The sequence below is a fragment of the Aphelocoma coerulescens genome, chromosome 5 (genome assembly GCF_041296385.1).
Source record: "Aphelocoma coerulescens isolate FSJ_1873_10779 chromosome 5, UR_Acoe_1.0, whole genome shotgun sequence".
NCBI classification, from domain to species: domain Eukaryota; kingdom Metazoa; phylum Chordata; class Aves; order Passeriformes; family Corvidae; genus Aphelocoma; species Aphelocoma coerulescens.
The window spans coordinates 33,340,835-33,474,137 of NC_091019.1; the positions used below are offsets into that span (position 1 = coordinate 33,340,835).

Genomic DNA, 133,303 nt, shown 5'->3' on the forward strand with positions numbered 1-133,303 from the left:
GCACAACAGCCAGAAAGAGGAGTGAGAAATGGGAGAAAATGCTTAAGCCACTGTGACTGGAAGTGGTATTCTTTCATTTGAACACTTGCATGTCTGCAGAGATGCTCAGCACATCACTGCAGCATTTTCAGATGCAGAGATACATCATGAAATGCATATACAGGCATGCACATGTATTTCACACCCTTAGATTAGTTCCAAGTCTAACTCAAGTTTGCAGCAGACACCACTTTCCCTGGTGCTGGCTGAAGATAAGGAAAATATCTCCCACCATGGAGATGAGAACCATTGCAAGCCTAACCATTTCTGTTTGAAAGTCACAGCAAGATCCAAGAAATGTGCCACATCTAAACTAATTCCTTTACAAATGTGTCCACTGCAGCATGCCTTTCCCCACAGGCAGAGGATGAAAAAGGCTCTGTGCAACAATTATAACCATATTTCTTAATGGCATACTGAAGAACACTTACAGGTTCTTTTACTGCAGTAAAATCTATACAGACAAAAATAACCGTATCAATAGGTCCAAGCTTTAAAGCCCCATGTACAGCACATGCAATCTCAGCCTGCCAACAGTTAAGCTACCATGCATAAGTGTCATACTGGTCTTTCCTGCTTCATTGCCTGGCTTTTTGTCTGCTCCAAGCAGCTGGCTCAGCCAGGCAGGCTTTGTCCCAACTCCAGCACAGAGCAACCTCGGACTCCACCATCATAGCACTTCATGGGCTCTTATGTGCCGTGTTCCTGCCTCAGCTGGGCAGCATCAGCCCCTGTACCTGTGTCTCCAGAGATGGGAGGCAGCTCTCCCCTAATTGGCACCCCCAGGGGCAGCTGATCGAAGCAGACACAGAGGGAAGGAGGCACCAGGTTCTCTTTATCATCAGGTGCAGGGAGGAGCACAACAGGAGGACAGATGTGTCTCACAGGGTCGTTTGGCCCCCAACAAACTCTGAAGGATGAGTTTCCTTTGACACCTTTGCAGCCCTCAGGAACTTCTGCAACCTCCATAAATAGGGAAAAACAAATGTTCCACTTCTTTCCATCTCCCTCCTCCTGCCTTATCCTCCTTCATGTTCTTTGTAGCACCTGGATAAAAAAAAAAACTTAGAATAATCCAAGTGTGAGCGTGATCAACAGTGAAGGAAAAGATGCGTTTTCTGTTTGCTAGCAGAAAACTAGCCTTAGATAGAAAACTTAAATATCACAGGTTGAAGGCCCTCTGTGATGCACGGAAGTAGGAAATTGAACATCTGAACCAGTAAAGATGAGAATGTCAAATGGGAGTCACAATGAAAAATATCTGTTGGATCTGGAAATTAAAATCCAGCCTCACAGAGTCTCAGGGGGAGGTGCAACAGGAGGCTGCTCACCAGAGGAGTGATTTTGGAGAAAGCTAGAAATTCCTCAGTCAGATGTCCCATGCATTGCAAGGAAAATCCAGGAGGCTGTTCCTCTCCCAGGCACACTCAGTACTGCATTGGCTGCTTCAGAGCAAGTCTGCTGTAAAGAGGAAGAAATTCAATTACAAAAGCGAATGAACATTGTAGAAACTCAGATGGTAAAGGCTCTGACGGTACGGACGGAGACGAGAGCACGCTGTTTATTGCAAAGGGCGTGGGTACAAGGGCACTGCTTGGACCTGCCAGCTGCAGCTCCAAGCAGGCCCAAGGTGTAAGAGAGAGAGCGAGAGTGCAAGAGTAAGAGCAGCGAAGAGGAGAAAAGGAGCAAGAGTAAGAGAGACGAATTAAGAGCTAAGAGAGCTAAGAACGTAAGAGCAGGAGAGTTAAGAGAGTTAAGAGCGTAAGAGAGCGAGGTCCTTGTTACAATACAATAAATCATCTTCTGTACTGAATATTCTAATTCTCACTAGCCAATCTAATACCAGGTACAAATCCTATAGCATTTACATACAGCCTATAAGAGTTATTACATTACCATAGAGTGTTACATTTTAACTTCTAAAAACTACTCCTTGGACCCCTTCTGCTGAGCTACTAGGGTCTGCTCTGACCCTTGGACCTGTCTGCAAGCAGAGGGTATTGTCTAATCAAGAGGGGATTACCTTCAGTCGGCTATACCATTGTTTTCTAGTTGTTCAGTAACTAAGACTTTATATCTCAAAGATGGCCTTCATTTCGATGTCGCTTATAGTTTTCATATTCCCAAAATCTTTTGTCAGGCAATCATATTTATAAGGCTTTCCTGTTTCATCTTCCCCAACAAACATTAGTTGTATGGTAAGGAAGAAGAGGGAGAACAGAAGGTGGATTGCTCTTACTGCAGATAAAACAGAACAAAGTGCCTTACAAAAACTTGGTGAATCTGAGGTCCCACAGGAGAAGAAAAATGATGACAGACCATCTGCTATCTGGGGTGAAACTAGCACCATATCCATCTAAATCTGAAGTTGTTTTAAATCATCTGCAACAGAAATGATTTGTGATGACATCAGACCATTAGGTCATTATCCATTCATCATGAGCTGGGGCTCACCCAAATTTCCATCCATAGACCACCAGCCACTACAGTATAAATAACCAAATCTGTAATTCATTTTTGGCTCAGAAGCAGTTCTTTTACTAATAAAACACTGAAATCAGTGACTTGGCACTGTCTTCCATGGACTGAACTGAGGCAGACTGTGCATATTCAGTTTTTTGTCCTCAGACTGAGCAGAAGTCAATAAATGAGCTACAGCCAGTGCATTGAGATTTAGAGGGGTTTGATGGTACTTTTAATTTTATATCTCTGCTGAATTTGTAATTTCTTCACCTTAGCCCATGGATCATGCTTTGGATGTGGATTTATTGAAGTCAAGATTTCACAGCTTTGAGCAAGATTCAGAATATACTTTATGGATGCAAGAGAGGTCAGAATGAAGAATTGGGACACAAGAGACACACCTTAAGGAAAGAACTTTCCTCCCATCTCTGAAGACTGATCAGCTGTGGCTCTGAAAATCCTGTTCAGCAACTTCATCTCCTCAAAATGCCCCAATCTCACTCTATTTCTGTTCCCCAACCCCCAACTATACTATTTTGTTGCATTTTGGAATAATTTTTTCCAGCCCTCTTACACTGATTCCAGCTGTGCTGTACTTGAGGTGCAATGCCCTACCACCACCCCACCTGCTGAAGCATGAGCTCAGCTATTGAGGCAGTACCCCTTCCCAAGGACTTGAGGTTTTAGAAATGACAAGAACAGATTTCCCCATGGGAGCTGTCTGAAGGAGCAGTGATGTATTTCCTCCACTCACTGTGTGTTTTGGGTCTCCTTGATATGAAATTAACAGGGAAGAGGAGCAGAAGGTGAAATTGTGAGGTCCGCAATGACTGAAGTCAAGAGGTCTGTTCCCTGGTACGGCCTCTTACTCCTCCGCTCCTGGTGGACCCCAGTGATGTGACAACCTTCCACTTCAGTTTGTCTCTGTCAGTTCCCTAGCAGGCTCCTTTGTACCAGGTTGCTGTGTCTCAGCAGGAATCCAGGCTGCCAGCACTGCATAAATGCACAGAGCCCAGAGCCTGAGGTGGAGACACACAGATTTAATGCCTTTTATTCTGTTTTGTCAGAAAAATGTAATTACTTACTACTACTATTCACTGTTAAAAGAGAGAGGGAGCTTGTTGATACAAAAGTAATACTGCTTTCATATACTGATAGCATTAAACCACTGCAGCTTCCTCGGGATGGACACAGCTGCTGGATTCAAGCTGTTTATAGCACTACTTTGCCAGGGGAATGAGCTATAAACACATAACAGGCCTTTGCACCCCCTTGACAGCATCAGGTCACATTTCAGCTAGACAAACAAAAAAAACATCCAAAAGTTCACCTCTAATCAAAATAATAATGAATGCTATGCAAGCGAGGTCTAAATTTCTGCCTATCATGACAGAGACAGATGAATCCAGAGGGTCCTCTCCAGATGGTCTGTACTACCTTAGAAAATAGGTCCCTCGATGCATCTCAGTGGGCATTAACAGGCCACAGCCAGTGAAGACCATTGACATTTAAGTATTTCACTGCTGAACACAGCCATGGTGTTCCTCAAGCCTGAACAAATGATACCTGCTCATCTGTCTCCTTGCCACTATTGTCCATCTCCCCAGCTGGCTCATCATCCAGCTACCTTGCAAGTGTCTTGTTCACACAGTGCAGCTGTTGATAGGCAGGCAGTTTCAGCAGGGGCAACAAGCATCACAAAAGCAGCTCTAATGCCTTCTTTGTCTTTCGTGTCCAATCTCCAGAGCAGAGAGGTTAGCACACATGCATAGAATGAATTTCTACTCTGCCACACACTGAAATTGGGAAGTCTGGTTATGTGTTTCTGACAATGTTCCCCAACATCTTTTTATGTCACTATCACCACAATCCACTGACAAATGCAGGAAGGAGGGTGGAGAAGCCCTTTCTTCCTTATCAAATCAGCACACCTAGAGCATTGAATCTTAGGGGTTAAAACATGCAAAATAACTTGTTACCACCAAATCTGCCTGAACACCAGCATTTCATTCCACAGACTCTCTCACTACTTTACCATTACTCTCTGCATCCCCCATCCTTAAAAGAAACAAAGAGTCAGCTAGAGAATAGAATACTTCAAAGTTCACTCCCTGTGAAGACTTTGAAGTTCTTTCTTGTAAAATGCTCTGTTAACTAACTGACAGTTCCTCTGTGCAGGAGCCTTTCTGAAGCAAACTGAAGCAGTATTGTATCATCAGGGACTTTCTCCCCCCCTCTTCAAACCCTAAATGCAGTTTGGGATTTCTTGTTGCTAGAAACACGTGCAGTCACTTTAGCTGACATTTTTCAGACAGGCAACTCATTGAGAGTCTACTCACTGCTGGGTATTTCGAGAGGGGAAGGTGAAATTAAATCCTGCTGACCATACAGCTCAGCCCCAGCAAAGCAGGCACTACCACATGTCTTGGTGATAGGAGGCTTGTTAAAAAAATTTGGCCTAGCTCTCCTCAAACTACCACAGGAAATATCAGTCAGTTTTCACCCTGAAAACATGAAGTGTGAAAAACAAACTATCTGAGGAGAACCAAGCTCACAGTACTAAGGTCAGAGAAGCTGTCTTGAACTAACTAGACTTTGGCCTCAGCACAGCAATTTTTTTTCTTTCCAGCACAGCAATTCCTACATCTCTATCCTTTCCCTCATGGATGATATGGGGTATTTTTTCTGTAGTGTGCCTAAGACACAGCATCCCATGGCTTTTGCAATTCCCTTCAAGTTGATTGTATTTTTCAGGCTTTCCCCTTCATCTTTGTTCAGGACACAAGTGAGAAAATCATGCTGGTTTTACTGGCATGTATTTCCCATCTTGATTCCAGCACAATTTGTCTCTTTGTACAGCAGTTCCATTGAACTTAATGGGGTGGTGGTGGTGGTGAAATCTCCCCAACAAACTCTCAGGAATTTTACAGAAAAATAAGGCTGTTGAGGTAACTGACTCCATTGTCTCCCCTAAGTGAATTTTGAGATTTTAAAAAAATGAGCACATACTAAGGAAGAGAAAGTTTGTTTGGGTCTGGAGGTCTGTTTTTGTAATTTTTCTCAAGGAAGCCGGGATTTTTTGAAAGCTACTAAGTTGCATTAAAAAAAATCCTCATTTGGCTTCTGTGTGCTTTTTTGAAGCATTTGATTGGAAGTGCCAAGTGTGGTGTTAACACATAGTGTGAGGAGCAAAGGGGAGGGAACACGTGCCAAGGTCACCTCCTCAGCAGTAGCAAAGGCAAGCTTCACAGCAGTGATATAAAACCTCCCTCTGATACAAGATACCACTCACAGCTACTTTTTAAGAGCTATAAAAATCCAGAGCAGGCACATATTAATTAAAGTAGTTCAGAGAGAAGCTCTGCATGTCTGTCTTGGCAGCGGGTGACTGAAGGGCACATAGCACGTGGGGGAGTAGAATGTCCGTGGACAGTTAGCTAAAATATTTTAGTTTTTACCACCTCTGGGTTTGTCAGTGGGCAGCACAGATGGCTTGCAGCTGGGGAGCCAGTCAGTGTGCTGCTAAGAAAGCAATGTGACCTGTGTCATGAAGCAGTGCATACTGTAAGGAAGCTTTTCTTCATGACTAGTACAAACCTCCATCGTTGACATGTAAGTCCATAACCTTCCATCCTAGCTAGACTAGAAAGCACACCACAAAAATCCCCCTCCTCTTCAGCACAGTATGTTTCTTATTTACCTCTTTGTCCCTCCATTCTTTGTTTTGCCTAAACAAGACAAACTCAGTTCTTCTATGTAGGGTATGCCCAGCCCCTGCCCTGGAGGGATGTCTGCTGAGATAAGGAGATTGCTAAATCTCCCAGCAGGACTCCCTGGGAAGGCAGCTAACTTTGCAGTTACAGCGAGAAAAGACAGATCCAGAATCCTCTGGGAGACCCTATGCAGATCCTTTGTAACCCAATGGCCTTTACCCTCTGACACCCACCCCCTGTATCCCTCTAAAAGCTGGCCCCCTGCCCCTGCGAGGGAGAGAGCGCTCGTCCCTGGCCTCCGCCAGAGTACGGACCAACAATAAAGTGACTTTGTGCAGAACCAGCCACACGAGCCTCTCGTCTCTCTCCCTGGTCTGGCCTGGAGGCTGCCCTGCAGAGCTGAGCTGGAATCACGAGCTGATAATCACTAAAGAGCTGACAGTCTCTGCACGGGCCCCCCTAGCCAGCAGCTGAGGGAAGACACCGGGCCTCGGGAAGGCGATTCCTTTCGGGACCATCTCCCCGGACCGGTCACCTCTTCCTCGGTCAGAGCTACTGACCCCTCACCAGCTGTAATACTTCTAGACTTTGCTCATAAGCCACATTTCCACACTGATGTCTCCTGAAGAGCACAGGACTCACCTTCCAGAGTGGCAGGTTTTCAGCAAAAGAGGCAGTCATGAGGACAAGGACCCATTCAGGCTTTCCTCTGCTCCTTTCCCTTCAAGGCTAGGGCGAGGCAGGCCGAGAGACAATTGAGGTTAGTAGCCAAGTGCAAACCCACTAGCTATGGCCATTTCTCTTCCTTGTCCCCTACTGCAGCCCACCATGAGAAATAAGCTTTAGCTGTGAACTCACTGACAGGACACAGCTGGCAGTGAAACACATCCAGCAAAAGGTTGGTGGCGAGCAGGAAGTCTTTCTGGTTTTAACTGGTGGTTATTCCAACTGAGTGAAATAGAGATAATCCATCTTTTTTAGCTCTTACATTTATCTACTTGTATTTACCTCACCTGCTGGCTTCTTTGTCCAAAACTGCAGCAGGCCTTACACACTCCAATATTTCACTGTACACTGGAAACCTTGAAAGCAGTGGAGCATAACGGGGGCATGGAGCTAATGGGGCCAGATCCCAGTGACATTAAGAGTCCCAATGCCTATTTGCAAGGCAGGGAAAAAAGGGGTATTTGGGTATTCTTGAGGATCTAACATTCACCTTCACCTATGGTGCACTTGAAGATGCACTTGAAGGCAGTTTTCTCCCACGTAAACACTGTCAAGAGACAGGCAGTCTAGTCTGATGTTTTCCAGGGCTCTGTAAGGATTTCTTAAGTTCCAATTTTACTGCTTGGACTGACTCTACTTCTAGTGTGGAGAAAATATCTGTAAAATGGAGGTGGTCTTTAAGACATCAGCACAGTGCTTTGAGACACGCAGCTGAACAACATGTAGTCTTGCTACTCATATATCACAGGAGAACCAGAGGGGGACAGAAGATAGTATAAAGCTTTTAAAACATATGGAAAACATTATCTGAATAGCAAAAACATGACATAAAACTATACACACATACAGTTCAGATTTGAACTCTCCATAGCCCTTGCTAGACAAGTAGGGATAATGATTTTTTTATTCATCGTGCATTGAAGGGAGTCCCACTCATATTTTCACACGCCCCAGCAGTCAGACAGTCTCTCTGCTTTTATTTACGGCTAGAAGTCCTGGACAGAGTCATGGAACAGAGGAAAAAGGAAAAGCAACTGGCAGATCTCAGCTAATGCAAAGTACTGTCTGACATTTTTCAAAGAACAATCAATTGGAAAGGACTTGCTGTTAATCAATGTGAAACAGATACATTTCAGATCCCCACAGAGCATGATACAATGTGAAGCAGCTTCTTAGAGCAGCAGGGTTTTTTTGCGAAGGGAGTTTGGACAGGCAATTTTTCTCTTAAGCCTGCATTTCTGACAGCTGCCTAGTACCCTTTTCCCAGACTTGTCATATTCGTGCCGAGATATATAAATGCCTTTTCCTTTTTTCCTTCTTAACTACTGCACCATCTTTCAGTTTTTTAAGCAAAGAAAGATAGAAGCCATATTTTCTATCATCTGTAGCCGAAGCTGAAGTTATTCCTGTACAAGGAAATGGCTTCTTATTATCTGAAGATGACATCTCCATTTTACAGTAAAAGCCTCCATCCTTTTTTTTCTGTTCTCTTTGCTCCTCTCCCCACCCCCCCCCCCCCATCTCAAAGCTGAACTTATCCACTAGCTTGCGAAGAAAAGTAATAAAATAAAGATGGTTTTGCTTTGTTTCCTGGCGACCAACACCACTGAGACCCCAGGTAGCATCATACTGGCTAATTCAAGACAAAAACAAGTTCCATTACAGTTAAGTGGCAAGAGAGGATGCAGCACTAACCTTGGCACAGAAAATCCTTGGCAGAGCTGCCTGCTTGTCATGGTAGAATTCACAGCAATAGAGGAATATGTTTTGAATATGAGAAATTATGTTCCTTGCATGTTTATCTGGCTTTTGGGTTTTTTCTTTCCCTCTACTAAGCTTAACCATGTTGGCTCACTTGCATTACCCTCTTTACCTGTAAAAGTATTTAACAAAACCCCCTTGATGCAGGGATAATACAAGAGGGCTCACTGTGGCTCCTTTAATAACTCCCAGAGAAAGGTGGATACATCTTCTTTGCACTTAGCTCAAACTACCTCTGCCTTTCTCCAGAACAATGTACCCCTCAGGGTGAGGCAAAGTCCTTATACCAATAACATGGTACTAAGTAGAAGAGAGAGAAAGGACTTTATAATGGCCCCTACTCCCAAAGAACACCAAAAGGGATGGCAGCCTGTGGGAATGAAGAAGGTCTTATAGGTCTGGACTCCTGTGGAGGCCCAAAAGAAGGAGGAGATCAAGGAGCAGTGATGAGAATTGACTTGCTGGTTCAGACTAGAGGTACCTCTAAATCGGTACAGAACATTGCAGACAGGCAGGTGACTCCTTGTTACAGAGGCTCCCTTTGCATGTGAAAAGACCCAGTTCCTCAAAGACACTTAGGCACAGACCAAGGCAGTGAGGTACTTCTCAAGGCAACCACATTGCCTTCATGGAAGAACTCCCACCAAAACCATCATACAGATAGTGCAGAGTCCAGATACTCCCTAAGGAGCCAGAGCAATAGAAATGCAGCAGGAAGAGAGCTTCCCATCCCTGCCGTTACTGAATACCAAACAGAGAAAAATGCAAGCCCACAGGGATACGTTGTCTTCAGTCCTGTCAGTCACAGATGTGACAGCTGGGACCTTTAGAGACTGTCAAAGGAGGAAAACCAAGGCACTCCAAATGCCAAGACTGTCAGCAGCATAATTAACATGTCATGTATGGTCTGCTCAAAAGTGCAGCACTTAACTGCACCTCCAACAGACAATGCTGCTCAGCTGGTAAATCCTGCACCTTGCAATAATGTCTAAGTTACTGAAAAACCAAGAAAAAACACCAACTGTAGTGTTTGGAAAGACAGAAATCAGTTTGCAGCCCATGGAGGAAGGCAAGCTAGCCTACCACAAGGGCCATTGCCTCTCCCACTCCAGAGGCGCATCTGGAAATTTGTACCCAGTTGTATTTTTACAGAACATCTGTTTCACATGGGCAAAACACATCAAACAAAAAGGATGGAGGCAAGTTCTGCAGGGAATTCATAAATCAAGACAGGTTTGGGGATCTCAGCAGATGGGGTGTGATCCCCAGTAACCTGCAAGGACCAGTCTGAGGCAGGTGGCACCAAGCACCAGGTAAAAGGGAAAATTTCTCTCCCCCATCTCTGGCAGCATACTTTGGACAAACTTACAAATGTGAAGTGACAAGCAACAGAAAGAAAAATCCCATGTTGTGAAAGCCAGCCCATTCAGAGAGCATTGCCAATTCTCCCCCTGCACAGACAAAATGGATGTGTGTGGTTAAGTGCAGGACTGTCCCTGTTAAGGTAAAATACTTAAAAAAACCTAGATGAATGCTCAGGTTGAGAAAAATCTAAGGTTTCATTTGAATAAATGTAGATCTGTAGCCATGACTGACCAAAATGACCAGGCCAAGGACAGCATCTGAATCCACTATTCAAACATACCTGAGCAAGCTCACTAACACATTGCTTAGAAGTACAGTATTGCTGCCAGCATGGGCTCTTCCACAGCTGATCTCTGACACACAAATCAGGGAAGGCACTGGAAAAGGAAACTCAGAGGGTGAGGTCCAGGTGTTATTGTAAGGAACAATGGACCTACAAGGACTGGGTAAGACACAAGGAAAGAAGAGAAAAAGCAAGCATGCAAGAAAGCAACAAAAGAGCTTCGAAAGTGGTAAGTCTGGTAAAAGAGTAAATTTTTATCGAATGTAACAATTAGCAACGGAGACATACAAGGAAGTTTTATCTATAGCCTAGTAGAAAATTTAAAATCATAATAAAATAAAGCTAATCTATTCCTGCATAATAAATATATTGCTTCCCCTCTTCTTTCAGAACTGAATTAAAATTACACAAGTTAAGGATATCTTACAAAAAACAACAAATCTTAGTTTAGAAAATATTTGTGAAGGAAGTTCTCCTTGCTAGTTTCTATTTCTGAACAAGTGATTTGGAAAAAACCCTCTTCAATGATACCACTGGCTCCTTAAAAATAGAGGACCTGCAGTCCATTTCTTGTCTCAACATTACTTTCTTGTCTCACAAACAGAAAAGACCTGACCCTGTGGTCAGCCAGTCGGTTCCATTAAAGAGACCAGTTTTATCAGGAGTTCCTACATCAGAACGAAGGGAGAAAAAGCAGAACAAAGAGGTGAAATGGACACCTTGTACTCCTGATGACAGAAAAGGAGCTTCTGAGTCACACAGAAAGCTCTCAACACCCTGATCAGATGGAGACAGGACATAGCGCTATCTGAACACACACTCAAAATGCTTGGAGAGAAATAGTTATATCCAAACTGCTGCTGTAGCCAGGAAGGTCTTGCTGAGATTATAATCAGCTGTGTGAACGAGCAGAGAGACATACCACATTTGGCTAGATGATTTTTTGTTAAGACTTGCCAGTGGTACAGGAAAAAAATATTGCCCTTATAATGAAATTGATCTCATTTTCAGCTCTGTGATAAGTAGTATTTATCATGAACCTTCGATTCCTCGTGCTGCTATTGCAGCTCCTCTGGGATGACATTAATGTACCATTTCTCTCCATGGCTCCTACTTATCTCAAACAGTCTCTGCCACAAATAGGGTTTTTACCCCTGGCCTGTGAAATTTCTTGAATTATCTGATAAGGGACAGTTTCAGCCACAATCACAGCAGGTCCAGGATTCTGCCCAAATGTTATAATAAAACAGGGGTCAACTGTGCTATACACAGTAGTGTGAAGATAAGGGTTTTACTGAAACTTCTTTACAGAGAGGTATAAAAGTTGAGCATAGCTTCATCATTCAGTAGAAGCACAATCATCTCATGCAATCAAAATAACCAAAAGTGATTTTTACAGAAAGGAGTATGCATTTTTAAAAAGTTATCTTTAACTAAGGTCTAGCACCAGACAAAAAATGTGAATATTTAAGGAAGTTAAACAGCAGCACATTTTAAAAAACAACAATAATAATTAGCACACACTAGCTTATATTTTCAAAGCATTTTACAAAAACATGAATTAATTAAGGCTCACAACACCCTTGTGAGATAGTTCAGTATTATTAGTCCCATTTTAGAGACAGAGAAATAGGCATGGAAAAGGTATAACCTGCTCACCACCACACATGTCAAATCCAGGTACAGAACATCAGATTTTCCGTTTTTTGCCATGTGTGGTCTGATCTCTTAAAAGCTTCTGGTCTTTAATTGTTTCCTCTCATCTCTTTTAAGATGCCTGTCCTTATTTCAGTCCGATATGAAAAGGTACTCACCAAGAGCTATTAATGGAATCACAGAATGGTTTGGGTTGGAAAGGACCCTAAAGAACATCCAGTTCCAACATCCCTACCATGGACTGGCATACCTTCCACGAGACCAGGTTGCTCGGAGCTCCATCCAACCTGGCTTTGAACACTTACAGGGATGAGGCATTCACAGCTTCCCTGACAAGTGGTTCCAGTGCCTCACCACCCTCACAGTAAAGAATTTCTTCCCAATATCTAATCTAAACCTACCCTCTTTCAGTTTACAGCCACTAACCCTTGTTCTATCACTACACACTCATGTAAAAAGTCATAGGAGAAGTGCTCCAGCCTTCTTTGTAGCCCTCGTCTGGACTTGCTCCATTATACTGGTGGTCCCAGAGCTGGACACAGTACTCCAGGTGGTCTCACGAGAGCAGAACAGAGGGGGAGAATCAGCTCCCTTGACCTCCTGGTCATGAAGCCCATGATGCAGCTGGCTTTCTGGAAAAGTTATCAACATATTCCAGGAACCTCCTGAACTGCTTATGCCCTGCTGTGTTGCCTCTCCAACAGATACGGGGTGGCTGAAGTCTCCCATGAAGACCAGGCCTTGTGAACCTGAGGCTTCTCTTATCTATAGAGGGCTTCATCCACTCAAGTCTTCCTGGTTGGGCAACCTGTAGCAGATCCCCGCTGTCACTTGTCCCTGCCCTCCCTTTAATCCTGACCCATAAGTTCTTGGTTGACTCCTCCTCCATCCCTAGGCTGAGCTCCATGCACTCCAGATGGAGCTCTGTGCACTCCAGCCAGTCACTGACATAGAAGGTGACACCTCCTCCTTGCTGCCAGTGCCTGCTCTTCCTGAAGAGCCTTCACCCTCCATTCCAACACTCCAGTCACAGGAGTTATGCCACCCCGTCTCTGTAACAGCCCTGCACGCGTGAGCACACTATTCACGACAAACAAGCGGAATCAGGAAAACCATTTTTTATGAACTCTGTTACTGGAAGCTGTTTAACAAAAGACTTAACATGGGTATTTCCATACTGCCAGAGTGTCATTTCTCATCAGGCACTTGCCACCAGAAAACTTGCTGAGGCCTATCTGCAATGCTGGTATAGCTCAGCATATGCAAAAAAGTAAGGTTTCTTTGCTTCTTCCAAACAAGGAATCTCTCTCTCGCAGGGGGTCTTCTCTAAGAAGAACTCATACGAGTACAGCTGCACTGAAAACAAAGACTTCTATCAAGACTCCCAAGGTAAAGCCAAGGACATAAATGTATGTCAGAAAATCTGGAAATGTTCATCTATTGTGCTTTTGTTGCCTCTCTCTGGACTCACTCTATTACAAGAGATGGTCTGGAGGCATCAGACATCCTGGGGGCTAGAAGATGATTCTTCATAGTCACTTTGAGAAGACAAATTCCCTTATCATACCACTCTTCCACTGAACTGGTGAGTGACAGACTAGGAATAAACTTCCAAACCACCTGAAACTTCAAGTCAATGGATTTAACTCTATAACTGTCAAATTTAACTCTGTCAAATCTGGCAGACCTACTGCTGCCTTTTTGCAAACCCAGGCCCCAGGTGTTAGTGGAGACATAGAAATAAAAGTAGTCCTTCCATCTTCAGTTACATTATGTCCATTAGACACTATCCAGAGTACAGGAAGTTAGTTTCATGACAGCTTGATCTGAAGATCCTCCCCATACTTTTGGATCAGCTTCATGTGGTTATGGTCCACTGACCATTGCTCTGGGAGGTGTTTGGGCTTCATGCTGTCCAAGAAATGCTGCCGCCAGCGTCTTTCCAGCTGCATAAGGGAGCGCAGGCCTCCTTTAGCACAACACTGCACCACCTTCAGTCCATGTGGCATGTAGCTCTCGTTGCAGATCCTGCCAGGACACAAGCACAATTTATTTTCACACAAGCCCGCTGTCAGACTCCAGATCTGTCTCCAATGAACAGCAAGGCATTGAAGATACTTTCAGCTGCAGAGTTTAATTACAGACAGAGGGTAAGCTAACCAAGAGGGAGACTTTTAAGCTTTGCTTCAAAGCCAGACTGCTTTCTGGAACACAGTTACACTGTAAAGCTGGTTTCTCTGAACTGAAAAAGTGTTCTTCTTTACAGCAACACTAAACAAAGCTCTTAAGGTCCATTATAAACTCCTCAGGAGACCACAAATTTCTCAAGGCAAGAACTATATGACCCTCCAGAGCACTGAGCCTGTCACTTAATTCCCTGCCTGGATAGGCTCTGAGTTACAACATCGGCACTTTACAAACAACAGCAAGCATAACAAGGAGAAAATACTCATTTCATGCAGAGACTAGAAACTTGTTAAGAAAAGATATTTGGGGAGGCTTTGAAAAAGTGAAGAAGAGGAGACTTCTGATATGACTGTCCTTCAGACTCTTTTCCTGATCTGTCCTTCAAAAGAAGTATAAAATGTTGGAAGGGAAGATGGAAAGCAAGAACAGAAGACTGATGAGGAGGAAGGGATAAAGGGAAAGAAACAAGAGCTGCAGTTCAGAGACCAGTGGTGGGTTGAGGGGAGATGGGTATAAACAAAAACAAACCCAGTAAGAAATGCAATATAAATGACCTTACATCCAGCCTACATGGGCTTGCTATACCTGGTTTCCAGACCAGCTGCTGCCTGGAGCATCTCTGGAGTGACTGTCTCTGTGTTATAGAAGTCCTTGATGCTTTGCAGCAGCTCTGCCCTTCGGGGGTCAGGCAGGCTGTCTGCATTCAGCAGGGCTCGCGCCCCTGAGCGCACTTGCCTGCGCAAAGGGTCCTCCAGGAGACGCACACCTTCCTCGGAGCCGATGGGGGCCCCAAACTCCTCGGCCAGCTGCTGCTTGAGATGGTTGTCATAGTAATTGGAGATAGCATGGCAGGATGTGCAGAGTAGGAGCACGTCATGCGAGTTGTGGTCCTTCATCTGGATGGGGAAGTGTCTTCGGTATTCGTGAGGAACAACATTCTTCCTAGAGAAGACAAAACAGACAGCTCATTGCATTTGTCTGGAGCTGCTGCTCCCCAGTTCCTCCTCCTTCTGCCCCAGAAAGGGTAAATTAAAACTAAAAGTCCAGGTAAACAAAGATTACCAGGACTCATAGTACAGAAAGTGATTATTTTTATTCTTTTCATTTGTAGTTCTCTCTACAGATTTTCTGCATTTCTCTTGTTTCCTTTCCAAAAACTCATCACTTTCAATTAAAGATTCATACTGTAAAAAAAAAAAAAAAATCAAGTAATGCACTATGAGAAGTATACTTCTCAACTAATCAGTAGCAGACAAAAAGACAAAGACAAAAATCTTGTTCTTTTGGACCTCATGAGCTTTAGGCTCACCCAAACCTTTCAAAAATATAAGGACTAAGTAGTGGAAGAAATAGTACAGCTATTTTCAGAAGGGGATGCCACCCACCCAGTGTGTGTCAGCACACTGCTGCCCCCAGCATTCAAACTACAGCACATACATGTTCCATACGCTTTTATCTCTCCTAGGGTCAGTATCTCCTCCCTCTATAAGAGGAAAGGTTGGTCTCTTCAGTGTCTCACACAGCCATACAACTGCAGAGCATTCAGTGTCCCATCCAGGACATGAACAAGCACAATGGTTCAGGCCACTAACCAAGCTTCTGGATGCCAAACTAGATGCAGACCTCAGTCCTGTTTTAGAAGATGCATTTTCCTCCAATCCACGAAACAACTCACCGAATATAGGATTCTCGCCTGCCACATACAACACAGAGGTTTTCTTTGACTGTCAGATAATAATCAACTTGAGACTCAGGACGTCCTGAAGGCTCAAACCGCAGCTTCACAACAAATGGGTCTGTGCTAACTAGCTCTAAAAGGATAAAGGCAAAGGGAAAATATTCAAGACAAAGTTGCATTGGAAAGCTAAAATAATGATGCTACAATGTAAGAATTCACTTCACTTCACTACAATGTAGTGAATCTCTAACAGTATTTCCAATAAGAAAGGATACAAAAAAATTCAGGCTCCATTATGAAGGAGAGAGAAGAGAGAGGAGAGAGAACAGAGAAAGCTGTATTTCAAATACCAACAGGAAAACTGGTATGCCTACCTCCAATCCCCTTGTCCAGATACCACTGAGCCTTCTTGCGATCACAAGTGCACAGGGGCTGTCCATCTGGTGCATGCAGGAAGCAGTTGTCATACAGTGGAGATTTTCTGTGAAACAACGGCAGTATTACAGCAACTATAATAGCATGCAAAAAACTCCAGAGCTCTCTATAGCCCTATGCGCCACAATGCAGTTCAAGTGGCCTCCTCCAAATCACAGGAGTACCCCTAAACACACACTGGAGGCTGCTGGGACTCCACAGGCTGCTGCTAAGGGAAGAGTACATCTGAAAACTTATCCAGGGTTCAGCAATTGACTCTAAGGCATCTTTGCTCTCCTGCTGCCAACAGAATTGTAACTCTGAATCCCGATTTTCAAGAGATGCCATCAATGATGACAGCCTTTAAAAAAATTGCATTAGAAAACAAAAGAGAATTGAAGTCACAAAGGATGATGAGCTAAGAGTAAGCTCAAAGAGAGCATCAACTTACAGGCAAGGCAGTTTCAAGGATCGGCTGCCTAAGCCTGAATTTTAATGTTTTATTATGAAATTTTTTCTAAAACTTAGCGTGAATAGCAATTACTTCATTCACCCAAGAGAAATGATCCAAAAATGCTGTTGCAGCACTGAGAACTCGAACACATGAGCTCAGGAGAGCAACAAAGCTGAGCTGATGCCCTCAAACACAGGCCCCAACCTTTGGCAGTGACAAGAAGTCTTGCTTGAGCAGTCTCTGGCAGTTTGTGGCAGTGTGTGGAAGTGTGTGGAACATTGCAGAAAATGTTTCCTACTGCCAACCTCCTTCAAACAAAATTGGAGAGTGAAGCAGGCTGGGCTCAGAGACGACCTGGGAGAAACTGGTCAGACATGTCACAATACACTGTACTGGCCACAATACACTGTAGAAAAGTTTCCTTTCTTCTCTACAGTGAGATAGTACAAATTAGTACTCAGCAGAGCTCTACCAGCTAAAAAGGTTGATTCACAGGCTATAAGCTGACAAAATTATTTCTTCTGAGGTCCATGAGGGGAAAAAACCCAACGAAAGATACAGGAGGGCTCCCTCCACTGAGCATCAACAGTTCAACTCAGTCACCATGATAGTTTCAGTACTTCCCAACTCTAAATGAATAAACATTAAAACCAAACAAACAGAAAGGAAGAGTGAAAAATGACTTTTGAAACCACATCCAGTGTTATTACAGACCAGAGCCACATTGCTGTAAATAATGTAAAAAACAATGAGTCTACAGATCTCTCATGAAGTCAAGCACAATGAAAAACAAAAAATAAACAAACAAATATGGGGAGATCTCAATTTATCTTGGAATGTAATTTTGTTTAAATTTTAATCCTCCCATGAGATGCAGTCCTCCTGTTTTATATTACACAGCCTCCATATAAAAAAAAAAAGAGGGACTTGCTCTGTAAAACACAATACTGTTAATGACTGCTAATGAAATCAATACTACTGACTGCTCTAAAGTTTCTCCATTGCCAATCCAATAAACTTAAATAGAAGACAAATACAAAAATGTCTGACTTTCTTTCCCAATGATAATTACATATAATTTTAGTTATGTCCAGTGATAAATTTTATTAGATTGTATCCCAACAAAACCAAACATACCAGTACCCTGCATCTTCCACTGCATTGAGCTTAAAGCAACTTTTTCAACTTGTTTTAAATTTAAAAACCACTGAACTCTCACTAGCAAAAGCCCGTAAGAATTTAGGATTAGCTCCAAAAAATCGCCTGCAAGGATGGTGATCCTGAATCCAGCAGCATCTGCCTCTGCAAGGCCAAAGCAGCACCATTCTCTCCTCTCGCCCCCTGGCCAGCACAGGAGGGCACTGCTTTGCTGCTACCACAGGCTGTTCCTTCCTGTGCCCTCTGACACCTCGTATAACATCTTACCCCTGTTAACCTTAGCTTTCAGCCCTACCATCTCTGTGGTCACAGTGACATGGGACAGCAAAGGACAAACAACAGTCCATGAGACAGATCCTGATGAAAGCACAAGCTCTGTGCCACCTTTTCCCTGGAGGAGATAGGACACAGCTGTTTGAGCAGTAGAATCACAGAATCATAGAATATGCTGAGTTGGAAGGGACCCACCAGGATCACTGAGTCCAACTCCTGGCCCTGCTCAGGACACCCTGGACACCCAAGAATGACACCTGGACAGCCAACTGCCTCCTGCTGGAACTCTGCTCTCTGGCTAATGCTTCCACAGGGGAAGAAAGGAAGGGCAAAACTTGAATACAACACCTCAACTTGCTCATGATCTAAGCAGAAATCTAAGTGCTGCCCCCGCTTTCAATACCACCTAGAGGAAAATAAGGAAAACAGAAACAGGATCTGATGTCCGTGACTGTTAGGATCTGATGCCTGTGTTCCCTTTCCTAGTTCATATGATCTACTTTGTTTAATGACTAGAGCATGAGGCAACACTCAAAGTTTTCCATAGGCAATGCAAAGAGTAAGATGTGCTCATATACTCACCTTGCAGAATATCCCACACCCAGAGGCTTTCGCTTCTGCCTCCGTGGATCTCTCATTTGCTGATTGCCAGAGGGCTGGCCATTTACCCAAGACTTCCGATTCTTTGTTTTCTGAGGGGAACGTCCCTCTCCACTCTTCTCCTCCCCTGTGCTGCCACTCTTTCTTCCTCTAAATGGGATATCCACCAAGCCCTGGCATTTTCCCCGTGCTTTCTCCCAAGCAGTGACAGAGGTTTCACCTTCAGATGTAGCAGGGAGGCTGGTAAATCCCAGCAAATGGAAGAACAGAGCCACTGAGACCTGGGCATCCCTAGCAGCATAGAGAACCTGCAGAAAAGCACGGAAATTGAGATACTGACAAACAGCAAATACTCCCAAACATTATCAGTCTTCAGCATTTGGTACAGTAAAGCCAGAAGCTGGATTTATTTCCTTTTGAAGTTCACATGAAGTTTTGCCAGTTGAGTGGCACTTTCATAACATCACCACACCCCACTACCCTGGGGTAGTGCCCCCAGGAACTGCAAGGGACTGCAAATATACTTAGGTCAGACATCCTCCTACCCCACCAATCCCTCCCTCACAAAAAGTTCCCTTTTGGCATACTGGCTGCGAGTACTCAGCATGGTTCTTTGTCCTGTCACTCCCTCTACCGGTCACTGCTACCGCAGGCGTGTGCAGCTTGATTAAAGAAACTTGAGCAGCCGGGGAAAACAAACACATGCTCTGAAGAAGGTGAACAAGATTTCCAGTGTCTCTCTAATATTGCCCCGACTGCTACAGACTGAAGAAAATACTAAAAAGGTGAAGTTTTGGAAGCCTTTCTTCAAGGGATCTTGCCTCACAGATCTTTCAGGACTAAAGGAAAACAAGGGTCAAGAATCCAGGGAGAATAGCACAAAATTATCTTCATGGAAAAGGAGGGAAATGCAGGCGAGCCTGAAATTAACTTTAGGCCACGTCACACATAAGGTTTTGAGGTATAATTTGGATAGGCTCAGATCTCCCTGTTGTAAAGCCTCTTTCTCTACTAAGAAGGCTACTTTTCCTCCCAAAACAGTAAGTTGAAGTGGAGGACACACCTGATCTTGTGTCAGTTCTTCTGCCTCCCAGTTGCTGCAACGCACATGAGGAGACTTGTCAAGCGGGAAGTTCAGGACTTTTTCAGCTAAAGACTTAAGGCTAAGGCAGTTGTGAAGTAGATCCTTCCTTCAGTTCAACAAAGAAAGTGAAATAAACATATTAAAAATGAAACTATACACTCATGCAAATTCAGTTGGCCTCATACAGCCAGAACCTATGAGAACACAATGCACATGATGCATGACTCAAACAGCACACAATTGCCTGTCAGCTTTACAGGCCCTCTCCCTCCCCTCTACTAAAATGTCCTTTCTAGATTTAGTAACTATCTTGTGTCTGCAATGTGTAAAGCAGGCAAGGCTGGGAGTTAGTAACATTTAAGGCTGAAGTGTTTGGCTCTCAACTACTCAATTCTGAACTAAAGAGGTCCATCATACAGTGAAGGACCACCTGTCCAAGGGATTCATGAGAAGCCCAAGAACCAGGAATGACTCGGAACCATCCTGGCCACTAGAGACAAGAAGTCCATCCTCAGTGCTAAAAAGGCACCAAGAGATCAGCAAACCCATGGCCCAGATCACTAACACTACACCCTGGCATACATATAACTGTACGTGAAGAATACCTGCAAGTAAAGCATTGTTTTAGGAAGAGTGAAGGATAAGAAAACGGCATCATAACTGTAACCTTTCCATAGAAGCACTGTTATTAAAAGAGAAAATTGGAACTGGCTTATTTAGTAATTTTTCAAGAAATTTTGAAATTCAACAGTCCATTTACATGCCCTGGGCACATTTAACTCATACTTCTAGGCAGTGTATTCAAATATCTGCTGACAGTGTTCACTCTCACTGCATTACATCACTGTGCCTGGACTTCTTAAAAGCTGAAGCACAATACACAGAAAAGTCCACAAAAGTATTAGTCTGTGAGAGAAGACTAACAGACACAACTAGCAAATGAAATCCTCATGAAGATTTCATTTCCATTAAGACTGCAGAATAGAAGCATAACATGTTCTTGGGCTGCAGCTATCAATTCCCTAAAGCTACCCTAACGCCACCCTAAGAATTCCAGACATACCAGCCTGATATCATTCAGTTTATGCAAATCACCTAAGAAATATTTCCACCTCAAATAATGCCTCAAACAGAGCTACCTCTGTTTTCGGGCACTTACCGCTGTCTCATGGCTAAATACCGGAGATCCATGCTCCCTTTGACTGGAAGACCATAATCATGAAGTAATTTGCAAGCATCTTCCCAGCATCCTACCCCAACTTTCAACACAGCACTATCTGCCATGATGTCCAACAAGGTCTTTGGAAGAGTCTGGCCACTAGCAACAAGCCTGGGCAACCGAACAAGAATGCAGAGGCCACTGGAAGAAGCCATCTGTAGCAGGGATACAGGATTTGCTTTTCCCTCCACAGATACCTGTAATGAAGTAAAAAATGAGAGTCCAGGTTACAGTATTATTAGTAATACTGGAGCTGAAGCAAATTGCAAAAAAGGCCACTGAAGGCAGGAAATACTTAACGGTTTATACAGTCAAGTATTGTTACATGTCTCTAAAAACTCACTGCAAGTTATGTGGTCTTTTTCACAGTATTAATGTCCCCAAGTTACTCCTTGCCACATTCCCACAAGAGAATCTTTCCCCCTTTCACCCTTCCCCTTCATAGCTGAGCTGGTGGAAGAAATCAGAAATATTTTTTAATCTACATCAGCACAAAGCCAACCGCTATATAAATGTTTATGGCAAATACATTGTTTAGCTGTGGCTTATACTAATGACTGTGGGGTGAATAAATTTCCAGTCAAAACAGTGGCAAAGCCAGGCTTTATAAATTACTTTATGCCTGTTTTGAGATGTCACACATGCAAATGTAGAAGCAGAAGAGAAGGTTTGTTTTCTGGTTGTCCCAGGGAGTTTTATCTTCATATCAGCATTATCCTCCTTTTTGGGTTTAGTGTTCTTAAGATATTGTTTCTTGAATATGTAGCTGGATTTAAAATAGTGTAAGCTCAAGCTACTTCTAGTAAATCACTTTTAAAGAGATATGACACAAAACACATAATGCTATATTTAGCTGTATGTCCGTTACTATATTTAGTAAAGTCGATTTATCACAGGAACTCAGTATATAAATACATCTGGTGAATTAAAAACTTAGCACACTTAAATGTAAGAGCAATCAGAATTAGCAGCTACTTCACTGCTGCCATAACAGACAATCACAGTTTCAATAGTCAGTCCTGTGGTACCTGTTTCAGCAAAGGAATTACTCCACCTTCAATGATCTCCCCATGCAATTTGCAATCTAAAGGAAGGAGAGGCGCTTCTTGATCACTCACCCACTCACAATCAATTCCAAGAACCGGCCACTTCTCCAGCTCCTTCTTCAGCAATGGTTCAACATGATCCCACACCTGCTGCTCTGAAACTATCACTATGTCTGCACCAAGGGTCGTCTCTACCCAGGAAAAGGTGGGAGATGTGAAGAAGGAAAGCACCTTCTTATCCTCTGCCTTAATGAGTTTCTCATCTTCTGACTTTACTGCTGCTTCCTCTTGCTGACTACTACAGCATGTTTTTCCTTTCCGACGCTGGGTTGCTTTCCACAAAACCAGGCCCCCCAATGCAACACCCAGCAGGGTTGCCAAAGTAATCGTCACGGCTGTTTGCTTGGCCATTTTTTATTGCCCTTTCTGTCCCTTCACCTCACCCTCTCAAAACAGCATTGTGGGATTTCACCATGTCCTGCAGAGAAAAATGAGAGAGGCAGAAATTAAAGACAACATAATGAAATGTGTTTGGAAACATTAAACACATACAGTGGTACCATAACAAGGTTCTAGCCACAGCTTGTGATCCTGATAGAAAAATGGTCTGGGTCCCACTTTGATAGACGGGGGGCCTGAGGACAGACTGCTGCAGTGATGGATTGGGCAGGAAGAGGAGACTGAATGCTGCTGTTGATCACACAACTAAAAACCTTAAAGGGAATCCATTAAATTAAACTGATGCAACTGGATGCTTCCACAAACTCTGCTATTCCAAGAATAAACCAGTCACTGTTATTATCAACATCTTTTAGTTCAGTTTGGAACTAGATCAACCTAAACAAGGCCAAAATGAAATTGCTGCAGAATAAGCATGTCCGTTCACGCATTAGTAAATAACAGGCATTTGTCCATTATATTCACATCCATACTAGGGTCAAATGGCTCTTCAGGCATTGAAAAGCCCTAAAGCAGCAGCATCTATTTTTAACACAGCTGTCCCTTTATCATACAGAAGCGTAGTACCCCTTCAGTAAACTGAAATCAACCCTGCCCCTGCATCCCTACCTCCCCAATCCACCACACCGTTTCAAAAGGGCTGTCCTTGCGCACTCTTCCCCGCAAGCAGAAGTTCGGGTGTCGATGCTACTCCAGCCCTGCGCAGCCACTCCCAGCACCCTGAGCACGGCCCGGGAACCTGCCTGAGCGCCCCCGAAGCAACAGGTCCTTCACTGCCACCCCGTAAACTGAGCGCGAACACCGGCTGCAACGAAGCCGCCCGCAGCGATGGCCTCTCTCTCGGTCCAACAGCCCCTACCCCTCTGGGAACCGGGGGGTGCCTGTGATCCTTGTGCGGATCCCCCGCCGGGGCAGGAGAAGCCCCGATAAGACACCCCAGCCCCGGCTCAACCCCGGCGGCAGTAGTGCGCCAAGGCCCGGGGGCGGGCCCGGGACCGCAGCCGAGCGCTCCTCCGGGCCGCTGCCAGGCCCGGCGGGATGGGGGCAGGCGGGGGCGTCCACGACTCCCCTCGGCACCAGGGCGAAGGCGCTGCCCGCTTTAGGCTCGGTCGCGGTTATTTACCCTGGGAAAAGGCCCGGGCGCCGGGAGGGAGCATGCGGGAGGCCGCGGGCGCACCGGACCGCACACCGGCGCACCTGCAGCCGCGGCCGCCGTCTCTCCGGGATGCGCGCAGCAGCCTCTCCCCCGCGCCCGGTCCCGCCACCTGCCCGCGGCCCTGCCGGGGGCCCACCGACCCGCCCGCTGCCTGCGTCCCGCGGAACTGCCGCGTCCGGCTGCAGGAACCCCCCGCGGGGCAGTCGCCACACACACCGGGAGCCTAAGAGTGGCGGACGCTTCCTCTGTGCCGGCGGTGCGAGTGGGCGGTGGGCGCCGCCATGTTGTACGGAAGCTGGTGGCGGGGCGCCTGTGTCGCTGAGCAGGCGTCAGCATGCCTTCAGCCAGGGCAAAATACCGGCAAAAATACTGAAAAGCCAGCTCTTTTTATGGGAGATTTTTGCAGCGAAAGTCCGGTTCGTTGTCTGCGAGTAGGTAGGGCTTGAGGAGCGAGCCGAAGGGGCTGTGAAGTGGGTTTGCAGCCACCCACACGCAGAGAACCGGGGAGCCCCTGGGGCAGGAGGGACCAGAGAGAATGGGAAGAACAAAGGCAGCCAGGAGAATAAATAGCAAATCGCAGCCACCTCCGAAGTGGCAAACTGGAAGAAAACAAAGAGGGGGAAAATCAAATAGAGAGTATTAAGAAATTAACAGAGGAATAATCGTGACAAGTAATTGTTCCCCCCATGTGTGCGGAGAAATACGAACGTTGGAAGTGTGACACCACAAAACCCGGACAGTGAGTATACAGGCAGCTGCTGTGTTCAGGATTATGATCGTCAAGGTTTGAGGCCATCACTGTCAAAAAGCAAACAAGTTTCCAGCCCAAATTCCGTTGCAAATAAGAGGATCTGAGCACCCAGCTTCTTCAAATCCCTTTGCAATTCCCAGTATTTCAGTTTTTGTGCTGCTAGAATTCCAGCTAGCTGCATCTGTTTGAACTAGAGACTGAGCCCACGGGAAATGCTGCGTTAAATCAATTTAACAATTTGACAGCATCAAATTTTGTTTTAACTTTGCCCATCAGCGTAGGAGGATCTCCCTAGCAGAGACTTGGCATTTAGCAGACACATTGTCCAGAGAGTGCAACAAAACGGCTAATGGGCATTGGGGAAAAGTCTTCTATAGAAGCAGTATTTTTTTCTGTCTGTAGCTCATATTTATTTTCCTCCTTCTTTTTTTCTTAACTCAGGAATGAGGTACAGACATATTGATAGCTCACAAGGAACACAAGTGATTTTCCAGAACACTTTTCTGAGCAAATAATGCCCTCTCCTTATCAGAAATAAGATGACAGGGCCATTAAAAGTTAAGCAGCTACTAAGGACCTGATCTATGCCAGCATGGCATGATCACATCAGGTCTCACTGGTGGTGGGGTAGCATCAGAAAAGTTTGTTTTCCAGTGACTTGCATCTGTATTTTGAATGTACAAATGCTTTATACCTCAGAGTTACAGCTGCTGTATCATAAGTGTTTCTGCAAAGCTTCTCGATCTTGCTCCACAGTGAAGAGATTTTTATATTAATTCACTGGTGGTTACAAAGCATTGCAATCTCACTGCAGTAACTCACACATCTTGTCTCTGATTTATTCTCCTCTATAGGGAAGGTCTGCATCTCCCTTTCAGTTACAACCTGGCCACAGCTTCTCCATCTGTCCCCTATGCTCTGATGCAGCAGACACAGCTGACCAGCTGAACTGCAGGTCACCAAGCAGGAGCCAGCACTACTCTGAAGTTTCTCACATGACTTGTGCTCAGAAGAAAAGTGCATCATGTGCATGTTCAGGAGAGAAACCTGGAGGGGTCTGGCAGTACCTGAATTCCCACAGTCAGATGGACATGTTCTGCCTGTTTCTCTTCCTCTCTCTTCTGTTCACACATATCCCTCAAGGTACAGTGCTTTGTTCTGTATGGTCATTGTAATCTATCAGAAACCCAGATTACCACTTAGATGGGTAGTCCCACATTTCCTGTTGTACCTGTGATTGACTGCTCATTCCCTGCTTCCTTGCTCCACCACCCACATTTCTGTAATGACAGGGTCAGAGAATCATGGAACTGATCCATCTGTAAACTACTTCAAGGGAAAAAGGTAACACCTAGAAACACAACAGTCTTATTTTGAGGCCCAAGTGACTGGAAAGAGAATCAAGACAATGCTGTAGATGGGCTCCTGGATCCGCTGCCCTATTGTGGGATAGGCAAGGCATTCTTAAGAGAACTCTGTCAGAGCTTGAGATAAGCACAGAATACTGAACAAATCTGCAAAGCTTGTTTGTAGGTGGACCCTTCATGATAATCTGGCATTCACACAGAAATCTGAAACACCAGGTTTTCCTTTTAAAAATTATTTATCTTCATTTCTGAAGTAATAGAAGTGTAAGTATAAGGATTAAATTAAAAATAAATGAAAACAACTGATGCATGAGTGCACTCTGCCAAACAAACAAGCCAACCAAGTTCCCAAAGCCTGATAGGGACATTGCTGAAGGTGAGAAGAGTAGTGAGTAAACACCAATTGCTGGCTTTTCCTTATGAGAAGTCTGTTACAGCGGGTAACTGGAAGCCTTTACATGGTAAACAGCAACATTTGCTTTTCTGTGTCTATAGCCTGACCTGAGATCTCTGCAGAGGTCTCTGTCAAAAGATTAATTTTTAGCCTGATTTCCTAAGGAAAGAAGGCTTATGCAATTACTCTGTTTCTGCCTCTGGGTCCCTTTACTTCCCCCACTTTCCTTGCCAATAAAAGCATGTTTAAACCATTGCTGAATTCTGTCTGAATTTGTACAAAGGTAACTTAAGTGAAATGCCAAATGGATGAAACAGGTCCTAATAAAGCTGTCACTGATAAAACGGTAAGCATGTGCAGGCACTGCTTAATATACATATGAGAATCCACACAGCGGTACCACATCAGGACAAATCCATAGGAAACCAGGCTTCACTTGTTCTGCTGATCACAGAAAAAAGAATTATTTTTATAATGACATTAGCTCATCCTTTAGGAGGGAGAAGACTAGGGTAAATGACTCAGTGTTCAAAGGAAGATCAATGATCGTGGAATATCAAAGGAGAGAGGCTCCAGAGAAGACTTAAATTGCTGGTAGCAGACAATGAGCAGAGAGCTGCATGTAGTCCCCACTAGCTCATTAATAACACTCTCTTTGGGGCCCCATCCCAAGCTACAAAAGAAAGCCAAACTCACATTTCAACTCCTAATGTGATTTATCTTCCTTCTGTCAATGCTAGCAACCCCATGACTACATATGCAAACAAGCCGTTTTGAGCAGGATTTGTTTTAACAGGGTTGATACCAGAAAGGCAGTAGGGTTTCTTTCCTCAAGAAGTCAGAATGAGATCAGTTTCAACCAACTGTGAAGCCACATCCTAAAGGTGGAGTCTCACACTGCAACAAGGTGGATAGAAGATTTAGCTTCTGTTGAAAAGGCAGTTCTGTTTCCCACTTCTGTCAGCATTCTTCTCCAGCCTCAATTCTGCAAATAGTGGTGCCTGCTTGATTCAAGGAATTAAGCGAGCAGAAAGCTAGCACAGAAAAAAACTGGGTTTTCTTCTGGTTTAACTCCTTGTACTAACTCATCGTACAGCCAGATCTCAGTGAAACTACATCCTAAGCCAAAAGATGAGTCAGTGGTAGCTCACTGCAGGGATCTGACAGAGTTTGCAGGTTTTGCAAAGAATCTGAAAAAAACTCTCTCAGAGGCGTAAGATGCCAGATAATCCCATGAGGATGAGTTGTATTAACATCGATCATCATCAACATATTTCTTCCTTCATTGCCAACTCTTTCCATTGCTTACGTAGAAACAGAGATGAATTTCACAATTCCATTTCTTGACGAGCTGCTTAACTTACCCCAGGAGTTCAGTCCAGAAGGCACACTGAGTCAGCCTCACGGTTTATGGCTGCTAAGAATATGACATCCCCCATTTCCAAAACTTATCTCCCAGCTGGGCACTCCAAACCAGCTTGTGCTGATTTTGGCACTCATTGGGACACTTCCATGAGCCAAATAAACACATGGCAGACAAGCAGGTCAAATAAGTAGCAGCATCAGGACAAAGAAAGGGACAGAACACAGAGCCACAAAAAAATAAAGCCACTTTTCAGTGGCCACAAATCATTAGATTGGCTTAGCTGCATGTTAAACCTACATAGCTGAACAGCAAGTCCCAAGGGGAGACATTTGAGAAAACAATCCTTGTTTTCCTACCTTTCTGTTAGTAAAGGTAAGCATGAAAGTAAGCAAAAGGAGAAAAGCCCAGAAGCCACCAAATTTTCACTAGAGGGAATAAATTACACAAGCAAAATTATTTTTTAAAAAATGATATGGCTAAAATATTATATAGTTTTCTTGGTTTACCCTTTCTTTCTATTTCCACTCAAAAATAAAAAATATTAGTATAAATAAACAAATTAATAAAAGCCTTGACTCAGCTCCACTTTCCTTATTACCCTCTCTGACTCGCTCCATAGACATCCAACTATCAGTGTCCAAACTTCTCAGTTTCCACTCTGGATTAACCAAAGCCAATCAAAGGTTCAACAGAACCCCCCCAAAAATATTTAAAGCTCATCCTTTCTCACCTGACACAATCAACCATGCTTCACTTAAATACTTCTTACCTATTTAAGCCTTCCTTCCTAGTGCTTGACAGACTCTCAGAGTTGGTCTTCTGTTATCCTCCTACATTATCTCTGAGTTATCTCATCTGAAATACAAATAAATTAATGTCTCTCTGCAGATGATTTATGGATCTGCTCCTTTCCCCAGAACTATCTCCCCCTACCCAAACTCAAAACATAAGTCTTCTTCTCTCTTCTATGAATGACTAGCAGGAAATTAGACCTCAGCAGAGCTAGAACTCTTTCCTGAAAGCCCTCTTATTATCTTCTTTGTGAGTATCCATGGATAGCATCACCAGTTTACCTGCCACTCAGGCTTGTTTGTCATCTGTCAGGTCTGACTGAAATTTCTTTGTAGATCCTAGCATCCAGGGTATATACTTCTCTGTGGCAGCTCCAAGACAAAGTCTTTTGATCCATCCTTGCATCTAAGACCCTTGTTCTCTTGCGGATATAAAAGGCTGCCCTAATACCTCTCCCTCCAGCATTAACCAAGACAGCTCTTAACACAATCACTGACCACTGGAAAAGCCAGAGTCTGACAACAGAGTAAAGCTGACTGTAGGCCTCCTATTAATGATCAAATACACCACAGCCATCAAATGGGAACAACTAATGCAATTTAACTGATTCTTCCAATTCAAATATGTTTGGAAAAAATGTCGAAGGGATAACTTTGTACCAGCAGGCAGTAAACCCCGACCAGTTATTGTCAGTCCTTCCAGAGGCAGAACAAAAACTCTGTAGCATGGACAGAAGCTAATATGAGAGCAATGTAACACCATGGCCACACCCGATCCAGATCAATTTAGTACTGGTGAGAGACTGGGCTCTGCACAGCCTTGGAATTACCAACTCTGAAAATGCAACCCAGGATTGTTTACATAGATCATTACACTAACCACATCACTTCTCTATTTGAAGGATTCTCCTAGTTCCCTCTTCTGTATTGCATCAAACATTATTTACTTACTTTCATTTCCAAGGGCGTCTACAGCAAGTCACCATCCTGTTCATTATCTCCCGTTTGCTATCCAGTTGACTCCTCTACTCTGTTGCCTACTTGTTGAAATTCCAGTCAAAACATTTGTTGTGCTTGATTTGATGCTGCTTTTGAGACATGGAGGAGACTATAAACATCCTACAGAATTAAGCAGCTCAAGCAGTGTGTACAGACAGACGCTGGCTTCCCGCGCCCTTTGGGTCTGGCTGGGTTCAATCCAGTTTGTTCTGTGGCAATCAGTCTCGGTATAGCACCCCACATGCTAACATGTCCCACAGAACAGCAACTTGATGAAGTTTGATCTGTTTGGCTAACTACTGCCAGTACATCAATTCCATTCCAAGCTGCAGAATGGTCCTGTTAAAGTAGACAAAGATGCTTCACTAATGCTACTTCAGTATGACTCAGGACAACAGTGTATGTGCTTTGGAGAGATAACAGCATTCTGTCATTTTTAACACAGCAACCCATTCTTTTCAAAGGAAGATATTACCAGTATAGGCTATGATAACTTCCTTAGGTGTTATGTTCAAAATTAATTTAAAGAAAGGAGGCGGAGAGTAAAAAGAATGCTTACCAGTACAGTTTTTAACCTATATGGTCATGTCATTGAGCAGGACAGATTGGCAGTCTGCTATTATTTTTCTTTTAAATTCTGACTGCTTACAAATGTGATAAAAAAAAAAAAAAAAAAAAACGCAAAAAAAACCCCTCAGTTAAATCTTTCTTGAAAAACCTGGCACTCGCGGCTTAGGAAATAGTTTTATTTCTATGCAAGGCCATGTAAGTACACAGTTTTCCCAGAGACTGGATCCAGAATGGAGATTTTATTATATTGCATATTTATTTCAGTACAGAAATCAAAGGTACTCAAAAATATTAAACCTGAACTATACTTTAGGAAGGGAGAAAAAAATGAACCACACGTAGGGAATTTAAAAGTGAGCAACAGTTTCTGATAGAATTTTAATGGTGAAGAATGTCATGGCATGCAAGCAACAGAGGTATAAAATATGATTTTATAGCAGTGTCTGAAGCTTACCTGTATCTGAAGCTAAGGTAACAAACAAACCATGATGGACAGGGTCTTTGCCTCTCTGTATTGAGGGTGGCTAGACATGGTACACTGCAATAGTTGGCCATCAACAACTGTAACTAGAAAAGACCCTTTTGTACAGTTCAGATGCAGAAGAGATTAACTGCTCTGTTTGCACTTCAATTGTGAAGCATTGTTAATTATTAATATTAATGTTGTTAATGTTAGTGACTTCTTACATTCTTTTTTTATTCCCAATTAGAAGGGAAAGTTTATTTACTTTTTTTATGTGTTAAAATTAAGGCTCTAGTGTTGTCAAATAAAAAGCTTGGTTTATGCAGGATTTGATGCTCTTTCTATAATCTTAATCAAGAAGAAACCCAAAGCACTTAACTGACTTTCTATAATGAAATAATTTCTATTTCTATGGAAAAGCTGTCACCAGAATATGGCAGCAGTCTTAACAGTACTCAGTCATCTTGCCATATCACAGTTTATGTCAGGGAGGGTTTTTCTCTCTGCTTGTTTTAAAGTTTGAAGACTCCAGATGTAGTGCTACACAAAGATGGCCTGGATGGTCAGGCTAATTCCTCTCACCTTCTGAAAACTGTATCTTCCCTAGGTACTGGTGCCATCGGGAAATGCAGACTTGAAAGTTTCAAGCAGCTCACTTTGTGCACAGGCAGCATGCAGTCAGTTGCTGCAAGGTGGGACTGGGGGTCTGTGCAGCACCTCACGGACATCACTCTTTGAATGACACTCCTGTTGTCTGACACAGCATCAGATGGTACCTGAGAGGTACAGGGTCCTGTGAAAGAGAAAAGACATTTTTATCCCGGTAAGGTAAAGGTTGGGGTGACGTTAAACAGTGAAGGACAACACAGATCAGGTCCACCTGGTTAGCCAGCTGCCTTTTGGGGTTTAGTTGATACTGGAGGGTAAGAGAAGAAAATTCATCTGTTACTTCCAGCAGTCTTCTGGGGCTGCAGAAAGGTCTACTGACTCACTTGTGATGGGCAACCCTCCTTTGGTCAGTGTTGCTCGGGAAGGAGCAGGGGAGAGCAAGCTATGAAACCTCTGACAGCCCCATAAAAAGTGTCATAGAGAAAGCCACCACCACAACAACAACAAAAAAACCAAACTAAATTCTAAAGCCGTAATGCTTTGAGTTTTGAAATCACTCAGCATTTACAGAGGACAAGCCCCACTGCAAACGGGCCCCGCACTTGAGCTATTTTTCCCCTCATCTTCCCTCCGGTTGCCCGCAGGATCTCAAGGCGGGCCGGCCGTGGCTCCGGAGCGCTCCCTTCTCATTCACCGCTCTGCGGGAGCACCTGCCCGCCCGCCGCCACCTTCCCTGCCGGCCGCGGGGCCGCAGGCGGCACAGGTCGCTCAGCCGGCCCGGCGGCGGGACGCGTCCTCCCGCGGCTGCTCCGAGTGACGGGTGTGCCCGTTCCCCGCCAGGTCCTCCGAGTGGCGAACGTGTCCCTCCCCCAAAAGGTCCCCGGAGCGGCGAGTGTGTCTGTCCCCCTGCAAGTCCCCGCAGCGGCAAATGTGTCCTTGCCCCAGGAGGTCCTTGGAGTGGCGAACGTGTCCGTCCCCGGAGCGGCGAACGTTACCGTCCCTCCGCAGGTCCCCGCAGGGGCAAGTGTGTCTGTCCCCCCGTGCCGCTCCAGGAGCGAGTTAACCGGCGGCGGCGCCACGCTAGAGCCGGGCCGGGAGGCGCGGGCTGCAGCTGAGGATCAGCTGCTGAGGGAAGCGGGGAGGAGCCAGCGGGATCAGGAAGCGGCGGAGTGTCTAACACCTCTCTGCCATGGCTGGCTAAAGAAAAATCATCATAACCATAACAAGGGGGGAAGCGGGGGAGGGGAGGCGGCGGCGGGGGAAGGGGCGGCGGGGGAAGGAGCGGCGGGGAGCGGCGCAGGCGGCAGCATGAGGAGGAGAGGCAGCCGGGGGGGCAGCATGAGGTCGGTGGTGGGGTTCCTGTCCCAGCGGGGCTTGGAGGGGGACCCCCTGCTCACGCAAGACTTCCAGCGAAGACGCCTGCGGGGCTGCAGGAACCTCTACAAGAAGGACCTCCTGGGCCACTTCGGCTGTGTCAATGCCATTGAATTCTCCAACAATGGAGGCCAGTGGCTGGTCTCAGGTAAAGCGAACGCTCCCGTCCCTCGCCCCCTCCCGCCACCCCCTCCCCAGGAAGCATCTTCCTCCCCGGCCGCCTCCCCTGCGGCCCGGGGGAGGGGAGCCGCGGCAGCGCTGCTCAAAGCCGTTTCCCAAATCCACCGGTGCCCGGGAATGATGTTTTCTCAAGTAGGGATCTAAAATGGTTGACAGGTTTTGAATTCTACTATTATCGGGGGGGGAGCCCTGGACAAAGTTTTTACGAGAGTGTTTCCCGGGCGCTGGGGGTAGAAGCTAGGGGTGCCCTTTTATTTGGTGGCTCGCGTGTCTTTCCTCGTAAAAGGGGATTTTCTTATTTTGGGGGGACGACGACGGAGAAGAAGCCGCTCCGCGGCGCGCATTGTGGGCACCGGGTGACATTTGTCAGCGCCGTGCCCCGGGCCGGGGGTCAGCGATCGCTGCCGGGGGCGGGTGGCGGGCCCGAGTTTGGCCGGGGGGGCTGCAGTGCCGCTCGGCATCGGGCGGGAACCGGATCGGTTTAATCGAGGGACTGGTCACTTTGAGGCCACCCCCACCCCATCTTCTTTTGGGGGAGGGGAGTCGGGTTTTGTTTTGTTCCTCCTCCCTCTCCTTGCAGGGCGCGTTTGTGGAAGAGGGGCATATATTTGTGGTGATGGTTTTTGGCTTCAGGTCCCCTCTGTTGCCTGCCCGGGGCTGAGGGAGCCATAGGGTGGGGGATGCTGTCAGGTAGGAGGGAAGCGAGAGCTTGACATCAGCTGCGACACCGAGGACGGGGAAAGGCTCTGAACCCCCAGCCAGGGAGGGGCTGCGGGGCTCGGAGGCCGGCTGCCCGCCTCCCCCCACTCCAGTAGCGCTTGGCGCAGGTGCTTCTTCCTGCTTCCCCGCCTCCGGGCTCCGAGGGGCGGCAGGGGAAGGAGGCAACTTGAGGCCGGGGCCTGGCCGGGCGCTGCAGGCCGCGGTCTCCTCGGGCGGCTCTTAGCGACAGGCCGGGGAATCGCGGGCCGATTCCGCCCGCGGCGCCCCAGGAGCTCGGGCACTGAGGGGTCATGGCGCTCTTCTCCCGCCGAGCCCTGGGACCCCGCGCTCCTCTGCGAGGGGGCAGAGACCTTCGAGCGGCGGGGAGGGGGCTGCCGGCTCCGGAGGGACCGCTCGTGTCGCGCCGCCCCGGGCAGGGCCGGGCCGCCGAGCTCGGTGTCCATTGCAGGCCGCGGTCGGGGGGCGTAGTATCCCGGCCACCCCTCGCCCCCGGGGAAAGCGGGCTGGAGGGAGCCGCCCCCATTCCGTCGCTCTCCCATGGCTGAGGCTGCCGAGTGGTCCCTCCCCAGGGGCCGTGCAGCAGCCAGAAAGGCCCGTTCCTCGTCGTGTGGGGCAGCTGCCCTCGGGGGAATCGCAGAGGTCCTTGGCACAAGGCTGTGGCAGCTTTGTGGAGAGTGGTCTCCGCTTGCCAGGAGGGTGCTGGCCTGGTTACTAACCGAGGGCGTCGGTTTTGCCTGTCCGCCTTGTAAATAGCGACCGAGGCTACTGAGGAATGTGATGGGGACATGGCTGAGAGGACACTTTACTGCCTTGCCGTGGTGTCTGGGAAGAGGTGAACTGTATCATACAATGATATCAGTACTAACTTCAAAGGCTATTCAATAAAAAGTTTTTATGACTGGTTACTTTTAAGCAAGGGCAGACTAGAAACCCTGTATAAACTTAGAGTGGAAGCTGATACACTGAAACCTTCCTAAATTTAACATTCTTACCCGAAGAAACTTCTATGTCCAGTGATTTCTGTAGTAAGCGTCCATGAAGGATCTTAGTGTTACTGTTAGGGATTCTTTTATCTTTATGCACATGCAACTTCTGAGATATGCATCCACTTATCTTGTGAATATATGTGTGTATACATACATACATATATATGTATATAAACATGAGTGTATATGGGAAGGGAATGCTGATTCACCTACTCTAAAGTTCCCATTTGTGCCGTTTGTCATGCTGTTTTCTACTGGTCCTTCTCCAGTAGAAAGCAGAGCAATGTATTTTTACTTCTAAAGTGCTACAGAGAGCTCAAGTGTATTTGTTGTTTCTTTTTTATTTTCCGTAATAAGTGATGGGAACACCATCAGTACTTTCTTTTCTTCTTGCTCAACATCAATGTACTTACCTATGTTGACATCCATTCTTTAGGCAGAGGCATAAACAGTCCAGGGCTGGAAAGCATGTTTAAGAATTAATTTTGTCCAAACTGCCTGAATCAAGGCAGGTGCAGAGAATGAAAGCAGAATTCACATCTAAATAGATATCACAGTGGATATCTAAAAAAGGGTATGTAAAAGGAAGGCTTTCAAGCACAGTCGGCTTTCAATTTCCTAACTTTTCATAAAGTGTCAGAATGTTCAAAGAGGATAAGGTTTTCCTCCATATGTAGTATATAAATGCTACTAGAGTTCTACCCTCCTAAAAAAAAAAAAAAAAAAGTACATGTGCTAGCAGTACACAAATTTGGGATAACCAAGAACAGGTTGCCTTAAGTCTGACCTTCTACTGTTGCCCTGAGAAAATGAAGAGCTCTAATTATGGTAACATTCTTTTTAAAAACTTTAGTGTTATCCATGAGCATAATATCTAGAATGCTTTATCTGCCATAGCAACAGCAGGCAGGTGCTTTGTGCTTCAGTCAAGAACAAGAAATTAAAAGTCCAAAGATTTATGGATACTCTGTTAATTTTCACACTATTATAAGACTAAACTTTATTAAAATTACACTCAAAGCACTCCTTTTTAAGTCCATACTTGATCTTGAAGCTCTGGGGAGTAGCAACAGCAGGAAGAAAAGCAATGAGGAAAGGTAAAGGAAGGGTGTAAACTGTCTGTACTCTGAAGTTTTGTAGAAGAGTTGCTTCAAAAGACTTCCAAATGCAGGTAAAGCCTTAGAATTGGTGGCATGAGAGTCTCTCTTCCCTCAAAATGGTCAGCATACAGAAGTAAGGATGAGATGTTGGATGCTTCCAACTGCACTTGTAGCAGCTAAGAGAGTTAACATATTGGAGCGCATGAAAAGGGAGAGTGTAAGCAGTCTTTTCAGTTGTTCAGTCTTAATATGTGTATTCTTAACCTAGAGAAGCTGCTTTGGCTGAGTGACTTGTTAACAACTTAGACCTTGTTAGAGCTGTTTTAAGTACAGCTGATACAGTGCATTCGTAGCAGCTATACCAATGCCATTGAAATAGTAGCCTGCATCCAAGTTAGTGCTGTTCTCCTCACTTTGCTGGAATGATTTCCTTAGGTATGTGTCCTGCTTTTTTTTTTTAAACGTGTCTCACAGAAGCAAGTCTGTGACGCTAATGATTACTGTTTCAGTAAACAATTCAAACTGCTTAAACAGGGCTTATATTGCAGTTAAAGATAATTTTCCTGTTACGATTTTGGAGAGAACTTTGGTGTAGACAAGCCTCAGCAGGCCCTCTGAAAGTATGTTTGAAACTTTTTGGTATCTTAACTTCTTGAAATCTTGTTTTGGAAAATACATGTTTAATAGTCTATTTTTGTTCTTAACCATATTTCAAAGTAAAAAAATTGAGGTCCACAAATTGAGTTGGGGGCCAGTCTGCACCTGTGTGAAACTCAAGTGTCACTTTATAGAGGGGCAGAAGGAGAGAGATTAATGTTTTGGGACAGGAGTGCTAGAAGAAGGGACTGACATAAGAACAAGAATTTTAAAAAATTTAAATAATTGGAAGGAGGAGGTGGACACTGAGGAGAAGGTGCAGTGTGACAAGTAGAAAAAAACTACCTGTCGAATGACACAAGGGAAGAGGAAAGCTTAAGATATAAAAGAATGTGTAAGTGGGTTGAAATTAGTTAAAACTTGCTTCTGGATAGAGTTGAAAGATTTTATTGGGCAAAATGTGTCTTTGCAACACTTTATGTACTAGACAGTATTTTTTTCTTTTAACAGTTTGAGGAACACGTGACTGTTCATGCATGGAAATTAAAATCACCATGCAATGGTATGCAACTAACTTCTTCCTTCACATTTGCCAAGCATCTCCTGCAATTTGACTTCTTAAAAATCAGCTTTACTTGGTCTGTGTAATAGTCTTTCTCCCATCCTTAGGTTTGGTGGATATGTTTTCCTGTTTGTTTATCTGACTGTCCTTTTTCATGCCTGCTATCTTTTACAAACATGAGTATCTTTATCAGATCTTCCCACTTTTTTTTTGCGTACTTTAAACTGCACTTTCAAGATAACTTCTGGGAAGTACTGTAATCAGAGGCTTACTTAATCCATGCCAGTGTTCTTTTTCTCTTGGCTTTTTTTTTTCCCTCCTACCAGATAATGCAAAAATTAATAACTGGTCTGTGATCCTGAATCTGTGAGGATACAAGAAACTGTTGGAAATTTATCTGTCATTTAGTTGTTACGTAAATCTGAAGGAACATGAGCCTAAAACAGGGGAATGAAGTGACTTTAGCAAAGGTTGTGGAGTATTACCTCTGAATAAGGGGATTGTGTATCAAGTATGTTTTAAGGAGGGACACTTTGATCTTAGTGTCTTCGTATCAAGCAGAATTCTGTGTGAGGAGGGATATTAGGTTCAGTTACTACATCATGTTTTAATTAATGTCTGAGAAATTATAAAATTTCTCAGGAAAGATAGGATAAGGCAGCAGTAATTTCAGGGGGTAGGAGTTGAGTTCAAGTTAATTAAGATATATTACATGGGAAAAAATGTCATGTGTTTTGATAGGGACAAGTACAACCTACAGCATGTGAATAAAAATGGTCATCTCTACAAATACACCGTAGAGACTAGACCATAGTCATGTAGAAAAGGATCCAAATGCATAAATATCACAACACAAATATTGTCAGACATGACAAAGTATGTGAAGTAAACCTCCTGTGGTTCTGTTGGGGCCTCAAATGGAGTGCTGTGCTCAATTTTGGGCACTGTGTTTTGAGAAAGATGTGCCCAAACTGAGAAAATTCAGAAGAGGGGGCATGAAGAATGATCAGAGGGCTAGAAGAATGAAACAGTGAAAGAAAGGGGTCGATTTAGTCTACAGAAAGAACAGCTGAGTAGAAATGCAAGTCTTGAGCTGCATAAAGGTGTTTTTAATTATTATTACATGAAGTTGTAAACTCTTTTTTGTCTACTGGGAATAGGACAAAGAAATGGTCTCAAATTATAGGAAGAAAGATTTTAGGATGCTGTTTGATCTTGCACTTTCCCTTTATCCTGTAACTCATTCACTTATTTCTCTTCATTGTTTGCACTGTGGCATTTTCATAATTTAAAGTCTGAAACTGGTATGATGGAAGAATCTGATCAGGGGGATGGAATAGGTAGGGAGAGGCTGTTTGTCTGTCAGTTGATTTTTGTGTCAGGTCAACTTCTTTAACTTACCCCCTGCCTGAATGGCCACTGCCTGAATTCAGGCCCTGCCTGAATCCAACGGAAGGGAAAATAGCAGGAGCACAGGGCAAGGGTAGTGGGATTATATGTAATGCCAAGATGCACCCTCAGGCTTGATATAATGGGGTAATCTGCCTAACGGCAAGGATAATGAAGAACTGAAATAGGCTGCCTAAGGAGGGTATGAAATCTACCTCAGCAGTGTTTTTTTTTAAGAGCAAACTAGAGACTTATCTTCTGGGAATAATTCTGACAGAGTCTGGTCTTTTGTCTTTGGCCAGGGCCAACTAAATGATCAACTTCTTGAAATACCATCCAATCCTGCTTTCTGTGATTCATGCAATTTCTGGAGTAGACACGAGCAATAATACTAATCTTTAATGTTATGATTTAGAAGTATTGCCCACTTGCCATGTAGGTTCTTTAGCAAATGGACCTGGTATATGGGAGATAAAGGGGAGTAGTGGTCTTGAGCTTTGTCCACAATCAGCAAGGTTAATGCACTTTAAAACTGCAGTTTTTCAATCCTGAATTGTATGATTTTGAAGTGCTTCTGTTAGTACACAGGAGCTCAAGTGTGTTTCGTGAGCTATGCAGATACGGTTTGGAATAGATTTGCTTTTCACATGGGTATGTTCTGGCCCCCTTCAAATTATTTTGGGTTTGGAAGGAAGAGACTTCTCTTCCTGTCTCTTTGGTTTTGATTGTAGAAGCAGGTTTGACCCTACTCATGTAATGAGCACTGAAGTACTTGACTAATTAGATCTTTTAAAATGTGGTTCCTTTCTGAAAGGTAACTGTAGAATGGCATTGTGTAGTTCTTAGCTGGGTCGCACAAACTTTTACTTTTCAAATTGTCAGTCATACAGTCCTAAATATAATCTGCAAAATAAGATGAAAATAAAGCTATTTCCTCATTGTAGATGCCAAACTTATTGGTTTTGACACCATGGACTGAAAAATTACAAATTCTCTGTGGATCTTCAATTTCCAGAAAATCCACATGTGGAGCCTTGTTGACTAAGGTATTTTCATATGAAGCCGTATATCCAGGTTTTGCAGAGATGTAGTAAACTTGTTGATGTTGGTATATGCTCTATATTATGTTAAGAATGTGGCTTCTGCCTCAGTTGCTGTAGAATTGATGTACATGCACAATAAATTCACCATATGAAAGCATTTTAATTAATCTTCATTTGGTGATGTACTGCACGTAACAAATGCTATGGACCTGAAGTTTCCTGTAATTCTCAGGCTTGAGAATGTGTATGCAGTTTGTGTCTGAGGAATCATAGTTCCTTTCTACAAAGCATAAAAACTATATATTCACATTTTCTTTGCTTTCTCCTTGTATACCTGTCCATACATGTGTACCTCCCTCCTTTCTTTCCTCTTATGGAAAGAGTCAGGTTTGGGTAATGGAGATTGTGGGTTTGCACTTTTCCTGGTTTCAGGCACTTAAGACTTACCTTTTCTTGCGTATTATTTGCCTGTGACTTAACACTTCTTGCTCTCTTGTGTGAGGATGTAGGGACTGCTGAAGTGTCTTGTTTGCCACAAATCCGCTGTGGTCCAACATTGGGTAACTTTTTCTTTCTGGTGAAACTGGCCTTAAGTCAGAAGTATTTCTAGAATAGCTGAATTGGAATTAGAAGGGAACATACTTCCAACACAGTTAATGTTATTATTTTGTTGAACTTTTATGTCTCAGTGGGGTATGAGAGAAATAAAACCGAAGAATGAACAGGTGTAGAAGTTCTCAAAGAAAAAGATGTACATGAGAATAGATAGATGGAGAAGGGACAGCATTGCATAAATGTGGGGGGCATTTAAAAGCCTGTAGGATGTGGAATGTGCCACCATCAAAGTTTCATGGAGATCTAGGTGTCTGGGAAGAGGGAGACATTTGCATCCAACAGGAAAAGTGGTTTCCAAGGTGGAGGCAAACAGGCACCAAGGTATAGGAATTGATAAAAGAGAAGGTAGTGGCAACTTTTCACACTAACACTTTTCTGCACAGGTTGCAATTTATCCTACTCCTACCATACTGTATGTGTGCTGGGAACCACAGTAATGTTTGTTTTCTGTGGATGTCTTAATTATTTTACTTGCATCTGGACAGTGGTTGGTGGAAATGATTATGAGTTTACTGTTAGAGTGAGACACCTAGACAGCTGTGCTGGTAGGAGGATGTTTAGACTTACTGCAGTGGTTTTGAAAATTGGTTTGCTCTGGTAACAAATAAAAACAATATGTTACTATATTTTGCCCTGAAATGTCTTTTACGGAGGGCAATAAATGAAGTATGATAGAAGCAATGTTGGTGTTCACCTGTGTTAAATGTTGCTTAAATTGTTTTTCAGGTGGTGATAACATTATGACATGGTTGTTGGCAGCTTTGGGAAGTAGTCACATTTAGTGTGACAATTACATCCTAAGATTAACTTGAATAATGTGGTCATATGTTTTGAGACTCATGTATTTCTATGTCTCCTTATTACAAGCTCATCTGCAATCACTAGAGTGCAAATGCAACTTTCTCTCCTATTTCTAGACAGAAAGGAGTATAAGTTCCCATCAGTTTAGTTGACCATAAATTACTGTGAGATTTTGGATCCATCAGATTTGACTCATTCTCAGTAGTTATCAAATGCATCACAAATCTTTGTATCATGTAATCTCGTTTGATGTGCAAAGTACAAAATCAGGAGGAGGAATACACAATTTCATGGAGCATGGGTAATCATAACATGCTGCTGTACTGTCTTTCAAAGTGTCATAAAATCTGGTAGGAGACTCAAAGGCTGAGAGACTATTTACTTGTAGGATGTTTGACATAACTCAGTTCCATGGGAAAACTCCTTAATAGCAACATAGGATGTGAAAAGTTTTAAGAAATCTGATTAACAGTAGTAATGAAATCTATTTATGCATTTACCTTTTCTGTAAGTAAGCAGCAGCCCAAGTAATTTTGGTTTCTTTTTTTCTCTTTTTGATGCCTTTGTCCTCTGGATAGCAGCTCAAAAGGCTCTGAGTTTAGGCTTTTGGTTGTGCAAAGAATCAGTAAAATGTTCTAACTGTAATCAGCATGTTTCTAGTGTCACATTTCACTTGTGATGCCATTCTCTTCCATTTGTTATTAAAGACAGATACCAAAAATATTTTGAATCTGACTTGAAGAAACCTTATTCAGATTTTACAGGCATTCAAAATTGCTGTTGAATGCTGACCAATACAATAGTATCTTGATTTATTTTTTTTCCTAATAAATAATAACTTAATGCAATTGAAGCATGAAAAGTCTAATATTTATTATATATATAACTGTTTGCCAGAAAGAGGAGGCACTTAAATATATTTATGTATAGAGTTCTGAACTGAGAGCTGCATGTAGGCAAGCAATTAGGAGTGCAGCAAGATGTAAAGCAAGCGAGTTGAACTTCCTTTCTCCAGGTACTCCCTTTGTCAGGACTTCACCTCAGAAATGTCTGTCTTAACCTTTACAGATCTAGAAGCTTGACATAACTGTGCATCCTGAAGACTTCTGAATGCTTCAGTAAAATCTTTTTATGGTCACCTGTCAGTCCTGAGCCAACCTGTGCTATGAAAGCTTTGGAAAGACTGCTGGAGGAAATATAGTTGTCAGTGAAAGCGGGGAAAAGTTCGTATTTTATGAATAATATAAGCAATGCTGGCAACAAGGAGCTGGTGTAGAAGCATTTTGCCAACATGCGTGTGTGAATTTGGCATGTAATTCATCTACAGCTTGCCACGGGGTTTACATAGAAGTAAATTTCTGAGTCTCCAGGTTGCTATAGGTTGTCACTATGTGTTGGCAGAATGGCAGCTGTTTAATTCAAACTTTTCCTGCTGATTGCTCTGTTTTCATTAGTTTTAGTTGAATACCTGACTGCATGACATCCTAATGTAAATGTGTGTCTATATATCCAAAAAGGCGTACATTTTTTATGCTAATTAAGGTTTTAGCAAAGCTTTTTATGAATAGCTGCAGGATTAAATAATTTGTCTGTAATCAATTTACACATGGCTCTGGCAGTAATGCACATTTCCTTTATTTCTTCTAGGAGGGGATGACCGCCGGGTCTTACTTTGGCATATGGAAGAAGCCATCCACTCAAGAGTCAAACCAGTTCAGCTGAAAGGGGAGCATCACTCTAACATCTTCTGCCTAGCTTTCAACAGTGGCAATACAAAAGTGTTCTCTGGAGGTAAGGAAGGAAGAGCACCCTGATTTCACCTGAATATGTATTGTGAATGCCTTGGAGTAGAAGCCATGAGTGAGATCCTGCCCCACATGAGATCTGGAAGGTGTTCTTAATCAGCAGTTGGAATTTATTTGGGAATGGGGAATCCTTTAACTAGCACAACATTTAAAATTTTGTCATTCCTTTTTCCAAACCCCAGTGTAAGCACATTGTGTCTCAAGCTATCATGAGAATCCTACTTGTGCTAAAGACTGTGGAAAACATTGTCTTTGGTATTCCCTCTTAGCTGTACCAGACCCTGCATTCTCTCTGGCACTCAAGCCTTATGCTTGAAAATCTTTGCTGCTACTGTCTGATTTCAATGCACCCTTAGATGGCTCATGAAGGACTATTGCCATCTATTGGTGGATCATGTTTTCTTAGACCCCGTTTCAGTTCTTACTAGGTAAGCCTCTGCCTTTTAGAACTTGTTGGCACATTGGGCTCTGATAACCCCTTTTGCTCTCATCTCTTTTTAATATAAATCTACTTTGTAATAGAAAGTTTAATTCGGTCTTAAAACTAAGGTGAGGAAAATGGACATATACTTGTTCTGGGGTAATAATTTCTGTAATTTAGGTCCATTTCACCACTTGATTTTTAAGGTGTTGAGATAGGGAGGAAAATTGAATTGAGAAGAAAAAGGCACAAGAATGTCAATGCCATCAAGTGTCATTTTCTGCTGTACTTCATTTCTACTATCTGACATGGTCATAAAATGGATGAGAATTTGTATCTTTCATCAATATGTCCATTAACATACAGCTAGACTTACTTTAGGGTACTATGAGACTACTTGGTCAAAGTCCTTCATTGCCTTTTTGAACCAAGACTTGTGAACTGCCAATCAGTGCTAGAGATTGATTCTGAGTTCATGTGTATGGTGGAAGCTTCCCGTCCTTCAGTGTTGTGTTAAAATTATAATATTGCTTTTAAAAAAAAAGACATGACAAAGCTTAAGATGGTGTGAGATTTCAAGGATGAAATTATTTAGATATACTTCTCAGGTGGAATAAACCCCTAGACTGTCAAACAGTGATGCCTATCTTCTTATTCTGGGGACTGCTGTTTGTTTTATGAGAAAGACAGCAGTACACACTGCCTTCAAATGAATATATCTGCACAAGTGATTCCAGTGGAATTTTGGGCCAGAGTCTCTTTTACTTCAGTTTGAATTCAGACAAATGGAACCTTACATGAATATTCAAGAAATGAAGTGTGCCAAGTCTTGCTGGACCAGATGGAATGGTATTTTCTCATGTCCAACTCAGCCCTCTGTCCATTGGGCTTTGCTGTCAGAGGCTGCTGTTTTCACAGGAAAGGCAGAAGAGTGGTTTCATTGTACCTTGCTACTGAAGTTAACACCTGCATTTAAAGATTTATATAATTGATTATGGTAGATTTTTTGCTAAGATGCCAGGTTAGAGGAGCTGTGACAGCTGACGCATAGAGAAACTGGCCGTTCTCATATCTTTTTCCTCCTCCAGTTTGCATAAAAACACTGTGCCTCTGCCAGAAATTATTTCCATTGGAGGAGTCAGGAACTCTTTCAGCTGTTCCATCAAGATTCAGTGAGCTCATCTGCAAGGGCTGTGAGTCTGGCTCTTGGATCCCTTGTAAAGAGTCATTTTGCTGCATGGCCTAGATGTACCATCTGTTTTATCTCTGTTGGTAAAATGGGGATAGCTATATTTATTCACTCAATGATGTTATGGGAGATTCTTAAAAAGTCTGAAAGAATTGTGGTTCATAGGAACTACTGGTTGTCACACAGACACCCACACCCACACCTGAGTTTGGAGTGGTATTTAAATCATAGAAGTTGGAATACTTAAAAAAACACCAAAATTAAAAATTAGAATATGGAAACTAGCACAGGTCACACAGAGCTCAATTTATTCTGTAAATAAATGACTGCCAACGACTAATGACTTAGGATCTGATGACCTTTCCCTAAAGCAACTCTTGATAACAGAGGAGAAGGGATTTTCCACTTCAGTACAAATTGGATTGCATCCAAGGAATTTCAGAGCTCTTTGCTTTGAAGGAGCAAGCACCCCATGGAGCTGTTACAAAAATGGAAGGCAGGAACTGAGTGGACAGTGTTTTGCATGTAATCTCTGGAGGAAAAAACTGTCCCAAAAAGTTCCCATCCCTGAAGAACATTTTTACCCTTCTCTGTCCACACACACTGAGTGTAGAGCAGCATTTGAAATGCAAGGTCCCTTCCTAGTAAACTGCATGGACTTTTTTTTCTTTGCACTTAATGTTAGGTATATGAAAAGCTGAAATAAACCTACAGGAAAATGAATTTGTTCTTTTAGGGCCTATATGACAGATATGGGTTTTAGGCCACCTTAACTGTGCTCCCCTGTATGTGCTCTGCGGTATTTCACCCTTACAAGTATAGTAACTGAAGGGAATAGCAGATCCTTCCTGTCTTTCTGATGGTTGTAACTGCAGTTATCAAAACAAGAGAGATTATAAATGACACAGTTGTGTACACAATTATGACCCAGTTAGTCTCAATGAAGAATGAACTCTCCAGTGTTAAAGCAAGAACACTGTAAGTGGGAACCCCCCTGGGTTGAACAGCAGTGATGTTTTCTGCAGGGATGAATCCTTACCAGAAGCAACCAGTTTGTGGTTAGATTTTTGTCACTACTTTCTCCTCCCACACACAGAACAGAGGAAAACAGTGGTTATTCCACTTTCCCTTCATTCTTTCTTTCCCATTCTGAAGCTTGTGATGGAAGGGAATTTGATCCCATGATGACTAGATGCCTGAAACCAGGCAACTGGAATGATTGTGTTCATACTGGATGGAGACTGAAGAGCCAGGACTGTCTGCTGGAGGAAATTTTGTCATTGGAGAAACTAGGCTGCATTTTTCACTACATAGGCACTAGAGTAGTTTTACTAAGTATAAACAGTGTAATAATGTATAATGGGCAGTTTCAAATACAATTAATTACCAGAGGACACTTACACTTAAATGACTTGTGGAAATGGAAAAGATGAGCTACTGCAGTAATCTAAGGCTGGCACGATTTTACTAGGAGCCTGGGCAAAGAGCAAGTGGTTGTAGAAATTCTCATACCTCACTAGTCAAAGGGAAACTTTCTCATATTTCTCTGTTGAAACAGAATACAACTGAAATATGTATGGGATAAATGAAAACTGAGTCAACTGAGCATTTAAGAATCATAACATGAAATCTTGCTCCTTCTGAACCTGTCTTTAGTGTGCACTAGGAAAGCTTCACAACTCTACCTCACAACTACAAAGATATACAGAGCATAAAAATATGACTTTGCAGGCTTTCTGATTTGTGTTTGTTTGTTTGTTTTTCTGAATTACATATAAAAGTGTGTGTGTCCTTAAATATTTCTAAAGAGGAGGTGCCAAATTTAGATAATAAAATATTCAGTACAGGGACTCAAAAAATAATCTGTTGTTGTAGCTTGAAAAACTCTGCATGAGCTACTGGAATTCCTTAGTGTCTGTGACCCTCTTAGCTTGCACACATGTGGTTAGTTTCCATTGTATTCAATGGAGTGATCAAAGAAAAGTGACATGATTGTCTGGTTACTTAGTTTGGTTTTTGTTAATATAGAAGAAATTACATTGGCTGTCTCATTCGTGCCTTCTCAATGGTTGCAAAACCCTGAATGCTGACAGTGTTAGCTGGCAGCATTTGATCTGGGAGCTGTGTGCATTTCATTTATGACATCTCTTTTTACCATCCACGATCTTTTTGTGGAGCGTCCTTTGAGCTGGAAGAAAGATGTATTTTCATGAGAGTTAAAAGTGTTCTGCTGCTTCATGTTATAGTCTTTATTGCAAATGTCCCAAAACTCAAGCTCAAACTGGACAAAGAATGATTAGTAGCATATTTAAATAGAATTATTTGTTGAGCAATGGCAGATGAAACTGCCGGTACATTTGGTAATGACTGGCAATATCACATGGAACCTTTCATATAACTGAGCAGAGGGTAACCAAGTAGCAGCTGAGCTGGTCTGGTCTTCTTGGTTTCAATATTGGTTTTGAAATTGCAAATTTTTTTTAAAAAGGTGGTTTGGGATTCTTTTCACTATAATGCTTTTTAACCGCTAGAGCATGGTGTTAATTGCTTATATTTCTCTTTTTAGGCAATGATGAACAAGTTATACTCCATGATGTTGAAAGGTAAATACCCAGTTTGTGTTTCAACTGCTTCAAGAACTCCTTTGATGTCAACTCACTGGAGGCATTTTCTGTTTTAAATTAATGGTTTAGGAGAAGAACAGTGCTTTAATACTGAAATTTGCTTTTTATTTGTCTAAATTAATAATTGGAATGAAGTATTCCCCATAACCCCATTTTCTTTTCAGCACTTGGGTTCTGTATTATTTTGACCTTAGTAAAGAGAATGGTTTTTAAATATATATGCTCTCCTGCAGGCAGCATAGTAGATTCTGAGTAGATTATTCTGGCACATATACAACTGTTGGCACATACAGACTTCTTGTTTTTCAACAGACTCACCTGACTTGTGTTTAAGATGGCTAGTGTTTGGCCTACCTAACTTCCTTTTAAAACTTTGGATGCAGCTGCCTGATTCTCCACACTAACAGGAAGCATATTGGTTTTGATACTTACTTTCTACCAAAACTGCAAAACAGTTGGGAATTTAGGCTTTGTGGTGCTACATCAAGATTTGGCTGTTAGTCAAAGTGTAATTAATACAGCAGTGGTAAAATATTGAATTGGACTTCTCTAGACATCAGGTCCATTGAGCTTACTGCTTTTGAAGTAAAAAAAAAACCTTTAAAATTTTGGTCTGTGCTAATTACTTCTGCAGATTTAAGCATTGACCATTCATTTAACGTGAACTCAAGAAAATAAAGAAAAAGCAGGAAGAGATATATGTAAGAACAGAGAAATATAAAACCTTACATTTCTTTGAGTTTCCTGAATAACATAATCTGGACATATTTCTTGATGTGTTTGTCCAAAGCCTTTTGCATTGAATTGTTCAGTGTATATCTGCCTTCCACCGTACCTTATGTCTGCTTCTTGCATAAATCTTACATGCAAGCTGGGCCAAAGTAACTTTGTCTTCTGTTCTGATGCTTTCTCAGGAATACCGTGTTGTTTAGTGTTTGGGGAGTTTTTGTTTTGGTTTTAACATTTTAGGCCTTTTTGGGAGGGGTGTTTTGTTTGGGTTTTTTTTGGAGGGGGTTGGTTTGGGAGAGTTTTTTGTTTAGTATTCTGTTTTTCTTGTTTTAATTAAATATGGAAATGTCAATTTTAGATGCTGGTGTTTATTGTGTTCTGACTTTTTAAGCTTCTACAAGCTCTTTGTCATTTTATCTTTTGTATGTAACACATTTTTTCCTGCTGCGTCTTGTTGAGATGTTTTAACAAGTCTTTTTGATATGTGCATATTTTTAATGTGTTTTTGTTATCAGGTTTTTATCTTTTTAGGTATGCTAAGTCCAGTTGTAATCCATACAGAATTCCTTCCTCTAAGTCTATTTTGTGTGATCTTCTAAAAGAAACCTTAGTAGTCTGACACACCAAATTCTGATTGATTTCTGTGGAAAGTTAATCTCTTTTTAATGATAACACTAGGTCTGTCAACTCCTTTTTCATAACTTTAAATGGCTTTTTCTGTTACTGCTTTCCCCCCCACCTTTTTTATTAATGGTCCCTGAGACAGAGTTAGTATATCTGCCATTATGAACATCAATTGCCATGTGAGCAAAATTTTATGTGGGATCTCTTTGGTGGAGCTTCCATGGCATATAGGGCTTGTATACAAAGTTTATTCCCTAAAGAAATAAAGGGGCTTTTAAAAAGAAATAAAACAGTCCCAGGATCTTCTGATTTAGTATTTCAGCTTTTGGCCTCTCTATACCCCTATTTCCAGCTTTTTAGATGATCTAAAACATTGGGAAAAGAATAGAGAATGTGCTTTTTCTTTTTTAGAAAAAAAATGAAATGGCTGAAATCCAGGTATAGTTTTAGGGGGATTATTTTTATTTTGTTGGTTTTTTGCTGTTCTTTCTACATGGAAAAATATAGGTCTGGTCTATCCTGAAAAACAAAGAAAGCTTACTGAAAAAGCCATATGGAAAGTTGCTCTTATGTGAGATTCAACTGAACTTTTGGACAAAACAGAAGCCTGTATTAAAGAATGAACTTCTGTCTTGTTTTCCTTTTTACATTAAGAAGTAAAAACTGATTCCAGAAGTCACAAGGCTTCTTCCTCTTTTCCATTACATCTTCCCAAACTTAATCTAATACAACATGTGTTCCATAGCATCTTGCAGTATCTGAAGTTTTTAATGTTTGGGTTTTAGTTTGAGAGATTTTTTTCCTCATAGCATGAAGTCACTGTATGTGGGCATTTTGTTTGTTTTTTACTCTAATTAATCACAAGGGTCTTCTTATGAAATTACAGAAAATTTGTCATTAAGTATTACTAGGTAGATAAAGTGGTAAATATTTTGCTTTATAAAACAATAGCAAAAGAAGGAAGAATAATAATGTTGTGTCTGTTTTGCAGCACAGAGACCTTGGATGTGTTTGCCCATGAAGATGCAGTGTATGGCCTTTCAGTGAGCCCAGTAAATGACAACATCTTTGCTAGTTCATCAGATGATGGCCGGGTTCTTATTTGGGACATCCGAGAGTCTTCCCATGGAGGTAAGATCTCTAGAAGGAAAAGATAGTTCATTTAGGAAGAATTCATGCAAGGCAAGCAGGAGAAAAGTTATGTTTATCTGGGATAATTGAGACAGCAAGTCTTGGAGAAAGGTGAAAGTGAGGCAAAATTCTTTTGGCCGGTGATTGGCAAGCCCTGGTCTTTACAGTTCTGTGTTACTGTGTTAAATGACTTTATAAAGTACCAGCATATAGCGCAGACTAGCACAGAACTTGGTATGAATAGGTTTTAACTAGAGTAAAGGGGCAGTGGAGGGAATGTTTTTTCAATGAGAACATCTTGCCAAACTTGCAATCAATTGGAAATATGTTTTTGGGGTTTTTTCTATAGCCTAGGGTGGGAAAGAAATATGTTTAGAAAGCTGTTATTCTGATTTGAATAGTTTCCAAAGCTATTTATATACTTCCTGTGACCCTGATACACTTATACATAATGTTTTCTGCTTGTATGGAAACTTAGAGCCCTTATGTGATAAAAGGGAAGTTGAATTATTACTTCAATCTTTCTTTTCTGAAACAGAGCTGAATACTGTTGATTTATGTAACAAACCTGCAGCTTCTCAAAACACTGTAACCTGTGTTTTTACAGCTGCGGTTTTGACACTGAGGAATCTCAGTTTAAAACTGTAGTTACATAAATTTGAGAGAAATACCTTAATAATTGAATTTCAGTACATGAATACTAAAGTAATACTTAAGTAAATGAATCTTCAAGTTTACCTAATCCGAAAGAACACTGAGCAATCTGCAAGATACAGAATATGGTTGCCTTCATTCATAGCTAAAATAACCATTCATCTTTTATTTGTAAGCTGTTAAAATGCAATTACCAGTAGTTTCTACTGGTCTTACAGGAAAATTATTCATGGCACTGAAATCCAGATCTATGTATTTTGTACACATTTGTTGTTGGGTCAAAGCTGATGTTTTAAATGAATTATCTTTTTCCATGCCTAGTGGATTTCATCACTCTTCTAGACTGCAATTCTGTCCCTTTTTGACTTGGAAATGAAAGCTGAAGCAAGACTTACTTTATAGTCTCACAGGAGTCTTTTAAGCCCTCTAGCATCCTGAGGGCTTTAATGAACATGAGTAACCAGAGATAGGCCTTTCTTGACAAGCCTCACCAGAATACTCAGAATAGATTGCTTATAGATACCCTCCCTACCCCAGGCATATTGCCTTTGTGTAAGTATAAATAAAAATTATACATACTAGCACTGCACAATTTTGTGCATTTCTCTGGCACAATCATATTACCCTTTATCTCTTTTCCATGTAGAAATTTTATTAAACATTCTGAAAAACAATGTACACTCTTCATATATGTGTATTGCAGACTTTAATAAAAATATCTACATCGCCTCTTTTATATCTTTGAGGAACTCATTAATAACACCCCTCTTGCTCCTAAGTCCCTTATAAGTCCCTTATGGCACAGTGAACTATTGTCTTCCCTTTAGACAGTTTCTTATCCCATGCACCTCCCTTTGCTAGTTCTAACTGCCTGCACCTAAACTTGATACTATACCATATGTGAATTTAGTCCTCATTACATCTACCACTTTTCCCTTGTATAAGAAGTCAGTTACTTTATTAAAGAAGAGATTCAATCACTCTGTAGAGAATATTTTACTTCTGTAAAATCCAAATGGCACTTCATCCCTGTTTATATGTTTTCATAATATCCAAATGATAAGACTAGATGCTGAATATCATTTACAAATTGAAAATGGTGAAATGTTGCTTTATTGCTTTCTCCTGAACTCTCCACCATAAAGATCTATCTCTGTTAGGAGAATTACCTGTTGCTGACAGTGGATGTCAACAGTTGGGATGACTAGGTATCTAATGCATCTGTATGAAGCTGCTTGGCATCATAAGATAATGTCCAATCTGATCTGAGTTTCTGAAATTATATGAAATTAAGTTTGTCCTTCTTTGTTGTAGTTAAACTTTGTTACTGCGTTTACTGTTGCTGAGACTTTGAATGAGATTGCTGCATCAGTGAAAACGGTGTGAAGACATGTTGTCTATAGTAATTTTGGGCTTTTTGGAGTCATGTTTTAGTTTCTCTGAATTTAGAAAAAAAGGGGTTTTCCACGCTTATACAGTAGTCCTGACTCAGCATTTTTATGTGAGCCCTGCCAATGTTTACTGCAATGTAATGCTTGCCACAGGGATAATGCCCTTTTCTGCAATGGTGTTTTCATGGGAATAGGCACTATGCCTGCTAGTGTGAGTGTAGTTATTTACCTTGAGTGGCCAGCTTGTTAAAATCTTTCAAATAACCTCCTAGTTTAAAATAGTGTATTAAAAGAAGCAGAGGAACCATCTCTTTCTCCCTGTCTTTCACTGCTGAGTGATTTATGCAGTGATTTTCATAAACCTACTTATAATTTTTATTAAAGGTGATGTTGAGCTGCTCCCTTCAGAAACATGTTCATACTCTGGTGTATAAGAGCTACAATTGTGAATGAGCATAAAGAACAATAGAAAAGTAATCCCCTACTTTTCATTGAAATGACTTAGTGCCTCACTGGTTTAAGTCCTGTAATCTCTCTCTGACAGGCTGAAAGGCAACTTTTGATATCTTAGAAAACTGTGGTGCCAATCTATTTATAATAAAGGTGAGAAGGAAAGCACCGGTAATTCACAACAATTATTTGACTAAAATATACACAAATTTAAAGTTTCTTTTAAAACACAGCTCCTTTATTTGGCAATCTGGTGTTTGTCTCTCCACTCAGCTAATGCAGGCCTTTGCTTCTCAGTGGGGGCTGCCATTTTAATAACACAGCCTTTTATGTCCCAGCAGGATTCTGATTTGATGATGCAAATATAGAAGGTCAGTTTTGGTGTTTATTTGGAGCTGCTGGCAGACCAACAACAATTTCTAAAGCCTTTGAGCAGACTGGCACAACAAAAGTTGGCTTCTTTTCTTTTTTTTACCTCTGACTCCTATGACAATGAATAGCACTGTGGAGCATCGTCTGTGGTCGGAGACCTTTGTTTTCATCGCTGCTAAAAAAATCCTAAAAAGGAAAGTCCCTGTAAGAAAAAACTTGTAATAGAGCATGAGAGGAGGATACAGATGAGGCAAGACAAGTAAATGTTAATTCTCTCATATTTGCTTGATAGGCAGTCATTTCATAAGGTATTTGGAATTTGAGAGGGTTGCCTGCTTAACCATGTTTTATATGTGGCAATGAAGGACATGAGGAAAGAAAATTCCATACCTTTGGAGGTGCCTGTGGGGCTACAGGTGCTGCACATGGTGGCTCGGATCGGGGCAGTAACTGTCTCCCAAGCACATGAGCAACACAGGAGTTGCTCCAAAGTAGACGGTGAATGGGAAAGTCTGGCATAATCCCTGACTCAAAATAGGGATTGATTCTGGTTTCTTAGTTGATTGAAAGAGTGGCAGCATGCCACAAAAGATACAAACAAGGAAGAGAATTAGACTGTGCCTAAAGCTGTAAAGCTCAGAGAAACAGAGAGAAGGTAACAGAGTCAAGGCTTTTCCCCACTCTTCATGAAGACAGTATTTTGATGTAATGAATAAGGCAGAGTAGCAGTCCAAACACAGTCTTATGAGAGGGAAGGAGTCTGAATGAGCATGTTTTCTACTCTGTGTGTGAACAGGAAGAGCTGTTAACCTTTTTTTTCTGCAAGAGGAACACCTTTCTTGTCTGTTTGTACAGCACTTAAGAAGGTAGGCTTCTTTTTCCTTTAGCAGCTTTCTTTGCGCTGAGTTTCGTACAAACTTATTTCATTTCCCGTGATACTATTTTCCTTTACAAGAAATTGCTGCTACATTTATGGTTTGGGTAATCAGCAGTGGCTGTGAAAGCTCTCAGGCATATATTACTAGGAAGATTTCAGAAGCGCCTCCATGTATAGTCCTTACCAGATAATCATTTGGTCGTGAACCTTGAGAGATTCAAATATTTGATCTTTGAATAGCTAGTTTTAAACTCTGATAACCTTCCATAAAGAAAATGGTGTCTTGAAATTCAGTATGTGTCCTTTTCCATACTTAGACAGAATTAATGTACACGTGGGTGGATTTTAAAACTCCAGGTTTTATATTGCTTTGGATGTGTCAGCTTTAGAAATGGTTTGAACATGTCTCCATATCTTCAGATCTTGTTATGCTGTTTCCATATTCAGCTGCCAAACTCCTTGCATCAAACAGTTGTATGCATTGTTTGTTCTTACGTCTGAAATTTTAACTTTTTCAACAGAGCCCTTCTGCTTGGCACATTACCCATCAGCCTTTCACAGTGTGATGTTTAATCCAGTAGAACCCAGATTACTGGCTACTGCCAACTCTAAGGAAGGTGTGGGACTCTGGGATATTCGTAAACCTCAGAGGTATGATCTGGCTGTCCTTATTTTATGCTATTTCTTTCCCTTGGGAAGTGATGGCATGCTGCTTTGTTGTTTTTGTTTTTTTAAGTCAGAATATATGGTAGTAAGAAAAGATGCAGAACAAAATTAATGACAATGTTGGTAATCAATTATTTTACATAATTAATATTCTTCTTCATACTTACAACCTAATTTGATTTAAAATGGGACTAGATCTTCAGTGTTAAGGTAAGTGATTTTTTTCGAAGCCTGCCTGGCCTCACCACTGCAGATTAACTTGGATTGCTGTGTCACGTTCTCATCATTATATTTAGCACTGTCTTGCTACTACTGGAAGAAGCTGTGGTGGGCACTGCCTGGTTTAGTTTGTTTTTCCTGCCCAGCTCAGTTTTTAGTGGCTGACTGGAGACTGTGGTCAAGGCAGCTCTTTACTCAGTGCTTACGAGTTTTACATGACTTCCTGACTGATACAGACATCTGTATAATCATTTCACTGTATAATGTGCTTCCAGATTCACATAGAGTTAAAAACAAATCAAGAGAATTAGGTTGCAGCTTGAAATAGGGTTAGACTGGGTTCTAAAATGGATGTATGCAATGTCTGATACCAGACTTTGGCATGCATGAGAGATTAAGCTTTTTCAGTCTTTCAGATTTTGAATGTTCATTTTTTCATCATAATGGGCTGGGGTGGGTTAAATCTGGCTGGATGCCAGCTGTGACATAAATGAATGCAGGTGTTAAATCTGCTTTCAGCTACCATTTTTCTGGGACAGCCATTAGCTCTCCTCCTTTGGTTAAACAGAGATATACCCAAAACATGGTGAGAATGGTATGTTTGGCTTAGGAAGAGAAAATGGCTCTAAAACACTCTGTTGCCACTGCAGTTTTTTTTCCCCATGAAACTCTCAGGAAAAGGACTCTTCAGAATGATCTGTGTCCTGCTAGTGGGCTGCCAAAGCCAGAGTTTCTCATATTTAAATAAATTAGGCTGGATTTTTGTCTTCTTAAAGTAACAGAACATTTGCCAAAACTTCTACTTGTCTCTGTAGATCTAATTTGCTAATCTAGAAAGCTGGAACTTGTTTTTTAATGTATTTGTGGCCAATTCACTTTGCCTTATGAGGAAAAAAAATATTTATTTTTAGATCAGTTAAGATACAATCCTTCCTCCACTGAGGAAGTATAAGCCAGAATTTACACTTCCATCTGTGTGTTTTAGTTTGTTACAGTCTCTTCTGGGGAAAATACACTTAATTATCAGGGGGAAAAATAGCTTTTGTTAAAGATAAAGTAATCCACATAAAGCTGTGAGTACTTGTGATAGACTGCATAAACCTGAAGTTGGTATGTGCGGGAGTTTGTGAATATTTTCTGTGTTCTTATTAATAATAAAGGACACTATAGTTGCAGGTAAGATGTGTGCCAAAAGCATTTTAGTTGAGGAATTCTACTGGCAGAATGGGTTAAGCAGCCCTGAATTTCTCCATAATCAAGGGATAAACAGGAAGCTGCCTGTGTAAGCACACCACTAGCACAGCAAAGAAGGGCTACTGCATCAGATGCTTTCCTCATTGTCAAAAAAGTCTGCTGATGGTGGAAATCCTTGCTTCCCTACATGTTTGTATCTCTCTTTTATGCTGTCATCGGTATCCAAGAAAATGTAATAGTTCCTGAAGTGTAGGAAGTATGAGGGAATAGAGGTTTTTGAGGGACATGATTTAGAAGTACTTGTTTGATTGTTGAATCCTTGCTGGGATTGTTGAATAGCACGATATATAAATAACTACAGTAAAAAATTGCTAGATCTGTCTATTTCTTCCCTAATCTACATTTTTATTTACATTGCTGCACATGGTGTTCACCTGTGAGGGATTTTTATGCCTTAAACCATCAAGAAAAATTTCTCCTTTGCTTTGGTGTTGATGTAGTCCATCATCACTCTGTGGCCATTTGCGGAAGTTTTTCAGTTCTATCATTCCACCTGTGGTGCTAGTAGAAAGTACTAGATCAGGTGAACTTCGGCTGTTTTGTCACATTGTGTGGTAGTGGGGTTTTGATTAGAAATTGAGTGGGTAGAAAGAAGGGGGAGAAGTATAGATACTTTTAAATGTTTGCTGTGGGTGGCCAGAATTTTAACTACCAGTGGGTTAAGCTGGACCACAGCACTCTTCCAACAAGGGACAGGTGAAATGGTTACAAGTAGTTAATAATTTACTGCTGGTATAACACTTCCTGTAAAACTCACTTCCCCAGCTACTGTCAGTTCCCAGATGGAGGCAGAGTGAGATGATGCAGGCACTACTTGGTTTTCTTCATAACTGGAGGCTGCTCTGGGGAATCCTGCTGCTGCTCATCTACAAAGTCCAGCAAGTGAAAAGCCTGGAACTCTGAAGACTAGCTGTTTGTGGCCAGTAGCAGTACTGTAGTTAGCAATACCTTAGTGTAACATGTATGGCAGCTAACAGCACTGGTGTGGTAAGACTTTTTACAGATATAGGTGAGGTTTGATAAAACCAACAGGATTTGGCTGGTCTTCACTCATTTGAAGGGGATCAGGCTTGATGCTGACTTTCTGGTTTCAATCAGCAGAGGCTCCTCAGATGAAGCACAGTTTTTCTTTAACTCTGTTTGGGTTGATAATGGACTAAGAAAAGGGGAGATTTGCTGTTAACTTCTAAACTTGCATGTCAGACAGTGGAATATGGCTAATTGTGTAGTTTTAAACTAATAGCTCTACATTTTGAAAATGTTGAATAGAACAGTGATGTCCTTGTAGGATAGAGAATTCAGATATAGATTCCACTGCTTGTCAGGAACAAATGAGCTGCATCTACTTATTTATCCAGAAAATCTGAGGATTTTTACAGCAAAGTGTTTTTCTCCAAAATACATGGCTCTTCTCCAATTGGATTGTGGGAGAATTTGTCTCAGCTTGCTGTTGCATGCCTCCAGCCAGGAAAGTTAGTTTTGTCAACTTCTTTAGACAGGCAACGTTAAACGCCCCTAAAATTTTTAAATTGAATTATTTTAGGGCTAGAAAAAAAGTCCTGATTATGAGTAGATTTTATTCATATGCTGTGGAATTGGTTAACTTCCAAATGGGAAGCTGGGAGTGCTTTATACTTGGCTACAGTGAAGGAGGTAATTGAAAAGCCAGCATTTCTTGGCACGCATGGACAAATTTAGAGACAGTTGCACAGCTCTGAATTGTGGAAAGTTTAGCTCACTTCAAATAATCATAATTTGATTAGTCTTGCTGACTGAGTCAGGATACAGAGGCGGATTCATTTTGCTTTTTCCCAAAGTTCATTCACAGCTTGATATCTCTTCTGTCTCAGATTTAGTGCAGCAATTGAGATTCTCTCCTTCTACCCCAGTATACTAATAAGATCTGGATGTGGTGGGTTGGCTCCTCAAAAATAGCATATTAAGTGCTATAAATATAGGACTAATATAAGTCTATGATTATAAGTTGACTAGTGATTCTGGAAATCTTATTTTTTTATTTTTAGGATGTGTAAGTATTTCTATTCCTTCAGGTGGACGTTAAACTGAAACCATCTGTATTGTTTCTTTTTTAAAAACAGGGCGTTGAAAAGCTTTAAATGTGGTTTTGATTGAGGAGGCTGCTGTAAGGCTTTCACGCCACTAGATGGGGTCTGGAAGCTGAGCCTTTTTTAAAGAAAATTTAAAAAGGGAGGTCTGTACTTCTTAAACTATTTACAATAAAATATAAATCACAAGTATTGTTACAGAATTGCTGGGGCCAACTCAGCAAGCTAGAGTACTTATATATTGCAAGCAAAGACTGTGTTACTTCAGCTATTTTTAGGTACTCATGTTCTCCCTCCTCTTTTTCCATGCAGCTCCATGACCATCTCCTTCTTTTTACTGAAATAAGAGGACTGCTTTTTCCCCTAAGAAAATATTATCATTATCCCCTTAATGCTTTCTTTTCCTATGTTCCCCCTCACCCACCACTTACATCAACTTATGTGGAAGTTTTTGAGATCAAAATTATATTTCTTTGTCATATTAATGACCATCACACATTTTTAAACTGATCTTCATGATGCAAAAAGGCTGTTCACAGAAGTGTGTTCTGTTTGTGATAGGAGCATTGAACCTGTACTTTATGCATACTGAGATCCATTGGTGTGTCCAGTTCAGGAGTTAAAATGCTACGTCTTGTGTCATAAATACGTATCTTGGGATATTTTATGTGAGTCTGGGAGGGCTTATCTAAAAACTACCAGGCCCTCATTCCAATGTCTGTTGCATAGTTATGTGTTTGACCTGGTTTTTGAGCCAATTCATCATGTTTAGAAGTTAGAAAACTAAGCAGGAAAGGCTTTGTAGCTTTCTTATGCCCTAGCAAGTCGAACTTGTTTCAAGGCAGGTCCAGTGGCAACTGTAAACCATGGAGAAGAGAGAATAAGACCAGGCTGAGAGGGGGACATAAGAAGGAAACATATCCTCATTTGAGAAGCAGTGAACTATTACATGTGTTCAGCTGTTTGTGGCATTCTGCTCATTCTGTTTTACTTGCTTTGGTTTCTTTTGCTACACTAACCTTCCTCTTTTTTGCCTCCTCAGCATGTTCTTTACAAGCTTTTTACAAAGTAGAAGTGAAATGTGACCAAAGCTGGGGATGATTTACCTTCCAAGGATGCATGTTTCATAAGAATAAACTATAAGCAGAGTTTTTCTTTTTTTCATTTGACTTTTTGTGTTCCTGGAGTAAAACACTGTTCCATGACCCCAGACTTTAGTTTTGGGATCTGGAAACACATTTGTCCCCCTAATTCAAGTACTAGATTCAACTCTGAGTGAGGTAGAAATGCTTACACACAATAGATCTTTTTAAGATGCTTCTGAATGTTCAGGAGATTTGTGCTGTCTGCATAGTTACAAGTCAGTGTACTCAAAAAACCCAATGATGAGTTTAAAAAATCCTTGAGCAACAGGGCAAGCCTGGTATTCCTTGGTGGTTGTAACCCTTATGGCATATTTTGAAAGCTAATTTGACCATACAAATCATAATAAGCCCAGGTTTAAAGGAATGTCAGTTTTGGTGTTTTCCATCAAGTCTTTACAGATAAATCCAAAAGGAACATTAATTCAGCTTTGATTTCTTTCTTTATCTTGACTAACAACTAACTGCAGTTCAGAGCCCCCTAAAACAAACTTTTTTAGCTAATATTTAATGAATATTTGTGTCTCAAAAAACACCGATGAAGAAGGCTTTCTTAGTGTACTCCAAACTAACATTACATTTGCCTCCTGGACTAAGAATTTAGAGGAAGCAAGCTCCCAAATTGTGGACAAGGAATTACTGTTATTAGATGTCAGTGAATCATCTAGTGATTAGCTCATTAAATAGTAAGCAAAATATAGAGATATAGAAATTTCTTCCCTGTAGTAAACTAATTAGATTCAGGGGGATCTTGAGAGAGGACTTTTCTTAGCAGGTTTATGAATGTTCAGGCATGTTGATCTTGCCAATGTGTGGAGGACTTTGAAGGTGTGGCTGCACAGTACTGCTGGTCTTGAACTGACTCTTTTCTAAAGTCTAAAGTCTTGAACGGAGCTTTTCTGCCAAGTACTAATTATGAGGTGTTCAGCTTAGTTATTGTGCTGCAAGTAAACACAATCCAGTTCTTCAAACAATCTATCTATTAAATCCATAACTTCTGGTCCACATGTATTGGAAATCATAGGTACTTTTGAAAATCCAGTTCTTGGCTCCTGATTGCTTTGACTTGTAGTTTCTCTTTTTTTGTTTAGTTCCCAGACTTTTAAAGACCTGATGAGTATTACTTTTTTGGTTTTGTATCAGAGGTCTGATAGCAAGAGGAAAACACTGTTGGACATAGAAATCTTGCAGGTGGTGTATGTTAGATTGACGTGTAGTTGGAAAAGCTCAGTTTGAGGTTTATGAGGCCTCTCTGAGTATGAAAATAGAAGTGGTAGCTGCCAGAACTACAGGAAATTTGAGAACAGTTCTTCACAGTTTAGTTAGATGCATGTCAAATAAACCAGCTTTGCAAGAGAGGGCTGAGTATTACCTCTGAATAAAGGCATGGTTAATTCTGTTAGAGTTTATTTTTGATGAGTGGATGTGCAAGGCAAAGGGAGGAAAGGCAGATGATGAGTATTTGCAACTCCGTCTGTACCACAGGTGATATTTGTAAACTGTTGCATAGAGAGGACTTCAGAAAATCTGTGTGGTGATGTTAAATGTATTCTAAGGTCGTAAACGCTGCATTCTAACTGAGTTCAAGTCCATAGACTGAGGTTTCCAGTGGTTGCCAATTTTAGTTTCTAGGGTCATACCTTTAAGGTATTTGATCCTTAAAGATCATACCATAAGAACAGAGATGGCAGTTATTTTCGGAGAAATGCTCATACATGTGCTGAGTTTTTATCCTTTCTCGCTTTCCTTCCTGGGCTCACTCTACAAAGTAACTGTTGCCTTTTTTTATCTGTGTGTTACCAAGATGTCTGATATGCTGGATGAAACACTGAGCTTCTGGAAGTGCACGTGAGGGATCCAGTATTGTTGGTGATTGTGTTGGGGATATTAATTCAGGGGCCAGCCGCAGGGTTTGCTTCTGACAGTGATTTATATTTCCTATTACCGAGGTTCAGGGCTCTTTCCTTAAAAGCCAGTAATTTTCTTAATGTAGAATGTTGCATAATGGCAGGAATAGTATGAGGATATTTAAGGTTTTACTTTGACTATTTTGCATTTTGACTTTTCATGTGAAGGAAAGAAGATTCTGATTGTCATCACTTCCAGCGTGAATGCTTTGGGATTCCCAAAGCCCCTGCAGGTGGAAGAGTTCACTACATCATTGAATTGGCAATTACTACTTAAATTATTTCAGTGCAATAGAAGTGTGCTGCACTTCTCTCTTTGGAGACCTTTGTCAGTCCTGCTGTGAGCAGAGCACTGTATTAAAGGCTTCAGGAGAAATGTGTGTATCTTGGCAACCACTTGCTCATTGTCAGGCTTATCGTTTCTTTCTCTTCCCAGTGGAATAATTTGTTGTGAATTTTGACTAACTTGGTGCTGCTTAAAGTAATCCATTTAGCTGGGTTACAGTATAACAAATTTTAAGTGCTATTTTGGAACTTACCAATATGGGTCAACCACACCACCTCAAATAGTTCAAATAACTATTTGTCTTCTCTTGCAGTTCAGGAAATAGACCTCATCCCACACATGTACCATCATCATCTGTTATGTTTCTGTGCTACTGAGGCAGCTCAACTGATCAGTTTCTCAACCTAGAATTTGAAGATCTCCTAACCAGATCTGACTTGGCGTATTTGCCCCAAATTACACAGAACCTAAATGTAGATACTCTCCCCCCTGTTTGTCTTCCATTATTTCTCAAAAGTTCCCTTTAATGTGATAGAAAGTGAACTGATTATTGCTTAAGTTCATGGGGATTGAATTTTTCTGGGAATCTTTGGGATGTGTTGAAGAAACATTTGAATAGTAATGGCATCTGGGGGAGTAGCACTTTTCAGATGGCTTTTGGCTTTGATTTCCTTATTATAAACATAAATAAATCTCCAAAGTATTTGCCACAAATTTAGCCAAAATCAATGACTTTTTTAGGGTTAGAAATATCTAAGGTAGTTTCCTCTGCCTTTCCTTCTTTCTTCTCACTGAAAGAAAAAAGGAAGTACTTGCAAATGAGTCTTTTTTGACTTCTGGCAAAGAAAGATCGTGACAGTCATTAAGGCTTTAGTCATGTTGATGACTTTCCTGCATATGGAGACATTTTTGTGGTTGCCACCTTCAGTCGGTTGATGTTTTTTCTATTTTTTTTCTTTAAAGACGGGAGTGGAGCCTAAAGTTGTGAAATATGTAAATCAGTGAATTTATTGTTAAATATTTTTTATTCTGAACCAATAATTTCTGTTGCTGGTGTGAGCATCAACTAATAGATAGTCTGGAAATACTTAAGTGTGCAAGTCTGCCAAATACTACCTGGTATTTAAGTGTGTGAAACAGGTGCTGTAGTCTCTTTTTCCCACCCTTATGCCTTGTCCTTATTGCGGAATTTACTGGAATGGTACCGTAGGAAAGGCCCCCTCACTTAGCTTCTGTTTTAGATGTACACACTCCATATTTCATTTGCAGTCCTGCTTTATGCATGACCTTGTCAGCCCTCTTGGGATAGAGGGTTTAGCTTAGCTTTTTCTGTGTTTAGGCTAGTATCCTTCCTGTAATAGAGTGTATTTAGAAAGATTTTTAACTTTCCTCTAGCATCCCTGGATTTGTTGATCAGACACACAACTGAATTTTGGAGAACTGAGATTCAAATTGTATAATAAAAAAGAGTGTTGTTAGTAGCTCAGCTTTTAATTCTTTGTTGTTCTCAGATAGGGCTATAGTCTTTCTTCTGTTCAGCCTCTCCTGTCTTGATTGCCCTCCATCATATGCAGGGGATTTTCTGATTTGAAGATGAAACTTTTTCACACCTATCAGCATCCTCACATTAACAGGCACTTTAAGCTCAATACTGTCCCTTTGCTCTGTGGGATCCAGCTTGCTCCTACAAGCAGAGGTGCTATTCGGGTTTTAGATTTTCAACACTGTGTGTAAACAAGAAGTCAGGAAACCTGGTTTTGTTCACAGTGTTGGTTAGGTCTGTTGGTTGACCTTTCTTGCCCTCGGTTTTTCCTGTACCAAGAAAAGGGAAAACTGCCTACTTCAAAAGCCTCATGATGCTTAATCTTTTTGTTAGCTTTGAAATACTTTAGCACCCAGGTCTTTCTAAAGCAAGAATTTAAAGTGCCAAGTATTGTCCTTGTAATGCAAATTTTAAAAGTATAATCCGTTGCTCAAAAGAAGCTCAGATTGAATGGGTTTTTGTAGAATGCTTTCTTAAGGGAATAGGTCAGTAATCGTTGTAAGTAATGCCATAATCACCTCTCTACCTCCATTTAATGTGGAGGGAATTATAAGAGAAACTTTTTTGTTCAAAAAGAAAAAAAAAAAAGAAAAAAGAAAATGAAAAAAAATATTGGTGACTGAAATCAAAGGAGAGATCCTCTTAGTGCATTTACTAGCAGAATATCTGAAATACTAGTTTAATGCTATTGTAAGAGAAGGGAATTAGTCTTTGAAACATCAGTCCAGTGGAAACTGTGGTGGAACCAACCTGATGAGTCCAAAGTTATGTCTGCAGTTGCATTCACTTAGCTGTATGAGAAAATTTATATTCATCTTTTACCAACTACAGGCAAAAACTTTACTGGTTCAAGACTGGACTCTTCTACTGCAGGAACATTTTGGATCTTGCCAATTTTCCTGTCAAAAGAAAGGCCTACTTTCTTTTTGCTGCTGTTTTCTTGACTTTCTGTTTGTGTAGTTTTTGTAAATCAAAAATTCCTGCAGCTTCACTAGAGAAAAGAAGGGAAGTGAGTGTATATATTATCAGATAAGAGAACAAATCTGTGGCTGATATTACTCAGCTTTCCTAATGCAAGACAACAACTGCAGCACAGAAATGTGTAGGAAAAAAGTATCATAGGACTGCAGTGTTGACACGTGACTGATTCTGCATAAGATATGAAAATGGATTCATTCTTCAAGAGGAATTGCCAACTTTTACACTCAGAATATTTTTCTGAGGTAACATTCTCTGGTATCCATGTTCTTTGTTTTATAACTACTTTGGTGAATGCTTGGTTTTGGGAACAGTTCCTGTTCCTTCATTTGGCCTAAGGGCCATCTTCCAATGCCATGTCTGGCTGTATTTGCATCTTCTTTATCTGGTTATCTAATGGAACCTACTCCTTTGTGTTTTGCTGTATTTAGCTGAGCAATGTTCTATGTCACAGTCTGTACTCCATCCTACAATGTGCTATTTCTGAACAGGCTGAATAATGGACTCTGATCAGAGAATTTAGGGATTAGAAAAGGATGGAAATGATCAGGTGTTTCAGCTAGTTTGCTTGTGGCTGTTGGACAGTTGTTTTTTACATTGTGTTCTCTATTTTGTTTTTTTTTGTTTTTTGTTTTTTTTTTTTTTTAATCTGGCTAAATTTTGTTGTTGTTTGGTTGGGGGTTTTTGTTGTTTGCTCTTTTGTTCATTTTTTTTCCTGAAAAACAAATTGTCTGCCTACTAGATCTCATTTATTACTTACATTACAGTAAGACCTACATGATTCAAGCAGAGAGTGAGAATAGGACACTCTTGTGCCTGCTGACTCTAGTGAGGGCAAGCCTAGGGCAGGAGAATGTTTGGGAACAGGTCTCTAATAAGACCAAAACAAGCCTTGGCTAGAGCTGGAGGAGGATGTGAAACATTCAACCAACAGGGATTTATTTTTTTGCTTGTTGTCATTTGCTACTGTTCAGTCTTTGTAATGGCAGAGGTAAGCCTTAAATCCTGAAAGGATAAAAGTAATACAGATGAGGGGGAGAGTTTAGTATACTTTATGCCGCTGCTCTTGCCATCTTCCTCAAAGTACTGAAATTCTTGAGTTAAAAGGCAGAATACAGGAAAACATAATGCTTTTTGGAGAACTGCCTGAGATCACTGATGAAGCAACATTTTCATTCAGTGATTCAGTTAGGTCATAAGGGCCAAACCAGGCGAGCCTTTGCTGTTACATTGTTGGGTTACTCTGGGTACATAAATGGTGATGTTTGATGTTTTTAATGCTCTAGTTTCTGAAGTCAGTTATCAGATAAGAATCTCACTTATTTAAAAAATTAAAATATTGTCCTCGTGGTTTGGAGGGCAATATTTTAATGTTTGGAGCTTCTATTCCCCTTAGAGTTTGCTGTGCATGAAAGTTCATTAATGATGGTGAGATTCCATTTTGTATTAGTTTACATGTTTCTGACTCTAACAGTAAACAGCAAAGAAATGTCACGTTCTTGAACGTGCAGAATCTTCACCCTGAATTCTGTACTTTTCTTATCTTGGTGGATGGAGTTTATTTTAGTTGTACTTTCTTTTTGAAGGAAAACAAAGATGTTTAATTTTGCTAACAATACTCAGTCTTTATTTTATTTGGTTATTGTTCAGTGTCCAAGCAAATACCCCTTACTTTCTGGTAAGGATTCTAGGAGGCAGTTCTTGTAAAGGTAGTAAGATAATCAGAAGTAGTGATGATAGAATTTAGAAAAAGGAATTTGTTTCTGAAAAATAATAAAATTTTGAGTGTGGCTTGTATACCTTCTAACCTTAAGACACTGATGGACTTCCTTCACTTTTGTTAACACTTACAATACTTGTAGTGAAATGCCATAAACTTTGACACAATTTATCTGCTTTTCAAAGAAAGTATCTTGAGATTTCTGAGACTCATAATCTACTTTAAAAAGGTCTGCATGATTATTGATATTGTGCTGACTTTTCTGTTACTGGTTAATTTAGCTCTAAGTGCCTCAGAACTATATATGAATTGTGTCCTTTTAAACACACAATAATTTTCTTGCAAATAAACGCCCAAACTTTTCTGCAGTTTTCCAGGCCAAAATTTTGTTTGCCAAGTTTCATTCCAGTTCTTTTTTTGCACAGTTAGAAGTTCCTCAGTTTTGTGGTTACAGAATTGCTGACAAACACAGTTGTATGCAATGGTGTGTATTAGTTACAAGCATTCAGTTCATTCTTTCCGTTTAAGGTCATTCTTTCATTAACTTAGTCTCACTCACTGCAGTTTATGATACCAACACTTTTCCCTTGCTCAAATCCTTTCTTTTCCCTCTTAAATGACACCCCTGTCCCAAGGACAGTGTCTGTACTGCAATGCAGTAATACTGCTTATTCCCTTACCCCAGTAAGTGCCAGTAGAAACCGATTTATTTACATTAGTGGTGCTACTCGTGGATTCAAAGCCTTCCATTGTTTGGCTGAGCTGGTATTTAGTTAGCCCTTGCCTGCCGCCTGTGTGCAGCGTATCCCGCTATGGAAATGACCATATTGCATATAATCGTCCATTCTCTCCCTCCTCTGCCTCCCTCCAGCTCCAGCATATGTGTTTGGATTGCAATGTTCCATCTGTGGACTAAATATTTCTCTTTATCATACAATATGACTTTTTAAAAAACTCGAAGTGCATGTGTGTCTCTATATTGCTTCCAGAGCTGGTAGGCAACATCAGCATTCCACAGCTGTCTGGGTGAGCCAAATTTGGAAGCAGAGCAAATCCGAGTAGTCTGGTTTTGGATTCATAAAAATAATGCCTCTGGCAGCAAGAGCACTCATCTTGTTCAGAAGTGTCCTTTTAGTATTGCCTTAAGATTTCTCACTAGCTGTCATGGTCTGTGTCTTCAAGATGAGAGTAGTGCTTCTGGCATGATGCATCAGTAAACTTTTTAGTAACTGCAACAAGGTGTTGCCTCTGAAATTCCTTTGTTAGTGCATGCAGTAAGGGGCAGGCAGAAGTGGCAGTTCTAACGTGAGCAACATATCCAAACATGTCTACACTGCCCCACATAATCCTGTGTGAAAAAATCTAAAAGTAGCACTGACTAAAGGTACAGAGCAACACCCTGGTGCAACTGGAAAAGTGGAGGTAGTCATTTGAACATGCTTAAACACAGCACGTCTCTTCCTCTCCCCTCCCCACACTTCAAAAAAAAAGAAAGTGCAAAAGTCCTGATTCTGATGAGTTTGAAGATCTTTAGAGCTTCTTTATTCAGACATCCTCTTTAGTACTAGCAAGTATTAGTAGTGGTTTAATACTGTAGAAAATAACTTCTGCTGGCTTCTTTCTTGGAGAGGGCTGTCTGGTTTTGTCCTGCAATTTTGATGGAGATGGATACTCTAGAAGTCATCTCAGGCAATTATTACTCTTTTCCTAAAACCAGCACAGTTGTTCTAAAATCAACAAAATTTTATGATGGAAGATACCAAAGTCTTGGGGTTCCTCAGTTCTCAATACTGCTACCATGTGCACGGCCTGCAGTATGAGGCAGAGGAAAAGAGACTTCTCAAATCCTTTATATATCCTCTATTTGTGAACTAGGTGAGCAGCTTTGCCACCAAGATAGAGCCATGAGCTCTACTCCCTCCCTCTTATTTGTGAACATATCTCTCAGATGTTCTGTCCTAGGAGGGGAGAGAGAGAGAGAGAGAGAGCAAATATTTTTCCTCTGTTTGGGTCAGGAAATGGATGTTTGGTGGGGGCTTGTGTCAGTTTGTTCTGCCTCATCCCCACCTGACTACCTGCTGCCTCTTTTCAGAGTTTGTTAAAGGAAAACACTGTGCAGTTAATTTAACAAATCCTTTCAAAGAGGCAGAGAGGAAGCAATCAGGACACAGCAGGGTGGGGAAAACAGAAAACTGCTGTCTTGTGATTAGTACAGCAAAATGCTGCACTTGGAGCTATAGTGTCAGACTTTTGGGGCCAGAATTAAGGCAAGTGGGGAAAGTCATTACTCTTACATTATAAATGAATGGCAAACAGCTATTTTAGTATTTCTTTCTGTATTAGCCAAACTAGCTCACTGGGTTTTTTTGTTAGTGTGGGGGTTTGGTTTTTTGTTTCTTTTTCTTTTTTTTTTTTTTTTTTTGAGCCGAATGTTAAAAAAACTGCAGCAGGAACTGTATTTCCATTACATGCGTGGCTGAATTGTGTGGAGTGAGGGTCTGAGGCAGGCAAAGCTGTGGATCTTTAGAGGAGCATTAATTATGCAGCTCCTTAATTCTAGACTTTTCATGTGTGTATGTGGTCATTTTTTCTGAAGTTCTAGTCTCTCTTGCTTCCTTTAATTTCTGAAGTAAAATATTCCTTTGGAGCTTTGCTATGATGAAGTTACTGCAACACAATACAGAATTCAGTTTCAAGTGTTTGCTTTGGTACCTTTGACTGCTATAGGAGCTTAATGAAACATCTGTAAGCAGAATGGAATCCAGTTTAACATTGCACTCCTATTGCTATAAAATATAATCTCAAATGATTTCAGGCAGGGCATAATAATAGTAACCATGGAAACTTTGCTTGAAGACTTCAAAGGATGGGGCATCTGGTAGGCTCACTCACTTGTAGGCAGGAGAGAATTCTGGGCTGTGGTTTGGATTAAGGAGGAGAACTGGTAATGAGGAGAGGAGCTTAATCTTGGTGCAGCAGTGGCTGCACCTAAACGTTGTCTGGTTGTTGCATATTTGTTATGACCGTCTTATTCATGTTGGACAACTCATATATTTTTATTAAAAATTGACTTTTCTTAGCCAAAAAAAATCTGGGATTGTTTCTTCTGCCAGTTTTTTGTGTTGAGGTCTTGCTTGGGTTGGGGCTTTGGGGTATTTATGATGTTTTAACTTATTTGTGTATCTTTTTTTAAGGAAGTGGAAAATTCCATTTAAAAAAAATTGGCTTACTAAGACCTATCAGAAGAGGGGGAGGCAAAAATGTCATGTGTGTTTTGGTTATCTTGTTTTGTTTTGATTTTTAATGCCTGAGTATTTTGAGCTGTCTGAGTACTTTATTGGTCTTGATGAACAGAAACTAGGGCTGATGAGAGGGATCCTAAATCCTTGTCTCTAAGGTTACAGTTTCTAGTATTAAATTCTCTCATGTTTTAATTAAATACCTTGAGCATGATTAAGAAAAGCTCAGCAATTTTGGAGGAGAACATGAGACACCAGGACTGTTCATGCTGAGACAAGTGTTCAGAAGTTTTGGTGCCCAGCTTGAAGAACTTGCTAGTTAGTTGGCTTTGAAAATGTGACTTCTGGTGCCTTTGTGGTGTCCTGGCTTTGACTGTTCAGTTCAAAAGTGTGTGTGTAAAATTAGGGTATTTCTAGGGCATTCATTATGTAGAGTCTTATATTTTGTATTAGTTTTGTTTAACTCTGGCTTAGGAACAATGGTTTTTAACTTTACAATATCTCAGGCAATGATGCGTGCTTCGACCTGCATGGAATGTGGCTTCCCATCCATTGGAGTGACTCAGTTTTCACAGTTGTTGGGGCAAAGGGCTATATCAGAAAGTATTGTGCATTAAAATCTGTGAATAAACTTCCCTCTAGAATTTACAAATTCTGAGCTGGCATGCTTTTTCTGGTCAAGAAGGGGCATAAAAGTCACAGTTCTCAACAAGATTTGATGGTTATTTCTCAAAACAGAACTGTTAACAAAAGGTTGAGCTCTAGTACTGTTTAGGGAGGTTTCAGTGATCACTGAACAAAAAAAGGGATAAAATGTCTTCCATCTTTGTCTTGCTTTCCCTACACACAATCATTTCAAATACACAAATTGAATGAAGTCTTTGAAAAGAACAGAAGATCCGTACAAGTTGCATTTAAGGTGTGCTTTGATTAACTTTATGTTCCTTTATGGAACAAATTCCATTTCTGTTACTTTTTTAAAGAGAGAGTCTGGAAACTTGTGAACCTTTGGTTTTGTTTTGTGTATGTCAATAAGAATGGATACAAATACTCCGGCTCTGAACGTACAGCCTTATATGGGACAAGGAAACCAGCTAATCCTGACACATTAGAGTTTTAGGTAATAATGTCATGTGATAGCTTAATTGTCTTGCCTACTTGGCAGTATTTTTAGATGAAGCTAGTTTGAGATTAGCTAAGTGACTTATTTTAGCATTTCTTGCAATAACATGTTAGTAAGATCTCCTTTTATTTAAGACTTCTGGAACTGATTGTGAGTTTAAACATCCTCTGATGCCCTGTAGAGATATAAATAGAAGCAGAAGAGAGAGAATGGCCAGCCTATCTACATTTGGATAAAATGCCATCTGGTGCCAGAGCAGGGGTAAAAAACTGCCTGGATTAAAGAACCAGCTAACAGAAAGAAGGGCTGAATGCTGGTAGGGTCAGTCTCGAAGGCAGACATCCCAGAAGTAAAAGGACAACCTTTTTAAGCCTAAGTGCTCTGTCCAACTTTGCTCCTATGCAGGAAATGTATTTGTTATTAACAAAACTACTCACAGTCTTTAACTTTTCTCTTCTGAAGACATAACAGTCATAGCATTTTGATAGCTTGTCATTCAGGTTTTGTATTAAGATTTTTCAGGAACTGATGCTTTAAAGCAGAAACTAAATAAATTATAATTTACTGGGCTTGTTGGATTGAAATGCCTCAGTAAGATTAAAGAGAGTTCTGTCTTTAAGTAGTTCAATTCATATGTGCAGCCCATCTCACTCGTTCCCACTTGTCTTTTCCCAGTTCCCTGCTCCGCTATGGTGGGAACCTCTCCCTTCAGAGTGCCATGAGCGTCCGGTTCAACAGTAATGGCACCCAACTGCTGGCACTGCGTCGGCGCCTGCCCCCGGTGCTCTACGACATCCACTGCCGGCTGCCTGTCTTCCAGTTTGACAACCAAGGGTACTTCAACTCCTGTACTATGAAGAGCTGCTGTTTTGCAGGCGATCGTGATCAGGTAATAAGCAAGCCCTGAGTCTCCAGAGTCTTCCATAACTGTTTGAGAACACTTCTATAAGGGTGGCTTTTTTCTGATTCAGGAGATAAAACAGGAAGCAGGACACGTACAGGCTTATTCAGAGCTGTTTTGCAACGTGGGCTGTGAAAGAAGGAAAACATATGCCAAAACACATGATAAATTTTACCTGTTGTTTGATGTGATCTAATACTTACTTTGAAGATTATATTCAGAACAAAATATTTGCAGTCTTTTTAGGTCCAATTAATACAATGTTATCTACTCATCTACATAGGATAAGGAAGCATCTTCCTTGCATTACAATATTGATACTGGGTAACATAGAGGCAATCCCACAAAATGTAAATATTGCATATTTACAGAGTTACTGATTCTTATTTCAAATTATAATGTTTCTCTTTTAATACTCTACTAGTGGATCGGGTAGGATAGGTCTTCGTAGGTCAGTGTTCTGTAAGTGGTGATGGCAGGTGGTTAGGAAGGAATAGTCTGCTCCTTCACTGAGGCAGGGCTCTGTCCCTACTACTAATCACCAAGAAATAGGTCACACATCAAGTGACTAACAGAAATTCATATGATTCTAGAGCCAGATATTGTCTTTGGACAACTGTATTTAATAACCCCTGGCACTGTTTAAGGACAAAAGATGTATTTTCAAGCTATGATAGTATCAAACTATGGTCTCAAAATTTCTTAATTGTCATCAGCAAAATTCCTGCAGGAAGAATTTCATCACTAATTCTATTGCTGCTGCTGCAGGAGGCAGAGTTGAGCTTCTTTCAGATTGCAAGTAGGAAATACGTTCATGTCGCTGAACTCGAGTAGTGTTCCTTAGTTCTGCGGAGCTTTTGACAGGAGTGTGGAGATGTGATAATGAAACTCTCTTAAAACAATTGAGTGGCTTACTACAAAGAATGGGAAAATACATGTATTGGTTAAGAATAAAACCACTGACAATTTGTGGTCCACTATTTAGTCAGCCTAAAGATAACACTTTTCTCCTCTGGAACTCAGTGTAGAGCTGTGTACACTCTGACATAAAATTTAGCTTCTCATCTGTTACTAAAGATGTAAAGTCTTAGTATATGTTGCTCTGCTTTCTAAGCTATTTTCTTATGGGTATGGTATTATTTTAACAGGAAGAGTTTGTCTGTATCAGGGTGATGCAATACTTCAGGAGTCTGCATTTTTAAAAAACTTTATATTCTTGTGGCTTGACAGACTTTCTGTTCTGATAAGTAGCAGCACATAATGCTGCTATGAGTTGGAAAACAGAGCAAAAGACAATTATATTCTCACATAAAGCTTTATGAAGCTAATAGGGAAGATGAAGTTTAATATGGAATGCTAGAGAGATGTGGAATTTGACATTTAGACACAAGCTTGTACCCATCTTCTAACTGGAAGGAAAAAAGATGATGAATTCAGAAAATGCCAACACATGCTCCAACTCTATGTCTGAAACTGTCCAGTAATGTTCAAATTCTGTGACTAAGACTGTCAACACTAGGGATAGCCCTTAGGGACTGCCTTTTACAGAGAACCCAATTCCAGTTGCAAGTATATCTACAAAACGAGGTTAGAGTTGGAACCTACTGTAAGATAGACAAGGTGAATAAAAAAACTACAATGTTTTTTGAGTTTTGCCCTTCTATACAACAAGTATGCTTTTGCTTAATGTATACAAGTCTTCACCTCTGCAAATCAGAATTCATCAGAAGAAGAAATAATTCTGTATCCAATTTAATCTGGCTCCAGTCCCCTCTCCCTTTTAATATTGCTGTTCTTAGCCTTTATAAAGAATGTCTTTCATTTGAGATCTATGCAAAGTAAGCTTCACAGAATACTTTGGTTGTATTTCCTCATAGGACCAAAATTTTGTGTGAGCTAAGGCTCATTTGAAGGGACTTGTGGATAAGAAGGTTGTTTCAAATTGTGAGTGGCACTTGTGGTAGGAACACTTCTTCAGCATTTTTTTCACATTGCACCTCTGATTTTCTCTGTCTTCGATTCTTCTTTTCGTCTTTATTAAACTGCCAACTTGATCTTTTTTTTCTCTTTTAAGCTGTCTGAATTAGTTAGATTTTACCTTTCTTATAGAGCATAGTAAATTAAAAATGGGAGTCTCCCATATTCAAAAATTATTATGTGTCGTCTGCACAGGTAGTTCCTCTCATAAAGTAGCATTTCTATTGTATATTTTAACTTTAATAAGAAAGGATTATCCTTAACTCATCACTGCTTAGAATGCAATTGCATTGGGGAAAAAAGTGAACTGCTGAAAGGGGGAGGCCTTTCTTATCCAGCAGAGGTGTGATGTAAGACCTTTCACTGATACCACTTCTAACTTGGCAGTAGCATTTACTTCTTTTCCTGGGTTAATGACTTGTACTGACACCCAGAGAGCTCTGACAAGCATTTGGATGTGATATAGGGATCAGAAGATGGGTGAGAGATGAAGAGATGGCCTTTCAGCTCTGTGAGACTCAGCTCCTCACAGAACTATAGTCTTTGCTAATCTTTCTCTGAAGTTTGTACATAGAAAGTGGTTTGCTCAGGAAGTTTTCTTGTAAATTATGACCATCAGGGTTTAAAACCCCATAACTGTTAGTTTTGGGTTGCCTTTGGAAATTTGTTTTAACACAGTGGTGAAAATCTACCGTAAAGGTAAATAACAGCCTGTTCCATATGGAACAGTTGGATTCTGATATGGCAGAAATGAGCAGATTCTGAGCTGCAAGCACACAACTTAAGAGTTCTCTTGGACATTGCCCTTATATCTTAAGAAGCCAAATGCTTAACTTCCCAAAATGACCAGAAGTATTGTTCTTACTTTGACAGGGTATGTGTGTTAAATTGATGAAATTTCTTTGCAGAAATAGAACACAGACTACTAGTTGGGGAATAGTTTGTTTGGTTTGTCTGCTGATGGGGATTAGACTTTATACTAATATTTCCTCAGTATTGTTTTTTTAGTGCTCACTGATTGTGATAGGTACCCAAAAGGACTTTGAGCCAGAACTCCTGACATGTCACTCTAGAGGGAAGTCTGCAACCAGCAGGTGTGCAGTGATCTGTATACCACCTCCTTTCACTGGAGCATCTCTGATACAAGTAGATTGAAACCTCTTAGCAAAGAATGATATATCATTAATTCTTTAAGGTACAAAATGCAGAAAGACTCACTTGTTAACTGCAATGATTTTTGGGGTTTTAAGTTTAAGAACACATTCTGAAATGCTTATATGGTTTTGAGTTGTTGCAGGTATTGTGGGTGGTAGCACAAGCTAAGTGACAGGATCTTAGAAGATAAACAGCTTTGTTTCTCTTTGTGGCCTTGCAAACTATTCCTCCAAAACTTATTGTCCTAGTCCTTGTGAGCCTGATTTCAAAGTCAATGAGCAGCATATATATATATATACACACACATAAGCATTTTTCTAGAGATGCCACAGTCATGCTTTTCTTATTTCTTGCAACTACCAAAGCTTGAGAGGCATTGTTTAGTTGATGTTTTATTTGCACCCATTTATTACTACCTTCATTTGCTCAGAATTTTTCTTTTGTCCATGTTATTGGTGTAATGACCTAATTCACATGACACCAATTTTTCTATTCTTTGAAGAAGAGCTCTGATGTTGGTTGATAAATGGATTCAAAGTTGTATGGCATTTGCATTATCCAGGAGCTCACTTGAGTCATACAGCTGTGAAAGAGAGGAAGGGTTAGGTAGTCTGGATGGATCAAGCATGACTCTCAGCTTCCCACTGCCTTTGTTGGCTGTAGAGATTTGTCTGAGACTGTAATTTATCCATACTTCTGGGCATCCAGGTCCAGAATTTAAAAACAAAACAGTTTATTTACACACCCAAGCCCCACTGACTTTAGTGTGCACAGATATTTGATTATGTAAAAATATCAAATGTGTGAGACTCTCTAGTCATGTCATGGTGCCAGGGGAGTCCCCATTCTTCTTGTCAGCATTAGAATTTGGGAAATGTTGATTAAATACTACGGATTTTTAGTTTTTAGACTGGTATAAAAAATATCTTCTTGCATCTGAGGATACAGAAAGTATTGCAGGACTTCAGGTACCCAAATGTATTTTTAAGAGTAGGAGTCTCAGAGGCTATAGTGATGGGCAGCAGCATAAAAAAGGCCCAGAAAGAAACCACAAAACACAACCAAACTAAAATAGTCCAAAAGTTTTTCTTGCTCAAGGATTGTTGCCTGTGTCACAATGATGAATGCTATCGGTTCATTCCTGTTTTTCCCCTGTGTAGATAATGTGAGGCTCTGTAATGCTTGTGGTTGTAAAATCAACTGCGTATTGCCTGTTTAAAAAAAGTGTGGGTGGGGGGAAATAGCTTGTACCCTGTGAATCAAACAAAAAGTGTCTTGACTCTGGCATGCCCTCAGACATTACATCACCACTCAGCCTTTTCTGTTGACATTACACTGGTATAGGAGAGTTTCAGGAATGCACTGCTCACGGTACTGCAAGGCTGCTCCAACTCCCTATAAAGTTACAGCCCTCATTATGTTGAAGTCCATGTTCTAAATAACCCTGGTTAGGGACAAGCCAGCTTTTTGCAGGACAGAATTATTACATGAATGTAACTCTTCCAAAAACAAGGTTAGTTGTGTAGGTGCCAGGGGTCTTGTATGGTTATATATTGCCTCTGTAAAGAAAGAGAACCTTTCTTCAGTGGTGTTCTTTGTGCCATCTAATTTGAAGGTCATTTATCATGGGAAGTAGTGCTTATCAATGTCTAGGTTTGAGAACTAGCAAGAAGAAAGGGAATTATTCTTTGAGAGAATATATCATAAGTTTCCTGTGCACAGATGACTTCCTAATGAATAGTAGCTTGTTGCAGTCAGCATTTCTTAATATATGAAAAGCATTCAGTGTGCAAATATGTTGCTGTGCTTGGATAAAAAGAAAATTGATGTCTTACTCGGTCTTAAATTTGGTTTCTTCCAAGAATTACTGATGAGACTGTATTTTGTTTTTTGCTTTATCTAAATAGCAGATTAAATTCCAGCTACATGCATAATACATACGTATAAAGTTCATACATGAGATTTAGCTAGCAGTGAAATTATTTTTTTTTTCCACATTGTTTTTGGTAATTGACATTGGGAAGCTCATACTGAAAATGTCTCTTCAGAGTCAAGGTCTTGACAGCAGGAGCCACGGGTTTTCTTTAACCTTTCTTGTTCTGATTGCTTCTTCCCCCATTCCTGGTACATCCTGCCAGCCCCATTTCCTGTCTCCCTTCTCTTCTGCATTCCTATAAGCCCTTGGGGGAGGTTTTTAAACATCTGCACAGCAATACGTAAGCCCAAAAGGACCCATACTGAAACTAAATTCTGGTGGAGTGGAACTCAGACTCAGGAGACTTTGAATTTTGCAGGCTCATATCTCCCTCATAGTACATCACAGGAGATCTGTAGTTTAGTAGCACCTCTCATATGCTCAGATAAACTTGTTGATTTCTTTGTAATGTAATAGAAATATTTTCCCTGCCATAGAAATCCTCAGTAAGGATTTCTAAGTTGCTTTTGTTCATTAATAAAATTACTGTTACAGCCTTTCTGCATCACAAAAAGGCAGCTGTAAGAACATTGATGGATTGTTCCCAATGATGCTTCTGTAAGCATTTGAAATTGCCCCACACAGAGTTGGCTGTTTATAAGATTAGGGATTTAGGGAGTGGGAATAGAAATTTTTGGCTTTGAAATTTATGTACTAGAAGCAATTTGTATTTCTCCAGTCTGCTGTGTCACAGCTTTAGTTTTTCCAGTCCATGAGGTAGGTGTGCTCCTTACTGAGGAACAAAGCTTTTGTTGTTAAAAAGCCTTTTGGATGCACCTGTTTGATTCTCAGGCTGAGATGGAAAACTTTTAAGCTCTTTTTTGTGCCAGTTTCAGCCTCTTGAAACCAGTCCCAGAGAGTACAGGTTAGTATGTAAAGAGTACAGTCTGTCCTGGCTCGTGTGAAAAAAGATGTCTGTTTTCACCGTGTTGTGAGACCTCTTTGATTTTGTTAAATATTTTTTTAAACCCCATAATTTGTGCTCCAGAATGTATTATAAAGCAGTTGTGTAGATAGCTTGTAGGCAAATTCTTTTCTTAGCCATAAGTTTTCCAAAACACATCTCAGAGAGAGCTTCCTCAGTTATGTATCCTCTTACTTTATGTTTTTCTTTGAAAGACAGGAATAAGAGGTTAGTAGCTTGCACAGGTGACTGTTCATTTTTTTGTCATCTCCTGATTAACTGCCTTGGAGAGAAGAACTTCTTTAATTGCTGACAGGGAGAGCTGCTACAACGGGGGTTGCAGTTCGAGGTACAAACAAGGCATTATGGCCTTGAGGGGACATCCTGTACTTCCCTTGGGCTGTGCTAGCACCCATCTGACCCCTATAGAATCTGGTTGAAATACGTAAATGGCAATACCACATTGAATGACTCATGACAACTTGTATGAGGTTTTACTGCTGTAGCTACTGAATCAGACCACTGCTGTTAGGAGTGCCAGTGTTAGCACAAGACATGTGGGTGGGAACATACCTGCTGTGGAAGTCAGCTGATGATCATTACAGCAGTCTTTCAAGCTGTACTTAGTAAGAATGCTATACTAAAAACCTAAATTCATCAACATAAAGGTACCAGCCTGACAGATCCGGAATTGCAAAGAAATGGAAATACTTGACTAATTCACTGTTGTTTATTTCTTACTTGTTTTGCCTTGTTGTTTCCTTGCTTCTTTGTTTCTTGATGCCTTTTAACTACTGAAAAAGTCTTTTCCTCCTCTGTAGTTGGGTCCTTACCTAGTTTCCCATCCCGTTAGTAGGTACTCAAACAATAGTAAGATGAATTGCAAGCAAATATGTGGGTTTTCTACCTGCAGGAAATGCAGATATCATGAAATTATGATCAGATTGTAAGTTATCAGTCATTTTTAAAAATGGGAAAAATAGCAGGGGAAGCTTTTTTTGTAAGGAAGATATGTGGAGCAGTCTTGGCACCACAAATGGTCTAGAAGGAGCTATAAAAAAATTTGATTGTGTTCTGTCAAATACTTTTCTTACAAAACGTAATGTATAACAAGACCTGTGTTCATGGTTGTGGTTTTTATATACATGTATATAGATACATACACATATATACAATCACAGACAAATATGCATGTGTGTATGAGGGGAGCTTTCTTACTTTTTGCTTCTTTTTGTTTGTAGCTTGTTTGTCCCCCTTAAAATAGTTCCATGAGAAGCAGATTGTCATGATATCATTGGGATTTTGACTTCCCTTTTGGGATTCCTGATGTTTAGTTTGTAGGATGTATCTATGTATCAAAACTGCTTTGTTTTCAGTGGCTACTTACAGGGTATCTCTCTCCCCTATGTGTGACAGCTGCCCTTTTGTAAAATATTATTTCTGGACAGTCCATAATTCTGGAATCTTCAGGTCCTCTATCAAATTTGAAATTACACTTAAAAATTCTTTGAGACAGAGAGCTGCCACAAAGAACAAAATGGCATAAGACCTGTTTACTTAGGAAACCTTTCCTGCTTGGATAAATACACAGTTTTTATATTCTTCATGTAAATGGATTCCTTTTCACAGCTGATTGCTGTGAATTCCAATCTCTTTTAGACAAACAATATTTTTCAGACTTCAGTGATGCTTCATGTCGAACTGTGGTTTCCTCAATGCCTGTCAGTGCATATTCCACCACAGAAGGGATGTGTAAGACTCAAGAGGAATTAAGACTTGAGCCTAGCAGACTGCCCCAAACCAGATTCTTTATCTGTTGTCGTAGGAAAAGAACCAGAAGTCTACACCCCACCCATGAATTATGTTACAGGTAAAATAGAGGGCCTGTACATCCTGTCTCTTAAAGGACATGTACAAAGCACCAGTGTAACTTCCAAATTTGGATGCCTCTGTGCTTCTTTCCTAGCATGTGGGTTTTGTATTACTTGAAGAAGCTAAGGTACAGCTCACTAAAACCCTGAGAAAAATTCTGTCTGCTCTGGTCTTTTCTGCCCTAAGTTTCATTGGCCCCTCTGCAGAAAGGGCAGACATGCCCTAGTGAGTGGGAATTGAGATTTAAAAAGTTTAGTCTCTTTTAAAGATGTAAACAGCAGCATGAAATTCGAGTCTGACAAGCATTTTCCTGCTAGTAGCTTAGCAGTACTCACTTTTTAATGTTTATCATTTCTGTGCCTTTACCTGTTGCTTGTGCATGCATTTATAATTACACTGTGATGGTGCTTCTCTATTTGTGCATTTAAGACAAAGTCTCCTACATTCTTCTTGTTCTCCCCTACATTAGTTGGGTTATTCAAGAGACTTGCTGATACTTTTGGAAACATGATCCATGTCTGCTAGTTCCTTATCTAGGGCCAAAAGCTCAAAAATATCTCTGATATAGATCATAAGCAAAAGGACATTTTATAGGAGCAGGAAATGGGGATATTGAAAACTAAAATAAGGTGCAATTTAGATAAAATTTTATTGAAATAATCCATATTCAGTAGCACCTGAGGAAATGCAGCTTGTGGGATTTTGAAAGCTTTCAAACTGGCAGTGGTAAGAACAAAAAATAAATTCCCTAGAGTGGTAGTACTCTGCAAAATGCAATGCTAATGCTACTGTTACGAGACTATAGCAGCAGATTAGATCTTCATTTATTTATATCAACTGCTGTAATTTCCTTGGGGAGAGAGAAAATGAGAAGAGTTACAGTGAAATGAGTGGGGAGTGCTAGTCCAATGTAATTCTTTCAGAATCCTGATGGTGGTTCATTTTAAGCATTTTATGCGTACTTGAAACTCAGACTGAATTGGTGTTTTCTCCCAGGAGCAGACTCTAACCACGCCTGAGAGTTTTCTTCCTTCTAAGGCAAACTTCTGAATCAGCAGCTCATAGTCATCTGGAAGCCTTTTCCTGTCATTGTTGCTAACAGCTAGGCATAGAAGCTGATTCTGCCCTTCTAAAAAACCTCCAGTATTAACAGCAAGTGTTTTTTCTGTCTAATCTTGTGTTAATGTGAATACTGTAAATGTTGATTTCTGAAGTCCTGGTCAGATACAGCAGCAAAAAGGCAGACAATGAAACAGGTGGGTTTAATATTGGTCTGTTCCCCCCAGACATCTGAGCTCCTCATGCAGGGTCTGGTCTGATTCCTAATTCAGCACTGTAGCGGTTCTTGAGGTTATGTTCAGCTTGAGTTTGGCTTTGGGAGGAGGGTGGAAGGAGGACAGTGCTTGATGTCTTAGCTATTTAGTTGTCTCTGTGAATGCACATGTTTTTTCCTCCCCCTGGCTTACCTCTGTGATTTGATTATCTGTGCTTTTGTTCTTTGAGTGAATAGAAGGTACTCTGCTGGGAATTACATTTCCAGCATTCCCTCAGGACCAAAAATCCTTGTTCACAATTAAAGTGGAGTCTAACCATATGCAGGATGACATTCATCTACTCTTCCCCAAGCCCTTCTACTTTTTCCCTTTCTTTTCCTTCCTTTTAAAAAGTCTACTCCATTCTCTCAGGATTCGAGCCTTATTAACTAGAGTTTGGTGAACTTAATAGTAATTGCTTCTTTGACTTTTCTAGTAGTAGGGAGTGACTTTTTGATTTTCTTAATCCTTATTCTCCAACTATGAACTAGTGAGGAGAATATTGGCTTCTTGTTTTATTAGTAATGAATACATCAAAGAAAAATTTTCACAGATGGTCATGTAAAGTCCTAGTAACATCAGTCCAGCTGTGCTCTCTAGAGGCCTTAGGTTCTGATTGTCTTGTGCAAAGAGTACGAATTGGAATTGAGGGTTTTTTTCCAAATGTGACATCAGGTGTGTTTCTGACTTTGGCAGCTTGGGTGTCCACTCTTGAAGCTTCATGTGGCGCACTGTTCTTGCAATGGCTGCAGTCATGAGGTGGTTCTGGCAATCTCTTGATCTTGGCCAGAAAAGCCGCTTTCTACTTGTCAGACCCATATCACCTAGCGTTACAGAAAAAATCAAAAGGAATGCATTTGGGGATTCAATTCTCTATTGTGAGAACAGCCAGGAAAACATGTACCCCAGAGGTATCCTTACTGGGAAAGAGAGCAGAAAACAATGCTGACTGCTACAGTGGTGGCAGTGAAATGGCAGAGATACAAAATACTTGGATATGTTGTGGAATATGATCAATTTCTGGTGACTATTGGCAGATTTAACCATCAAAATAAAATTTAATTTTATATAAAAAGTTCACTACTCACAGCCCTCTGCTTACAACATCAAACTTGTGTACATGACTTTATCAGTTAATGCTTTTGGCATTTACTAATGGCTGTCTTGTGTCAAGATTAAAGCCATAAGTACTTTTTCAGCTCAGATCCCGAGCTGAGCTTGTGCTGTGACTGGACATAATTGCATTGCAGATGTTTAATTCATTCCTACTTATTTTCTCCTAATTCACTCCAGAATATTTTAGCCAAGTGTGTTTGATCAGTGCAAATGTCATTAAGCTTGAAAATGATAATGAAGTGAAGGACTTCACAGTCCTTTTAAGTTGGTAGGATTGGATTAAATCTCTGGCATTGGAGATACTCCAGAGACATCTGGACACAGTCCTGGGAAGTCAGCTCCTAAGTGGCCCTGCTTGAGTAGGTGGATTGGACCAGATGACCTCCAAAGGTCCCTTACAGCCTCAGCCATTCTATGATTCTGTGAACCGTTTTAAGGTACTTTGTCAGTTTCTTCCATTAAATTCCCCAAATTGTGATCACTTTAATTTATGCAAGTCCATGTACTGAACTGCAGATCCTGTCTCTGTGGCCTAAGTTTGTCTTCTCATTAGTATTTTCATGAAGCTATTTTGTCTGATGGAGTGTAAAGGTTTCAGGTGGGCATTTTCCTGACACTGTCCACTTCTCCCCTCCTCCTTTCTCTCCACCCTGTAACCCAAAGCCCAATCCCAATCCACCAAGACAATTATTTCCCTTTTTATTTTGGCAATCTTTGAAGAAAATCAGTCAGAAGAGAGCTCTGGAGATCACCCAACTTAAGATGCTTCCCAGAGTAGAACATGCTCAAAGTCAGATCAGATTGCTCAGGGAATTGTTCAGGTAAATTTTGGATTTGCAAGAGTGGAGATTCCACTGCGTTGGGGTGGTGTTGCAGTGTTTGTTATGCTCCTGAACATGCTGCTCCTTTGTGCTCAGCTGGAATTTCCCTTGCTGTGACTTGTGACTGTTGCTTCCTGGGTATCCACTGCATGCCTCTGAGAAGAGTCTGTCCCTGTCTGCTCAGTATTCCTTTGAAGAGGGGGAAACTGTTGAGGTCCACTCTATCCCTTCCCTTTCTCTTCTTCTGGCTAAACAAGACCAGTTCCCTTAGGTTTTCCTTGCAGGTCATGGGCCTTCAGCTGCAGCAGCCCTTCTTGTCCACTCTGTCCTATCTGTTAGTGTCACTCTTGTACTGGGGGACCCAAGCCAGACACAATACCCCAGATGTGTCTTCAAAAATGCCATGTAAGGGAAATAGTCACTTGTCTTTGTCGGGGTCCCTCCCTCCGCCATGTAGCCCTGGGAAGAGGGGCCCTGAGGGCACAGACACGGGGTTTCCGTGTTCCCTGCCCCTGGTCAGCCTCGTTCCCCATTGGTTGGTTTGTGTTTCCTGCGCGGGCAAAAAAGGACCTCAGGTCCTGACTGTAGCAGTTCCTCGGCAGAGCTCCGGCCATGCGGCTGGAGAAATAAACATCTCTGAAACATCTAGCAAGAATCTGTCCGTATATATATTTCTTTCCCACGGGACTCCTGGTTTGATATAGGCGTGTTACAGTATCCCCACTGTAACATGTCTTGACCTCCTGTTTACACTCCTGACAGTGCATCAAGTTGCTATTACTACACATCACTGCAAGGGCACTCTAAATTTTGCTGTCTCCAAAGCAAGACAGAGTATACTGGGGTCAATGGTCTTTGCAGGTAGTATTTTGCACCATGGGCAGTGATACATGAGATTTCCTGCACAATTGACCATTGAGTCTTACAGGATACACAGAAGGTTCCTCTGCAAATAATTTTGGGAGCAGATTTGAAGAGTCTCACGGACACTCCATTCCTGGCATATAAATAACATGTTTCTTCTGTCCTGTGTGCCTCATGCAGGATATCTGAAACCTGTCACTTTGGGGCGCTGTCATTGTTGGTTTGTAATGGGGGGGGGGGGGTGTGGGGGGGGGGGTGCATGGTCATAAATTCAAGATACTGAGTTTTCTAGGCATTTTAGTTACAAGTCTGTTTTTAGTCATGTGTCCTTGGCAAACTAGTTGCTGCTTCAACAACACAATTTGGTAATAAATGGTAACAGTTGGGAACATCTCTATATAAATAAAACTTTTCTTTCCATGTAGCATTTTTTTAACAAAACATTAGAGGTGCTTTCTTTCTAATTGCTGGGATGTTTCCTATATGAGCACTAATCTATGGAGTTTTGGCACAGTGGCTCAGCCTGCTGTGGGCTAACATTTATGAGCAGTCAAATGAAAGGGGAAGCACATATTCCTGGCACCATCAGGTCAGTTTGGAAGGTAAATTGCCTAAGTGCTTGAACATGTTGGCTTGTAGAAATAACTTTCTGGCTTGGAAAGTATGGGTTTATGAGTGATGCTGAACTAGTGTGCACAAGCTTTTAAAGGAGCTTTTGTTTGATCAGTGCTTCTTACCTGTCAGAAAATGAGCAGAATTGCATTCATAAGGGCTTACTCACATCCTGCATTCTTAAAAATGAGGGAAAAAAGAATGGTTGGATTATGACAGCAGGAAACCAGAGAAGGGATTATTTTAGTGGGTCGTTATTGCATTTTTGTGACAGGAAAGATCCAAACACTGCACTAATGTAATTAGCATTGCAAACAGAATATATGCAAATTTATAGCCATTTTTTCTGTGATAGTGTATATTTTTTGTTTATTTGCTTCTCAGTCCTGTGTTATTCCAGAACTTGTCTCCCCACTGCTTGATGTTACTGTGCCTGATGATTTTATGTATGCCTGGAGAATGAAAGGCAGAAGCCAGTTATATTTGAGCCAAGCAAAACAGAATTTGTCTCTCATCAAAGGTTAGAAAAGGGACAAACTGGCTCCATTTCTTTCTTTTTCTCCCTTTCTCCTAACCTAACAATAATAATAAAATGAAAAACCCAGCTTCTTTACTGTATTGATTAAACTGCAGCCTAATGTCAGTTGAGGGATAGAGATTTACACTGTCCACACCCGTATAACTGGAACTGGAATCTGCCATTGGTTCCAGTACATGTCATTTAATCTCTAATTTGGGAGAGAAATGAACTGTACTCCCTGTCATTTATTGGAGAATAAGTGCTTGGAGGCAAGGCACAGTTTGTGGCCTCTCCAAACTGACAGGCATAAGCTTTTTGCCACATCAAATGTCACCTGTCATTCCAGTGCCTGCTTGTAGTATATTAAGCTACTTTAAATTGCATATTGCCTGAAGTTCTTCATAATAAAGAGATTGTTTATCATTTGTGCACTGTTGAAAAAGGGCAGCCTTCCATCTCTTCAGAGTAACTATGAGCAGGAAAAAAATGAAAAGTGTCATAAATGTGCGGGGGGGGGGGGAGGTTTAAACCATTTGAGACTTGCTGACAGTGAATGTTTAGCTTTGGTTTTTATTTGGTGTTCAAGATTATTCTCAGTGACTGACTTTTGATGGTCTTGGTAGACATGTCTGGCTTGATGAGTTATGGACAAGGTAGCTCTCTTCTTAGGTAAGTGTTTAATGGAGTTTTCCTTGGTAGTACAGGAGATGAGAAAAAGCAATGAAAGGCTTCAACATCAAAAAAGACCAGAGTTGCAAGCTGCAAAATAGAGAGTGTGATCTAGATCTAGACATGCTTATATTAAAGCCAACCAAAATTCATAGCCTTATTTAGCAAAGCAAACATACACTTTGGGCAGTAGGCATTAGATACATGAAATATGCTTTTCAATTTTGGTCCATTTATACAAGCAACATTTTCGTGCTGGTACTTAATCCCCATTTAAATGTAAATTGATCAGTGAGGTGCAAAGAATGATGCAAATTATCCTTTTTTTCTCATTTTTGGTTTGGAGGAAGTAGATCAATAGTAAAATAACATAATTTAGGTGATACTTTGTGGTAAATGGCTTTTATTTTTATTCTTAACAGTATATCCTTTCGGGCTCTGATGACTTCAATTTGTATATGTGGAGGATTCCTCCAGATCCAGAAGCAGGTAAGTGTTGTTGTTGTTTTAGATGGGGAAGGAAGAGTGGGGGGCAGGTATCTGACAAATACTAGATTGGTATTTCAAAAAAATTGCTCTTCTCACTCACACTGTGAATCTAGAGGAAAGCTGGATAGGGAGAGTTTACAAATGCCTGATCCAGTGTCTGGATAACAGTGGGCAATGCCATTTGAATGTTTTATCATAATGATTTTTTATTTTTTTCCCTTCCTTCCATAATAAAGCTTGCAGCATAAAATGGTGCTGTGTTCACAGGGTGCTCCTTACAGCTCCAGTGCATTGACCTCTTTTCCCGTCTCCTTCCTCTAACACCAAAATCCTCCCACTGATTTCCAGTGCAGAGGAGTTCTGCTTTTTGACTTTCTGGGTGGAGGAGCACTATCAGCTGGTGGAAATGGCCACTTTTGACTAATTTCTGAGCCATTCCCATGCTGGGGCAGACATGGTAAGCAAATAGCAGTAGCACAGCTCTGTATGAAAGTACAGGAGAGGGATGTGAAAGAAAAACAGCAGTGTGGGGGCAATGTAACAGCAGTATTGGGAATGCCACTGTTGGTCAGTGTCTAATTTGATGTGATCTAGTAGGGTGTAGGGTTTGGCACTATTACACTCTAAGCCATACAACGTCAGCATCTCTGTTCTGTGGAAAGAAATCACTGCACTTCTAGAAGGGTGTTACATTTTAGTTGACAGAGTCAAGACTTCCAAAACTGTACCAGTGTTTTCAATTTTAGTGGCTCTGGCTCTTTAAACTGTACATCTTAGTGATATTAAGTACAACTGAGGGCTATCCTGTGGTCTCAGATGCTTTAGCAGTAGTGAGAGAAAATTACAAGCTCTGTTAGAGGTAAAATGAAAATATTTTGTTTCATTTTCAAAGGTTGTTAATAACAGCTATATAATCCACAGCTGAAAGGATGAATAGCCTTTGGTTAATGGCAGGGTTTTGAGGAAAATTATGTCCTAATATTGGGGGTTTTGCTTAGTTAACCAGCATTTCATGTTGCAGTCCACAAGTCCTGAAGATGGTCCTGCTAAACTTGGCCTTCTATCTTTGTATAGAGTTTATAGAGATATCTCCCTGCTTTTCTTTTTATTTGTGTGATTTTCTTTTACATTTGACACTGGTTTACTACTACTTACAAATTTTACCTCTTAGCTAAAAGAAAGATTACATACAATAAAATTAGTTATTTATGTTTAAGTTTTACTGTGTGGATTGTAGAATTATATTTTTTGCATGTATCACTATACTATCCTGACTTCCTTTGTAAATTCTGGATTTGAGATTTTGTGTTTATATGGCTGTAATGCTCTTGTAAACTTTTTTCCCAGACAGCTGCATGTGACAAACTTTTATCTAGGACTTTTGCACAAGGAGTCATAGCTAGCACTTGTTGCACCTGTAAACAAAATAATCTACTTCAGAGTAGTTGTTGGGGATGCCCCTCTGTAAAAGACACATGCTTGCAAAAAAGTTGCTATTTACAACTAGATGATACAATTTAATCAAACAAATTTACAATTTAATTTGTGATTTACCACAAAAAATTGTCGTATCTGTTTTGGTCAGGTTTCTTGTCTCTGGTTCTTGTAACTTCAGGAAGGGTGTCAGTACACTTGCAACATTTCAGTTACAAAATTAATTACTTAATATCAATTGCCTTCAGTGGTTGCTTAATGAATCAGAAGATCCAGGAGTAAGAACGTGTATGTCTTAATGCCTTGTAACTTGAGTAGTTCTCTTTTTGAAATATTTTATCAAAATTCACAAGCTTTGTTTTGTTAGACCTAAAGGTCCACTTCTGTGGCAAATAACTAATTGGGCATCCAGATCACCTGTGAGAGGCTTATTGAAGCTTTTCTTCATTCATCTCTTCTTGAAGGGTTGTGCCTGTTTTGAATGTGATGAAATGTTCTTTCTTAAATCTCATCCTGCTGTTCAGAATAATTGTCAGAGAGAGATGTTGCTGTGCTTCCTTCTTGGAGAAATAGTCTTGCCATAGGGATGTAGAGACTTTGGAAAACTTTTGCTTCAGTGGAAAACTCCTTGTTCTTATGTTTTAGCTAAAATAGGAGTGCCTTTGCATTCGTGATCTGAGAGAGTGGAATGTGGTCTTTCACTTAAAATAGTGTACAAACTAGACAGGATGATGTAATGTCCTGTGCCGTTGGTTGGTATTTTAAATAAACATATCTCTCTAACTGATTTCTGCCTTCCGGTTGAACTCAGACATTGTGTTGCTATAAATATTTTTGATACAGCTCCCTTAAATGGTATCAGTTATTTGAAAATAGGGAATTTTTTTGCAAGCTTATATCTTTTTGAACAGCTTCATCCTTAACAACAGTTCTGAAGTTATTTTGTTTCAGTATAGGTGCACCAACTACTGGTTATCCAATGGTTAGCAACATTAGTGAACAAAAAAGATGAAGAAGAGTGTGAAGGAACACACCAGTCAGACAATTGCAAACATATTTCAAGTTGGAGAAATGTAGTTGCCTGTATTGGTATTTTACCAGGAGAATAGAACAAATTCTACTGGTTTTTTTTTTTTTCAAACAGTCATAGTTTAGAAGTGTCCTTCCAGATGCTGCATAAAATCATTTCCATAATCAGCTGGAAACTGCAAGCAGTTTTGTTTGGTCCAATAATTAGTCAGGATTTTTGCCCCCTTTGGGGCAGGGAGGTGTGTGAAAAAAGGTATTTCCTAAATTGCTTAGGAAGCTATTCTGTTGATGAGTTTTACTGACTGTCTCCCTCTGTAGTCTTAGATTATTCTGCATGGGTTGGGATTTCCTATGCCAGAAGGTTGGTTGCTTTTTTACCACCTTTTGTGGTTTCTTAAAGATGGAATAGTTTGCTCATTTTTCCACTTTCTTCTCCATCCAAGTATTATCCAGCTTTCCACTGTGCTTCAGAAGTAATTGCCAAATGTTTCATGAATTTGTTGGCCAGTTTCTCTTTTAAAGTAATCCATGAAAGTATCACAGTTTTCTTCAGAAGCAGCTTCTAGCAAAGTTAATACATAAGTTTGGCAGAAGAAAAGCAGTCCTGAGTTTCCACAGCTTTTACTTGACTCCAAGGCAAGCTGGAAGTGAGAAGAGACATCAGTCCTACGTGACTTGCCCAGCAAGCCTGTTAACGTAAAAGCACTTTAGACATTATTAAACCTAGCACCAATAAACATGGTCTATTAGCTGGTAAAAAAACCCCTGACATGTCTTGTGGAGCAATAGAGGGTTTAGGAGACCAAAAGTTTTCAAAATGTAATTTACGTTCCTCGCTCACTACTCTGAATCATCTATGCAACTCTTGCTTTTGAAATATTGCTTAAAGCTGCTGTGTGAGGGATGTGGTATTTATTTGTGATTGAGAAGACAGTTGGGGATCCTTCAGTTCATGTGAGCAGGCTGTCACCAAGTTCTGGAAAACTCTGCTAAATCAGAACTGCAAACTGCATTTCAGAACTTCTTTTTAATTCTGTCTTTGACTGTAACTGGAAGCAAGAAAGGGCCCATCATTGTGGTCCAGTTACTAAACTAATTGCACAAATTTCCAGCAGAACTGATGCAATTTATCTTCCTTTTTTCCTCCTCCTTGGTCTTTGTAAATGCCAACACTTCTTCAGACTTGAAGAATTCAGCAACAGATCTTTTCACAATACTTGAACAAGGCTATCTCATTAGAGACAGCTTGTAGTTTAAGTTCTCAAAGTTCTAGGCTGATAAATGAAGATGAATTAAAAATTATTAAGTGTTTCTTAATGTCTTTAGCTATTTTTGAGGTATTTTATATATGGATACATATGCATGTATGCATACCAGTTGGGTTGGGGCACAGGAAAGCCATCTGACCCAATGGGGAGCATGCTCTGGAAGGTTTGTATTTTCCTTTAAAATGTATTTTTCTGAGGTGTAGTCTTGGGATCTAAACTGTTTCACTTTTAGGACTGTAGTTTGTCTCTTTCTTCAGGTGTTGACCATAGTGTGCTATGGAACAGTTGTTTGATTAACACAGCAAGTACGTGCTTGGGCCCAGTAGAAAATGTTCTTGTATTCGGTGGAATTGGGGCTGGTTTCCATGTCACATGGATTGCAATGATGCCATGGACCTGTGGAATGTACTGGCCAAATGGCATCTATCAGAAAACAAGGCAGTGTTGGGTGCTTTGCAGTGCTGTAGACAAGTGGAAAAAGATTCAACGTCCACGAGTGTTTCTCTCACCAGCCTTGGTATCTTTAATATCTAATTCAGGAACAGAGAGCTGAAGATAACACTCAGCTCTGGGACAGGCAGGAGGAGCTTTAGTCCCTAGCAACTGGCCATCTAATTGTACCAAAGCTCCTTTCTCTCTGTTGTATTGAAAATGTTTGCAGCCACCAGTGCAAAAGAAATGCACAGCCAAGCAGTTTTCACACTTCCATTAAAAAAACCAAAACCAACCACAAAAAAGCAAACAAAAATCCCCAAGCAAACAGCTATTGGTTGTGAGATAATTTCACTTACTTTATATCTATTATGTTCCAAAAGCATAGTTGTTGTTGGTAATTTGCATGGTTCCAATAACACTGTGAAACCCATTGCAACTTATGCAATTAAGCACACAAAAAAAAGCAGTGTCTCTCAGACCAGGAGGGGGAACAGAGTGGAAAGGGTGTGCTGAAGTTTATTTCTATAGTAATTTTTTCTTAGCTGTCATATTGTTGTTCAGCTATACTGATGATAACAACAGTGGTAGGGCTGGTATAGAGAAGGTATATGGCAGATATTTAGAAGCAATAAAACAAGGGAGAAAATTTCCATCCAAAAATAGCCACTGCTACTACAGCTTTCTGCATAGTCTTTAAATGTTTAAAATATTACTTTTCTCTGTGGCTTTTGGAACCTCTGCAGAGGTACAAGACCACTATGGGGCTGCTTCTAGGTATAGGCCAGGCAAAGGAGTTGATTGTCCGGAAGAGCGTGTTGTCTGAGGCAGAGGCTTCTGCCTTAGCTGACTGCTCTCTGTGCTTTCACTCAAGCTCTGCAAGGCCCTGCTGATCCTTTCACCTTGCCTGGAAGCTGGAGGGGGTATTCAAAGGTGTCAAAGGAAGCAGTCTGCAAATGGAGTTGGAGCTGCTTTCTTATGAGGGGACACTTGGTGCTTCCAATGTCTCCTTTTACCATGCTAGGAGGAGAAAGGATCTTGGCCACCCCTTCCTATTCTCGCCCCATATTTGATGTGACCTAAGTCAGTTTTGCTTGTGCTGCTGAGAAACCTTTAGTAAGTCTGGCTGCTGCCTGAGCTGGAGTCAGATTCATGATCCCAGAAGAAGGTATGCTGCAGGACCCTGTGCTCTCAGGGCAAAAGTGTTTGTGTTTAAATCTAGCTTCTCTGCAGGTGTGTCTCTGAGTAGCAAAGCCATCTACTGGCATTCATTGTATGAAACAAATACAGGTTTGTGAGTGACCAAAGAGAGACCTTTAAGGTGTCTAAACATAATATGCTGCACTGAAGGCAGAGGCCCTATAGGCTATGCATATTTGCTTGTATTGCACTGTGCATTTGCTTTCCAAACAATGGTGTATCTCTCTGTTAGCACATCATGATCTCATAGGATTCAAATGCAAAGTAGTGGCCCACGGTCTAAATGTGCCCTGGATTATTATTAATGAAAACTAAATTAATTTTAAATGAGCTACTACTGTAGTGCCAAATACTGCAGTGGAATGGTATGCTATGGCACACTGGCAGCAGCTGCAAATATCTGGTTATTCTCAGGAGTTTTCAGCACTTTGAGTAATTCACAAGGCTTGTATGAAGTTATGCTTTAGTCTGTAGAACATCTTTCTACCTTATATGAACAAACAGTGGGATTTCTTTTCCAGTGTCCTAGATAGAAAAGACTGCTTAATGAGGTCATTTAATTCCTCTGTTACAGAGCCAGTGGAGGATAGTTCCTTATCCCAACGAGTTCTCTGGCATTTTGATGGGTTTTTTTAATGTTTGGAACAATTCAGCTTCCATTAGTATGGACACTGTTCTACATTCTTACAGGACTTCTGCACTAGAGCACTTCTCCTAGTAATCTATCACTTTCACTTTTTCTTTATCCTTCAAGCAATTCATTCTGGGTTTGTCTAAACATTGCTTCTTGCTGTAGAACTCATGCAGGGGAAGTCAGATTGACATCTAAATCACTCTCCTTTGTTACAATTTACTAGAGTTTTTAAGATGTATCGGGATGTACCATTCAGCATGTTTGCAATATGTCAGATCATTCACATAAGTATTTACAAAACCGCATAATTAAGAAGTAGTTCATTAGCCTAACATTTGAAACATAAATTAATAAAGCAATCCAAGAAGAAATCACTTTGGCAACTTAGTAGACATCAACTACTTCAAAACATTGTATTATTCCTTCCTCTGTACAGAAGCCTGTAAAGAGGGCTTGTGTTGCCAAGGTACTCTTGTCAAACATATACGGGAAATCTGTGTTAAAATGTGCACATTAGATTCAGCCTTTTATAAGTTATTTCTTTCAGATGGTCAGATATCATAGTAGGGTATTACTTAGAGGATTTTTTGAGATTTTATATTGCTCTTCCTTGGAACACTTATTTGCAGGGTACAAATTAAGAGTGATTTTCTTGACATTTCACTTTGAGTATCAAATAAAAGCAGACCAAAAAAACCCATTGACCAGCACAGCTAGAACACTAAACCACTACTCAGGACTGTCTCTAAGCATGGCAATTTTTGGGTAGTATTGCAAAACCAACTAGATATCCATCTCTTCCCTCCAGTACTTAGAGGTTATAAAATTATAAACCTACTAAAATAGGCATAAGTCAGCCTCTGAAGACTTTAAATTTTTTTTTTATATATTATTAATAACAGATATGTAAACTAATGGCCTCTGCATGAGCACTGCTCACACGTGGGAGCTAGCTAAGGATATAAAAGCTGCCGTGCTAAAAGAGTTGCAGTACCCAATCATGCCACTAAATTTAAAAGCCAACAAGTAACACCCCCTTCCCCTAAAAAACCCCAAACTGCAGAAGCAAAATTTGAGTGGTTTTAGGAGAGCAGAAGTCAATTCTGCTGAAACAATACAAATAAAAATACCATTTCAAGGGAAGGCAGCAAAAAGAAATGGAATTTATTACATGGAAAAAAGGAAGATAGCATCAGGAATTTGAGCAGTTTATGGCTAGTCTCCACTTAAGGTACAGGTGCACCTTTTTTTTTGCCAGCTGACATAAGCAAACTTACCTCATACTCTGAGACAGCTAAAGGCTGTAGAGCTGCAGCTAAGCCTCTGCTGAGAGACCAGGGGGATTCCAGACAAGTCTGGACACAGGCAGATTTCTGCCATGCAGATACTAATGTAATGTGATGACAGCTGTGGTGGGCTACCATAAAACAGAGGGACTGCTTTCAAAATAAGGATGTGGAAGGGTTTCCATTAAGAGCTTACTTAGAGGTGTCACTTAAACACATAGGAGTTGGTAGACTAAAATTGCATCAAGCAAGGAGTTGCCCAAAAATGGGGTTCTGGGACAGTCTGTTATATTTGACACAAAGATTATCACTTCTTGCTTTAAATTATTAAAACCGCCCATACCATTGGTAAAATCTGACTGCTAAGATTTGTACTTCTCCTGTGGCAATTTAGTGTAATTGGGCAGTTCTTTTAAGGAGCCTTGTAGGGAAGCTCACCTTCATTTTAAGAGAAGTGAAGTATGTTCTATTACTATACTTCCTCTGAATTTACTGTTAGTTGCTTAAAATGAGTTCAGGGAACTTCAATATTAAATCAGAAACCTTTGGAGTTCCTTCACAGAATTATAAAATCATAGAATCATAGAATGGGTTGGGTTGGAAGGGACCTTTAAATATAGTTCCAACCCCTCTACCAAAGGCAGGGACACCTTCCATGAGATCATCTTGCTGAAAGCCCCACCCAACCCAGCCTTGAACACTTCCAGGGATGGGGCAACCACAACTTCTCTCAACAACCTGTTCCAGCGTCTCATTACTCTCATTTGAAAAAAAGCCTCCCTTATATCCAATATAACCCTACACTCTTCCAGCTTAAAATTGTTGCCCCTTCTTCTGTCACCACAGGCCTTGGTAAAAATCATCTGTCTTTCTTATAAGGCCCCTTTATTGAAAGGCTGCAATAAGTTCTCCCTGGAGCCTTCTTTTGTCCCAGCTGAATAACCCCAACTCTCTCAGCCGTTCTTGTAGGAGAGGTATTCCTTCACTCTGATTATTTTTGTAGCCCTCCTCTGGACCCACTTCAACACCTCCAGGTATTTCTTGTGCAGGAGGCCCCAGAACTGGATGCAATATTCCAGGCGGAGTCTGAGAAGGGCAGAGGTGAATCACCTCCCTTGACTTGCTGGTCACACTGCTTTTGATGCAGCCCAGGATATGGTTGGCTTTTCTGGGCTTCAGACACTGGATGAATCTGACTACAGCCTGTGTTCTAGACATGGCATGCTGAGCACTTTTCATCCACTGCTCTTAGTGTATTGATAAACATTCAAAAGTTTAATGCCAGAAGATACTTCTGACATTAAATTACTCTTCTTACTGTTCTACTAGGAAAAGAACCATGGGTTAATTCACACTGCTGATAGTACCACAAAAGGCCAATGACTGACTTAGAAATGCAGCCCAAGATACTGGTATATGGCATTTGTATTTCATCTCCATTATAGTTCTGTCTTTGCTTATTGTCCCTCTAACTTCTGACTCTTTTGTTAGTGACTTACAGGGCAGATTTCTTGTTTTGTACAGAATTCAGGCATCTACAGTCCATGGGTAGTTAAAACTTGTTTTAGACATCACTTACAGACTTATAAACATTTTCTAAGTGAACTATCTCTTCATTCCCGAGGCCCTCTTTCTCGGAATATTTGTCTGCTAGGTCAAGACGTGTCTTGATGTAACCATCTACTGTTGGCTTGATAGATACAATTGGACTGACAGCTCTGATTTGGCTGGAAGGAATGCTGTGGGAGTAGGGCAACTTGCCATCAGCCATAAGTGTCTAGCAGGATGAGCAGAATGAAAGGACATGAGGAATCTCATAAAATGGAAAAGAAAATCAAAAGAGCTTAATTTGGCATTTAATGAACTTGCTCTCCAATCAATTACTTCCTGGTCAAATTTGCTGACAGTGGTGAAATCTTGCTCCAGTGGCTGAAGGCAGAATGTATCCCTAAATCTTTACCTAAAATACAAATGTACCCTAATGAGAGAACTGCTCCAGGTAACTCAGTCTCAGTGCACTTTCAGCGCAGTGAACACATGTAGAAGTTAACTAGCTAGTGATAGTCTCCCTGTCAAGTTTTCTTAGTTTTAAATGAGACTTCATTCTATAAACAGTCTTTAAAAGGGCCATGCATTTTGATCCCTGGAGTTATTTGCCATCACTTTTCCCATTTTCAGGAACTTTATTTTTCTATCCCAAAGTGCCATGAGACAGCAGTTTGTTGTGCAAAAATTGTGCAAAGCAGAACACTTTCCAGGAGCAGTAAAAGATCTGTCTCTGGATTTTTAGGAGTTGGGTGACACCTCATTTCTAAATCCTTATCATGGTTTGTACTCCATGTTAAACATCAGTCAGGTCTTCAGAGTGCAGTTATAATGAGTGAAAGGGATAGCACGCTTTCTGAGAGGAGAGGGGCTGTACACAAGGTCATTAGCTGCAGTTGTTTTCATCATTTATGTAACCTAACAAATGGAAGGTGATATAAGAATGTTTTTTCTTTTTTTTTTCCTTGACCCTTCCATCTTGCTAGTCTTCAGTGGTAATGCAAGTTTTTCTTTAGGAAATGTGCATTACAGGAGAACTCTGACTCTGTTTTAGAATACAAGTTGTTCAACATAGGGCTTGAACTAGCAACTGTTTCAGCTGAAATAGCTCCTATTGGGGGTCAAAGGAAGATAGCAAACATTTTCAACAAGAGGAACACGAAATTTGTTTAGTGTAAAAATGACTATAAGTAGCACAGAAGCTAATGAAATTATTTTAACTTTCTGTAAGGTGTACTTACAACCTGTGAAGTTTTAAACAGCAAGTTGATTTTCATCGGAAGTGATTGTCAGTTTTTACTTCCTGGCTTTTAAGTTTTGTTTTCTGTCACTGAAAATGTTTAGTCATAGCATGTAGATGGACAATTGTTTATTCAGATACAAAGATGTGCTTTCTAACAAATTTGTGTTTTAATTGTGTGAATCTATGAATATAAAAAAAATACTGCGTGACAGTTTCTTGCTTTGGTGTATAGACCTAGTAAGAGTCAATGACCAAGCAGAAAAGTTAATTGGCTTCTATTTTGGGTTTTACCACTAGCACAAAAGCATTCCACTTTGGCTAATTCACTGCCTTGTGACAAAGAATGATATAACCCACTGCTCAGATGTGTTATTTCGGGTCCTTTCTCTTCATCAGACTAGAGTCAACTGTGAGAGTTATAAACTGCTGATTTAAAAAATAAATTTGAAAAATAGTACAGCTTTAAAAAGTCAACCTCTTTATTTGTCTCTGCTTCAGATTTACAAACTGTCTGTGTCATGCCTTAGGTACTTTGGTTTCACTGGTGATTTCATTATGTATGTTGCTCTCATTCACATATTTGTCATATTAGGTAAAAAACCTTCATTGTTTGTTCAGATGAATCCAAGCAAGCCTCTAAGTCCTAATATGCAGGAAGCATGCTTTTCATCAAACTTGCAGCTTCTCATAGGGCATTGCTCATAAAATCAGAATTCTGCAGCCAATACAGGCCTTAAAACATTGCAAAATAAAGCTGAAGCACATTGTCAAATATAATAGGACTTTAAATGACTGTGACCAAAAGTAATATGAAGATTTAATTATTCATGTCCATGTGTGCTTGTCTTCCCCTAGGTGGCATTGGCAGGGTCGTCAATGGTGCTTTTATGGTATTGAAAGGTCATCGGTCAATTGTAAACCAAGTGCGGTTTAATCCTCACACTTACATGATCTGTTCTTCTGGCGTTGAAAAGATAATAAAGGTAAGATTAGTTATCAGAAAATGTGTTCTTTCAATGTTTCAGGAAGAAATGCTTTGTTTTGCTCAGTATCATTCTATTCCACACCCATCCTCTCTTCTCCTCTTATTATTTTATAAAATGTTATGTCTTGTTTGCTGGCTAAACGGATCCAGACTTTTTTGGTCATTTCAACTTTAAACTTCATTTCAATTTCAAATGTTTCAGAGATAAGGGATAAGATCAGAATTTTCTAGATTTGTACCTTGAAAAAGGAATTTTTCTCCAGTTTAATTCCATGCATAGCTGAAGTATCATGCAAACAGTCCCTCTTGGGTGAGTTTGGTCACAGTTGTAATGTGATCTCCTACAACTTCTGATACTTTAATAAAAGTATCTCCAAAGATTATTGTTGAACCTTAACCTAGACTGACCTGGCTGAATTTGGTCCAAACAACACCTCAGAAGGCCTCCTATAATTTTTGTACATATTTGTGCATTGAATCAATTCAACATACCTTTTCTTTGGCTTCCAGATGAAAGACTCTTAATAACTTGCACAATATGTCTTTTCTGAATCCTTTAACAATGTTCAGTATTTTTAGGAAGCTTTTTACCTTTTTCTGTGGAAACAGAAGAGATGAGAAACTTCATTAGATTCTGAAATTTTCTTTCCTTAAGGAAAGACAGTCAATATTGTGGGAGCAAGGCAAAACCAATTTTGTTATACGAGGGTTGGGAAGGCAGAGAAGTAATGTGATTTGCATTCTGCTGCCAAAGATATTTTGCTATAATTTAGGTCTACCAACAGGATGAAAAAAGCCATAATCATTTAATTTTGAAGTAGGATAATAAGAACTGCTGCTGATCCTAACTATTTGTTGAATGACTTCATTAAAGTCTTACCTGCACGTGGCTATAAATAATGTTGTTAGAATATTAGTAAATGCTTTTGTCAGCTACAAGTTGACAGCATGAACTTGTCCTGCAAAGGAATGTTTTAGTGATGTGCAACTTATGGACCAGAACTGCCCCAAAATCCTGGGACCATGGCTCAATGTCCCACTGCATCGCTTGCATTACAGCCACTGTCATCATTTGGGTTCTGACTGTAGTTCAGCGTTCCTTCTCTTCTGTCTTCCCTTGTACTTTAGTTCTTTTTTCTTCATCTGTGCCTGCCTGACAGGTTTGATCACAAATACAGTAAGTACAGGCTTTGAACAAAAGTGCATTGAAGAGTCTTAGCAGCTCACTGATTTTTCAATTTCCAAGCAGTCAAACTGTCACTGTTTAACAACAGTTTTGCCAGAGGCATTTTTTTTTTTTGCTTTGGAAACTTGATTCATGCAACCTGAATTTTCCCTTTTGGATTCTAGATCTGCTGACCCTCCACCCTAGGAATCCTTCCTGCATGAGTGTGCTTAGACTGTTGGATTAGCATTGGTATAAACATCCCCTGTGTTGCTTTTGTGTACTTCTGCTAGGGTTTTGGCAGGGCATTTTTTTTGCCTAGTGATTAAAAGGTTAGTTTGATTAAGGCTGCAGTCACAGGTTGTGTAACTCTTTGAAAGACACCTCTGCTTGAGCGCTTCCTTAGAAGAGAATGCCTGTTGTGTCACAGTGTGTGCAGTGGAACTTGTGCAGCTGCTTTGAAGGAACTGAATTCCCCAAACATTGCAAGCTGGAAACAAATGAAGGGAAAGGTGTTTAATGTATTAAGTTTATTAGTGAGCCAGAACTTCTCACCCTTTTGTTGAATGTCCTTTTGTCTCAGCTTGTAATGTGCCTTGTTTGGGGATTGGGTTGTTTCAATGCTTGTGTCTTGTCTGAGCTGCCTGACTTCACTCTCTAAAGGGACTGTTTTAGTGCACAGTGGTTTGTGGGTGACTGTACAAAGGTGGTTTCTTCTTCAGTCCAGCTAGTTCTGTGGATAGGTTGGAGACTAGTAACTGCCACTAGCAGAAGGGCAAAACAGGAAAAACAGCACCAGCAGTTCTGAGGGGCCATTTACTGCATTAAAAACAGCTGGGAACACAAGTCTTTCCTTTGCATGGCTGTCTTTCTTTCCCCTATATAAACCCTTCATGTGCTTGCTCAGAGAAATTGAAATAACAGGAGAAGGAACCATAAATAAAAATCGTAGTTAAGTTTTTTATGCTTTCTTATTTTGTTCCTTTTTGTTTATTTGCTTTATTCACTTTCTTTAAAAGTGTCCTTGTTTTTATTATCCTTCAAGTATCTTCTAAAACCCTTCTGGAATTAAATCACAGAAGATAACTTCACTGTGGTTGGTTGCAACTGTAGAAACAATTGTAGAGACTTTGTGATGAATTAAAAACGTGGATGCAAGTAGTTGTTTGTCTGAGCTCTTAATTTTTAGACTAGCTGGCCTAAATTTAGTACTTCAAGAAGGGAGGAACTGATAGCACCAGCATCAAGCCATAATACAGACAAGACATTCAATAATTCCATGAGCTTCTGCCAACACATTTGCTATTTTAATGCTGATTGTAAATGAGAGACAAATTCATCTCAGGCCTAGCCCCACAGAAAAGAGTAGTATTCACAAGAATGGTTTTGATGGTTTTGGTTATGGTTTTTTTGCTTTAGTTTTATTTTGTTGTGAAGCACCCACAAGAATACAATTCAGTAATTCATTGGTTAAGGGTTTGATTTCTGCTAGGACCAAAAATAAGACCCAACAATCTCATTAATAGAAGACATTAGAAGCCTCGATTCCAGACAGTGTGTGGTGGACATGTCAACCCAAATGAATTGTTCATTGCCCTTCATTTACTGAACTTCAGTAAAATTGTCTGAAAAAGCACAGCTGCAAACTAAAATAATCATTTGCATCAAGCATTCACCACAAGAGCTAAAGCAATACAAAACAGAAAAATACCACTTTCTCCTCAGTTAAGTGTGCAAGACATTGGGACGTGCTGGCAGGAAAACAGATTGCATTGCAGAAGAAATAAATGAGGCATTCCCTCTGATGTGTTGGACTTAGAGGAGGACCATGGAGAATTATGCAGTTAGGAGACAGTTCCAGGAAAGATAAAATAGATGAAGTGCATAATGACTTTCAGAAAGAAATTCTGTTTTGTACTGAAAATGGAATATTGTGTAACAGTGCACAACTGTTGTAGGTCCCATTTGTTTAAAAATCATCAGTGTGTCAGAGATAACAAAGTCTATTTGCACATGTTGCCATGGTGACAGATTAATGTCATTGTGACTATCTGCCTCTGCCTAATCAGATAATCTAATATAGCTGGTTTTAATTATTCTCACGCTACAGGCATAACTACTTTTTTGTTTTAAAATTTGGGGGTTTGCCACCATGGAATACAAACAATTCAAAGATGCTGTCAGTAGATATCTACTGAAGTAGAGAACCAGTTTCATATTTCAATTTTTCTGTTATTGTTCCTATTTTTATATCTGTACTCAGGTCATCAGTGAGTAATAGTCATCTCCTTAATCTTCTGACAGAGAAAGAACTTCTTGATAAATTGTTGGCTTCAGTGGGTTGATTTGCCAACTTATTTTCTCCAGTTTGATTACATTATTTCTCAACATGGCATCAGTCAGAGGATGAGAAAAAGGCAAAGGCATTCCATTTACAGAGAAACCCATTTCAGATGCCACAGAGAGCACTGGATCAGTTGATGCCAGTTTAAAGTCTTCCCAGGTCTGCCAAGGTTAGATTCTTAGTCTGATTTCTTTCTGTGACCCTGGCAGGCCTTTGCACTCCCTGATAACAGAATATCTAAAATGTAGGGATATCATTCTCCAGAGACAACTGATCCTTTACAAGCAGGTATTCATCCTGAATTCCCTTGACTTCTCTTTATTACTTACTTCTTCTCTGTGAACAGAATGGAATGGAAAAGCCTCACTATGGACTCTTTGTAGCTATTTTTTCAATATTTTACACTGCTCTGGTTTTGCTGATGCTTGCAGAAAGAGCAGAGAGATGTGGTAGTGCCAGCAAGGATGTAGAATATCTCAGTGCACACTTTATGAACCTTCTTAGATTAATTTCATTAGAAAACAGACCTTTCTCAGAGGGACTTTGGAGCAGACTACCTCTCCTCCATTTATATTGGTTCATACAGGATCTAAGCATCTTCTAATTCTCTTGCTTTAAAAATAAAAAAAGGTTTTATAAAACCTAGTGATCAATCAACCACTGCTAAGATTATTAGAGGGAGGGGCATGCCAGCCTGGGAAAGCACACAGTATGAAGTGTTTACAAGAAGATATGCTTCTTAAAAAGATCTGATCTGCTTGCTGAAATGCTCAGTAGTGGGAAAAAGGGGGAAAAGATCTGACAGGTTGTGAGAGAAGGTACTGAACACATGCTACATAAATCATCAAGAAGGCAGCAACCCAAGAATAGTCCTTTCAGCAAGTAGAGTTCTTTTTTTCTGTTAAAAAACTTGGTGTACCCACAAATCAACAATCTCTCTCATGGATTCACTGAGAGAAAGCTCTTTCCTACATTGTCTTTAGGAAGTGAAGCCTGGGAAATTGAAAATGAAAAGTGATTCTTTCTGTTCTCTTGAATAGTTCAAAAAGGTTAAGTATGGTTGTTGAAATTCTGTACATAGTAGGCTTAGACTGGGTTTTGTTATCTTCATCCAAACGTGATGCTTGTCCTTTGGGCCATGTGTCTGGTAAGTGCAGTGCTTGAACCAAGCAACAGAGAATCGTCTTCATTCTGGTTTCAAGTGCCATATTAAAGAACTGCCTGGGAGAGAATTTGCTGAAGTACTGCAAAAAATAAAAATAGCAATTAAGTACCAATAGCAAATACACCTTGATGTTGAGATGTTCCTAGAAACAGCCTAATGTAATGCAATGTAAAGTTCCTTTCCCTTTGCTCTGAAAGGCAGCTTGATGATTGTGTGCAGAAGAAAGGCAGCCCACTTTAATTTTGGAACAGTGTCTCTTTTATCTGTCTAGCCAGATCATATGTGGAAGCTCTGTTAACCATAAATTACAGAGAATGAAAAGTAAAAGCCTTCAAATTTGGGAGATTTTCAGAATAAAGTTTACTTGTTCATCTTAAATTCAGCTGTTCTGGACAAGTAGTTGCAAGATAATTTATTTCATTTTGCTGTCATTATTAAAGGTGTAAGGTTTCTCTGTGCACTGTTGAAAATCTCAGTGAATACAGAGTAAGTGGCATTCTTGTGGGCTTTTCTTATATTGCTTGTCATGGTAGTATTGGGTTATGTTGCATGTGTTAATTAGGCATTTGTAAGATGAGTGCTGATTATGTCATTTATACATGCAAAACACTCTTTTTGTTAGCAGTTTTGTCTATTTGGAACAAAACTTAATTAATTTCTGTTGGGAAAATTGTTAGATTTTTTTTCCAAAAACTATCCCAAAAGCCCAACCTGGCATAGAATTTTTTTCCCTGAGCTTGTTAGCATGGTAAAACCAAAGCATGGCTGAGATCAGATCTTTAAAACAGTACATTAAGGCATTGTTGTAGGTAAGCTACATACTGGCTCTGCTCACAGTAAGGCATTGTTCATCCCATTAAAGTGATAGTGGTTGTCCACAGAACATCATAATCACATTGCCCCCAAATCTGTGAGTAAATCTGAGAAGGGTGAGGACATCCAACAATTATGTTTGCTATGGATTACCAGTTTCTTAGGGATATTGGTGGATCTTCTTTGGAGCTTTTTTTTCCCCTTTTTCCTCTCCATACCAGGAAAATTGAGGGAAGGACAGATGGATAGCATAGCAAGACTGTTGCTGTTGGTGAGATCAGTATACTTAAAAAGTAGCTTTCTACTTCAAAACTCTTCAACTTTCCCCATCAAAACTGCTGCTGTGTCTTCAGAGGATGTTGGAAGATTTCTTTTCTTTGTAACTGTTCCCTAAAGCCAGTAGTGCAGCTCTACTTTTCACCTCCATGCATTCAACTCCCTGCCTGCTGATCAGGTGGGATTGACTACGTTGCTGGATGAAATGTTACTCTACACCACTGGCACAAGCAACTCTGGTTTCCTGGGAAACAAGTGCCTTCATTAGTGCTAAGACTGTATTGTAGGCAACAAACTATTCTTACTGTTAGTGAGTAAGCATCCCTGATTACATAAAAATGGAGCCCTGCAATTTGGGAGGAATTATCACACAATGAATTACCAAAATGATGGATAATTTGCAGTGTGAGAGCTTTTGTATTCTGGATGGGAGAAGTAAATGCAGGAAAAACACATTTGTAAAGGGGAAGATAAAATCCCACAGCTCTGTAATACTTGTGAGTAGGGTACTGAGGGGTAAAAATTAATAAAAACAATCTGCAACCTGCAGCTATTCTGGGTATTTGAGCTACTGTTCCATTTCAAATGCTTATAATGGTTTATGAATTCAAAGACATATGTTTGGGGTTTTTTTTATTTTCTGTTACAGATCTGGAGTCCCTACAAGCAGCCTGACTGCACAGGGGACCTGGATGGTAGAATTGAGGATGACTCACGTTGCCTCTACACTCATGAAGAGTACATCAGTCTTGTGTTGAACAGTGGTAGTGGTTTGTCCCACGATTATGCCAACCAATCAGTCCAGGAAGATCCACGGATGATGGCCTTTTTTGACTCTCTCGTGCGCCGGGAGATCGAGGGCTGGAGTTCTGATTCAGACAGCGACCTCAGTGAGAGCACAATCCTGCAGCTCCATGCAGGAGTAAGTGAACGCTCCGCCTACAGCGAGTCTGAGTCCTCCACCTCTTTGCATCACTCCCCACCACATGTGGCTGAAGAGTCTGATGAAACTGCCTATAACTTAAGGGCCTTAAGATCAACTGCATCCCCCTCAGCCAGAGAAGATGTGTCTTCCCGTCAGCAGAGGCTCTCTGCACTGAGAAAGTATCAGGATAAACGTCTCCTGGCCCTTTCCAATGAGTCTGACTCTGATGACAATACCTGTGAGGCAGAACTAGATACAGACCTTTTCCCACGGCCACCATCCCCGAGTCCCGAGGAGAATGAATCCAGCAGCTCCAGCAGCAGCAGCAGTACAGAAGATGAAGAGGAACTGAATGAAAGACGCACATCGATGAGGCAACGCAATGCGCTGAGGCGCCGGCAGAAGATGCAAAAGGAGGAAAGGACTAGCACTAACACGGAGAATGTAACCCCTTATATAGGTGAGGACATATATGATTACCCCCAGATCAAAGTAGACGATCTTTCTTCTTCTCCAGCTTCTTCACCAGAAAGGAGTTCGGCCAACAAAGTTCTTAAAGAAAGGACGTCCCCTTGCTCAGACAGTGAATCAGTGGAGAGAAAGATTTATAAAGCTTACAAATGGCTCCATTATTCTTACATATCATATTCAGCTAGTAAAGATGGTGAATCCTCCAGAGGAGATGGAGAAAATGATGAAGGGAAACCAGGAACCAGTGGAAGGCACAATGCAGCACACTTACTAACTAAGGAAGATGCTAGGAACTTAAGTCCAGTAGTTCCTCAGGGTTCCTCAGCTCCTTCTGCTGAAAACCACAACAGAGAAACTTTAAAAGAATGTGGTGGGATAGAAAATTCTAGTAATGGCCAAGCTTATGAACGTGACAATCAGCGGCGGATGGAGGGTCAAGAAAACACATCTGAAGACACAAGCGGGGGAGGTGTAGAGCATTCTTTTGAGACTAAAAAGCTCAATGGAAAAGCTATCTGCAAAGGGCTAAATAGCTGTACCGAAGAACCTTGCATTCAGACCGCAGGACTTGTGGAACAGAAAAATAGTCAGAACTGTCAACCAGCACCAAGCCATCACTCACTGGTCCCTCCATTCTCCGCTGTTGCCATCTGTAGTATGTCAGGTCACTGCTCCAGAAACCAGACTGATGGCAGTGAGGAGAGGAGCCTCGATCCTTCCTGCATTAACCACAATAATGGCCACTTGCATCTTCACCCTTCATGCTTCAACAATGGACAGAGTTTTGGAGAGCAGGAGACTGTGACGCAAGGACTACAGGTGCACTCAAATGCTGATAATGGCAACCTTGTACAGGTGGGTGTGACCTTGCACAAAGACTGCTGCCTGTCTGAAATGGACTCCAACAGCTACAGTGTGAGCACAAGAGAGGATACTGCTGACCTGCATCCTGCAGGCAGTGAGAGCACTCAATCTTTTGGAGGACTGAAAAGACACAGAGCGGAGTTGGAAGATGCAGATTCAGAGAGTTCATCCTTAGAAAAGAAGTTGAAAACATGATAAATGCAAATGTCTGTCGTAGTGTGCACTCTCTCAAAAAGAAAAGGAAAAAGAAAGTATTAAAGGCACATAGAGCTTGGGTCTGAAACATTGCGTTTGATTCTCCATTCCGTTCTTCAGTGGGTCTGTTTTAGATTGCCAGTGGTTCATGCTGTATAAAAATCCAACTTGCTCCTTAATGAGACTGAGTCTAGTGTACCCATACAAGGTTCTGTTTAAAGTAAATCCTTATTAAGATGGTTGACTGAATAATTCTTGTGTGAACATGTGTCATTTGTTCAGCCAGCCAACCAGGATGACTTCTTTAAAGTTTAATTGTTCTTCTAAGGAGGAAGTTTTCTATACTGACACCACATATTGCAGACTGAAGAATGGTGGAATTAGATCACACTGCTGGTAGATCACACAATTAGGGTGTGTTTCTTGTTGAGGAAAACAGGGAAGAAGTCTTTATGGGCTCTTTATTCTGCTTCAGAAAGTAAAGAAATGCAACCATTAGGGAGGATAATTTCAGAACTGGCTGGTATCTTTAGAGATAATACTTCATAAAGCACTTACTTCTGATACAGTTCAGTGACATTATTTTTATGCCAACAGAAAAGCTATAGGAAATGAGCCTCTTTCCAAAATCAACTTTAGACTGTTCCCATGGTGACATGCAATTTTGTGGGCTTTTTTAAAGAAAAGAGCTGAATAACACAGTGCCATCACTATATAGAAGTATGATTGTTGGCAAGAGGCAGGTATTATGCTGTAGATTTCATTCTAACCAAGGGCTTTTAAAAATCAGGCACTGAAACATGCCTTTCTGTGATCTTAGCACATAGACATTCTTCTCTATTATTATTGTTGTTATCATTCTTATTATTATTACTATTATTATTATTAAGAATATGGTTCTGGGTGTTGAGATATATCTCGATTATGCCCACCCTTCCCCCATGTTCTTACTTTTGGGAAGCAGTAGACCAAACAGAAAATAGCTGAAGTATGGATAATGTAACCGATTCATGTTAACAGCAACATTTGGTAAAGTCTGAAAAATGCTTTTTTAGCAGTTTCCATACCCCGAAACAGGTTAGGATTGGAGATCAGGGTTGGTTTTCCACCACTGTGCTGCTAATATTTAAATTGCAGATGGGTAGATGTATTCAGCAGAGTTCTGCATGTAAGGGAGAGCTTCAGAGAACGGTCCCCATATGTGGGGAGATTGAGTCTTCAAGTCTGGCAGTCGGAACTTGGGCAAGAGCACAGCTCTTGCTGCCAAGAACTGGAGTACTCTGTGGTGGACAGAGTCCTTTCTTGCCTGGGCACTGTTTTGAGTGGAGTATCTGGTGAGTCATCTCAGTTCTGGCATGCTGGAATTGGTGGAATTGCACTTGCTTCCCTAGCAACAAGGTAGTCAGTATGTGAAGGGAAAACAAACCATCTATAAAGGACACAAAAACTAAATGTGCGTGCAATAAAAAAAAAGAGGCTTCTTTTGACCCTACTAATTTTCAAAGGCTTTCAAGCCCAATACTGAGGAAGGGTTAATTTATTTTAAGGAATTGGAAATTTTTACTTTCAATACAACTCTAGCAGTACACTGCTGTAGAGCACTGCCCTCAGAATAACTATTTCATATCCACAACTCCCTGATACCTTGGGAAAGTAGGAAGATGCCCTGTTAAAACAGGATGAAAGCGAAGGAGCACTTCGGAAGGGATGATGTGAGGGAAAGGTATGGGAGGGAGAGTGAAGAGCACAACCTGAAACACTGTCTTACAACTACTGTAAGCAGTCTATTGTAGGCTGTCTGCCCACACTGGGTCTGCTTTTCTAGGTGTGAAAGGCAAAGGGGTGTTGCAAACACAAGCAAAAGTGGCAACAAGAGCAAGCTCTGATACATTGTTACCTTATTGATAAAATCGTTCAGTACTTACTATATTGTACATCACTGCAGTCAAGATCTCTATAGGAGTGTTTTCCTCGCTTGTATAAACATCTTACTGTAAATTCTGGGTTTTAGCCAAAATCTTGAGGTTGCTGAGTCAAAACTTTTTGATGTTTTAAAAGGTCTTTACGTTGAAAAAATTTCTCCTCTCTCACTTCTTCTGGCAAATGAGCATCTCTACCCTTCTTTGACCACAGTCATCTTTCCCTGGTGTTTTCCCAAATGCCTTGTGGTCTCACTTTCTTGTTCTTTTGTTTGTTTTCAGAAGCAGAATAAAAGCTCCCAGACTTGGTGTTACAGAATCACAGAATGGGTAAGGTTGGAAGAGACCACTGGAGGTCATCTAATCCAACCTCCCTGCTCCTGTACAGGCTCTGAGCATAAAGGATTGCTGTGGTTTCCCCAAAGACAACCTCCCATGCTGTCTGCATTCCTATTTCTAGTTTCTGTCAGGCAGGAGGAGGAAGGCAAGCTGCAATCTTAACCTTTTGTACCCGGGAAAATTAAGTGCACACAAGAACTGAAGCTTCTGAAGCAGTGTGTTCACGTCCTCACATAAATAAATGTTATCAGCAGTAGGCAGCTCCATTGTGTGGTAAAGACCCCTAAAAAAGCAAGCCAGCAAGCAGCAGCAAGTCCCCTTCAGGCAGCCAACACTGAGAAGAGCTGCTCTGAGCAGGTTGCTTCACTCTGTCATTGATCCCGTGTATTTGCTCTTTCTCCCTACACTGGGTTTCTTGTCCTGCTGTGTGCCCACAGTTTCCATGTGAGTTTTGCTGTGTACTTGGGATTGTCACTCCCTACTTCTGGGAAAAGAGTAAACTGTTCAATGGAAAATCTTACTAATTTATCTGAAGAGATTTTACCTTTTCTAGTAATCTGCTGTGGACTTAAAACTGAAAAAGGTTGTGTAAATATTGAACTACCCTGTTAGTCACTATTTGCTTACCACGTAGCTTGTTATGGCAGGAAATTTGCTAGGCCACCTTCTACAGTTCATCTCCAGAGAACCTTATCAGTGGGAAAGAAAAACCCTCCCTTCTGCCTCCCCAGAACACGTTAGACAGAGAAATACTGAAGTATTTAATGAAGTTCTTTTTTATATTTCTACAAGGTCACAGACTGTATTTGCTTATTTCAGCTTTCTCTGTTTAAACAGAGAGTCAAAGCTGACTCTTCCTCTAAAGAGCAATCATGAGGCTTGTCTAGGCCAGGGTATTAACTGCTTGTAGAGATGCAGGAGGATATGAAATCTATCAAGCAAAGTTCATCCGAGGTATTTCCAGCTCTCCAGTGAACATTTCCAAAGCAGGTGAGTCTTCTCCAAGGTGAATGGCTCAATGGAGATGAAACTTTGCTGTTTAGAAGCAGCTCTCACAGACTAAGCATGAGCAGAAAGAGGCAGCTGCCTTGAGAAAGCAAGAGCACAGGTTTTTACCAGTTGTTTGCAGAAAATTCTGAAATCCAGCCTGTCTCCGCTGGAGTAATAAATGGGGAGGATGACTTATTTCAGATCCTTTCCTCCAAAATTTGCAGTGGATCTTTTCCTGCTAAGTTTCATAATAGAATAAGTGATTGAAACCCCATCCTAATCTTTACTTATAACCTATGTCACTTGGTAGGTGGGAACTCACTATTCCTCAAACATTTAAAGAAGATAAATGTGGTTAGGTCCACTTCTGAGGTCTTGTACTTGCCTGCATTGTCACATCCTCATGAATGCATAGAGGTCTCTTGCTCACTGTACCCATCACGAGCTGATGTGGCCGATATTACTAAATTCTTGGGCTGCTTTTATTTGCAGTAAATTTATTTTGCTGTTTATGGAAGAGAGCAAGAGAAGATTGTTGTTATTACCCCACTGAGTTAAAATGCTCTGTGTTAGTGAGTTTTCATCTCCTTTTTACAGGCACTGGTACTGGCTCTTTATACCCAATGCTTCTCTCATTTTCACCCACTCAGATTATCTCTGATAGAGTCAGATAGAGTCTCTGTCAGACCTGGGAAGCTCAGTGCTGTGCAGCAAGATCTTCAGAGTACCAGAGAAATGCAAATGGCTGCAACAGCTGAATTACTATGTGCACATGCACATGGTTCTTCAGGAATTCTTCAATAAGCTCATCCTAGCACATACATAATTTATAAAACACATCAGCACACTCCTGCAGCTGTGTCAGGATGCACTAATTAGCCCAGCTAATGCTCTGCTCTTATGAACAAGAACTCTTATTTCAAACATCTGAGAAAATGGCAATTCTCTAGAGGGAAAAAAAGAGAAAAAACCAAAACCACCACCACCCCCCTCTCAATAAAAAACCCCAAACCAATGCCCCACTGGTTATGGGAGGCTCCAAGTTTGCCAAAGTTTTCTTCAGTGGTTGTGCAGGTCAAAAGCAGAGAAATCCCAGACATCAGTGTGTTCTGTGATCAGAGGAAATAAGCAATCTGAATTTGATGTTTCTACTTTGCCTGATTGAAGTCAGGGACTTGAACTTGGGCCTTCTGCCTTTCACTTGAGCATCCTAAGCATCAGCCTATTGCATTATTCAGGATGGGGTTTTTCATCTTTTGTCTGAAATGCAAAGGGAAAAGGAAATGGAAACAGTTCCTTCCACAAATACCTGGAGCAGAGCCTTGAGCCCAGCCCTGCTCGTTCATGGTTTGGTGAGAAAATGCTGGAGGATCCTTTCTCCCTTCTCCACCTTGCGTGATCTCTGTTCCAGAGAGCAAGAGGGAGATGCTGATGCAGCCTTGTATGCTTGCCATTGTCTGGAATGTGGAAGAATGGTCCTTTCCAAATTGGGTGGTGTGGGTATGATTTTTTTTATATTATTATTTTGTTGTAGACATATAATACCTAGCTCCTGAGCTGACTGACCAAGCCAGTGAGCTGTTTGTTCTGGGATACAGCTGGCAGGCTCAGCTTCTCTGTCTCATGGATATCTTCCTTGGTCTCACCAGCAGCTCTGGTGTTGCTGTGCAGATGTAGGTTAGCACTGTTGCTGCTTTCAGAGCTGATCAGAGCTGTGCCTTTGCTGAAGCTGCCGTTTGCACTCTGGCTGCTTGCAGCTGTGTGGTGCAAATGAGTGAAAACACTTTGTATGTTCCTATAAACAGGATAAAATACCTGAATTTGAACTTTCGAAGGGGGAGCAGGTCCCTCGCAGCCACTCGATGCCTCTGGCTATGTCTAGCACTTTCGGTTGGATGCTACAGGAGTTACAGGTTTCTAGGTGTAATGAGGTCCCAGGACTATATTTTACTTCACAAACCGCAGCTTCTTATTAGCAGCATTAACAGCTGGAAGCACCAGCTCCTAGGTACTTCCAGGGCTCACCTCCTGGCCATTACTAAATGGTCAAATCATATGATCTTTGAGAAGGTCTTATGTGTCAGTGTCCTGCTTCCAGAACAGAGACTGAAACAAAAGTTGCTTCAAGGAAAGCCTAATGCATATTTTCAAAGAGCTTTGGCTTTAGTTCAGCATTTAAGTACTCATGAGATACATTTTGAACTCTTTAAAATGTGGATGTGTGGCAGAAAAGGAAACAGCACGAGCTTCAGAACTGAATTCTGTCAGGAAATAGGAAAGGAGTTGAAATGTTTGTTGAAAAGCAAACAAACAAGCCCCTCATACCCAATTAGGTTCTGAATAGAAGTTCATTGCCTGCTTCAAAGACTGACTTCTAAAAGCTTCAGCAATAAGTTAACAGAATTGACTTCTCACTCTTGAGCTTGGACAGCTCAAAACCACTGATCTGAAGAAGCTGAGGAGCCACAGCCAGGCCTCACATCGCTCTCTTGACGGGCCTGCCACAGGTTGTTACGCAGTTGGGGTCACTCTTCCACGTGCAGCCAGCGTGGTTGTCAGCAGCAAGACTGCCCCTGGCTCTGACCAGCTGATTTTGTCTTGTTTTTTCTGCAGCTGTCTTGGTTTAGCTTCACAGTGCCCAGGACGTGCTGAAGAAAACCCAGAGAGTTTTCCTCTAAGGACCTTAGCTCATGTCTGCCTTTGGATCTTGAAGGGAAGGTCTGAGGCTAGGTTTCAGGGTGAACTTTATGTAGCCTATTAAAATTAGGAAAATGAATTCATCCTTGCAGGAGGAGCAGAGGAGTCCAAGACATGAGCCACCTCTGACTCTTTCCCTTCCTGAGGTTTCTATGTCTCCTCGAGGAGTCTTGTGCATATTTCGTGTCTCTAGGACCTAGAGAGAGATCTAGAAAGCAAAAATGAAACTTCGTAGCTCTGCTTCTGTGACATTTCCAGTATATTAAGTCCAGACCTGGCATTTCCTGGCTTGGAATTATACGCTTGAACACAATTTTCTCCAAAGCATGAGCAAAGTCTGCTTCCCACCTATTTAAGCTTTGTAGGGTGAGAAAGGAAAGATGGTCTAAGCTTTAACAATGTTGGAATGAAAGGATGTACATGTTTCAAGCTGGTTTTAAGCCCCCTCTTCCCAAAGTTTGTCTTTCACACACACCGACTCTGCAGTGCAGTGCACTTATCTGCATGCAGGGATGACAACAGCAGAAGTCCTGCATCTCCCTTAATTCAGGGACTGAGAGTGCTTCAGTATGTCTGACAGGGCAGATCTCTAGTCTTTCCATAAAGAAGCTTTTTTTAGCTCCTACATGTTTCTGATGATGTGGAAGATTTATTTTTAATCTGGGAAAGTCTGTAGCAATATTTTGAATTCCTAAATGGCTGGCTGACTGATAATCTATCTGAGATACACTGGAAGCAATTTACAGCCTTAGATGGAGATTTTTATTTACTTACACATACTTCTAAAGTCAAAACTTGTACAGTTCGTCACCCAACACAAGGACTCTTCACCTTTCATCTCCCCTTTATTTGCCAAGGAAGGGTGAACTTTCTCCTTTGCTCCACTAATGACCTCCACTAATGATATAGATGCAAAAGGTACAGATCTTCTGTGGCCCATCTTCCCAGCAGTTAATGAGCATGCTGGGACAGTAGATCATCTTGCTAGAGACACACAAATTGCAGCAGACAGCAGGAGAAATGGCTCATTATCTATGTTTTGAACTTGAAAATCTGCAAAAACATTGGAAGGTTTCAGTCTGAGTGACACATTTTGAGGTCTCCTACTGCTGGGCCTGAAATACCTTTGATGTTTCTCCAATTTTATGTTATAGTCTCCAAAGCCAGTATTTGTTTCCAGCCCAAGGGTAAGCCTACTCTAATCTTACTCCTGTCAGATGAAAATTATTTCAGAACTCAAAGTCAGTGTATTGCTTAGCTGATTACATTTCTGAAGTTTAAACCAAATTAAATACTCAGCTGATCATGCTATACCATTATACTGCCTAAAGGGCAGGATTTAGTTTGTCTACAGCTGGGAAAGAAAAAAAACAACCAAACCAAGCAAACAAAAAATCCCCAAACATTTTAAACTACAAACTCTGAGTAAAAAGGAAGGTGATGGTTGCATGAGCAGCTGGAATCTGCTACTATGAAACTGCTGCAGAGGAGAAACCTCCTCTCCAGAATGGAGGCAGGCAGTCCTGCACTGCTGGGCTTCCTATGGGAACCAGTTCAACTTCCAAAACCTGTGGAAAGCTGACAGGTTTCTCCTGAATTAATGGGCTTGTTGACTCACAAGGAAGGCCCCAGAAGGAGCAGCAGGAGTGTTTGGTGGTAGCCAGGCTCAAAGAGGGGTGCTCTGACTCCTGTCATCAGTGGTACGTGAGGAAGCTCTTAGAATCACATCATGGTTTGGGTTGAAAAGGACCTTTAAGTTCATCTCATTCCAGCCCCCCTGCCACAGGCAGGGACACCTTCCACCAGACCAGGCTGCTGAAAGCCCCCATCCGACCTGGCCTTGAGCACTTCCAGGGACGGGGCATCCACAGCTGCTCTGGGCAATGTGTTCCAGTGCCTCACCACCCTCACAGTAAAGAATTTCTTCCTAATATCTAATCCAAACCTACCCTCTGTCAGTTTAAAGCCATTACCCCTTGTCCTGTCACTACATGCCTTTGCAAAAAGCCCCTCTCCACATTTGCTGTAGCACCCTTCAGCTTCTGGAAGGCTGCAGTAAGGTCTCCCCAGAGACTTCTCCAGACTGAAAAACCCCAACTCAGAGTTTCAGCCTTTCCTCATAGGAGAGGTTCGCCATCCCTCTGATCATCTTTGTGGCGCTCCTCTGGACTCACTCCAGCAGGTAGATGTCCTTCTTATGCTCAGAACCCCAGGGCTGGATGCAGCACTCCAGGTGGGGTCTCACCAGAGCAGAGCAGAGTGGAGGGGGAGAATCCCCTCCCTCACCCTGCTGGCCACAGTACCTTGTTACTCTTCCACAAAAGCATTGCCCCATGGAGGAGTTATTCACTGGTGAAGGAGAGGCAGGGTGTTGCCAGGACTTCAGTTCCCTCCCTCACCAATTCCACTCATTACGGCATCTTTGCTTGTGATATCAGGATGTGAAGACCCCATTTCACTACTGCTGATAGCAGCAAATAATGGAGCTGTCTGGGTAGCTGTGGCTTCCTTCCATCCAGCCCTGACTTACAAAGGTTTTAGGATGTCTCCCTGGAAAGTCCAAATACCACACTGAGACAGCTGGGTACTGGTGATTTGCAAATGAACTTGGGTTCAGGGGCAGTAAATGCACTAATAAAGCACATATTTACAGTTAGCAAACAGTGAAAAGGGGAAGTTCACTGCAATAAATATGAATTAGAAATATGGGCAAGCAATGAGGGAAACAAATATCCTAAGGAGAAAAAAAAAAGGAATACAGGGCAAGTAAGAGAATTTGGTCAAATCCAGATTAGAAGGAACCCACTGTTTTCCCAGGAGCTGAAAGTGCAGTTTGCCCGCAGTAGCACAGGGTGGGCAGGACCCCGAGGTGAGCTGCTCCTGCCCCAGGAAAGCCAGCAACTGTGGCTCCTGTTCCTTCAAACCAACAGGAATGGATAATTTGCACTTGGGAGTTTTCAGCTAACCACACAGAGAGATCTCTGAACTGCTAATATAGTGTGGAGAGTATTAATAAGCCTTGCTGCTCAGGAAAGCTCTGGGGGTCTGGGAAACAGCCGTGGAAACAGGATGACCTAATTCCACTCCCACTGGCTTGCTTTCAGTGCCAACAGAATGAAGATTTGATATGAGGCAAGTGCTAAAAAAGAAGCAAGAAAATATCATCATGGCTAATTAAATCGTGCAAAACTGATAGGGAATGGTGTAGAAAATGGATTGTGTTGAGCTAAGCATATTTTCAAGCTCAGCTGATAAATGTAGAAGTTGCAATAATACTTGGGCTACTGGAGAGGTGTTTTCAGTGTCCCAGGGCCCAAGCATTGTCTATTAAACAAGAGCAATTCAAATTCAGTGCATTCATCGTTACTCAACATTAACCCCTAGCAGCAAATCACTAGTGACACTTTTAGTGGACAGCAGGGCCTGAAACGGGTACTGATACACGTATTAATATCTTTATTAATGTCTGGGCAACATGCACAAGGGTAACTATGTCCTTTGCAGCCTGTATTACAAGCAGAAAAGACAGACAGTGAGAACAACATGGCTCTGCAGCAAGAGGCCAAGCAGCCTGCCACAGATCAGGCCCTGATAAACTGATAAACCTGGGCCACTTGGGTATGGGAAAAAACCAGCCAGAAAAGCAGGGATTTGTATGGTTAAGGGATATAAAACAGACAAGTCAATGTTACCTTTTCCTAACATCTTTCAGGATAATTAGGGGAAACCAGACTCCAAGCAGTTTCAATCCTTCGTGTGTTTCACTGCTATCTGTTGATCGCCTTGTCTGGTGCAGTACAAGTCAGAGCTGGGGACTTCTCACAGAGGGAGAAGTTTTCTAGCAGCCCTGTGTCTGTGTGGCTGCATGATGCCAACACTTCTGCAGGTGTTCCACTGACACGTGAGCAGTACAGACATTTGTCCCTGCAATCTTGTACTGGATAGCCCCATTTCCTGCTGGAAGTTAATAGTGCAATGCATAATGCTCTGCAGAGAAAAACCTGCCACCTGCCTAATGTACTGGAGGGACAAGCTGAGAGAGAAACTCCTGAAAAAGCATTTAAAATGTCATTTCAGGTAAGTACTCTGCATACATCCTTCAGAAGCTACATTAAGCCCACGTGTGCCATTCCTGAAGTACTGCAGCTGACTGGTCCAGTTGCCTGCTTTTTGATTAATGTGAAAGCCATATTTGCCTCGTGTACAAAGACTAAAGCCCCTCTCAGCCCATTTTGTTGCTAAGGCAGGTTGTGATTCTTCTCTGCAGTTTCTCTCCACTGTTCCCCCACCCCTTGTGCTGCTCAGCCCGTGCTCTGCCGAGCAGGCAGCTGGAGCCATCCATGCCAGCAGCACCCTGCCAGGCAGCAGCAGAAGGTCACCGGTGCTAAATGCTGACCAGACAAGGAGATGGGAAAGAGCCCAATATGAGTGCAAATGTGATCATAACATCACTGCATCCTTCTCTGAGGAGCTGCTCAGAGCACTGTGCTGAGACCATTTCTTGTTAGTCTGATCTTTAATGTTTTCAGGTTTATGAACACAAACAGCTCTTTGGAAAATAGTCATGGGGGCATCCGGTTCTGTACGGCAAGAGTGAGGAAGGACGGGATATACAGATATTTTGGCTTCACAATCTCTTCTCATATATTTCCGTTGATGGCATTCGAACTCTTTGAGAATTAATAAACTAATTCACTAAACAGTCGTGCTGTTGTTCACTAAGTTTGTTATCAGCTCATCTATGAAAAGTAGCAGCAGCTTGAGGATTTTCCTCCAAACACTTGGATTTTACTTAACGTGGTTCTTGATTACCTCCAACAAACTAAACTGATTTAAGTTCTCTTCTCATGAAAAGTATGATGGGGGAGCTGATTTATTCAGTCAGAGAATTCATCATTGCATAAACAGAGGAAGAGGCTGAATTAGCATTAGTGAAAGATCTATGAGTGTTCCTGGAGAAATTTTATTACTTTAACTCAGAGAATTGACTCTGGGGCTTGGCTTATTCTCCTTTGCTCTGTAAGAGTTTCCAGTGGACTGCTCTGTGATGAATAATATCTCAGTTGTTCTTCTTTTCTTAAATAAATCTAATTACACTTTTTCCATGCAGGAAATGGAATCAAATTATAGGTATCACTCATTCATCCTTTTACAACTCCTGTAATATTAGCAAGACAATGTCCTGCTGGTGAAGAAAGCACTGTGCTTGGCTCTGGGCAGTTGGTAGAAGATAGAAGCATCTGATCAAATTACTCAGCTTCTCAAAGAAATCATTTTTAGAAGATGTTGATGATGATCATTTCCTTACCTTGTTCTGTCCAGGTTGTTCCTAGCCATGGAAAATCACCACGGCAGAGGAGTGATGCTGGACAGGGGGATGTGGGTAGTGCTGAGCACGAGGATGTCACCAAGGCAGCTGGCTGGGATAACCCATCAAAGCAAGTGCTTGGTAGTCTCATACGTATCTTGGATTCTTCTACAGGGCTTAAAGCATGTCATCACACATCTCTTGAATTATATATGAACAGCTGATTGGACGTAGCATATCTGTGTAACCACAGCATTATCCACCTGCCTATGGGCTGCCGGCTGGGCCAGATGGGAAACGTCCACTCCTGCACAGCCCAGCTGCCGTCTGTCTTCCTCTTGTGTCAGAGATCCCAGCTGCTGCCATGCTGGGGTGGCCTCCATCCCAGCAGAGGTGCTACAGAAGGGGGAAAAGCTCAGGTATGAATATCCCACAGGGATACAAGTGTTTCCATCTCTCCGTCCTGCCCTGGTCAGCTTCCCCTGGTGTTTAGTACCACACTGGCCCTGGGGGACAGGTGGCACTCCCAGAGCATCAGGGGGCTGCAGCATGGTAGGTCTTGGACCACAGTGGTCACAGGTAGCTGACTCCCCCATTGAGGGGGCCTGGCTGAGGCCTGCTGAGAAGCTGCTGCTTGTGCTTTTACGCAGCTGTTGTAGTAGAAGGGGGAGAGGGCTGGACCACCAGCATGACGAATTGGTAGCAGGGTGGGTGCAACCACACCTGTGCTCAGCACTGGATGAACAGTGATGGTCCCCTCCAACCCTTGGGTGGGCAGGATTGGGGCTCCTGTCCCCAACACCTGCACTGGCGTTTGGGTGGGTGTGACCCTCTCACCCCAGGCACTCTACAGCCAGTGACACAGTGCCATCCACCACAGCCAACTGGGAGCAGCGGGCTCTGTGCTCAGGCTGCTTGGGAAATAAATCATTGCTGGCTGAGGTTTGAGCCTGGTGTCTTTAGAAGGGGGTTTGTGGAGAAGCAAGGCAGAGGTGGACTCATGGAAGTGGACTCTGGGCAACAAATGTGGTCACAGTCCAAGCCCCTTTCCTCACCTGTCTGCAGTGGACACAGTCAAAAACCACCAAATCTCCTAGATCTCATAGAGATCTCCTCTACCTTTATTCCTTGAAGAGCTGCTTGCAAGTCCATAAAGTATGTGCAGGACTGGGGCTGCCCAACCTACCTGCAGGGCTGGTGCCCTCAGCTGTGCAGCCTCACTCCAGCTCCCTGTGTGCTCAGACAGAGCACATTTTCAGCAGACAGCCTCAGCACCCCCTTCCCAAGCAGGGGGCTCTTCCTTACTAGTCCCCAGCCCTGGGGAACTGACCCAGTTTGACCCCAGTTCTCTGTTTATTTCAAGTTTTATAGCTTTAGAAAAATTCTTGTCTGATGATCTAGATCTACTTACACCCCACTGCTGTGTAGCAACATTCCACCAGTGCTAAGCAATATTTCATTCAGGGACTAAATTTGCTGTCTGAGTTCAGAAGCTCTTCATCACTGTGGGAGCAGATCTCTCAAAATCTCTCTCAAATATTTATCTGTTGCATCATGTCCAGAAAATTACAATCTGGACCTCTTTTTGGACTAGAGAACTGTGAAAACCGCTGCCTGTTTGCCTGGGCCTCTTCTCTACATGGGGCTGAACTCTCTATCCATAGCCCTGGGAGCCATGGAAAGTCTGGATAATGGTGATGATGGCAAAGAGTTACAGCTTTGTAAACAAGGACATGCAGGGAAACCAGTTAAAGATAGTTCTATAAATCTGCTAGGAAGAGGGAGGGATTGGGGTCCTGGGGCCTTCCCAAGCCAGCTGCTGTGGTTGTTCCCATCTCTGATTGGTTATGCAGGTACTTTGATGTCTGACCTCAGTCTCTGCTGGACAAAGGTCTACAGCGCTGGGCTAAGAAGGATCTTTCCTTCGGTAGGAGGGGAAAGAATGAAGTCTGGAACTGGTAACATTGACAAGAAGATTGAATACAGCACAGGTCATGGTAGCTTGAGCTTCAGGGTTTATGAGATTCAGGAAACCTCACAGAAGACCGACTTACTACAGTATGTGACAGTTTCTCATCTGCCTGTCTACACAGTTCTCCACTTCCCTCTGAACTGCCGTGCTGGGGTGGCTGCCAGACAAGGTAGATTTCAGGCTTCAATCAACATGGCAATTCCCTTGTCCCTTCTGCTAATGATTTTCCACAGCCTTCCTACCTCCCTGGCTATCAGCCTTGTCAAGGAAGATAAGCTAGATAATCTGCAAGGACCGAGCATCCATTCTCTTGTTGTTGGTCCTCCCCCACCTCTGCCATCCTGGCTCCTCAGTGAGCTGGCACCAATGAAGTCTGAACTTCGACAGTTTCCTGCCTAAAAGGAAAATATCTTTCTCCACAACCAGCTCTGACACCTCTTGTCAGCAGCAATTTCAAATTCACCAGGGAACACGAATTAAAAAAGCCCACACCTAAACTGCAGCCCTGTTTCACATGGTCTTGTGCAGGGACAAGTCCCTGGGGATGGAGCTGGAGGAGAGCAGTGTGTGCCCCCGTGGGGTGGCTGTGTGGCTGCTGCTCCCACAGTCTCCCTGCAGGAATGCAGGCAGGCACATCCTCCTGCACTGCCTGGACTCTGGCCGGGGCGAGCTGCCAGCTGGTTCCGCAGTCTCCCTCAGCTGAAAGGGCCGGAGAAGACCTCAGAGGATCTCTGTGGCTTGTGCCTGAAAGCTTTGTCTCTATCTGATGTTGCCTCCTAATAGAATTTGACTGGTAGATATTGGCTAGCGTGCATGGGGTGAGAGCATTTTTAAATGGGCGTTGAAAACTCTTTTGTGGAGAATTTCCAGCCGGCTTATTGCTCCAGGTGGGAGAAGCCTGGAGGAAAGCCACATGTATGCAACAGTCTAGACATGTTTGATTTCTTTTTGGAATTAAAGAACAGAAGTCCCATAATACGCTCTTTTTTTTTAAGCATTCATACAAGTAGCCAATATAAACAATTCTCTCACTGCCCTGAAATCTGGAGTTGCTCACAGGATGAAGCAGTGACCTACTGAACCTCTGGGAAGAGTAATATTAGCCTCCGTCTGGTGTGCTGCCGCCTTGGCCCGGTGCGCAACCCCGCTGCCCGAGGCCAAGCTCAGGCACTTCGGTGCTGTGTGTCTCCAGGCTGCCCCTGGGGTGCTGCTCCCATCCAAGGAGAGGAGATGCATAACGAGGACACTGAACTCAAGGACCCCCCCATGCTTAGGCACATAACAAAGCCCCTGCTTCTCATATACAGCAGGTTCCCCAGTTTTGCTTCAATCCACCTGGAGGGCTAAGCTACCAAGGCTTTGTGTCCTGGGAGCTGGAACTGGCATTAAATCCCATGTGTTGAACGCAGAGAACATTTTTCCATCACACCCGAGAGCTGCTGCTCATGATGGATTTTGAAGTGCCTACAGACACATGTTCAGGGCATCAAGCCTCTAGGCTGACTCACAAGCAGATGACTGCCACCTGAACTGGGGTCACTTCTGAGGTTGCCAGTGCCCTCTCTGCAGATTGACTTTCACGTACAAGTGATGGAGTTTCTTGTCACAACGTGAAATATTAGGATAAGCGTCAAGGAGGCTGGGTAATTATTGCACTTGCAATCAAGCAAGAACGAGGGCTGCGTGTTCTTCTCAAGCTGCTGGTGATGCTGCTCCTTTGGGCTTCCCTAAGCCTTCTGTCTACTATAGTTTTGCCTGGAGTTCTGATACTGTCACTTCTCTAGCTTGTTTTATACAAATGGATTTTTCTTTTCTGTATTTTCTATGCCTTTAACTTTGGTTCTGCCTACACACTCGTGGTTGGAATTGCATTGAAGAGGCACACAACAAAGAACGTTGTGAAGCAGCTACCCATATATCCTGCTCAGTTTCAAATGCAGTGGAGGAGATGACACCTGCCCAGGTTGGACTCCTGAGCATGGAAATAGCTCAAAAACTGACAAAATCATATTGACTGAAAAGATCTGCTCAGGAGCCAGCCTCTCTGACAGCATGAACAGCCAAGAATGGTGTCTCCATATTTTCTCTCTAGTGGTAGGATGAGTGTCAGGGACATAAGAAATAATTAAATGTGAGGAAGGGATTGTTGCCTTTCAGCTGAGCTCTTGTCCTTGCCTTTTAGGACTTCAAGATAAAGAACTGGCATTCGGATCTAATCAGGACTTAGAGAAGCAGACAAGCTGATAATGTTTCAAGGCTTCAAGCCCTATGGATTCATTTTGGTTTAATCCCTGTGTTGTTAATTTTACTTCCCCAAGCTGTTTTGCAGGCTCCTATTGCAGTTTTATTCTTCTCCATGTCCCACCTCAAGCATACCTGGTGCTGGTTCTGGTGGGTTGCTTTGCAAAGGTGCTGCATCCCACCACAAGCTTCTGGGTTGATTGACTCCCCTGTGCCCCATGAGCTTAGGAAGGCAGCTCGGGATCCCCTAGACCAAAGGTGCAACCCCAAAAAGAGCAGTTGCTGCAGTTATCATGGCTGAAAATTCCTTGGGTATCTCTCTCTGTGCTTTGTTTCCTGCCTTGCTCTGGCAAAGCTCCCCATTTCCATGGTGATGATTTATTCCTCTAAATAGTTTCTATTCAAGAACAATATAATGGGTCCTTCTCTGTTGTTGGTTTAATTAAAAATAACCTACTCTTCTCTTGGCATTAGTCTTGGCTGAAGCAGTTGGAGTTGGACACTGACCTCCAACTTCTCTGATCTGGCCTTGCTCCCACCCGGAGATGACCTTTCTGCCTCCCTGCCACTCAGTGTAACCCTTGAGGACTGTCCTACTGCTCCTGACCTGTCCTACTGAGAAATCTCACATGAGTGGAGCTAAAAGGAAAATGCAGAGAGGAGGAGAGAGCAGCTGAGCTCTTGCAGAACAGCACCACACAGTCCCACATCTGTCCAGGAGTGAAGAGGAGCATGACACACTGGGCAGCTCTGCTCTTGAACTTTCCTTTCCATGAGCCAGGAGGCTTGTGATAAATAGGAAAACTTGTGAGAACAGCATGGCCTGTGATGAAATGGCCTGAAGTGCATCACTCATCATCACAGCCTGGATTTTAAATGGGCTGCCAAAGAGGGAGCCTTTCCCCTCCTCCCTAGGACTTGGCTTCCAAAACAGTTATTTTTTTACTATGAGTGGAACAAAGACTTGTAGCCTCAAAACTGGAAACAAAAATGAAAGAAAATTAAAAGGCTGAACTGCATATTTTGTAAATCTTAAAGTGTCCATTTTATTGCATAGAAGTCTGAATAGGCAGCCTGGTCTCCATACAACAGGTGCCATTTAGTATTTCTTGGGACACTTCCTTCTTGCTTTGCATAATGAAAGAGACAGAGCATCTGGTTTCTCTGCCTCATTTTAAATGCCAGTGCTTATTTTGTTAATACATTTACATTCCAATTTTATTCACATGTAGTAAAAAGGAAATGCTTTGAGGTTCTTCTACATAGAAGCACATTAACATGCTTGATTTTTAGGCATCAGTAGCAGACATACTCAGAGCCGGGAGTTCAACCATGGAGTGAGGAGAACGGACTTTGGGGCATTGAATTCCCATCTATGAAAGCAGTTCCTGAATCAATGAAGACATTTTCTAACTTGTTCTGTTAAATGCAGCCAGCACTGGCTTATGCTGGGAGACGGATGAAAATCTGTCCACAAAAAAGTATGGAATATAACCTTCCAAATGGTTTTTGCTCTGGCGCATAGAACAGCATCCCAGGAATGCCAGGTTGCTGGCTAATCCAGAAGGGCAGGTACCAGGTACATTTCCTTCTGCAATACTCAGGCTGCGAAATCTTTTAAAGCAGTTGCAGCACCTTTTGAACACGCAGTGGAACTCATCCTTATAAGGTGAGAATGCTCCGTGTTCTGCTGTTAGAAGATAGGAATGTGAGCTCGGCAATGATTGCTTCACGTGAGCCCTTTATCTGAGAAACTGGTGATAAAACTGAAGAAGTTCACGTGACACAAGAAGAATTTCTCCCTTATCTAAAGGAAGCCGGAGATGTCAAGTCAGAGGTACAATACACAGGATGAGTTACGAGGAGGAAATGATGTAAAGGGGCCAGACAGTTTGGAAATCTGCCTGCTTGCTTGTGTCCTATTTTGTGCCTTAGAGGATTATACTGACATCAATACAATATTGATTTTAAAAATCACTGACTGGAAGCTTGAATCTGTTGGCTGTATGACAAAATGGCAAAATCCAAAGTCTTTAGGACCCTCAAGTGTTCCATCTCAATTTTTGACCTCTCTTTGACATTGAACTGGGAGAAAGCAAGGGAGGATTTTGAGATAAGCCTTTCAATCTATCAGTTATTTGTCATTTCCCTCATACAATTTTTTCTGAAAGTAGCAGCCTCTATGCCTCTGAAAGTACAGTGGGGGAAGATGCTGTGCTATCAAAACAGTTCATTTGCCTCTTACCAGACACCCACAAAGTTTGCCCGGAAGAGATTTTTCAATCATTTAAACCTTTGTTTTAAGATGGCTTGTCTCCCTTAAAAGCAAAGAGGAAAATGCTACTTCTTGGTATAGAACATAGGCATGCCAAGTGTTAAATTCCAGCTATTTCCTCCATACACTTTCCAAAGCCTGGCTAGAAACATCTTGTCCCATTTTAAGAAGCCTGTGTGGTCCTCAGCTTCTCTTGACATGTCACTTTAGGTAGTGTGTCTCTGCATGCTCCCTGGTTAATCTTGCCATCAAAACCCTCTTGCTTCCATCCCTCATGCCACTGCTTCTGCCTATTTTGTGTTTCACCTCTTTACAGCCTCTCCTTCCCCATGTTTCCTTTTGCCTGGTCTCAGTGCTTAGCTGAAATGCTGCTTTTCAGCACAGTGTGATGGAAAGCCAGACATCAATCATCCCTTGTCTAGTCCATGGACTCCAGAAAAAGCAGTTACAAGGCTCCTGGTGAAACCAGAGGGCTGTGAGGGAAGGGCTACATGCTCACCTGGACCCCAGGAAGCATGGACCCAGCACACTTTCTGTTTGGCCAGGATATCTCAAAGCAAAACTCAGGTACCACAAGAAGAGGTCACGACCAGAACTGTAGTTGCAGTGCTGTGAGGCCATGCTATGCCATTCAGACATGGTTTTTTATTGAGAAGCCTCATCCTTCATGAGGAGCTCAGATGAGGTTTTTTTAACGAATAGCCCTGGGTTATTTTTATCAAAGACAATGTGGTCACTAGAAGTAGCATAATGGAGCTCAGCATGATTTACTTTTTTCCAGGACAATGGCCATTGTTCTGGTGGAGCTAAGGACAGTCTGGGCTCTTACCAATTGCCATTTTCATACAAACCAGGGCAAAAAGCAAAACAGAACCTGACTCATCAGCTGGGCAGAGCTGCAGTGGTTTCTCTATTGCTGGTGTAACTAAAATGTGGTAAAAATACAATCCAGTCTCTCAAGCCAGCAGATAGGATGAAAAAGAGAGTGTTAGTGAAATCCTGCTTTTTTTGGCCTGAGTAGCCTCATGAAAACTGGCCCTGCTCTGAGCTGGCAGCTGGACCAGCTGTCCTCCCGGGGCCCCTTCCAAAGTGGATTTCCCGACGGTACTCAAGAATGACAGACTTCTACTGGCCTGCACAAAAATTTGCCTTGAACTTCCACAAACAGTAAACCAGAGTGAAATTCAAGATCCTAATTCCATTCTGAATTAAAAGCCCAGGGCCCAATGTGGTTTTCTGGTTTTGTTTTTCATCAAGCCCAGGGTATCCCCTGGTGGGGGCTCCCCAGCAGCCAATCCCCTGCCTAGCAGTTCAGGGAGTGCCTCCCACCCAGCAATCCATGCATGTACATGCCCTCCCTGAGGGCTACACCCTGCAGTGGTAGCTCTTTCCAAGACTCCCATTCAAGCTGGAAGGAGTGAGAGATGTGTCTGCAGCTATACATTAAAATGCAAGGCCTGAATTTTTCTCAGTGGGACTACACATAGACTGAATACTGTTTCTGCTCTTCCAGGGAAGCTGGAAGACAGATACTGGCCCTGTTCCTTCTTCAGAGCATCCATCCCAGGCTCATCTGAAAATGGCGACCTACACTGGGACCAGGCTGGTCTGAATGTGCCTAATAAAAGGGGATGGTACCAATGTGAAAGGGTGCTCACAACATGCAGCTCTGGGCTGTGCTCAGGGGAAACACCCGCATCAACAGTGACCATGGGGGGCTGGAGGTCTCTGGCTTGTGCAGGCAGAGACCAGAGGGAAACAGAAATGCTGTCAGGAAGGATGAGTTTGCTCCAAGGAGATTGGTATGTCTGCTGAACCAGACTGGAGAACAGTGTCAGGAATTTTTCACTCATTTGCACCCATCTCTAATTTCTTCCACCAACGCTCTGGCAGAACTGAAGTCTATTGATGTTTAAAAAGCTCTTGGAGCTGGTTTTTTCTCTCAGGGTGTTTTAGATGTATGCAATACATTGTGACTATGCTCCCAGAAACCTGTTGGATGGGCTAGATTTTGTAAATATGAATGTTAAGTCACAGATAAATGAACAAAGCAGATAAGCAGGTACAAGAGAAAATGCTGCTGTAAATCCAAGGTGTGCCTCTTCCATAGCTTTATTTGGGAATCAGGAAGAAACCAGCACTCAGTCCTGTTCAAGGTAATGGTAGTTTTGTTATTGGGCATACACAATTTGGATTGGGCCCAGACCCTTTTTCTTCCTCCTTTTTTAATTGCTCTTGCCATAATTACCACTATTGTTGTAGGTAGTTGGTTTTTTCCCCTTATGTGCAAAAGCTATGATGCAAATGGGAGTCACTCCCAGAGAGTGCCCAAGGGCTTGGATGCAACTGCCCTGAGACATATCATGCTGAAAAATAATAAGGGTCAGGGGACTCATTCCAAACCAGACGGCATTGGCAAACAGGCTGTGCCATCACTGTGCTCCAAAAGAAGTACCAGAGCCATGAGCCTTGGTCATGCCTCAAAAAAATCTGTGTAGCTGAGCTGGGACTCACCTCTCCTCTGTGGTGGTCATACAGGAGTGGTTGGACTTTTTCTCCCCAGAGCTATTTGAAAGTCCTGGGCAAACAGGGAAACTGGCCCTGGACAGGAAACAGCAATTGCACAGTGCTGACAAATGTCCAGAGACAATAAAGCACAAAAGCATGGAGAAAATGGGAAGCCTTGTGCTCTCCACTTCACTTTTCATGTGTAGGGATCTCAGGTACCAATCACAAAGAGACCAGACATCTGCAGACAACCCCGTGATATTTAAATTTATTTTTAGCTGCGGCAATGTAAATTTGTGGCTAATGTGATGGTTTAACAAACAGAACCAGAAAGGAGTGAAGTTATTTATGTCTTTCAGCAAGACTCACACAGCCTGTTCAGCAGCTCTACAGCCCCAGCCTAAGCCCCTGGGCAGAGGGCATGTGCACAGAGATGACACAATGCTGTGAGCTCTGCTCAGCTTTACTACTACCAGACACTATTCGACCATGTTATAAAGTGGTATTCCAGTAACCTTAGGCTCATACACTCTCTGCTTTCCTCTCACTAAAGTGGGAGTGCTATGGTGCTAAACTGAACTCAGCACAAGGGAGGGCAAAATGGAGCTTTACTTGAGTCAGGTGATGAAGAAGAACTTACATTTATTTTCTACAATGTCAATTGTGTACTTTTTGCATTGTCTGTCCTTCAAAGAATGACAGTTTAGGGACTCAGGGGGATGAAGGGGGATGTTTGGTTACTTTTTTTTGCCTTAGCAGAAAATCATCCTTGAATAGATATCCCAGAAACATTATTAACCCCAAAGCAGTATGTTCCAGAAATTATGAGTATGTGAACAGAGTCTATGCACACATATGATGAAAATTATTTCCAAATTTTGTCTTCTGTCCTGTCACAGGACACCTCAATAAGGTGCTGTCAGGACAGGACTTAACCATAAATTTTCAACAAACCCCCTTAATCAACCAAGTTGACATACATTTGTGTAGTTCTAGGCATGAATTTGGCACTGCCTTGGCAAAGGTTTGCAAAACTGTAATTTGCATGTAAGTTCCCTTGTGTTCTTCATCAAATATTCACACCTTTTTGGTTTTGATTTCCATTATTCTTCAGGGTACCACATACTTGAGGTACCTGAGATGCACGTAGGTACTATTGGGTCTGAAAGAAATAGGGATTAAAATAGGCTTCATTAGCTGTGGGTAGAGCTCTATTAGCAGGGAACTAGAAATGTTTCTCATAGAGCATATTTCTGGCTCTATACCTGAGATGGCTGTGACCATTAGTACTGTGCATATCAGTAGTTGTAATGATTTGTAGTAGAAAATAATATATTTCACTGTATTTCCCATACAAATATTATCAGTTCATTTCACACAATTGGCAGCTCTCTTAATTTTTTCACATTTTCCCCTTCAGAAAATACTTACCATTCAAAAAGGAGCAAACCACCTTTATACACAGACAGGTAGACTATGCCACGAGGGTTTTTCTTTCATGTGGGTGTTGCTATAAAGGAAGATTATAATCTAGGGCTCTTGCCTGTGGGTTATCTTGCAAATTGTCTAAGTTCATTTATGAAAGTGTAGGATATGGAATGGGACTTCATAAGAAATAACCAGGATATTTCACAAAATCTCAGTATCTTGGCATTTCCAGTTCCTAGTCTGCTAGACTGCAGTGCTGTGAGCAGTGTGGCCCAGAGATGTCAGGTGTCAGAGGGGTGTTCAGAGGAACAGGACAGTGCCAAAACCTCAGCCCCAGAGCTGCCAAGTCTTATAGTAAGACCAGGTCACTTTCTTTTCCCCCCAGACTTTTGTTTTCATCACTACTTTTCAAAGTCCTGGCTGATGCAGTACCTGAAAGACGGGGTTTTTTTTCAGCCCAACCTTACAAGAGAGAGTAAAAAGCACCTGTTGCTCTTTACCACAACAGTACAAGGAAGTTTTCTGACGTTCATGCTTCATTAGCTCAGCTTCTCCAGCCATAACCATTTGGGTACAATGTGCATAACCTGCACAGTGATTATGGCAAGACAAAAATCCTTGATGATTTTTTCTGCCCTGTGGTCCATGCACTGCTACCAAAGGTGGGAGACTTTCTGCTGTCCCTGACTATAATTCTATTTCCCAATACTTGCAACATCAGATATCACAGGAATTACTGCAATAAAAAAATACCCTGTGAGATTATGTAATTTTTTTTTAAATTAAGAGATTAAGTAATCGAGAGAAAGAGTCCAGCACACTGACCTTGTGGCTCATTCTCATCATCTCTCTTTTCCCCAGATGGGGATGTCCTTACTTCTTGTCCAACAACTTTGAGGCAGTGGTGACTGCTTGGGATCACCTTCTCAGAGCTGTGGGTATAAGCAAGATATATCAGGCTGCATATCACCAAAATTCTAGGATGGAGAAGGAGACCATGGTAACAAGCATCTTAGCTGGAGAAATGGCCTTCACTGAGTGGAAAAATGCTGGATGCACAACAGCTACACGGCTGCTTCTGCAGGTGATACTGGCTCTGTTCTTCCAAATGACAGCTGGCTGACACCTCTCTTTGTAAGGTTCATTCCTCTGGAAGATATGACTGCCATGAGATAGCATATTGCAACTTGGGATGGGGAGATAACACTTCAGCCTTTAGCCTTTCTCTCACAATTTTCATGAAAATGGATTCCAACTCTCCTCTGCAGATTGAAGAAAAGCAGGTGTTTGCCATCTAGTGTGTTTTGAGCCAAGGCTTGTGTGGGACAGATGAGATAGGGCCAGTGATTCAGTGTCAGAGGAGACATACTACGCACATGCCGGGGCTACAACAACCTCTTCCCAAGTGGGTCCAAGCAGGAGTAGGCCCCACTGTGTCAGCCCCAAGGCCAGAACCATTCTGCCTATGATGAGGCTCCTACTTCATCCCCAAAGCTGCCAAGCTCTCCTACAGCACTGCTTTCATTAAATATATAGGGTCAGGGGCCAGGCTGCTGTTGCCATGCAGGCTGCCTCCCAGCCAGCTGAGAGTGCTGAAACCCCATCTACTACTGCCCTGTGAAGGGGATGGGGTAGGGATGTTCAGGGTATTTTTGGCCAGGAACATTGATGGTGAGTTTGCTGCTGGCCAGAACACAAGAAAAAAAACACAGGTTCCTTTATGTTAACAAGTGGCTCTCCTTTTTCAGCGGGTAAGACCAAGGGGAGCTGTAAGGGCAGCTTTCCAGAGAGGACAGCACCACAGCTTTCTGCCTGTGTCCCGGAGGGCAATATACAGCAGCACATCTTTACCTAGACAGTTATTTAAACAGCGCACATGTCAAGCAATGAGCCCAGCCCCAAATTCCCCACTCGGTGTTTCTTCCTCTTGCACCCGGTTGGGGCTCGGCCCTCCGTTTCACAGCTTAGGTTCCAAGGGCCTCCGCTCTGGCTCAGGAGGGAGAGCCGGGCGCTGCAGCGGGAGTGGGAGGAGCTGCCCCGGGGAGCCAGCACCCCGCTGGCGGCGGAGCCGGGGACCCTCCGCCGGCGGGACGGCATCGCCCCCGCTGCCGCTCCTTACAAGGCTGGAAGGGTTCCACCTTTCCTGCAGGGGGGCGAGCCGGCCTGCGGGAAGCAGCCTGACCGTAGATGGCTGTGGAAACCTTCAAGCTCCCGGCCGGGCCCCGTGAGGCCAGGCACAGCCCAGGGTAGGAAAACCTAGAGGGAGACGTGGCATGGCCCACCAGGGACTCTCGGCTTTTGTCCCTACACCAAGCACCAGACACCGCTGGGGTCGGGGAGAGACAGAGTGATCCGAGGGGAGTCCAGTCCACCAGTGCTGCCGTGATCCAGCTTGTGTGCATCACTCATCCAGGAGACCCGGTCAGGGTCACTGACTGCCGGGCTGGACAGCAGCCACACTAAACCCTGCTTAAAGCTGTCATGTAAAAAGCCTGCAGTTTGGTTCCCAGGCATCCCACGTGGAAATGCATCTGTCCTTCCTGGGACAGGAGCAACTACAGGGAAGGCCTCTGCTTGATGCCTGCCTTGCAAAAAAAAAAAACTAAATAAATAATATTTTTTAAAAGTCAGGAAAGAAACCTGTACCAATCCACTGGGGTTAATTTGTTGGTCCAACAAAAGACATAAGAGACTGATGTCTTGACATGTGGGCTTCAGGCTTAAGGTGAGGTCTGCTCCACCACTCTATATTATTTATTACTCCTCAGCCACTTTATCTCCCTCTCTGCTATTGAAGATATAGCTTAGGCTTTCTCAAAGGAAAAAAAATAATTAAAAAGCAGAATATATAAATGGAGAGCAGGATGCCCTGGAAAGAGCTCCTAGAGATGGGAGAAGACCTATTTATGGGATAAACTCTAAATGGTAAAGATGACCTTTGGCCCTGACTGCTGGGCTACAGCCACAGGGAGCACAGGTGGAACATGTACACAGGCAGCAGCCCAGCCTGAATGAGGCGGTGGCTGGGCTGTCCCGGGAGCCTCCTTCCCTTGGTCTCAAAGTGCCACTGTCTGCATTTCTTACATCCCTCTTTACTTGCTGTGTATCAAAGCTAATTTTATGAGAGGCTTGGAGGGAAGGCACAAGCAGGTAGTCATGGCTCAGAGAGTCAAAGCACTGCAGGGGAGCCCAGGGCTTGCACAGCTGGTTTGGAGCCTCCTCTTAAAGAAGAGATTAAAGGAAGCTGGGGAGAGCAGCTTACTTAGTTTGCCTGCTGAGCAGCTGCCCTTGCTGTATGCTGTTGGTGCTGCCCAGCGGCATCGTCCTTGCTTGTCTTACAGCACTGGACATACTGCTCTACAAGTGTCGCCTTCCTCAAAGTGAAACCACTGCAAATATAAAGTTATGAGGTTCTCTGCTGCTTTCCAAATAAGAAGCTTTCTGATACAAGAGGTAACTTTGCACTGCGCAGTTTGATTTCCAGTAGCTGTGCAGATTTGCTCCCACTGTACAGAGAAGAAACAGCCAGGAAAATGAGCTAGTTAGGAGACAAGAATAATGAACACAAGATGATTTTCTGTACAAAGGCATGCATAACCCATAGCTGCTTCTATGCAGTAGTTTTTGCTTGCAGAGTGCAGAAGCTTAACCTGTTCTGCAGAGACAGGCAGGCTGCCAGCCACCCAGGTGCTCCTTGAACCCTCCAGAGAAGTGGGGTGAAGGAACTTCTTCAAAAAAAGCCCATAGCCATACCTCTTTGTACAATGCATAGCTTTAGGCTCCAGGAAGTGTATTTTGGGAAGGCAAGCTAATGGAGCAGTGACTTTAGGCTCAGCATGTGGGTCCTGCTCCAATTCTGAGAAAAGTCTGAATTTGGATCCCAGCCTCACTGACTCAGTATCGTGTTCCCCACTTACTGCTGGACCACTGTGTGCTGAGAACAAGCTGACAAGCCTGGAAGGCTCTTGGTATGTTTTTCAGCTGTACAAATTACTTTTCTAAAGGGAGTGAGCTCTTCCTCCACACCACACTGTGCTAAGCTCTGCCACCTCTGCTGCTGGTGGAGGCAGGTGGCTTGGAATCGTACAGAAGAAACTGAAAATCTCAGGTGTTTCTCCCAGGACAGCCTTAGGAGCACTAGATGATACTACAGGAGCCTTGATTAGCATCCTGAAGACCACAGATAACAGGTGAGAATCGTCCAACTCCCTTTACACTTAGTTTTTGTTTAAAGCATTTTAGAGCATTCATGTCCTGATGATGCACTATGATGAGGGCAGGCCTCTCTAGAATCACATGGATCTGCATTTTCTTAGCCCTTTATGAACTATCTGTCATTGTGGCTCCATACCCAAGCATGGCTTGTGAATACAGTTTGCAGTTTGATGACACTGTGACCTATCTAACTGTTGAAATAAACAATTGATGCTAAAAGCATGAGGAGATGGAGAGGCTATTAGAGGTGCATTTAGAAGCCAAAACCAGGACTGAAGCATCTCCTGTCAGCATTTGGAGTACTGATGGTGAGTTTTGATGGTAGCTGTAACACAGAGAACTGCCACTTCCTTTATGAGGCAGCTGGAAGTGGATTTAAAGCAGTTTTTGTCCATGTAAGTGTATATAAATGTATTTTTTCCCACAGTCCCCTTCACCTTACCTCTCTCAGCTGAGTCAAGTTCCTGCAGCAGTTGTTCTGCAGTGTGCTTTACACATGGGTGTCTGATGAGACTGTCTAGGTCAGGTTCCGTATGTCTGATTTTACATTTTTATGTCCCTACAGTTGTAAATACTTTTCTTCAATCATTAGTCTCTTTACAGTCATGTATCTTCAAGGTACTGTCTTACCCTCTGAAGCTGACAGTATTGCACAGTATGAAACCCAGTTGGAGGGGATCACACAAGGTGACACAGGGTTCATCTTCCAAGCTCATGGCGGGGTTGATTGTCCCTAAAGTTCGGCCTTTCTTATAACTGTCCTACTTGTTCTTTAAAATCTCCAGCAGTGGAAATTCAGCAGCTTCCTTTGGTGGCCTCCTCAAGTGCTTTGCTATCCTGACCATTTCCAGATTCCCCAGTGGCCATGGCAAATGGTGTAATGTGTTACTTTTTGCAGTAAACTTTTATGTATTTGAGGACTGGTACTGTGTCTCACTTAAATTTTTTCTTTCCTAGACTAAACAAAGCCTGTTTCTTCCAGTCTCCTCTCAAAGGTTGGGTTTTCTAGACCTCCGAGCCTTCTTGTTACTTCTCCTTTGGACTCTCTCCAGCTGATGTGTATCTGTCTTAAAAACTCGCACCCAGAGCCAGACAGAAGACTCCATCCACAGCCTTACAAATGCTGAGGGGGACAGAAGGCTTGCTTCTCATGTTCTACAAATGACACTGCTTTGTGCACGCACTTCTGGGCATGGATTTCCTGGGGAAAGGCCTGAAAGAGCTGCAGCTCTGGCATTACCATCTGCCTGCACAGCATTCATACCTTGCCATGCCGCTGCAATTGCACAGCATTTTTTTTTCAAGCACTGTACTACAAAATAGCAGACTTGCAATTATGGAGAACATCAAAGTGAATGGATTTTAAGTAGAGTTTTTAAGCTGGAGCTAAATAATGGTGCGTCTGAGAGCTCAGTGACTCTCGTATAAAAAAAGATTTTGTGTGAAGGCAAGGGTGGAGCCAGAAAGAGACTAATCCCGGTGCTTGCTTTTCTTCTACCGTGTTGCAGCTGTTCCCTTTCCAGAAAAACTTTGCAACATTTACCTCCAAAGCTTGTCACACTTGTTCCATGGCCAGTTTTGGTGCCTGGGAAGTGAAAGAAGCAACAAATTCTGCCTCTTGCATCTTTAAGCCATGGACACATCATCAGGCAAGCTCTGCTCAGAGAGTGAGAACAAGAGACTCAAACCTAAGTCTCCCTCTTGGTGGCACAAGGAATGAGCCATCCAATATTTCATTTGCAGTGTCCAGAAGTAAGCAGGTTCTTCTGTCTTCCTGCTACCATGTAGAAGGCACTGGTTGGCTTTGCCTTTCAGAGCTCTGCTCATGGAGGTGTGTAGCTTCTGCAGCAGCTGCTGCACCATGGCTTCCCCTGTGCCTCAGGGCAGCCCTGCCTCCCCCAGGAGAGATGGCACTGAGCATGGCCTGGATCAAGCCTTTGGTTTGTACAGGGATACCCAAGTTGTCAGGGATTTGTGCACTTACGGTGTCAAGTTTGAGGTGTGCTCTCTTCTACAGTTTAATCCATTCCCTGTCTCTTGTAGGAACATGGAAAATGCTATTGTCTTAACTTCTCTGGTCCCTGTGTCTCCTTGTTGTTTGGGCCAGACAGGGGTACTGTGTCAGCACTGTGAAATGGAACATCCTTAAAACGCTAACACAGAAAACCAAAAAGACTGAGGAAAAGAAGCCCACAAAGACCTGCCCCTCAGTAAAGGGCAACTTGGAGGCAAAACATGAAAATGAGAAGTACTTACCATGGGTGACTGAAGGTCTCTATGCCCATGTTATAGAATAAGGGTGGTAACCCCCGTGAGGTGGTCATCTCACTGTACAATGTGTTTCATGGGTATCTAATGTGATTCTGTCACTGCCACTGGATGGTTTTACTCCCTATGTCCCTCTGCAGAACCAGCTCAGCAGCTGCCCAAGTTGCTTGGGTTGCATGATGCTCCTGTGCACTTCTGAGCAGCAAACACCTTTCCCTTCAGTGGTAAAGTGAGGGAGAAAAGGGGACGTTATATTATTCTGGATTCCTCAGGTGGAAAGTGTCTTCATAAATGATAAAAACTAGTAGGTACAAAACTTTTAGATATCTTTGTTGTTTCTATCATGTGATCAGGCTGTAGCTGTTGGTTCACAATTTCTTTTACTGGGCATTCATCAAATGGTTGTATGAAATAAAAATTGGCCCTTCCTCTTCAAAATCATGAATGTTACTGTACTTACATATTTAAATAATCTTTATCTTGAGTGATGCATGGTAGAGTGAATACAAGTCTCTGAACGGTGCAGAACTGTTATGATTCTGATAATTATATTTGTGTTTTTGACGTCAGCAAGTGTACATAAGGAGCATCATATGACACATGAAGACAGTGTACAGCACAGAGTACCATTATACCGTACATCTGTCCATTATATGGACAGTTATTTATGCCAAGAAGTGAAAGAATATATCCAATTTCACCTCCAAGGTTGGTTAAGAAGCAAGAAAAAACATTCCCCTTTTTGCAAGTGGAGCTCATTGGTGTAATTCAGGGCTAAATCCAGCTTAATGTGGAACATTTCAGCTCAATTCAACCTGGTGCTTTGCAGCATCTTTCTAAGTCACTCTCAGCGACCCCCTCTCCCACATTCCTGGGCCCCAAACTCTCTGCTTCCTCTGTATTGGACGAATTGGGACACAAGCTCACTCTGCCCTGCACGGTGTTGTAGAACGGCGTTTCCTCGGGCTTCCTCTCACTTTTGTGAGAGATGCCACGGTGCTTCTCAGCGAGACTACTGGGCAAACAAACTGCCGCTGTCCTTTTTCCCCCCTCCACTTGTTCAACTGACGGAAGCCCGTGTCGAGCGTTTGCATGTCGGTACACTCCTTAACACGTTTTGTTTCCCTTCTAGGGAGCTGCTAGATGAGCCAAACGCACATTAGTTTAGCGTTTTCCTGTCAAACAGGATATTTGTGGGCAGACAGCAGCAGGTGTGGCTGGGAGGCCCTGCTGCGGCACTGGATGCCCCACAGCTGCACCTGCTGACTGCGGGTGTGAGGACTCTGGCTGCCAGTGCTGGCAATCCCAGCCTTGACCAGCGGTTACCAGTCAGGAGCAGGATAACACAGCCCTTTCTTTTTGCATCCTAGGTGTGGGCACACCTGCATGACCCCACAAGGAAGCTGTGTTTTGAGTCGGGCAGCAGGACTGTGGGCCTGAGTGAGCGCCCGGGCTGGCAGGATGGGCCACCAGCTGTGCCACAAGGAAACATCCTCACAGTGACAGGATGCACCTGAAGTTGTATCAGGGAAAGTTTATGTTGGGTATTAGGAAAAGGTTCTACAGCCAGAGGGTGGTTGGGCACTGGAACAGACTCCCCAGGAAAGTGGTCACAGCACTAAATCTGACAGAGTTCAAGAAGCATTTGGTCAATGCTCTCAGGCACAGGGTGTGACTCTTGGGGTGTCCTATGCGGGGTCAAGAGTTGGGACTCGATGATCCTTGTGGATCTCTTCCAACTCAAGAGTATTCTGTGATTCTGTGACAAAATGCGGCCCGGATCCGCCCGTGAGGACGCGCCTGGTACAGGCTCCCGCGCCCCGTCTAGCCGCGGAGCGCTTGAAAGACAAATGCCCCGAA

General features: G+C 41.9%; 2 protein-coding genes and 2 long non-coding RNA genes across 17 annotated transcripts; 2 read left to right on the forward strand and 2 right to left on the reverse strand.

The window, feature by feature from the left end:
- Positions 1–489: 489 nt before the first annotated feature.
- Positions 490–7,055, reverse strand: LOC138110793 (uncharacterized). Its single transcript, XR_011151062.1, has 3 exons — positions 6,858–7,055; positions 1,371–1,500; positions 490–1,086 (listed from the first exon to the last, which is right to left on the reverse strand). It is a non-coding gene; the product is annotated as an uncharacterized lncRNA (long non-coding RNA).
- Positions 7,056–7,844: 789 nt separating this feature from the next.
- EXD2 (exonuclease 3'-5' domain containing 2) lies at positions 7,845–32,251 on the reverse strand. 8 transcript variants are annotated; one of them, XM_069017606.1, is made up of 12 exons: positions 31,316–32,251; positions 31,018–31,228; positions 29,355–29,741; positions 23,951–24,333; positions 22,192–22,597; positions 21,014–21,270; positions 19,834–19,960; positions 18,753–19,078; positions 16,246–16,352; positions 15,869–16,004; positions 14,779–15,135; positions 7,845–14,034 (listed from the first exon to the last, which is right to left on the reverse strand). In XM_069017606.1, the coding sequence occupies exons 5-12, from the start codon at positions 22,528–22,530 to the stop codon at positions 13,818–13,820; spliced, it is 1,866 nt and encodes a 621-aa protein (XP_068873707.1). In that variant the 5' UTR covers positions 22,531–22,597; positions 23,951–24,333; positions 29,355–29,741; positions 31,018–31,228; positions 31,316–32,251; the 3' UTR covers positions 7,845–13,817. The 8 variants fall into 8 exon arrangements, with proteins under 8 accessions (XP_068873707.1, XP_068873705.1, XP_068873706.1 ...); XM_069017604.1 differs by lacking the exon at positions 23,951–24,333 and adding an exon at positions 28,382–28,467; XM_069017605.1 differs by lacking the exon at positions 23,951–24,333.
- Positions 32,252–32,335: 84 nt separating this feature from the next.
- On the forward strand, positions 32,336–103,535 carry DCAF5 (DDB1 and CUL4 associated factor 5). 7 transcript variants are annotated; one of them, XM_069017617.1, is made up of 10 exons: positions 32,545–32,566; positions 41,480–41,634; positions 42,059–42,202; positions 46,393–46,429; positions 48,795–48,934; positions 53,200–53,329; positions 69,497–69,710; positions 83,943–84,009; positions 94,936–95,063; positions 101,478–103,535. In XM_069017617.1, the coding sequence occupies exons 3-10, from the start codon at positions 42,091–42,093 to the stop codon at positions 103,281–103,283; spliced, it is 2,634 nt and encodes an 877-aa protein (XP_068873718.1). In that variant the 5' UTR covers positions 32,545–32,566; positions 41,480–41,634; positions 42,059–42,090; the 3' UTR covers positions 103,284–103,535. The 7 variants fall into 7 exon arrangements, with proteins under 7 accessions (XP_068873714.1, XP_068873718.1, XP_068873720.1 ...); XM_069017616.1 differs by lacking the exon at positions 32,545–32,566 and adding an exon at positions 38,982–38,998; XM_069017613.1 differs by lacking the exon at positions 41,480–41,634 and having other exon boundaries at positions 32,336–32,566.
- Positions 103,536–128,212: 24,677 nt separating this feature from the next.
- LOC138110794 (uncharacterized) lies at positions 128,213–131,272 on the forward strand. Its single transcript, XR_011151063.1, has 2 exons — positions 128,213–129,150; positions 130,133–131,272. It is a non-coding gene; the product is annotated as an uncharacterized lncRNA (long non-coding RNA).
- The last annotated feature ends 2,031 nt before the right edge of the window (positions 131,273–133,303 follow it).

What these genes read in the sequence shown, in the direction of transcription:
- DCAF5 (XM_069017613.1), top strand. Translation starts at nt 32,353, where the DNA reads ATGAGGAGGAGAGGCAGCCGGGGGGGCAGCATGAGGTCGGTGGTGGGG. An exon ending in ATACTCCATGATGTTGAAAG is followed by an intron (nt 46,430 to 48,794) that starts GTAAATACCCAG and finishes TCTGTTTTGCAG; the next exon opens with CACAGAGACCTTGGATGTGT. An exon ending in GATATTCGTAAACCTCAGAG is followed by an intron (nt 53,330 to 69,496) that starts GTATGATCTGGC and finishes GTCTTTTCCCAG; the next exon opens with TTCCCTGCTCCGCTATGGTG.
- EXD2 (XM_069017605.1), bottom strand. Translation starts at nt 22,530, where the DNA reads ATGGCCAAGCAAACAGCCGTGACGATTACTTTGGCAACCCTGCTGGGT. An exon ending in TATTTAGCCATGAGACAGCG is followed by an intron (nt 19,961 to 21,013) that starts GTAAGTGCCCGA and finishes GTTGAACTGAAG; the next exon opens with GAAGGATCTACTTCACAACT. An exon ending in AGGCGAGAATCCTATATTCG is followed by an intron (nt 15,136 to 15,868) that starts GTGAGTTGTTTC and finishes TGTCTTCTCTAG; the next exon opens with GAAGAATGTTGTTCCTCACG.